Source organism: Styela clava, chromosome 13, assembly GCF_964204865.1.
Source record: "Styela clava chromosome 13, kaStyClav1.hap1.2, whole genome shotgun sequence".
Lineage (NCBI taxonomy): Eukaryota > Metazoa > Chordata > Ascidiacea > Stolidobranchia > Styelidae > Styela > Styela clava.
In genome coordinates, this window is record NC_135262.1 from 16,988,112 (window position 1) to 17,090,543 (window position 102,432).

Here is a 102,432-nt window from a genome sequence, read left to right on the forward strand (position 1 = left end):
CTAACATTATTATGAGTGGTACAAGAAGCCCGTACTTCACTCGGTTTCGAGTATTGACTGTACCTGCAAATTCTGCCACTGCAAATGTAACTCCAAAAAGCAATGGAATTTCTCAAGCCAAGAAAATGAAAAAAGACAGTTGTTCTGATACTGACCAAGTTCAAACTAAACGAAAAATAAAAAAAGAAACAAAAATCGAGATCAAACAAGAAGTTATCGATTCCTTTAATGACGAATTTCCTAAACCTGTAATCAAATGGGAACCAAATAATTGGATGTTGTTATTGAACAATATTAGAAAAATGAGAGAAGATAAAAACGCACCTATCGACACAATGGGATGTGAAAAATGCAAAGGAGAGAACTATTCAGAAAAGGTCTGATACATAGCTAAATAAGTGATCGTACCAAGTGTGGTAACTTCCATTGCATATTTTGTGTAATTATACTCCATATTTTGGTATTCCCAACTTTGTTGTATCTGATTACTGGCAACAGTAATGTATCTGCTGAGTCGTGTTTTATTGGTGCTTTATTGTTTATGTACTGGTTTAAAGCCTAGTATCTGTAAAAGTCGTGTAGTTGTTGGAGGAGATAACGAACAAACCCTAGGATCCAACACAGAGTGTTCCTAATCCGGGATTGACCAATGCTATGAAATTGGAAAAATATTGGGGATGTTACCCTTACTTTCCTACCAACCATAAATTGGTCTTGTTCGGTCTACTTCTCATGTTGGTGTGAACGTATCTAATAAAATGCTTTGAATTCAGTAACAAATTATTTTTGCAAAAATATGTGAAAACTGATCTGTACTTATCGGCTTCACTCAAATACTATACTCCATTCATCAATTAATTTGTACGAAACTCCATTTCAGGATAAAAGGTTTCATCTTCTCGTATCATTGATGTTGTCAAGCCAAACTAAAGATCATGTGACGCATGCTGCAATGCTGAGATTAATAGATCATGGTTTATCTGTTGAATCTGTTTTAAAAATGCAAGATTCTAAACTTGGTGATCTTATATATCCAGTAGGATTCTGGAAGGTGATAAATGTTTTTTTGTGTTAGATTTTCTAAATGATATAGCCAAGTGTCTAAATGATGTTGGACACCTGCATAGTCATGCTCGTTTATCTGATGATGCAACAGGATAGTCATATTTGTAAACAAATCTTTATATCAAAGTTTGTAGCTAACATTATGACCACAAGTGAATAAGATAACCTTCATTAAGATTTCCTTTCACATGTTTCTCAAACCTTCCTTATTCCTTAGCTATAGTTCCAATCGAAATTGAATTGATTCATTCACACAACACTTGAAGCATTTAGCAAACTTTATCTATATGCAGGCAATGCAGCCCATATTTAATAGCAAATAAGAAGTTGTTCATCAAAGTTAAAAATTGTCTTTGCAGAAGAAAATATCTTACCTGAAAAGAACTGCAGAAGTATTGAAAAAAGAATATGATTGTGACATTCCCAACTCAGTAGAAGACTTAGTTAAATTGCCAGGAGTTGGACCGAAGATGGCTTATCTTACAATGACGTGTGCATGGAATAAAGTGGTTGGGATAGGTATGTGTTATTATCCGCGTTGGCATAGCATCATGAATACGCTTGTCTTTGATTTCTTTTCATGTGATCACAGGTTAGAATCCTGTGTAGGCTATTTATGTGTGAGAGGATTGCTGGGCGGGTCGGCCCCAGCGTTCTCTACATTCAAGTTCATGCATTTGAAACAAATAACTGGTTAACTAATTCTATACCGGACTGGAAAACGGACGAGATTCCCCAGGATAAATATGAAATCCTATTTCTTTATGTGTCTGATTAATGAAGTAATGGAGCATCTAATTGCAAAATAAGAATCTGATCTGCTTGCACGAGTCACCAAGATAATAATAGAATAAAGTGAGCCATCATATTTAAACTTGGCAGCCAATTCAATTTATTTCCTTATAGACTTCAGAAGTTAGAAATATCTGTTTATAATCATATTATTCTGGTGGCCTAATATATAGAACAGATGAATCGTTTTGCCAGCAAATACTATCTGATATAAATTTTGCTGCTCATTTTTTAGGTGTTGATGTTCATGTTCATCGTATTGCTAACAGACTCAAGTGGGTTCGTAAACAAACTTCAGAACCAGAAAAAACTAGAAAAGAATTGGAGGATTGGCTTCCACAGTAAGTTGATTTTCCAATGATATTGTGAAGTATGGCAATGCCTGTAATACATTCTGTTCGAAACCCAAGTTATTGTATTTCTGGGGGTCATACTACACTAATTTGTGGTTTCATTTCGTTGAAAAACATTAGGATGGTTCACATAGCTTCTGGTCGGTTACGGCTTCCTCCGCCACCATTCAGTCAATGCATATGAAACAAATAACTGGCTAACTAATCCCATACCCGACACTTACTGGTAACCAAACAAGAGTCTGTGGTTTGCCATATAATTGAGCCCTTATTATTGTCTTTCCTCTACCTCAGGATAATTAAGTGAATTCTATCCTAGTTGACTACATGACTTGAACATGCAGTAGTCATGACTGTGATTAGTCATCAAATCGAGTGAATTCTATATATTTATTGGGGCTAATGCTGAATTTAGTCTATCCCACTGCTTTTTATTATGCTGTGAATTTATAATTTGGTTTCTCAGGTCATACTGGAGAGAAGTGAATTGGTTACTTGTTGGTTTTGGTCAACAAATTTGTCTTCCAATCAACCCTAGATGTTCAGATTGTCTCAACAAAGATATTTGTCCATCTTCTTCTGCAAAGTCGAGAAAGTTAAAAAGAGAGCATTTATGAACTATAAATAAATGCGTATATCTTCGCCTTTTCCTTTTTATCTGTCATATTTCACATTATTGTTTCTTTTTTGCCAAATTTTCAATTTTCTCACACAACATTTCCACTGACCTAACAGGCCATATTTGAACTTTGCACTGTTTTCTTTGTTTCTGAAAATTATCTGTTGCTGATATACTACCGTAAGTGCAAAGCAAATGAGGTTTATTGAAAAGATCAACGGCTCTTGAATGCGAACGATTCACGTCGATTATTCTATCAAGTGGGTGAAAAGGCTTCATATCAGACCAAAAATCAAGGATCACTTTGTTTGCGTTGAAACTTCCAAGTTCGCCTCCGCCTGTATTAATTGTATAACGAAATACCCTTCATCGATATAGTATTCAATCACAGCGATCAAGCCTAGTCTTCTATCACATCGTTGATAAGCGTGTCCCCGCAATCTAGCCGGAGAATGTCTGTCCATCGTGATGTGATTGTGGGAATTTTCACAGGCTGAATCTTTGTAAAATTCAAGAAATAGCATGTGTTTTAACAGCATGTGATTCATGCGGCCGTTATCTTATAAACTGTCCAGTGTGCGCCCCGTGTCGAGACTCGCCATTTCGTCTATTAGCGAAAAAGTGAGATATTCTTCGATCGCACTTCAAGCGTTTTGCTAATAAGTGCTTGCATCATTCACATGTCAGTGAAAATACACAGAATAAAGTGGTAAAAATCACAGACAGTGCTCATAAAATGAACAGAAACCACACACGTGGTGTATACATTCGTGGAGTCTATAAATCATTGAAACTGAAATGCATAATATACCGAAAGTAATAGCACACTTGAATATTAGGTCTATCCAAAAAAATATAGATGAGTTGTATTCCCTTGTATCTGACTTAAAATCTGCCCCCTCTTTTATAGGTATTTCAGAAACAAAATTAAAAACTGACCCAGTATCAAATATTAGTATAGATGGGTATGATTTTTATCACACACCAACGAACACCAATGCTGGTGGTGTGGGACTATATGTGAAATCGTACTTCTGTCCAAAATTTATTAATGATTATGAGCTGAAGCTTGATGGATGCGAGGAGCTGTGGGTTGAGATTCCCATCAATTCTGCCAAACGTAATTATTGGTATTCTCTACCGCCATCCGAATACAAATTTCCATGAATTTTCTAGCAAGCTGCAAAACAGTTTGAATAACTTAACTAACAGCAAAAAAAAGTTTTTAATTGTAGGAGATGTAAATATTAATTTATTTGCAAATAATAATTTTACAAAACAATACTTAGATATGCTACGGTCCCATGCCACAATTCCATTGATCACACGCGCTACAAGAGTCACCAGCAACTCTGCGAATTTGCTTGACCACATGTACACCAATATTATTGATAAAAACATAAATTCTATAGTATTACATGATAGTCTGTCTGATCACTATCCTATTTTTTGTCAAGTTGAGTATGAAAATTCACCCCCTAATCATGCTGGAGAACTAAAACGTGATATGAAGCACTTCAATCTTGACCGCTTTTTGAACGAGGCTCATATTGTATTTTCTAATGAACTTTTTCACCAGGAAATTGGAGCCGATAACTTGAACACGATTTTTGATGAATTTGTGACTAAACTTAAGAACCTGATTGACAAACATGCCCCTCTGAAAAAAATAAGCAGAAGAGAAATTCGGCTTAAAAGAAAACCCTGGATTACTCCTGGTATTTTACGTTCTGTAAAAATTAGGAATAAAATGCATAAATCTTTTTATTTGAATGGCACCGATGCTGAAAAGCGTCAATATAAAAAATATTCTAATGCCCTCACTCGTATTAAAAACAATGCGAAAGAAGATTACTATGCGAAACGTTTTGATAAACATAAAAATGACTTGGAGAACCATTAACTCCATTATTAATCAAGGATGTAAGAAATTTACCCCTAACTCCCTTATTGACAGTGCCAAAAACAATTCGACTCAAAGCCAAACTGATATTTGTAACTTGTTCAATAGCTATTTTTCTCAAATTGGGCCCTCACTTGCTTCATCTTTTATCAATAGTAATAGTCACGACTTTCTCAATTATTTAAAACGGCCAAATAAGTCATCTATGTATCTGGAGGACACCCTTCCTTCTGAGATTGAAACGCATATAAATTCTCTTACTAATGGTAAGGCAGAAGGTCATGATCGTATACCAATCAACCTTTTGAAAGTTCTAAAAAATATCATTAGCCCTGTTTTATGTAGACTTTTTAATGCTTCAATGTCTCTAGGAATTTTTCCCTGCCATTTGAAAGTAGCCAGAGTTGTGCCCGTATTTAAATCTGGAAATAAGTGTGAAGTATCAAATTATCGCCCTATTTCAATATTATCATGTCTTGCTATTCTTTTTGAAAAATTATTACTAGTTAGATTAAAATCCTTCTTAGATAAACATTCAGTACTAAATAATGACCAGTTTGGTTTTCGTAATGAACATAGCACTTCCCATGCAATAATAGACATTGTCAGTCAGTACTATAACATTATAGATGAAGGCTCAGTAGGTTGTAGCGTATTTCTGGACCTTAAAAAAGCGTTTGATACTGTCGATCACAGCATTTTGATTACCAAATTAAGTCACTATGGTATTCGCGGAGTTGTGAATAAATTGTTTGCGAGTTATTTGCATGACAGAAATCAATATGTGTCATTAGGTGGTTCTGCCTCACTGAGTGGAAAAGTCTCAGTTGGAGTTCCGCAAGGGTCGGTTCTTGGACCAACTTTATTTTTAATACATATTAACGATATCGTAAACGCTACCAATGCCTCAATAAAACTTTTCGCTGATGACACAAGTTCTACGTCTGCAGCAAAAAATCTGCCTGACTTGGAAAATAAAGTCAATGCAAACTTGCTGAATATTTCTAACTGGCTCACTCTAAACAAACTTACTGTGAATCCTGCTAAGACACAAGTCTTGTTAATTAATTGTGCCAAAAGTCTTGAATCCTCTAACATAACTCCAAAATTTACCCTAAATAATTCGATATTGACTACATATGATTCTGTGAAGTACCTAGGAGTCAACCTAGATCACAAACTAAATTGGCAAATTCACATTGATCAGCTCGCTCGTAAGCTGTCAAGAGCCCTTGGTGCTATGACCAAATTGAAACATCTTGTACCTAAAAGAGTTTTAAGAACTGTTTATTTTTCGCTTTTCTACACTCATCTTCAATATGGAATTGTGGCATGGGGCTCTGCTTCTAAGACTTATCTGAATCGAATCAGTGTTTTACAAAATCGTGCGTTGAGAATATTGACTAGTACACGTTTGCGACAAAATTTAAGTCCGATCTACAAACATATGAACATCCTCAAACTTATGGATGTATACAATTTGGAAGTGGCCAAAATCATGTTTTGTTTTAAAAATGGTATGCTGCCTGATGCGTTTGAAAACTACTTTACAAATTGTAGCGATGTTCATGGATATAATACTCGGTTGGCTGGTAGAGGAGCATTTTTTGTCAAAAGGACAAATTCAAGCTCGGCTCGGAGTTCTATAAAAATAACAGGTCCTTGTCTTTGGAACAATATTCCTGATGACATCAGGGAATCATCCTACAACAGTTTTAAGTCTAAATATATGAAGCATCTCATTGACAAATACTAATATAGAAATCTGTTACTAACAGCTTCATAATAATCCCTCCTAAACCTTTGGTAAATCTTGATCTCTCATTGGGAAAGCATATTAGGCATTTTTGCAATTCATGCCACCACAAAACTGTTTTGTCTAATACTCTATCTTATTTTTATATTCTCGTCAAATTTATGCGTGTTTTACCTATATCCTCAAACCCACTGTATAAGTAGTAACGAAATCCCCTCTAATATCCTTGTGTGAATGAAACCATATACTTCAAGCGATACCGTAAATTGTTGATAAATTGAGTTTTTTTTTTTTTTTTTTCCTCAATATACTTCAAGCTATACATGCTTTTGATCTGCATAGATATTCTTATGTAAAATATATGTTTTATTACTGTTGTATAACTCCCTTATTAAATATTGCAATTATATAAATTAGTTCCATTGGAAGCCTCCAATGAGTTTTATTCTTTGCAAATTATCCTCCCACATTTATTCTGTGTCATGCATTATTGTCACCACAAATCTATTTTAATAACTACCCTTTCATTGTTGTTATTAATTACATTATTTTTACTTGTGTTGTATAAATATTGTTACTTTGCTCTCTATATAACTGCCAAATAAAAAAAATAGTCTGTATTTGGTATTACGGCCAATAAGACCTAACCTTCATTTTTGTGTTATGGATCAATGCTGTATGTCTGTTTTAATGTACAGCCCTAGAAATCTTGCCTGAACTGTTCTATTATAGTGTGCAAATTTGTTTTGCTGTTTTATCAACTGTCAACTTATCTGATTATTTGTGTCTGCATATATATGCTGTTTTTTGTGTACATGGCATATTCTTTAACTATATCTTTAAATCTAACAAATACACCCCTGATATCTTTGTCTGAAAGCATATTTTTCAAGGGATACCCTAAATTGTTTATGAATCCAGTTTTTGACAACCCATCACCATTTATCCCTTAGGTCAATTTATTACCCACTATGCCATTATTTGGAAACCATTATAGCTCATACTATACGTGCTTTTCATTTGCATAGTTATTATTATGTGGAATAATCATTTATAAATGTTCTGTTACTGTTGTATTATTTCCCCTAAACACTACATTTACTTAATTGAGTTCCATCAAGAGCCTCCTTTGAGCCTTTCTCTTTGCAATTTTTGTTTCATACTTGTTCTGTATTTGTACATTATTGTCACCATAATTCCATTTTCAATAACAACCCCCATCATTTGAGTATTCTTACTTATGCTGTATAAATATATATATATATATCTTTACTGTACTCTATATACTATTGTTAACATATGTGTACCCTTTCTTGCAACATAAGGGTCTGGAAATAAACACTCTGTGCATTATTACCAACAGTCCGCATTTGGTTTTATGGCCAATTAGACCTAACCCTCAACTATTTTATGAATCAATTGCTGTTTGTTTGTCATAGTGTGTAGCCCTAAATAACACAATTTGCCTGAACTGTTCTATTATAGTGTGCATTTTTGCTTTGCTGTTTCATCAACTGTTATTAACCTATTTAATCATAATATGTTCCTGTGGATACCATAAATTGATGCTGTCCTTGATTTTTAGAGGGTCAGAACTCATATGTTGTCTAGCACCAAGATAAATTTATTACCCTCTATGTCAATATTTGGAAACAAATATAACTCATACTGTACTAGGGGATTTATCATATATGTTCTATATTTCTGTGGATACCATAAATTGTGGATGCCCTTAATTTTTTGTGGGTCATAAGTTGTATAGCACCATGGTTAATTTATTACCCTCTATGCCAATATTTGGAAACAAATACAACTCATACTGTACTAGGAAATTTCTGATATATGTTTTGTTATTTACATTGATGAGTTCCATTGAATGCATTCTTTTTGTTACAATCTTTGCAAATTTTCCTCCCATACTCATTCTGTATTGTACATCATGACACCACTAATCTGTTTTTATTGATTATCTCATTTTTTGTGATTTATTCATGTTGTACCAATTTATATTTATATTTACTGTGCTCTCTATACTACTGCTAAAATATTATGCACACTTCCTTCGTCACATGGGTACTGAAATTATACAGTGACAATTCCTTGTTACTTATAGTATGCATGGGTTAATATGGCCTATAAGAAGACCCCACCTTAAAAATTTAATGAACTCATGCAACCTGTTTATGCAATATTTAAAATATAATTAAACTTGCAGTGTGCAATCTTAAATGACATGTTTTTCCTAACCTGATATTTCTTTATAGCGTGCAATGTTGTTCCATTCAACCATCAACTATTTATTAACCCGTTTAATTCGTTAATCATACTGTACTTGTCTTAGTTGTCCATCACTTTCATAATTATCCAAATGATATAAGAATTATCCTATATGTTTGATTACTGTTATATTATTTCTTTTGAATATTGTATTTATATAAATGAGATCTTTTGAGTGCCTTTATTGAGCTTTAATATTTACAAATTTTCCTCCTATACTTCATTGTGATTAGGTCAGTTTGATCACCGCATTGGTACATTTACATTGATAATGACCATGCTGAAAACCTCTTGAACACCCCAACTATACTAGATCCAGGATGGAGTGTAATTATTTTTATTCCCAGTACTCCTCTCAAATCTATTTTTATCAATGCGGACCCTACGACCAGTAATTCGACTGACTTGTATACATCACCCAAAGGCTCAAGTTTTTATTAGCAAAAAATATTTCTCATAGCATTAAGTCAGCAAACATAGATATAGTTCGAGTTATGACATTCCCTATAAATATATGTCCTATGAATATATAATAGGGGGCACTCAGTCTTCCGCATTATCAAGTCCAACATTCCTCAGATGTGTATAAATTTTCTTCTTGCCAACACATGCCTTTCAATGAAAGCTTTTCTCACAATTGTCATCATAAAAGTTCATCATTAGGTTTTTGAATGTACTTGACGTTGACAATGTGAAAGTTTTATTTATTTTTTGCATAAGTTGCTAAGTGAAATTTTCCCAGACGTGACCAATTTTCGTGATCATGATTTTCAGAAGTGGTTCTCAATCTTCTCCAAATCTTTTCTGTAACTGTTTTCCACACCGCTGCTCCTTCCAAGCTCCAATGCACATATCCCATGATTTGTTATCAGCTGGCATGTTGAACAAAAATTCCACCTAACTCAATATTAGATATCTATTTAGGATGTCATTATTTTCTGTATTATTTCTGTATTTCTTCTGTAATAGAAAATTTTTTTTTTTTTTTTTCAATTTTCAAGAATTCTCATATGCATAATTAAAACAGTGAATATGGGGGGAGCTGACTCTGATGACCGTATGGTCGTATCGCTCCCCCCAGTCTATACCGAAAAACTATACATTTTTATTGTTGCTATTGTCTCAGTGTTTTTTTTTTTTTTTCTGGTTGACGAAAATAAATCTCTCTCTCTCTCTTGTATGACCAGCTATCGACATGTTTCGCTTACACCCCACTCGTTTTATATTTTCAATCGATGAAGAAAATCCAACGTATAGAAAATATACGTATTATATATATAAAAAATTTATGAGAGCAGAAAACTCTTGTTCAGGAAGGGAATCTGACGAGTATAGAAACAGCTTTTTTCATTTACTCCTGCCGGAACCATTCTTCGCCTCTATCAATACCTCTACATTGTTCAATCAATCATTTTTATTTGGCCACTCTGATCGAAACAAAACAACAACAAACGGACAAACAAAATACAGAGGACCTGGAGGACGGGCATAACTTAATAAAAAAGTTAAAAACGTACAAGTACGTGCCCGTCCACCAAAACAGTCAAAACACAATGATTAAAAACACGATTTAAAATCGGGCAATACTTTTAAATTAAATTTAAAATGTGAGACGTGTATGTATACCATAACAGTGGAATAAAAAACACTCGCTGACGTAAAATGGTGATGCTGTAGGCCTAGTATCTAGTTCAATTCCATTGCAAAAATAACACAGTGACAAAAAATTGTTTCTAAAAAAACAAGCTCGGTAAATAGATTGAATGTCCCATAGCAGTCTATGCACAAATCATGGGTTGGGGATCGGGTTCTTTTGTCGTTTTCGATTAGTTCAATTTAAAATCATTGTATCCGTTCCAATGCCTTCAACGTCAATATCGAATTTCCACAAACAATCACCATTCCAACAGGTGCAGTGGTCCCATCTTTTCTGCGTTCTGTTCCATTATCCACAACTAGATTCATAAAAGGATCGAAACCTCGCAATATATCCGTAACAGATTGTCCACCATTTAACTTTAAATCCAATCTTTTATTCATAAACTTCTTTAATTCCGGTGGACTTGCTCATGTGGATATTACGCGATACAACTACCGAAACATACAGCGCTTAGCATTCTCTGGTTTTTTCAAGCAGACAGGTCCGCACCCGACGATGGCCGGAATGTTCAAGCGATATCCAGAACTTTCTTGGCATCACGCACTGACGATCCGTATTTACTGTTGAAGCTGTTTCATTTTCGTCTTCAAACGGATACGGACCGAATATGGCATGTTTGGAAATGATTACCCATGTCGTGTTCTGTAGCGTGTTCTTTACCGAGTGCTACGGTCTTTGTAAGACTGCATTCGGAGGTGCTGTACAGTACCCCAATAATCATTATTATTGGTATTGACATGTCCTGATAGCAAAAAATGCGTTTCAGCAGAAAATGAACTAAGTGATTGACAATTTTGCGCAACTGATGCAAGTCTGTCTCTAATTCTAAGCAGGTAATTTGGTAAAAAGAACATACCTTACTTACACCAAGCGTCCTAGATTTCTGCAACACAAATTATATGTGAAAGAAAACAAGGCAGCAGCAAAGGCCAACCGGAAAGAAGTGACTGGAAACACCTAGCGCCCATCAACAGCCTAAACCTAAAAAACAGACATTCAGGCGCAAACATATTAAAATAAATATATATATTTTTTTCATTTTCGTAGAAGTAATTAAGAAATTTACGAGTTTCGTTTTTTTGGATAACACTGTGCTACGTTTGCGTTATTTTGTTGAAACAAGATGATCAGGGTTACCATACCCGACGAGTCACAATCCCTGACAAAACACTTTTATTATGGTATAAATTTCGGATGCGTCCAACTTCCAAGAATATTGCTGTTGACGATTTGCCATGAGAGTAGGTTAAATAAGGAGCAAAACGAAAACAGCAAAATTGATTCATTTGACCAAACCAAATGCCAATTGTTTCTGGAAACAACAACATGATAAAAGTACGGTATATATATATATATATACATAGAATAAATATACAAGAGACCTCAAGGCAAATACAAGTTACTTGAATCTATTTACAAAAAATACTTTCTCTGACTACGCATATTAGCTCGTCTTCAAAATCACAAAAAATTCTCCCCAAGGCAAATCTGTAAAGTGATTCCATTACATTTGAACCCACGTACATATGAAGCCGTAATTTGAACCCACGACAATTGCACTTGCATACTATTGCTCCTATGGAAATGTTTTTTTACGGATATTTGAACCCATACTAACCCTAACCCATGGATTTTAACACCCTTATATCTCACCCACGAATCTCATGCGGGGATGATCATGTGCGAGAGGATTGCTGGACACCTCGCCGCCGTGGGTGGTTCACGTAACCGCCGGGCGTGATGTTTTTTTCCAAATATCACATTAGTGGCGAGGGCTTTGTAGCAAGCCTTCGGATACAGAAATTATAAACGAATCCATCCTGTGACCGATTTTTAAAATGTAGTCATTTTTTAAAAATCTTCCATTGTTTTAATCATTGAGCTGAAGTTATAAACTTTTTATCACTTTCAGATGTCCAGTGTATCATGCGCCATTTTAAAAAGTAAGGGTAGCCCTTCTCCATTAATGCCTATGCGATAAGACAGCGTAACTCGGCTAAGACAATGATTATTTTGATTCATTGTTAACAGTATCGATCATCAAACAAAACAAGATGTATTGACAATATGTTTGCCAGTAATATAAGTAATACTGGCGTTCCCGTTTTCTCTCTACAATCTCTAAAGCAGCGGTTCTCAACCTTTTATGACTCGTGGCCCCCTTTCGGAGGCTTTTAGCACTCATGGCCCCCACTTTAATATTCCAGAGGTATTAATAGGGTTATTTTCATTGATAGATTCCAAATCCCATTATGTTAAAACAATTTGCACGAAAGAGAGCGAAAACACCCTGCGAAATAATCTTGTTGAGCAGCAAACTAGGAAAAACTGTGAGATTTCTTTTAAAGTGAAAAGTAAATTCAGATTTCAGCCCATCCTTGTGGCCCCCTCCAACTCCTCTGTGGCCCCCCTTAGGGGGCCGAGGGCCCCCGGTTGAGAACCGCCCTGCGAAATAATCTTGTTGAGCAGCAAACTAGGAAAATTTGTGAGATTTCTTTTAAAGTGAAAAAGTAAATTCAGATTTCAGCCCATCCTTGTGGCCCCCCTCCAACTCCACTGTGGCCCCCTTAGGGGGCCGAGGGCCCCCGGTTGAGAACCGCAGCTCTAAAGGTTTAGGACTTCAAGCCAAACACACACTGAATCGGCTGAATGCTTCGCTCTGGTCTACTTCTACTTCATGAACAAAAGTATACGAATTCAAATTTCTTCGACGCACTCTGCTGTTCTTATTATTCATTTCGCAGGTGATGTTAGATTGGAGACAATTAATCATACATACGTAGGTACAAAGAGTCAAAGATGCAAAATTGATACTCACTATCCCAATCCCAAACAATGCTTCAAAAGGGTCATAGGCCAGAAAACGCGATTTCACAATACCAGAGTTCATTCGCCAAGGGTTACTCTACCGTGTTTCTGTCTCCCATGCTTGCGAACACTGGTGTACAAGCGCCGAGGATCTAAATGTATTTAGTTTTGCAAACAGGACAGTGAGGCCTTGGACATTTTTATATAATCCCGGGCTGTTTTAATTTATCCAACATCAATAAATCACACAACTGATAGAAACATTTTAATTTGAATACTCAAAATTGTAATCATTTCCACAACCATTGATAAAGCTACAGATGATGATGTTGATATGAACATAACTATGTACTACTCATTTAATACATTTGAAAGAAAAAATATGAATTACAAATGAAACATTACAATAATGTGAGATTCTTATTCAAATTGTTTCTGCTGATGAGGGGGAATATGAACATCATAATAGATTTAATTACAAAACTCTGCAGTCTGTATGGTGATTTGCAGGATTGCGGCCTAATAATGTAAGATTATCTTAAAAATTCAAAATAACAGTTCATTGAGATAAAAAATGGTTCAGTGCTCAGATCAGCAAAACGTACCAATAACCATGCCTTTTAATACTCTTAAAAAAACAGGTAGCCCTAAATCCCAATGAATACATTTCCAATACTGTGAATATTTAGTACGCAAGGTGAAATATGGATTAACATAAAATAAAGAATTGGCTGATCTGAAACACCAAAGAAATACCATTATTCATTAGATAAACTATAATACGCCCTCTGTAAAATAAACATTTCAGCACCATTCAAATAGATAAAATACAATATGATAATATACTAGGAATAAACTGTGGAGTTAAGACTGAAACAAAGAATAACCTCACAACATATTTTGGCCCATGTTATTTAAAGCATTTACAAATCATTTTGATTCAGCAAATAAAAAAAACATGATCATGTCATCTTCTGCTTGGGAACAGTGATTGTAAACAAAAGCGATTTCAATTCATTTTACAAAATTAAAAATTTATTATAAATTATATAGGTATTTCATAAAGTTGGCGAATGGACAATACACATAGCAAAAATAGCTCAAGTTCAATCACATTTGACTATAATATAGCGTGTCTTTCAAAACAAACGACGAATTAGGACACCATGGAACGTCAGTTACCAACAATTTGCCCTATTGTAGCCATTGGAATCTCATTCAATCTGTGACTGTAATTCTCCACTGGAAGATTGACTGATACCAATACCCCGTTTGAAAAAAACACAAAATAACTAAAAATAATTTTGTTTACAGTGTGAAATGTACTTGTCAGGGTTAAGGTACTCAGACAGCAATATTTAGTTGTTTTCGAGAATAACAGCTCCAATATTTTATTAAAGATTGTCACGGTCCGCTGAGTTAGAAGACTAGAATTAATTCTGACTAAAATAAACAAGCAGTTGAATGTAGATAGCTTAACATTTAGTCATAGCATTGCGTGTGAATTATTATCAATTATTATTATTATCAAGATATGTGGGCTGGCAAACTACTCTGTCGTGTATAGTCTTAGACTTGGTAAGAAATTTTTATCCTATCCTATTTGTTATTTAAGTTAGAGTAGCATGCAGAAAAAGAACATACACGAGTTGTACACAAGTACTTGTACTGCTGTACAAACGAAAACTCTCAAAGTGTTGTAGACTGTTCATATGATATAGAAGTACCAAAAAGCGCAAAAACTATTCAATATAAAATATAATTTATACCAGAGGAGTCATATTCACTTGTTGAAAAACAAACAATCATAACAAACTAATTTAAAAATAGTACCCAACAATATATTTCTGACCAAAACCTAGGAAAATTGGTGATATTTTTACCAAGAAATGGCTAAAAATGAACACAATTTTATTCAGCACTAGTCGGTCCCACATTAATTCAGTCTTAGTTCAAAATTTAAAACACATAACCAATCTAAATATCTAATTAGACAGGGATATGTAAGTTCGGTGACATGCACCTTGATTATGATGCTAAGTCAAGTTTTTATCATGTTAAGGCAATCCATGTATCTAAAATCAAGAAATTCAAATCTGGCACATTTTCGAGCTGATCACAAAAAGAACAATTAATGATGCACATCCACTACTATCATGTATGTAAAGTAAAATTCAAAATCGAATATAAATGGCTAATTTTCAAATCGGCCAGGCACGTTGTCAAAATCAATAAGAAATGATGATTTTATTTACAGGATGAATATTATAAGTCACAATCGGCGGAATTATTTTGATCATATATATGACAATGTTGTGTCAATTATCAATATTCAATTTTACTCGAACAAGCATGATCCATATAAAAAGTGCTGCGGAAACACAATACAAATATTGTTCAGACCTATTCAAGCAAGATGTGATTTAAAAAATTTTATAATCAACTTAAGCAATTATATTTACAAATTGTTAAACATTGCTTGGCGATTTTTCCAGTCAGATGTTGGAGGAGCTTTTTTCTTCCTACCAGATTGTGATCGCTCTTTTAACATGTTGAGATCCATTGTCACCAAGTCCACCTTCGGTTCAACTTCTGCAAAAGTACAATTTAATGTGATTGGTTGAAAAATATCAACCTACGCTCTAATAGAGTGTTTTTTCAACATTTGGCCGCAACTAGGTTCTTAAATTTCCTAAGTCGTGCCCCCTTTCAGAATTTATCAAGTCTCGCGGCCCCACCTTAAAAATAACTGACTAACAATAAGCTATGAATAACAGATGGTAAGGAGAAAGTGTGTTTTATAAAAAAAAATTCAAAATTTGTACATGAAACATAAATAATGAAATGAATAAGCAAAATTTGATGTTATTTTTTTAGTGCAGTTATTTTGGGCTGACAAAATAGGAAATGAAAATATGCAAAATAAGGCGGACAAGATTTAATCTAACAAATATTCTTATTTTCAATCAGTTCCATGTCACCTCAAATGTTCTACACCTTCCTTGTGGGGCATGCCCCACCGTTCGAGAAAAGCTGTCATAGTGCGTTTTTAGTTTGATTTAATTTTGTACAGACATGTTTAACGATGTTATCGAACAGATACTAAAGGATTAGGGCAGTCTCAATTTGATTCAATTCAATTTGATGAATCAGATACGGTTCTTGTGAAATAAATATTTTATAAAAATGATTTTAACAAAGTTAATTTATTTAAAAAATGTGGGTGATGATGAACAAGGTTGGGAACCACTGCCTGAATAAACAGGGTGTATTATGCCAACAACTCATCGATTCAATTACTGGAGTGTTGCCCTGTCTGATGACTTTATATTTTGGCAAGCAATAATGACTGATATAAGTAACAATAAAATTCGTGATTCCGATAGGCGCGAGTTGTGACACAGGATATACTGTCATATTATTCTTCCTCAAACAGATGAATATTTAATGAACAAAGCTGCTACTTTTACTCTAAAAACTATATTGTTATAACCTGTTGTAATGTTGATTTGTCTTGAATACATTCTTCATGTATGGACAATATTCATGTAGAATAACTAAGTTAGCAGTTCCCAAACTTTTAGTTTGTGCGGCGCCAAATTATCAGGGGAAAAAACTCATGGCGCACTTACATGAAAAAAATGTTGCTTTTAAATATAACTCAATTTTGTGATCGTTAATGTGTACTTATGCCAGTTTGCAAACACGCAGGCTTAAGGAAAGGAAGCAAAAGGTCCTTTGAAGTTTAAAAAAAAATCACTTATGTTTGAAATTGCAGAGAGTTGTGTCTATCTCTATTGTTATGTAAGAGAAAGTAGGCGACTTAAAAAGTCAAAATGAATTTATTGATGTATATAACAGCATTTAAAATAAGAAATGGTAAAACATTTATAATAAATACAATATGTAAAATATCCAATCATATTTAACACAATTCTGTTAATTTTCGCGGCGCACTTGACAACTCGTCGCAGAACACTAGTTGGCGCACCTATTGGGAACCACTGAAGTTTTAGTATCGTGAAAGTGCCATTGAATATTTACCTTTCGGAGGTTTTGGTGTTGGCAAAGGACCTGTGAGATGCTTTTCAGTTACAGTAACTTCACAACTTTTGAAGAAATCATCAGTTTCCTCATCGACTACAAGCAGATTGACTGAATCACCAGATTCTTTGACTGCTGTGACAAGTTTTGCATGTTTGTCAAACTCCATATTTGTTCCATTGACCTAAACAATAAATGAGTTGGAAGTTGCAGGGGATTGCATTTTGCAAAAATTGATTTTACTGGTAAAGAAAAATTTCAAACTTTTTAGTTCAGTTTAATTAACTAATGCCCCTCCAAATAAAAAAAAATTCATCTTTTCGTAGAAATATTTCCTTCAAGTATACACCCCCACGACTCCCAACTTAGGTTTAGCATAAATATATAGCACACAAGTTTTTCGTTTAGTTCAAGGCTTAGGTCAGATGAAATGTTACAAAATAAAATTTGCGAAAGATACAAGAACTATTCTTTCCATTTTCTTATAAAAATTAAATCAGATAACTCATCTTTCATATAATGCGTGATTGCCACCAGGTAAACTCATGTTGATAATAAATGAAGCACAACCGGTGTTAGCAAAACGATGTAATTTGCCGACGTTTCGAATTTCTATACAGAAAAACTTCATCAGGGCATGATATGGAAAGGACACAAGTGGATATATATAGAGCAAGAAAAAGAAAAAAATATGAAAAAAATTATCATGGCGTCAACTCTAATCTAAAAGGATGATGATAAGATCATCTTTTATTTGTTATTAAAGATGAGAGGAGAATATATTAAATCAATGGATGTTTTATTATATTTACTTTCCAATTAATAAAAAGTTAGTGGTAATTTAAATTAAAATCGATACACTTAAGTACTTTTTTGGTGAAATAAATACTTGCGGTTTGGGTTAAGAATTTGAGCTAATGCATAATTGAACAAGTGAACGTTTGACATTCCATCACTTATTCATATTAATAAAACGCGTGCCAGACAGCCTTGAAACGATTGTACAACAAAGGACAAATATACAATATTTAAAAAAGTATCACGTTCGGCCATATATATATAATCGGTATATAATAAAGCATACCAAGGTTGGTTTGTTCAAACTTGATCGACTATGAATTTCCATCGACATAATTAATGAAAACTCAAATCCACCAAACATACTAAAAACAGGGTGTGGTATTTGTATAAGGGTTTCAATCCCAGGGGTACAAATAAAAGTTCTTACACACTGCAATATTTCATGAGCACGCCAATAAATTGAACTGTAGTGAGGTCAATGAACCTATTGCTCGATTCTTTTGATAACCTAGCTAGTTAATGTTTAATCAGATTTTGTCAATAAAGGAACATCCGCTTGATGCATGATTGTGAAGTGGGAGAGGGTGCGGCTTCTGTGTATTGCTATGCACTGTTCAAATATCATATGTAATAAGAAAGTCCTTCAATATTAACAAAGTAGTCATCAAAAAAGCATGAGTAGATTTTAATAATTTCCAGAAGAAAGAATGACTTTTGTGTGATCTGTAAAAATTGTTACTTTTTATATACCGGTAAATAAGATGGTCTTAAAACTAGGAAAATTTTACGAAATTGTTCACTAACACAAAGTTTATTTCTGATTGAATGAAAATTATATTATTCATTGCAGTTTGGAGACATTAATTGTAATTTGATATTTATCGAGGTATATTTATGTTTTAACTATCAGCCGCAACCAGCCGGTAAACAGCAGTTTGCCCATCTTGTCCTACGTTATAATACCAAATTTTGAACAGAAACACTCTTGAATTTTTTCAAAATATTCCAATAAAAAAAAATTTAATTGTATATTGTTTTGTAACACTTAGAACAAAATATGACACATGGTGCTGTTGCTAATTTTCTAATTTTATTAAAATAGTAGACTCATGTACACTTTTAGAAAGAAAACGTAAAATTACTGATGAATGTCACATGTTTATTTAAGAATGAATAATTGAATATTTCTTAACCAATGATTTTTTGAAAAGACATGAATCCAAACATAAAAATTTGGCCGCAAAGAAGCAATCAGCATTTCGAAGTAATTTTACTAAGCCTAAAATTTCACCAAACGCAATACCGCTTTTATAAAAATTCAAAATGCAAAGAAAGAAGGAAAGCAACTACACGATTTAAACCTTAGAAACAGTAGACCACCAACGATTACTATTGTCACCGTGAAAATTGAATTGATTCAATAATAATAATTTCCTGCTTCATTCAATGTCACAAATACCACAAATATGCACCATATATCTACCAACAAACATACATATGCCGTTTTTTTTTTCTTGGATTTTGAAAATAAATGAAAAATCTATTTGCGAGCTTTATTAACTTAAAAAGTAGATAGTTAAAAAAACATTTTGAACAAATGAGAAGAACATAAATTTTTTGTTTTTAAATACCTTTTATTGAAATATTTTGGTGAATATCATTTTAAACTTTATATAGAAAACCATCTTGAAGTTTCTTTGTAATTTTTCCAAATAAATGTTTTTCCAAATTTCAACATTCATGTCCCCTTTATGTCTAACCTTTCGAAATATGTTTCTGAAACAAGCTTTTTGTGCATACTTCAACTTACTTCAATAATTCGATCTCCAGCTTTCATTCCTGCATTTGCAGCAGGTGAGTCAGGATCTACAGATCTAACGTATCTTCCTGGTTTTCCTTTTTCACTGTGCAGGTTAAATCCATACCCACTGTCACCCTTTTGCAATTTACACAGTCTTGGCCTCAGCTCGGTTGCACCAGCAGAGGTCTGGAATAAAAAAATAATTTTGCCAATTTGTTAAAATTTTATGTGGTTGAAAATTTATTTCAGAAGTTTTTAAAGACAGTTATCGCATTGTATAGTATTCAGTGTTTTTGCAAGGTTTTTAATAAGAGTTGTTCACTGTTTTTGAAGATTTTTCACGGTTTTCACTGTTTTTGTAAAAAATTGTATTAGCAATTCAAAATTACAGATTTTGAATAGTATTTAACAAAAACTGTAAAATTGATATTCTATTTATCAAATTCAAACACCAAGAAGTAACTATTGAATAGGCTATTACAATCAAATTACAATAGCTCCTATTCATTTACAAGAAATACTAATAATATCGTGAATGATAAATGATCAACAAATATCCTACAGGATTTTAAAACGACAAGCAATATGATTCTTGTTAGAACTGGCCAGAGGGCATTGAGTTTACGTCCTTTAATTTTTTGATAAGAACCTATTGCACGGTGCCACTCACCATTTTTGAATATAGTATTAAAAGGTCATCGTAGTCATGACAAACCGGCTTTCAATTTAGAGTAAGTGAGGTTACAAGATTTAAATAACAGATAAGTAAAATAACTACACGTGGGTGTAGAATTAAATGGCATCTACTACCAGATCAAATTTCACCGACTAAATAATTAAACAATGAACTAGTTGACATTCAACAAATATATTATTTCAAATAATTTCACTTTTAAAGCACAGCTCGTGTTATGAACAAAGTTGTTGATTGCTTACTATGCTATGAAAGATTTTAGCCTAATATGATAATAACATGTATCAAATATAGATAAGGTGATAAAAATGGAAATTAAATATAAAAAAAATTGGTTATACACATCAAAAGTTTTGATCAAAACTCAAGTATATGGAAACGAAATCAAATGATTTCTACAATGTGATCAAAATTCCAGATTAATAGTAAAAGAATTGTACCAAATGTCATTTAAGATACGCCCATAAATTATAACAGAAAAGCAAATTTATGGTGAAATATTAGTATGACTAAGTGAAAATTTAGCTTCTTCCATTTTTGGGAACAAAAAATTTAAAAATCGAATAAATGGCTTATAATTTTAAAACAAGAACAACGATATTGTAGGCGTGGTGTGGATAATTCTGTGTTGTCAACATATAAATGTATATTACTAAACATATTTAATCATCAACATTTAATCCATTCATTGGTAACATAGGTATCCAGTAACAATATTTGTAACATTAAACAAGAATGATAACATAATGTCAGTATGCCAAAATCAAACAATGGTGGTTTATGTAAACCAATTGAAAGCATTGATTTCAACACATCCTCTTATTACAAAAGATTTCAATTTTCTTAGCAGTGTTCCCTAAAAAAAAAATTTGTTTTATCTTCCCAACTGACAATTTATTTACATTTATGATTGATGTATTAAAAGATTTCTCATATATAATAGTCCTATAATACGCTCACTTTTATGGTTCAAAAAGTAATTGTAGCATATATAAACCATAACAATGAGAGCAAAAATTTAAAGAGAACATTACTCTTTAAATTGCCTGTGGGTACTTGAGATTAGTAAGTTAGGACAGCCCAGTCTGTTTACGCAAATGGCCCTGAAGGAATTTTGATAGAACTGGCCTCCGGCAGATATGACCTGGTATTCAATAACAATATTTGTACTAAGACTGATATAAAATTGTATTATACTTTCATATAAAATTACTGTAAATTATAGAACATTTGAAGCTCTGTGACTGTTTTTTTTTAATGCCTCATGAACCATCAAGTTATTATAAAGACTGGGATAATACAGTACCATGGCAACCAAGTATCTGATAAATTTGAGTATTACAAAACTGAACAAGAAATTTTAGAAATAAGTATCTAAATGGCTTGTATAAAAAACAAAAAATACACATAAATTGACATGTTAGTATATTCAAGATTACTTAGCACAATTTGTTACAAACCATTCAATTAGTGAAACTGTACGACGCAATGAAAAACACATTATTAATAAACTTCTACACAATCTTTTTTAAAACATTTTTCCAGGCAAACTTGAGATAAAGAGTGATTTTTTATATCAAAACACCTTCATAGCATGAAATTCTAATCTAACTGAAAACAAATTTAAAGCTCCTGTATTCTTAATAATAAATTACGCATGTTCCAAATTTCTAGACAACATTCTTGTGATGTTTGACATCAGAAAAGCAAGTAAATACATTCTGGGGAAGTGATTATCCATCAGACATGTTAAACAACATACTTGATTAAATTCCTGAAAATTTTGAAATTGAATCCAAAAAACTGCACAAAATATGGTAGAACAGTTGTCAGTACAGAAAGTACATTGATCCATGGATAAATTGAAATTAGATGCAATTAAAGTACAAATCTTAGAAAGTTTCGTATTTAAGATAACTCGATTAAAAATCATAGAAACAAAATGCGAATTTACGAAGATGAAGAAAAACTTCTAAAATTTGTTCCAAGCTCTATGTGACATCATAATTGAGGCCTGTTTATTAAAGCTTTCTCTTAATTTTAGACTTAAAAACTTCCACAAAACGGTACACCCATAGTGTGTGTACCAGGTTAGGGTTAAGGTTGAGCCATAATTTTATTCAGATTTTCCTTATTTCAGTCCAATTACGAGTTCGGGGACTATCTGTGTTGACCATAGGTTTGAGTCCATTCACACAACTTGTTGATGTAAAGTAGACAACAAAATTAGTTACCTCCATATTGGTACACACACTTCTGGAGCGCCCACATAACTATTACTTCATCTTTAAACAGTTTCTACCCAAACCATAACTTTAAATATTTACGAAGCATTGGCAATTATGACCATATTGAAAATTGAATTGAAATTCAAGTAAAGCATATATAATTTAATGAACATTTTTGAGAACATTAATCAAACTTACTTTAACCAGTCTTCTCATCATGGGAACTGCAATTCGTTACAATCCAACAATAAATTAATATTTCGACTTAAACAGTCCTAACAATAACACTTATTATTAAATATATCTGTAACACTAAAAAGAATAGTTACAATTAAAACAAAATCTACCTTTGTTTCAGTAACATTATTTGTTGCCACATTATTTTCAACGGCTTTGCTACTTTCCTGTGAAACACTGCTACTATCTGATTGTTGAGTCTCAACTTCTTTTTGTTCACTTGTTCCATTCGACAGTAAATCTAACGTAATTGGAATGCCTTTTTCCTGTGAGAAATAAATATATATACCAGTTACACATATATCAGAATCTCTATATTAACCCATGCTGTACCAAGTAAATTTAGGAAAATAATTTAGATTATAATATTATAAAACAGACTTTAGAAAGTGAAATTGCAATTCATCAAGTCACCCACATGAATAAATTTTCAATATTTTGACGGTGTGTGAACCAAAAAACAAGCAATCACAAGAAAAATTTTAGTATGACCATTATCATGCTAATTGTAATAAATGTCTGTTCAAAAAAGGGTTAATTTGAAGCTATATAATTAATGGTTTCAACTGCTATGAAGCGTAGGTTTTTCAACGAGAAATCTCCTGACGTAAGACACTTAATTATCCAGAAATTCAATCGAACATACAATTTAAGGATCATCTTTTTGTGTGAGTTAAAAATCGCTAAGATATAATGAGTTATTTCAATAGAATTATATCATGAAATAACAATAAATTTCAATAAAATAATAATCAAAAGAATTTTCCCAAGGTTATTCTGTTAACGATTTTCTCAGTGTCACATATAATGAAAAAATGGGCAACAAACATATAATTATTCTCACACTCAATAAACAACAACAAAATTACTTAAAAATGAATTTCTCAACTCACGAAAAATTCAAAACAATCTGATTTTAAGATGGTTCAAAATGTGGCAGCAGTCGCACTGAATTACTTTAGATCATTATAATTCAACTTTAAGTGTCAAAAGGAAGACGTCAGCCAGAAAATATTCAAGATTACATAAGAAAGTTAAATTAAAGATGGGAAAGTAACAAAAAGCATTCGGCACAGAAACCATTAATATAAGATGTCAAAATAGAAACCGATGGACATCGACGGCAAACTGACGGAAGACAGCATACAGAGCTAGAAGTGAGTGTACTTATTATTATTTCTGAAATATTTTTTATTTAGCGAACCTCGTAATATTTTTCTGCTTCCTCATCGACGACTAACATTTCAGTTTCATTATCTCTTTCTCGGATTCTTTTGACAACTTCTTGATGAGATTCTTTTTCCACATTGTGACCGTTGACACAAACAATTTTGTCTCCCACATTTAATCCCGCAATTTCTGCCGCACTTCCCTCTTCTACTTTTCGTATTCTTTGTCCGACCTTTTAAATAACAATTATGTAAAAGATTAGGTAATAATCATTAAAATAATCGAGAATGAGCTTCAAAGAGAATGGATCTTAGGCATGATACATCTATAGTTTAAATATGGCCTAGACTTATATTTAACAATCAGTAAAAGCATATGAAAATCATTGTATATAGATGAAAATTTATCTATCAAAACCCATATAGGTGAAAAATTATCAGCTAAACTATTTAGTTGTAATAAATGCTATCTATCAGAAGAATATAGGTAATAGAACCTGGTATAATAATATTTTTTCTACGTTGAAAAATATCGATCATAAAATATCAAATTAAAATGGCATAGTCAATTTAACCAAATATTACTAGATTAATATTAAATGAAATCACAATTCAGATTAATAGCATACAAAACAAGCCTAATAAAAGTGAATAGACCCCATTTATTCAAAAAAGTAATTTCAATAAATGACAGATTCGATTGTTGGTTGTTGCTATGGATACGTCAGTGCAAAATTGTTAAAAAATGTTGAATTACTTTTCCCTTTTCTCCATGTAAATGAAAACCGTATCCATCTTCTCCCTTCACTACTTTACAAAGCCTGGGTTTATGTACTCCATTCTGAGCCATTGTCTCTGTTAGTCTTTGAGTTTAACAACGGCCAATATCGTGGGTGTTGAATAGCCAAGCAGTCAAGTACTATTGACTTCAGTCAAAAATCAACAATGTACGCCAAGAGGCAATTACAACTAAGACCATTAGGAGCTGAAATAACAGAAAAAATGAAAATAAGAACTACCGTAATCAATTTTGGTATTTCAAGTGAAAATTTTCATATTTTTTTTAAACAATATTTTTGGTAAAAGTAAATACTACCGTATATTTTATCGAACTGTTTTATGGTACTATTTGGAAAAACTACTCACTTTGATAAACTTGAGAAATTTAAAAAATGAGGAGAAAGGCACAACAGACAGAAATGAACATGTCAAGGCATTTTCTAACAAGATTAAATAGGTCTCCTAATTATCGTTTAGATGTCTGATCCAATAATTCCAGTATTTTACTTAATATCATGGACCAGTGGTTCTCAAACTTTTTAAGCCGTGCCACCATTTTAGAATTTGTCAAGTCTCACGCCCCCCTAAAAAATAGGCTAACTAGCTAACAATAAGCTAGAAATAACAGATAGTAAGGCGAAAGTATTTTTTATTCAAAAAACACATTGAAAATACGTGTACATAATAAATAAATGTAAATATCTGAAATAATGCGGGCAAGATCAAATCTAACAAATAGTTTTCTTTTCAATCAGCTTCACGCCCCCTCAAAAATTGTCTACTTTTTACCCTTTTTAAGCCTTGCACAGGCACATTAATAATGGAAATCAGTCGGTAATACTGTGCTGAAAAATTTATGTTGAGAAATGGATGTTTCCATAACTTTATTCTATTATTCATTTATTTAAATAACTACAAAACCTATTTAAAAGAATGTAATTAGTGCCATACCAAGATATTATCATATTGTGCAACAAAAAATCGGTCAAATTTTAAAATTGGAATTTACACATGTCTTAAAAAGTGCTCATATTCTGTAAACACCAGCAATATGAAATAACGAGAATATTGGTCAGAGACCGAAGACTTATCGGTCAAAAGTTAGGGGATCCCCCAAAATAGAAACTGCGGTTTCGATTCATTCGCTCTTACTCTATAGCGAAACTGTGTGTCCCATCACTAATTAATCGATAACTCGCTAATTATACGACATACGGTAATTCATCCAAAATCAATAGGCTTCTGATATGACAACTGCACATGCAAAATTTGGAGCAGATCCAACCTCGCTTTCGTGAGATATCGCGTGCATCTAACAGACAAACAAACAGACAGACAAACAAATACCTCAACATACTTATCGAGATCGATAATTAACATACTTATCGGGATCGATAAGTAATAACCCATCGAACTTGGTAAATATGAATACATCATCAATAAACTGTTTCGATACACTTGAATAGTTAAAGCTTATCAGCAGTCAGCACTTAAGAATTATCCGACACTTGAAGATTATGCGTAAAACCACACCATGAGATTATTAGCCCATGAAGAATGTTCTCCGTGAACACATCAAAGATTGCTATAACAACATCAAACTTATTCAAACCACCTGTTATGTCGATCCTATTCACAAAATTCTTAATTCTTATTAAATACGATCGGCTCAAGAAGACTGTAGTTTATAAAATGGATTATGAAGCAAACACAATAATTTTTATTAACATTCGCATCACAGAAATGAATGTTGTATAAACATGCTTGTCAATTGAGACACTCTTAAAAACTAACTGCAATGAGCTTAATATAGCATATTCCAAGGAGTTTGAAATTTTGATAACAGGCATGCCCAGAACGAAATCAATTTAACGTTACACAATGAAAAAAAACTTTCCGGAATCGTGATACAGGTACAGCATACCCTTTTGAAATAGTTTTTGATGCAAAAACACGTATTTGTATTTGACAATATATTTAAAAACTAATTATTTGAAAATTTGAGTATAATTTGAAATGTTTGCCACATGGTGGTTATTGATAATATAGAAAAATTTAGAGCACCTATTTATTATTAAAAAGGTATATGACAAGTAATGATCAAAATGGATTGTAATATTATTCAAAAAATTCCAAATTTAAAAATGTTATAAAATATTTTATTTGAAAAAAAAGGGACTTTGAGTCGTCAGACAAGTAAATCGGAACATAAGATACCTCAGCTGGTAACGACCAACGCAGAGAAAACAATGACCATTACAATCAAGTCATTTTAGATGTGATCAATATCAAGATATAGTGATTTATGTAATTTTCCACATAAACATGCTTCCGATTTAGAATTTTATTTCAGAATTGATTCGTAATATTGAAATATCCTGTTTTAGCCATCCCTAGACTCAATAGCATACAACGGAATTCAGTCAAGAACCCTATATATTCGAAAGTGTAAAAATCTAAATAATTATCAAATATTTCAAAAATGTTCTATAAACTAGAAGCATTCTGAAAATATTTAAAATCCAGAAAAATGATCAAAAAATAATTGAAAGCAACGTTATTTTAGATATGTTTTGACATCTTTGTGAAAACAACAAATTTGAACCAATAAATATTTTATGTGAAACTCTTCACAGGAAGTTTATCGTAAATGTCATCAAATTCTTTTTAGATACATTCATGTATTATAACGGATGGCAACAAGAAATGCTTGAATTGAGTACAACACAGTATAAGATGTAACAAATACAACTATCAATTATGTCAGTAATATGATAACTCCACAATAGACGATAGCATGTCAAATTCAATCAAGATATATTACACATAGTATATAAAATCGAATAGCATAGAGACAACAAAGGATCATACACCAGTGAATTGTTTTGAGTGCACAATGAAATTATGCAACAGCCTAAAATGACAGCCTACTGTGTAATCACATGAGGTATGTCCAAAATCACAGCATATCAAGATTAATTTCGATTCTGGTAAGTATTTTCGATATTGCAATATCGATTACAAAGTATTATAATCACTAATTCAGAAGTTGTAAAGACTTTTGTGCAGTAACATTATAATTATATTGTATCATTCATTCATACAAATCCTTGTTTACTATTCATTAATTATTAATAGCATTCTCATGTAATTTGCAAGCTGAATTCACAATTTAATGGTCAATAAAACTTTACAAAATTAGTATGTTTCATATGGTATTTTATCAAAAGTAGTTTTTTTCGAAAATTGAAGGAAACTATTCTATTAAATGACAAATTGAATGTTCAAACGAAATTTCTCTGTTATCTTCAGTTTTTTTGACATCTATATTCTACCGTACCTCAAACCAAAGTTCCTTTCAAATAAATATATTTGGGCCTTAATCATTTTATTGTTTTGCACAATGCAATATAAGGAGGTATTTCGAAGCCACATTATTAAATTATAATTAGTATATTTCTCAGAGCATAATTGTCAAATTAACCACAAATGTAGAGTTTAGTTTCATATTTTATAAAATGTATTGTCATATACCAAAAATATTGTGGCCCTCACTTCTAATATCTATTATAACATCAAGTATTATGTAATAAACTTGTTAAGTCAATATGCACCTAATTAACTATGACCATGAAAAGAAATAGGAATTGTTGTTGGTTAACTATGTAATCCAAATTGTCCTTTCAACTTTTTCTTAATGACTTTCAATAATATTTGCATCTATATATTTATGAATATCCTGTTTCAGGTGTAAAAGTATCAAAACCATATTGAGCTCAAATTGTATTATATAATCATATTCTGCTTGGCAATTGAATAATATGTTAGTTAGCTTGAAGAGGAGTCATACAATAGTAAACTACATCCAACTAAAGATGTGAATGTTCTATATCAAATTACCTTGCATATTTCTATAGACTTTATTGTACCATTTCATGTTACTGGTTGACAAAATAGTCAAAGTCTCTCTCCCTCTCTGTTCATGTATAGATTTTGAATCCACATACAGACATATCGGCATTACTTAACAAAATGACTAAATTATTGCCTATTACCACAAAATACGAAGCATACCGTATATCAAATGAACTCCAGTATGATTTGACCTCAATCTAGCCTAGAAGCAAGATATAGCAGTTTTTGTTTGCCTTAGCGATTCCCAATCAAAAAGAAGTTACCACTATGAAAATTCACCAATTTATGGTGATTAAAATATGGCTATGTCTTTTATTAAAATTGATCAGTGCTAATTTTATAACAAAGCATTTTTGGAAAGTTTTTGCCTTAGCGATTCCCAATCAAAAAGAAGTTACCACTATGAAAATGCACCAATTTATGGTGAATAAAATATGGCTATGTCTTTTATTAAAATTGATCAGTGCTAATTTTATAACAAAGCATTCTTGGAAAGTACGAATCTGGGTCACATGTTCATGCGACCAAAATAATTCACAACCAGAGTCAACTTGAGTCACAGGTGAAAGGAACCATAAGTTCAGGTTGCAAGTCGAGTCACTGAACTCCCAGGTTGGAAGTCAAGCTGAGTTGCATGTGTCTTGAGTATCTAGTTCAAATTATAGTCGATTTTATCATAAACTAAGATTTTTCATATAAATCAAAGGGACCTATCACAATAAAAAATCTAGTCAATTTTCGATATTAGTAGACCAAACGGTCGTTTCAATATATTGTTGTTGTTCTTGTCCTTCGACACGTTTTTAAAAAGTCGCTTTTCTGTTTGATTACTGGACCAATTGCTCTAAAATTTTCAGTGGTTAAATATAAAATTTTTCTTTAGAAGGCGATTAGCCTACTTTCATTCATTTCAAACGTGTCCATATATTTGAGCATAGCTCTTCAGCCTCAAGTCAAGTCTCCCTGATGGTTTTTCAATTTTTTTCAAGTCTAGTTATTTCTATGTCTACCTGATCCCATCCCAGCATCAAGCATAGAATAATAATCTGACCATTCACGTTCAAAATCAAAAAGCACTCACATGCAGGCATGGGTAAAAACTAAAAGTACACAATGCTTTACTCTTGCTGCTGCGTTAAATCGTTTACAGTTTCGCCGACTGCCTTTATTACTGTAATTAATTTGGCTACACACTGATATCATTGTTCGATTCGCTGATGCAGTAACGAGGAAGGTGGCTAAGTAAACGTTTTGGTGTTCAGGTGTAAGAGACGCTTCGTCCAAGACACCATTACGAATTCATTCTGCCATCTCGTGAATTAATTTCATGTTCACTAAAGCGTAGCGGATTGCGCAATATCTGTTTTGAATTTGCTGTTCACGTTTGTTTCCGAGTTACAGAATTTTAGTCAGGTGATGTCGTTGTGTTATGTTTATAACTATTTTGAATATGTTTTGGAAAAGTGCTAACAAGTTAGTACCAATTTGTAGACCAGCGAAGAAGACATCAATAAGAATATATAGCACCCACAAAAAGGTAAAATTACCATATATTCTGTACTGGTAGCGGTTGTCTGACACTAATATCGTACAGCACTCACTGCATCAATTCGAAAAGAGTTGACGAATTACAATAGTGATGCATTTGATTGTTTATTCTGGTGAAATTGGACTCCCCAGACTGCACTTTCGCTCATTAGAGTCAAATATTTTCTGTAATAAGAACCTAACTCTAATAATATTAGTAATACAGTAATTGTAATATGTTAATGAAGTACAGTATAATCAATTTTCGCTTTTACTATTTAACGAATCTAGCGCATATATGCAACATTCCAATTACTGAATTACGTAAAAACTGAATTGTTATTTTTTGAAAAGGATGATTCTGAGAGACAAAAAGAAATGATGCGAAGAGGACTTCCCAAAGTACAAAAAATTGATGGTGTCAAAAATATTCTTCTTGTGGCTTCTGGAAAAGGAGGTGTTGGAAAATCAACTGTGGCTGTGAATCTGGCTTGTGCAATGAAATCCTTGAAAAATGTAGGTATTTTCAATGAAACGTGATCATCTTATTTAAGATGTAATAGATATTTCATTACTCATTTCGCTTGTCAACATTTCAAATCAGCATTTGCATTGCTGTTTTACAAATATTTTCATGTAACATATTTTTCAGAATTTTAAAGTTGGTTTGCTGGATGCAGATATTTATGGTCCATCAATTCCAAAATTAATGAATTTAAAAGGAAACCCAGAATTGACTCAAGGTAAGGTTAAGTGTAACAATAGTTTTGAATGCATTCACAAACAGGGGTCTTTCCAAATATTTCAGAATAGGAGAGAATGTTAGATATAATCTAGGCAAGTAGACTTGAAGTATAATTCAAATTCTTTATTTTTCAGATGACAAAATGGTCCCTTTGACAAACTATGATATTCCTTGGTGAGTTCAAGTAAACTATTTCTTTCTGAATAGATTTCGCATCTGGTTGCCGTTACGCAACGCAATTGGATCGAGTTTGAACAAAAAACAACGAGCATTTTCTAATTTATTTTGGGTCTGGTCAATGCCTCCCAAGTTGCAATTTCGTCGAGTATTCATAATAACGATAAACAAATTATTTTAACTTATGTACAGCATGTCTATGGGATTCTTGGTTGATGAGAAATCTCCAATAGTATGGAGGGGTCTGATGGTCATGCAAGCTATTCAGAGACTACTAAGACAGGTTGCCTTTTCCTTATTCATAAAAGATCATCTCCAGTTTATAATAGATATTCATTTTAGATTTCCACCAATTCATACTATGCTAAGAGTTTACGATCAATTTCAGGTCAACTGGGGAATTCTTGATATCCTGGTAATAGACATGCCACCTGGAACAGGGGACGTGCAACTTTCAATAACACAGAACGTACCAGTAACAGGTTTGGTTGTTACTGACAGTCCGATTATATACATGGCTACTAATACCAATTGGTTAAATGAATTCTATTCTTCTATTCTAAGTACTATTAGCTGATTGATGTATGTATTGTTTAACGACGATATGATGGATAAGCTGGTAAAGCATTAGGCTTAACTTTGTTGACATTTCTGGTTTAAATCCCATGCCCACCATCTCACTCCGAGTGTAATAAGTTTGGTATGCACCGGGCCTTGCCCAGAGCGAACAGCATTGATAAACATTTAAATAAATTTGGACCACAGCATACATGACAAGAGTGAAGTTCAGAGAGAGCATCAGCTAAGTTTGATATCTAAATATACAGAAAATATAGTTAATAAAGGCCCAGCTGCTGTTAAAGCTTCCAATACCGTTCACAGGTGCGATAATTGTATCAACTCCTCAAGACATCGCCCTTTCAGATGCTCGTAGAGGAGCAGAGATGTTTCATAAAGTCAACGTGCCAGTTAGTATTCACATTTTATTTCACATACATAATTTTAAAACTGTACATTGATGGACATTAAAAAGTAAATTTCTTCAATTCAGGTTTATGGGATAATACAAAACATGAGTGTGTTCTGTTGCCCAAATTGTGGAACAAAGACCAATATATTTGGTACTGGAATGTTGGAGAACCTGGCAACTGAAATGAAGATAGACATTTTAGGTTTGTGCCAATTTTTAAAAGTTCGATTTGCAATTTACCTAACCTGCTTGATATTGGATATTTCAATTCATAACAGGAAATATTCCACTTCATCCACAAATTTGTGTAGATTCAGACAGAGGAGTACCAATAACAATAAATACTCCAGATAGTGATCAAGTAAGTCTGGTATATTTATTTCGTATCATTTTCTAAATATAGCGAGAGCAGTTGGAAATAACATAGCTGTCGCATGAACCATTTTTTTGCTGCATAACACAATTATCTTTAGAGAAGAGTAATGAATTCTACACTTCTTTTTCATCTACAGCAGCAGTTCCCAACCATAGGGCCAATGCTCGGCCCCCTAAGGGAGGCCACAATGCACAGCGCAAATCTGATTTTACGCTTCACTTTTGACAAGAAAACCAGTTCTTCCTCGTTTCATTGATTGACAAGGTGTTGTTTTCACTTAGTTGAGCATGAATTGTTTAAACATAATGGGATTTGAATCACCATAAATGATAAACAGGGGGCCACGAACCATAAAAGGTTGGGTACCACATGTTACTCTGAAATATGTTTCAAAGGACCTGGATTACCCTACACATAATTATCTATCTTGGAATGTCCATTGTAATGCGATAACTAAAGCAAAAAATTGTGTCAGGTACAGACTCTTAGTTTATTTCTTTTTCACAGGCGAAAGAATTTATTAAGGTAGCTGATAAAGTTTGCAAGCGAATTTTCGATTCTTGATTAGAACATTGGAATCTGATGCTTGTTTAGCGAGGTATGTTGCTACAAGGCACACATTCATAGCGTCACAGTATATTTGTGTTAATTGAATTGCTTCTATTCTTCAAAATGCATATCTGGTCCTGATGTCTTCCAATTTTTTGGAAACCTAAAAATAATGTGTTGATATTTATGTTGTTCGGAAAGGTGGCTCTGAACATTTCAATAATCAAAGTTGTAGTATGACCATGTGTTGACTGTCAATTCAAATTAGTCAATAAAATTGTTACTATATTATGGGTAGACGATATGTTATTATTACTTATACCTCGGCAGGATTTCTATCCAGTTCTTCAGCAACGCTGTTCTGCTTCGCACTGTCCATCGAGTTGAACAACTCACACAAGTCTCCATCGATAACATTCTAGAAGAAGATCATTGAAATTAAAGATGGAGATATTTCACCCATTATGACAATAAAAGCTTACTTACCTTGAGTGGAAAATAGAACGATCTGTACGCAAGATGATCTCTACCTAGTAATGGCGATGATTCATTTCTCATGTGCATTTCCAAATGTTGGAAAAAGTCGTGATCCTTCAAAAGAATTATTTTATTCAAGTTGAGGTTGCATTAAACAGTAACATTTGAAATAATACTATAAATGTAAATAGAATCTGTGCAATCCAATATCCCAAGTGTGATGAACATGTGAAGTGTACCTAAGAGCTGAGTTAAAGGGGTATTTCGCTAATCTACATGCTGAAACTCGGAAGTATAATTGGTTAAAATTGTGAAAAGAGTCTACAGCTGATATGGCAAACTACGTCTCACGGACCAAATCCGCCCCGTTGGTTAATTCATTTTGGCCCGCATGATGCTGCCACAACCAAACTAAAACTAGATTTCGATGTTTCAGCTAAAAGATAGCTTAAGGAATTGGTTGAGATTGCGATTAAATTTAGATCTGGCACAAGCTTATTATTCTCCACTTTTGCTTTTGTAACAGTGTGTAAACAAAAATGTAAAATGTAACAATTTGGCCCGCCACCGCCAGTCTGCGTGGGCAAAAATTTGGGCCTCTGGTCTATAGCAAACCCAGACAGCGCTCTATGAATAGAGTGAATGAAAATGGGTATTTCATATTTCAGCATATTTCAACTTTTAAAATCCCCAAAATCACAATTCTTATTTTTACGAGAGAGCTATGCTCAAATATATGGACACGCCACATAATTTTGATGACGTTATGGCAAAAAATAAAAGTAATAGCCTTCTGGAGAAAAATTCCATCTTTAACCACTGAAAATTTCAAAGCAATTGGTCCAGTAATTTAAGAGCAAAGCGATTTCTTCAAAACGTGTCAAATAACAACAAAACCATTAATATGTCCACTATGTGTCCAATAATCAACCAACCTCATGTGAAGTGAAAGGCACCAGCATCCCAACTCCACCAGATATTGTCGTATAAACTAATGATTCCGAACCACCAGGAATCAAAGTTGCTTTTTGTAATGAAAGTACAATCTCACCAACATGATATGAACAAAGTACATCGCACTGAAAAAGTTAATACATGTTAGGTAGAGAAATTTTCAGGTCTGAACAAGTGTAGAAGCTTATAAACTTATGTTTTCATTTTTGCCTATAATTCACTAATATCCCTCCACTATAGCTCATAATTAACAAAAGCGTAAGGTACTTTTTTAAAACAAACATTATATTATTAAAAATAATATATTTTTCACCTTTTGTGATGCTCCATTAAGCAATCCTCTCGTCCACAAAGCTTTTGTACCACTTGGATCTTCTTGTACATCATCATTCACATCGGATGGTAGACGAAGCTGTATAAAATGATATAGACTATATAAGTTTATTCTAGAAAGGGTAAAAGTCTAAGGTAACTAATTACTGATGTACATTTTATTTCCACGAAACAATGATAAAAAAGGGGGTGAGGGTGCCCATAGTTAATAGTTTATCGCTCACACATGTTGGAAACAATTTAAGCCAAAACATAACGATTAACCAAGTTAAGCTCAAAGGGCTTAATTGCTACACACCTATGTTAATCTTGTAACACTTTTTAAAATATTAAACAAAAACGAAACATTTTTTCTCTTTGCTACTCACAATGCAAATATTCCCAAATTTGTCACCGACAGCGGCTGTGCCGTAATCGAGTAAAGTAGCAGAAGTCACCCATCTTGGATAAGTATCATCAGCAAATATAACAAGTTGATTCTCCGATCTTCTGTATCGAACCCAGTGCACGGATTCTTGAATGTCACAAACTAGAACACGTTGTCCGATAGCGTGCAATGAGACAATGCGATTTGGAATGTGCTAAAAAATATAAAATCCTTTATGAAGTGTTTTAAAACTTTATTTCATACAATGCCGCAAACCAGGGCCTCCCAAACTGGGGGTCACGCAACGAATTTTGGGAGCCGCACAGGGTACCCCAATTTCCAACGAAGTACTACAACTAATGTTCGTTTTAAGACTTTTAATTCGAAACACAATTAATAAAACTATTGCAAAACATAAATCTCATAATTTCAAGCAAGGCAAAATATTCGCCCATTCCTGGTCTAAACCTATACATTCCTAATAGCATATAAAGACTTGTGAATTCAGTTAGCTCATTATTAGTCACACAATGCCCCCCCCCCCCCCCCCAAGATGACAAGAAAAATGGAGCCAATATTTTAATATGCAATACCATCAGCACTCAGTGGTTGGTCATAATTCAAACTTTTGAGTGGGTCCTGTGATCTTGCATCAAAAAACATAATAAAAAGTAGCCACCTTGTTTTCACATTTTCTCAATAGTTTCTTCTTTCCAAGATCATAAACACGTAACAACTTTCCAACACCAATCAAAACCCTTCCTTGATAAGCGCATATAGCTTGTGGTACTTCATCAACTGGTGTCTGGGATAATTAACATAAAATAAACACAAAGAAGATAGATGAATTTGAGTACATGTGACAAAAGAAAACAGAAACTATAAATTTCCTAATTACTTCCACAAAAATATTTCAACAGTTTAACTTCTGTTTGTGTATGATTGTACACAAAAGTTATGTTCTCTCTAGAGGTATATTGAAAAAAAGCTTACATTTATTACATGAATGTACTTTATTAAAATGCATCACAATTAAAAATTTATAAGAATAAATATTCAACCAAATGTACACTTTACATGTTACGAAACATAAAATTATGTAACCAAATTAGGAAGTAGAAATTTGAGTTGAGGATCGTTTTTGCCGACATACAATATTTCTAGTTATCAAAAAGTACAGATACATGTTTCCACTTCAAAAATTTTCCAATCAAGCATTAATTACATTAAATATACCAAATTTTGAATGCATTTGTCTATTTTCAATTACAATTACAGAAAATCAAAATACCTTATGGACAAGTTCCAATGACGTGCCTTCTTCATTGAACTTATAAGTGTGGATTTCACCGGATTTAACCTGTCTTGGATTGAGTTGAAGATCATGTCCGACCCCAACAAGAACAAACCACTGATCTCCATAATTATTGAAACGACAAATGGCAATGCTAAAAGCTGCTTCATTTTGTTCCAAAGAGATTTTTTCAGTGGTCTCTCCCTGTGTAAAAAAGTTTTATTTTCAATGTCCCATGAAGCATTTTGCATTTTCGTATATTAGACCTTTTTTAATGAATGATTGTTGAAAAATTATCACTTCAAAATTACGCTAGTTTCGAAAATATGTGTAAATTGTATGAAAATATACCAAAAAACTAATTTCCTATATAAACAATGGTAATCAAGCAAGAATATTACGAATATTATTTGAATATTATATCTGATTAAATTTTAAAAAAAATGCATCCACATACCGTGGAAGGGTTTAGAACTCTAATTTGTGAAGCCCACATTCCAGGTCCAGCTTTCGGTGAACTGAATTTATCTTCTGGCAAAACTTCTCGCAAAAATGCAGCAGCCATTTCTTGAGCTAACTCTTTTTCTTCTTCACCAGCGGCCTCAATCATTTCCTGGAGATGAAACAATCGAAAGTATAAGGAGGATGATCATCTCCGCACCAGGCTTCAATCGAGGGAGGGGGCAACCTAAGGGCCGTAGACCACATGAGTAAGTCAATTGGCATATTTAAAATTTTTAACTATGAAGTCGTTGGAATCTGCTTGCCATATATAATATCTGCTATTACGTGTTGTTGCCTTGTTTTCGTTCCATTGTAATCAACAGTCAATATTGTATATCAATACATGCACATCTGATGTGTTATCATGTATGGATAAATAATTGTGTTTACAAACGTACATGGGTCCAAAATCAATTTCTACAATTCTTAACAAGTAAACAAAAACAAACGTCAATTTTAATGAGGTCAATGAGATATTCCATGATATAACAAGCGTTATCCATGCACTAGCGTGTATTGTAGCACATTACATAAATATTATTTACAATTTTGAATACCGGTAGTAATTATCTAATCCCCACGAGAAAAGACGTTGATTTTGGCCCCAGACAAGCAAAAAGTTGTCGGACACGGCCTCATTCCTCAATGGAAAGGAAATACAATATCTCATTTGTAGATATTACATATATCTATAAATTGTATCAAAACAAAAGTCAATGATTCTATTATTTAGTATAAAAACACCTCAGCCATTTGATGTTTTCTTTGGTCCTTTGTTTCTTCTGTGTACGAGTTATGATCAGTTTCAAGTATAATAAGATGATTTGAATCGGGATGAACAACAAATCTTCTAGGTGTGTACTGCAATCCTGTTGACACTTGATTGAAGACAGTTCCCAATTTCTCAAGAGCCAGAATCCTGTATACAAGTAGGTAGGAATAAAATTATAGCAGATGAAGGTTACTCTGCCCTATGGCTGTTGGTCGAAGTAAATTAACAAGCAACAGCATGCTGAAGACCAGTGTTAACTCTAAGGAAATTATGAGTGCGAAAGTGCTTCGCAGTCGAAAAAAAAAGTGCGAAAGTGCTTTTTCTGATTTTAACTAGTTAGGTGCCCTAGCTTTCGTTTAAACTCATTTCAAACAGCATAGATACTCGAAAAAGCGCTCCCTCCGTTAATATTGTGAATAATAGTGTGTCTTTCCGTTGACGGAGTTTCGTTTAAACTCTTGTTAAAAACAAGCGAATTCATCAAAGGACACCTGATAAGCACACTTGTCGGGAATAAAAGTTTCGTGCAATCAACCACCAGCGTCAGTAACGAAGCGCACTTCCGCCTGAACAGACAAGCCTTGCAAACTTGTTTCTTCCATCTAACAGACACCGATTGATACATGCAGATATTAGTTACTACCGGCCATAGCTAGGGAGGGGGATCATTTGTACAAAACCCGGGCAAAATGACATCCCCATGACCCATCACCAATATCGCTTAAGTATAACACGCTTCCTCGTCCGAAAGAATATGCTTGAAAGTAGTCCGCCCTCTTCCCTTTTAAGAGATTGGTTAACGTCATGTTTCTCCGGCCAGTTTTTCTTTGGGAAATAAGGCAAGATCACCATAAAAGTACCGCTGTTTTTATAGATAGAGTGACCTACTTTCTATCGAAGATTTTTTTTCCGAAATATGATGCAAGATCACTTTGAAATCCCTTTCATGAGCTAGCTTGGCCTAATTTATATTATACTGTCTCATGGATTACGCTAAGACGTGTAATTTTCAAATATCGACTTGCATTGGTTTGCGTGCCAGTTAGTTCAAATCGGGTAGAAAACATCATATATTTGCAATTTTTTTTAGAAATGCCATGTACTTCCAGCATTTATAAATAACGCTCTCTCTAATGCTGCAGACCTAGTATGAAATATTCGCATCTCAACGCCACTTTCAATTACACTAATAGTAATGATGACACCAAAGAGTTTTCCTTTGCGAAGGTACAGGAAATACAACAGGGTGATTCTTGAAAAAAACATGAATGTAAAAAATAAACGAATGACATGAGTGGTTCCCAAATAATTTTGAGTGTGACGCGAAATACCAATCCATTTGATAAATCTTTTTTAGTCGACCACGTGAACGCCGAATTCCTGGAAATTTAAGTTGAAAGAGAAGTACGCATTCTCACATAAATAATCGCGATATATAATCGTTCATGTGCACAAATCTCACATGTAGCATCGGTTAGTTGTGCATGAAATGTAAAACTCTTATGTGTGTGCGTTTCAATTTCAATAAAATCAAATTCGTTTTTCCATGCACCATTACTTGTAATTTTAATATTAATTGCGTTCCGAGTTTGTAAAGTTTAGAAACCTCTTGTATATACCATTACCACTATTTTGATTGACTAAAGAAAGATAACACGTAACCGCTTTTCGGCAACATGGCATTCGTTTTATATCTGCTTTGAACAGAAAAAAAAACATGTGCCCTCTCAGTCATCTGATCACAATCGAAAATCCGTATTCATTTTTTTCGCGATTTCGGCAATCGTTATTATTAAGGGTTTTCGTCGACTGAAAAATAAACATCGTTCTGTTAATTATATATTTCAGGCCATGTTCTTTATATCCTGCCATAATTAGCAAATCTTTATTAAGCAACCCATGATTATAAAATAGCTTTGCTTATCATTTGCTGCTGAATCTTGTGCTATCGCTTGTCAATTATAGCAGAGACGTAAGGAACATATTTAAATTTTTTTTTTTAATTTCAAAATTAAACATATTAAAAATGTTTATAGAGAAATTAACCACGTTATCAGCGCCAACTAACAGAAAATAACCATAAATCACAATTAAAATTCAGTCGGTAATAAATGGCGCTAAGGTGATGCCATACAGAACAAAAAGATTTGGTCGCGAGAGTTACCTTAGATGACCGTATAACGATGTTGTTTTATAAGCGGAAGGTAGAACAATCAAATTTAATAAAAAAACGGGGGTTACGACACCCGTAACACATCAAGTTCATTAGACATCTCTAAAGACTTCTAAGTTGGTTACTCGATTACACTATACTATCAATATTACACTTATTACACCTGTTTGAGTATTCCGGACAATTTCGAATTTGAAATAAACGAAAACTCAACATATCATAATTAATACACAAAAGTAAAATAAACATTCATCGAAAAAGTTATTATTTAAGAACAACAACATAATCGTATAATTCCGCCCAAACCCCGATGTTCGCAAGTGAGATGATAAATAAATACTTTCCGTGTATTCGATAAATCAACTTCTGCAAACAGTCTTGGTGCAAAATATTTCCATCCAGTGATATGCTTACAAATATTCTCTGCGTTAATATCATAACCTCGCCTATAGGACTGGGCAAAATATTCGTATCGTTTCAATTTCATACTTTGCGCCAAAAAATGTACCAACAAAGCTTCCTAATTTTAGAAGAGTCAAAATAAATAGACTATTCGAAATAAATATCCCAGATTTCAAACTCCGTATATTGGCAGCATGAATTAGCCGTTTCATGTAGGAGCCGCACATACAATTGATTGTCGAAAATTAAAAGTTAAATTGACGTTCCGAGAGCCCACACATGGTATAACATGTACAGGCTATAACCAGAAAAAAATGACAAGTCATAATCCTTTTAATGTGCTTTCAATTAGCTCGTTAGTGATCCCTCCCATCCTTGGCCAAGTAATGTTTCGAAAATGTGAACCTTCCACTCAGCCATGCATGGCGGGTGGAGTGTTGAAATCGTGAACAAGAGTATAACGTAAAATCAATCGTGAATTTCGATGTAACAACGCACACTGTCGCCGTCATGAATTGCGCCTAGTAACATCGGAAATGATTAAATTCGTGATATTTTGAGTGTTTTTGCACCAATAATTAGGGCGTGATTATCAAAATGGTGAATTTGCAGATTCCGTGAATAAAATTGTAACATTTTAGCTAGAATTATCACCGGGCAGGGGCGCAGCCAGGATTTTTCAACGGGAGATTAGGGGGAAGTTAAAACATTACACCAAAACTGCAATTCGCGACGACGTAATGCGTTTATAACTAAAATGTAAGGTCGTTCACGGCGAAATTTCGCAGTTACGTGTAGCCCGCCTTTCTTTGCCCAACGGTCCGAAGTCCTATTTTTAAACATCGACCATTTATCCGTAGTCAGCGGGCATCCGCATCTAGAAATGAAACAATAAAAATCGCGAAAATTAAATTTGGAGAGATCTATAACTCGCAGATGTCAGTAGTGTCATCATGGTTTATATGTACAAAAACACGCTCGCATGTAGCGACGATCAAAATCATGAAAATGTGAAACTATTACTTGAGAATTATTGTTAATGAAGTTAAATTTTTATTGCCATTCAATGATTATTTCATAATTTTGTCATAATCGAAGGCTGCAGTAAATTTTTTGTCGCCGCGATCGTGTTGTTAAACTATATTATTAAAGCATGTTTTTATTCACTAGCGAATATTAATTCTCACGTAACGGCGGACATCGTAGTTTGGTTTTTATATTTCGGATAGAATTGTGAATTCACATCGGCGAAGATTTTAAAGACAACTATTAATGAGCGCATTCACAACGAAAATTGATTTTGTTCTGATTTTTTATCTTCTGTGTAGGATTTGTATCAGTTCGTAAATTACCGTCCCGAGTTTAAGCGAACAATAATATTATTACTGACCCCGGGATGCGATATTTGTGAAGCAGATAGTTGACATTTCTATGCTTTTAATTTTAGATCGTGTCTGTGTTACTTTCGTATTGAATAATAATTGAAAAACTCCGCAAATTGGTTATCTCTTGAGTACTCAGTGTTAAGTATTTACGTAACTCAGCTTTGGGTTAAAACACTGATAGTAACTAAACACGTGAATAAATCGGCAATAATGGCATTTCGACATGGTCAAAATAATATTTCTCACCAATATCTCATGAAAGTTTCATAAAATACATTATTTACTCGTCTTACTTATCGACGTTTCTAAATTCACAAAAACGATATTGACACGCTTTATACAAAATCGTTTCAAATTTATTGTTTCTACATGTTAGCGATAGCCGTCTGGTTAATTCTTACCCGTAACTCATTGTAAAGTAATGTTAATAAATTGTGTTTTGCTTTCCAATGCGCGGTTAACCGCCGTTAAATTCGTTCGTTTTCCGGAATTGCAATCAACAATTACACAATTTTTATTTATCATTATCAGTACCGAATAAAAAACGATAACATGTCGTGAAGATGAAAAAAGTCGTTGAAACTTGAGTTGAATTAGTTGCAATTAGCGCCTGATTAGGCATCAGAGCACTCGAGCCCAATGTTTTTAGCATTAGTCGCATATGTAAAATATCCTTAAAGAAGTGCTGTTTATTAAAGTCATCTCGTCTTATGGCCACGCAGAAATGCCTTTATTGCCGAATTATCTAATCACAATTTTAAATGATTATTGCTGTTATTAAGTCGTGGACTTCGTTTTAAGTCTCAGCTAGAGGCATGGAAGGGTAAACAGGTGAAATACTAGAATTGAAAACTAAAAAAGTAATAGCGCCGAAGATAACAACTTGGTTAGTGGAAACAAATGGAATACAAAAATTAGAAACAATCAACATTCTAAATGATGGATAACGAAATAATAGACTACTTTGGCATTGCTGTACGGGCTACCCAAGATTCCAATTTTACATATTTGCTTCGCAAAGAACTAAGGAAAAAGAGATGGACAGGCATTTTCTATGAAACATTGCACCTAGCACACTACAGCACATCACAACGTCGGATTTTATTTACAAAGAGGAAATCAACCAAAAGACATTTCGATTTATTTATTACTCATTCTGACACTGCTTTTATCTAACTCACTAGTTCGCACTTGTTTACGCCAATTTAATAAACACAGCCCGAATCATGTCCGTTTCGACGTAAACAGTTTTAAATTAGAACCTACGCACCCGCATTTTGTTTGTAACACATGTTAGACGCCCGAACGTTGGAACGATAGATAACACGTTCGTGTTTTTATCTTTTTTTTTGTAATATGTTTGAGAGTGTAATATCATGGGTGAACAGGCACATGTATTTATACGTGTTTTAAACCCTACTCGAGGTTTTGCCTGTTTTCCCGATTTCCCATTATTCTGTGTGTTTGTTTTATGTGTTCATTATTTGTTATGTGTATGTTTTTTTGGGGGAAATCAAAATAAAGATTATTATTATTATTATTATCAACATTCAGGATTGGCACAATCTCAGATTTGCGAGATTTATCTGTAAATTAATACAGACACCATAAAAAAATTATAAAAGTTAATTATCGTATTAAATATTTGCATTCCGGCATCGATAATAATAATACCATTTGCTTAAAATTGGGACAGTAAATTTACAAACGTTGATAGGTAATATCAAGTCAACGCAAATGTTTATTTTGGTTTTGAAATTTGTCGTTGATGCCCTTAACAGTTGTTGCCGATGTGAACGCACGCGTAAGCCTGGATTGCCAAACCCAGGATATAGTCGCCAAAACGATTGCGGTGACAAAAACAATTAGCTATTATAACGAAATTAACCAGTAGAAAAGGCTTCCTTGCTAATTTTTCGGCCGACGTTCTAGACTCCTGCTGTGCATAAAAAATATTCCTTATTCGTTAAAAATATTCAATTCGAAAAAATTTGCCCACCCCTACTCGCATATTAATGAGGAAATAGTTTAGATTGATTTTTGACCCTGGTCTGAGTTTGATTTATCGTGAATGACTAGACTAGCTAATACTGAATATCGCAAAATTCCGCGAAACGCCATTTGCTTTTAACATTCGTGGTTACAATAAAATGGCTGTTAAATGTTAATACGACATATGTATTTTGTCAATTTGGCGATTTTGCAAATCTGTGAGATGCTGCTAAAAGTTTCTTCTATTTTAACAAACTATGGCCCAAGTTTACATTCCATTACTAAACAATGTCGTGTCGAGTATCAGAAATTTCTGAATGGCTCCAGTAAATTCACTAAGAAGAGAACACAGACCTGTCAAACCAGTACTAGAAAATCGTGTACTTTGGTCACAATTCATCGATGTCATTGACAGTCACATGACCACTCTCGTTTAGAGAAACGCACTGCCTTGCATTCGGACATCTGGTTTCAAAGACGCCGCCGAGCGTTTTCGCGGTCGAAGCGGAATCGGTGTGCTTGTATAATAATCATATTATAAACAAGAATTTTGCCATTAATGCAAAAGCTTTATCTTCCATATCTTCACCACATAGGTTAGAATTCCGGTAAATATCGTTATGATATGCAGAATTGAGTTACAAAAGTACTAGTATGTTACTTATTTGTCAACTTAATACGCACACAAAAACATTTGTCAACTTTGAATTTTTATTCCATTCAAAATCGAAAAAAAGTGCTATTTCTCTCCAAAATCGGGAAAAAGTGCTATTTCGCAGTCCCTAAAAAAAGTTGCGAAAGTGCTTCGCAATTTTCGCAAAAAAGTGCGCTAATAGTGAACACTGCTGAAGACTATGGCTATTTTTTTGTTAAGTCCAATTGAACTTGACAGAAATCTTTTTCGATTAGATTAAAAGGACATGTCTGTATCGTACCCATGGTGGTTTTTTGTTTCTATTAGTATTCTGTATTACTGAAAGGCCGTCAGATTAAAGGGACTATATCTTCGTCACTTTATATAATACCGACATAGTAATCATCATTGGCCACTCTTACAATATATACACTAACAATTCAATGTACCCCATTCAAAGGCGGATTTGCTCTGATAATAACATGCTTTAAGCGAAATGTAGTCACTTATCACAGGTTAGTCCAAACCTTGGCACATTGGTCGCGTGCCAATTTTAGCATACAGATGTTTGTATATATTGGCAGAATATTTAAAAGTTTTTTTTCAGCTATTCCAGCTCTGGTAGGGATTCCGAGATTTTAAACCTTTTTCGTAATACCAATGTCAAGAGTGATATTTGTTAAAATTACAGAATTTCAAGGTCGTATCTATAACTGTCGAAGCCGAGGCCTATTTTCAAGCACAGGCCATGTGACAGCAGTGCCGAAATGCAGATCTGAAGCAGCAACCAAAAGTTTGTTTTATTATTTTGTTTATGCTTTAGATATCTTCCTTAAAATAAAACAACGTCACCCATGCCACATAACAATAAGCTGATTAAGATGGTTAACTCTCATAATTCAATATATTCAAACTAACTCATCTTGCAGTATTTTGATCACTTTTGGGTTTTCCCTACTGCAGCCCAAATAGCTTCCTCAAATATTTCTGCGACCCTTCAATCTTGCAACCTTGGACCACCCTGACTTACCACTGCAAATTCAAACAACCAAAATATATCTTTTACCTTAGTGTGTTAGCAGAGATGGCAACTATTCCCTCTGGACATTGTTCAGAAGCAAAACCTGATGCAAATTCTAGTGATTCGTATGATAATGGTGTCAAGTGAAATCTATTTTGATATTGATAGCTGAGCCAAGTTCTGCTCGACATTCCAAGCACTGCGTCGGAACCCTGGAATTCAATATAGACAATGTTGTTAATGAACACATTAGGACAAAAATGTGTTTTAGAAAGCTAGTGAGTGAGAGATGTTAATAAAGTTTTAATGATAATGGCAGGGCGTTAGACTTGAACAAATTACACATATCAGGTTCAAATTTCATGCGCCCCACCCCACCAAGGGTGTTATAATTGGGTAATAATTATTATGCCGAACCGGAAATATTCCAGTCCAAATAATTGTAACTCCTTATATATAGTATAGTGCACAGGTCGGCAACGACAACCTTTAGCATTGGAAGAGTCATTTGGAATCCTTCCCATCAAATTCAAACCTACTCAGAGCTGCAACATCTACTCTAATGTCAGGATATTAAAACTCGTGGAAAACTACTAATGATGCAATAATTTAGTTCTTACTAAGAGGACGCTCAATGGAATACGAGTGATGCAATAATGAAAGGAAAGTGTATTTTAAAAGACTTGCATCCCTTCACTAAAAACTGATGTAATCACTTTGATTAACGGGAGTCAGAGCTCCGAGAACAAAGAGCTACAGAAATATGATTGTGAGACCCAAATTTTATCATTTAAAATAAAGTACTGCTTCATCTTACACAGTCACCCGTTGCTTATTAATCTCATATAGAAAACACTGCTGTATCGGAACTTTTACCACCAATCAGAAGGTAGCATTTTTAGACAGAGAAAATTATTTATAACATACCTGCATTGAGACTCTGAATAATTTGACAGGTCTGGTACCAAGATATCTTGTTCTTGTATCAGATAAATCACCAGTTACATTATCCAATGTTGTTCGTAGCAACACACCATTCTGTTGAAAACATTAAAATAATAAGCACAGTTACAAAATTCTTCACTCGAGGAAGAAAATTACGAGTACAATTGATGCTCCCGAAGTATGTGCATCAAGATGGCGCACAACCTGAACATTATGTTCAGGTTGTGCGCCATCTTAGTGCGCATATTTCGGGAGCTCTGCGCAATTTATTAAAAACATCACCTGAAGTCCGATATTCAGTACCAGACCACCAGAAGGTCTTTGTTCGCCGGTTTCATCTTCTCCGCCTCCCATCTCAATAATGCAAACTGATTCTGCTGTGGCTGGTAATGCCTGCATGCTCAAAGGTTGAAGACAATCCTGTGAAGAGGATAATATACAAATAATTTTATGAAAAAACTATACTATGTTAACTAAAACAGTTTATTGTGAAACATCATCAGTTCCTGTCTTTGACAAAATATAGAATAACATGCGTGAAGTTGGAGTATCACATTACGTATTGTTTAGAAAATGTAAAAGAATTGATTGTTGATTGCCTAGTACCACCTTTCCCAACATAGGATAAATCCTACTCCAACGAGTAATTTTGTTTTGTATGTATTTACTTCAGTATATCTAATATCCCTTAGTCTTTATTATTATTATAGAACTTATTTATGCAAACAACATAAACTACTTAAATTGTACAAAAGTGGAAGTGCAACTTAAGCATACCACTAGCTAAGAATCCGAATTGAACAAATAAAGTAGTTTGTATGAATAGTGAGAAATAATGAGTTTCGAATAGGCGAAGGTAGGGAATTCAACAGAAAAGGTTGGAACCTAGTAGTTAGCGCATTGTACCTAAATATATTGACGACACCATGTTATAGATCTCAGGATCAAGCCCAATACATCATTTAACTTTATACCGCCTAATAAACTAGCCACACTATTTACCGAATCATAAAAGTTTGGAATCTTCAGAAAACACAGTGTCACATAATGCATCAGTAACTGCAGGTGTATGGTACAAATTTAAAAAAATATAAACCAAATATTATATTTTTGTGATTCGACAAAAATATAATTAACTCACTGATGGATCGAGCGATATAATTCTGACAGTATTATCAGCCAGTCCAACTGCAAGAAATCTTGTTCTTTGTTCACCAGGAGGCACTTTGCCAAGGTCCATGCATAATACATCACTACTCATCTCTTTTCTTTCAGTGTACTCGTTGAGCTGTCCACTCTAAAAATTTGAGAAAAAATTTGAGTTTGCCCCAACGAGATGAATAATATCATATCTGTAAAATTTGACATATTTTATTAATATTGGAGTTTTTCTCTGAGCTACTGATATCTAACGATATTTAGAGAGCTACAATTATTCGAAAGGGCCGTAATCTTTTTGGTTCGGCATTGCCAGGTGCCAATCCAATTTATCACACTCTGGGTGAAGTGGGGGGCATGGGATTTGAACAGGAGCTGCTTGACCTGTGATGTCAGAACCAAAGAAGTACGCTATTTTAAAACTTTGTTCTCGAGTTAAAATTTTTTTTTTTTTCAAAGCTAGGAATTAGAGTCAAAATTTCCTGTAATCTGAAGTAGGGAGCCAGAGACGTTTTTCTAATAGCTTGGGTTCGGTGTTTCAAAGTTTCTATTCGAGTTTACTCAATCATTTCCAATAAAAGAATATAAAAAAATGTTTAAAAACAATTTACAGGATCCATTTCGAAGTATACGAGTTCCCCGCCTGTCAATGCAATAACAACTTGTCTCTGATTGACAGCACATTTTAAAATAGTCTTCTTTCCAGGAGCTTTCCATTCGTTAACACGTTTGTCAAATCTGATATGACGGATTCCTTCAGGATAAACCTGAATAAATAATGTGAAGTTGGACATTAGGATTAAACAACAACTTCTGTAACACACCCAAATCCCATTTTATTTATCACACTCTCGAAGGAGAAGAGTTGTCAAATTGAATAAAAATTAAAATGAATAATTCTAGATTGTCGGTGGGCCACATAACCAAAGAGACGAAAATGCAGCTATCACTAAGCAGTAACAAATGCAACGGCAAAATGGCAAAAGATTTAACACAGCGACAAGAACAAAAAAACATTATGCATTTTTATTCCTGCGAGCACCTATTTAAACAAACTTCTGGATTTCAAGATAACACACCTGAACAAGAGCATTTTCTCCCAAGAGTGAGCAGGATAAAGTAGGGGTTGTTCCAAGAAACCCTGAATCTGTAACTTCCTCTACAGTCTCACCGATGGACAAAACGAGTGTTGCATTGACGAAAGACACAATAATGTACGAGTCAAACTCATCTGAGTAAATATAATAAAATAAACCATATTTAAAAATTTCTTTGAGAAGAAAATATAGAAATTCAAAGCAGCAAAGTGATAGTTGAAGATTTAAAGATGCGACGCGCTGCAGTCTGGATGATCGAGGTTCATCTGTTGTCATGACGATCTGAAAAACATCATTAGTGTCTGCTAGGAGGCCATTTGGCCTGCCTGCTAAAGTAAGGGACCTAAGGGCAAGTCGTAATCAAACGACTCTAAAAATGAATTTGGAAACTGACTATTAATAATTAACAACACAAGATTGCTTAGGCCCACTCAAAAATCCGTGGGTAGCTTGGTATCTTCGGTGATTACTTGCCTCTGAAACAGCGCGTCGCACTGCCACTGTGTGTCGAGACCTGTGGAAGGAAAGAGTAGGGCTTTGGTGACAAGCACACATAAGCCCGAATATTAGACACTAATCAAAATCCAATTTTTAAATGATTACCAATAAAAATGTCTGGGATAAACGCAAACAGCATGTGCTTATTTCAATGTCCTTTCCAAAAATATACATACACACACCAAGAAAGAGCAAAGCTATAAATTTATAGATATTTCAATTTAACCTCATTAAATACAGAATTTGAATTCTAATATTGATATAATATACCGGGGTTTTCAGGAAGGCCACCAAGGGCCGTCAATTGGAAAAAGAAAAATTGAAAAAATAAGATGCGAGTCAAATGACCAACGACCAACTCCTGATTCGTTATACGGCCGTTATAAATTTATAATCGGCCACAGAAAGGGTTCTATATTAGCACCCATGGGCAGACTAATGACTGGTGGCTTTCCTAAAACCTCGATATGCCAGAAGAGATTTAAGTTATTGAACATTGTTTTGAGCAAATCCAATTTCACTATCCAATTTTAGTGTCCGCATTGAATTGTCTAGAAAATATTTTTCTATCCATTGTGAAACTGCTACCACCCTAAACATTTTCGGATAACTTTCAAATATAATTAGAAAAATGATAACGCTGACATACCGTCTTCAGTAACTTTGACTGTCCATACAGCATTTGGATTACCAGGCAATTCTGATACAGCCATTTCTGAAACCTGAATACAAGTTGCCATATTTAAATTACCACACAACTTAAAAATACTCGAAACATATTTATACCTTCACATCTTTTTTAAATTCAATATTTTATATTTGCATATTTCGAGAGATTTCACTCAAAAACGCAAGACTGAAAAATCTGTTTTAAAAAAATGAGTTCAAGGTACATTTTTTATTTTTAAACTCTTCTACCTTTTTATTCAAATATGGAATATCGTTTAAAACTATGATCAGATATTAGGGTGCATATTTTCGTTATTACGGGCATTTCATAACAAGCTAAATTTTATCATTATGCCCATATTAAGCAATTAGTCAAGCATTTATAGGCTGGCTAAAGAACCTTGGAAACCTAAAAAAAAAATTTTATCAATTGTTCGGGTTATTTTGCATATTGCAGATCATATTTTGAACCTGGTTTGAAAAAAGATGATATTCGTCATCTTTTTTTTCTCCCTCTTGAAAGTATATTTAAAATATAAACAGATGTTTGTATCACAAATATAAAACGCGAATGTTCTACGACAGAACAAGAAATTGGATATTTTGCTTTGCACCAGTAGGCAAGGGACAAACTTAACATTTCCCCCTATTTCTAAAACTTATCTCGAAAACTAATTGAGCTATGTAGATCGTTTAGTTTATTAAAAGAAAACATATTTTTGAAAATAAGTTTTTTTTTTTTTTCAAAATTCCAACTTGCCCTACTGATACTAGAAGTCAGAAATAGGGATGTCCTTATCGTTTCCGTTTTCGTTTCGTTTTCGTTTAGAGCTGTATTCGAATAGTTTTTTCCAATTTTGGTTAATCGTAATTTAACATGTATAAAACTTGCGACGTCGCGCACGATCTTTTTCAGTATTTTTTTTTTTCAAAGTACGTTAGTAAGTGCTGAATCGTCCGTCGCGTGAACCATAGTGACCTCTGCTTTCTATCAAGCGTGACGAAACGGGCATGTCTGTGCATGTCCAGACTTGTGCGATTATTGCCGACAATCTGATGTTGACGGTGCAGGCAACCGGTACGGTATCTTTGTTATGGAAGTGATTAGTTTTCTATTGCGAGTTTATCATAACTGCATAACGCACGGTGGAAGTTTTAAAGGTAAAGATGGGTACGGTGTCGTTTGATTGAATAGCAGTGCAGCAGTATCGTACCGGTAGCCTAATGGAATCGGAGTTTATCTGTGCCAGTAGGCTACGGTACTAGTACAGTCATACGGCACTGTGCCGCACAACATGAACATTATTATGTGTACCAGTTTAGGGTTCAGGTTGTGAGCCATGCACATACTTCAGGAGCTCTAAAAAGGAACTGTGGTCCCTGGAGCTGTAGCCAAAGCCACTGTGATTAAGAATCAGCTTCCCAGCCCTGATTAGAAGCTTGTGATGGCAACAGTATGTTTTCTTTAATTCAGAGAAACAACTTTCTCAGAGAATGCTCCAGTGATTCGCATCAGTTTAGTTTGACAGACTATGTCACATGTTCATTTCACCCACTTATGTTGGGAAATAAAGTTACTGAAACACTTGTGAAGTATTATTTTGGTTCTAGTAATTTAGTTTAAACGATATTCGAAATGTTTCTTCAGAAGCATTCTAGAATAGTTTAGTATTCGGATACGGACATCCCTAGTCAGAAATAAATAAAATAGACAATTGGATTATTGGAAGCAACAAATTTTAAATTCAAAATATCTCAAGTGTAGGATATATAAAAAAACTCCGCACCTCTAAACCATGTCTTAATACACGTAAGGATGACCTTGGACCTCTGCCACACGTTACATAAAGTTGTGGGTTGTCTTCGTTTGCCAAATCAGCAATCTGTAAGGAAATTATGACATCATACTTTTAATCTCTATTGTTCAATACCGCTTATTGAAAAATTTTATTTTTCTAAGGTTTCAATTTGACAAATTATCACCAATTCCAATTCTATTTTAGTTTAGAGTAAATTTTACATTGCTCAACATAACAGAATGGAACAAATTTTTGTGGCCATCAGATTAGAGGGACTATATTTTAATCAAATTATAGTCATCAGAAAGTAATCATCACAAGCCACTTGACTTTCAGGTCGGTCAAGATTTATAGGTTCAAATAGAAAATCAAACAATTAATATTTTGATGTAAGCACAAATGTATCAATAAAAAATATGATTTGAGCTTGCTAAAAATATATCAACATCATTTTACATTTTTTATTATTTCAGTCTAAATTAACCTCGATTATCGTTGAATACCTGGCATGCCATAATTGGTGAGAGAGAATCAAGTTCGTCGACCATGACAAGATTTCTGAGTGGTCGAGGTGCATAAAAGAATGTATCTCCTTCTTCCAACGGCATTGCACTTGAAAATTCTGGTTCATCATCATCATCACCAAGATGTGCAATTTGATATAACGCACTAAAAAGGAATTTTACTATAAAACCTGGAAAGAATTGTAGAGTCTGTTTGATGAAATGGAAGATTATTGAATATTCAACCAATGCCAGGAATAAACAACCAATGAATAAATAAGTTGGTAACCAATAATCGAAAGAAGTTGAGTAAACAAAAACGATTTTATTCACTCACTGATTTCCAAATTCAGAAGCAACAAACAGGAATCCAGTCCTCAGTACACACATTGCTGTTGCTACAGGTACCGTATCGAAGTATTTTAATCGGATTTCAGTCACCATATCTTCATCTGTTTCAAGAGTTATCTGTGAAAATAATCGGAGGAAATAAAATAATTCTAACTTTTTAAAAATTGGTTTCAGTATCACAATACAAGGTAGGATTTACATCCTATCCCATGTACAATATATCTTAATTTCTGAGGGTCAAAGTTTAATAAGTTGTATTATTTGAATTCTTCTAACTAGAGATATGCTGATATCATTTTTTGCTGATACTGATGAGCGATGACATACCAATACGCCAATTTTACCAATAATATCTTGATGATGAAAATATTTATCTGCGAACAGTATTTACAGTGATCAATATTTTATCTACAAGAACAGATATTCCAGAACAAAAAAACGCAAACTTCGAATCCGTATTTATTTGTGATTGGAATGCTGCAATGCCAATAATGTACATCTTCAGTGTTAACAACTGCAAGGGTCAATTGTATAATTTGATATCATTTGGAAAAAGTAAGCACATTATCTGAGTGCAGTAGCCTGCTGAATAGCAAGTTGGGCATGACAATGTTTATATCAGTGTTTCTGGGTTAAACCCCATCCACACAGGGTGATTTAAATTGGGTATACTATATTCCTAGAAAAATATGTTGGTCTTTGCAATAATTAGAAGTTCCCTTCATAATCTACAAAAATCATTTAGGTTGAGCCTTAATCAGGGCTAAACTGATGAAATATAAATAACCAGTAAATTAGCAGTTTTGAGAGTTGATTTTGATGATATTGGGATATAAATGCAAAATGAGTTTTAAGTCAAAAGAAATGTAAAAAAGAACAAACAAGCAAAATTCTTCACCTTGAAAATGTCTCCTTGCTCAGTTTGAACCAGAAAGAAAAACATAGATTTGGTTTTGTGTGTTGCACTGCACACAAACATCATTCCTCTCTCTGGATCATCCAAGTCATTCTAGAATAAAGGATAACTATGGTGAATCCTTGATTTCAATAAATAGGCATGGCACACCAAGGCATTAGAGAATATAGTTCTTTTACAGAATTGTGAAAATGTTGATTATCATTACTTATCGATTTTAATCGGTAAGTATGTTGATAGGTATTTGTCTGTCTGTTTGTTTGTCTGTTAGATGCACGCGATATCTCACGAAAGCGAGATTGAATCTGCTCCAGATTTTGCATGTGCATTCATCATATGTCGTACCAGAAGCCTATTAATTTTGGATGAATTATGTCGTATAATTAGCGAGTTATTAATTAATTAGTGATGGGACACAAGGTGTCACTATGGAGTAAGAGCGCTGTTTTGGGGATCCCCTAACTTTCGATCTTTTATAATTAATTAGTAATGTAATTACAGAGTGGCTTCAAAACGGAACAGATAAATAAATACTTCTATGAAAATGAGGAAATTTATTGAACACTTGAACTGTTTGTGCATCACTGAACCATAGGACGCTTTGTAAAAATCTAATGTTTGCTCTAGAACATGGTTCCCAAATTTTTCAAGCCTCTCCCCTTTTTAGAATTTGTCAAGTCTCGCGCCCATCTCAGAAATAGCTAGCTAACAAAAAAATATGTGGATGGAACGTAGATAATGAAATAGATCAGGGGTCGGGAACCTTTTTGGTCAAGAGAGCCATAAAATATACATATTTTCAATTGCATTTCCGTGCGAGCCATATACCATTTCTTCACTTAATCAGGCCTGAAATGTTTACTCAAAAGTCAACACATATAATGTCAATATACATTTAATGTGATTTCTGATGCTGCATGTAGTCGCTGCGGGTCTTGAACGGTTGCTCACATGCCGCCCAAGTTGAAATCTACGATACTCATCAGCCTTTTTCGTTTAGGCATATCCGTAGTGTTTTTAAAACTATATCGCTTTGTGATGTCACAATATATGTTCCAGAATCCCCTTGTTTGTCACAATGCCTGTCTAGTAATATCTTACATAACATAGACATGTGCTGGGCGCGTGTTCTGAAACGTATTGGGAATTTCCTGCCAAATTCGGCTATAAAAGAGTTTGGGATCTCGTAACAATAGTAAGCTTAGTCTTAGAATATTATATTTTTCTGGGAGCCATATGCCGTCACCAAAAGAGCCATATATGGCTCGCGAGCCATGGGTTCCCGACCCCTGAAATAGATGAAAGTTTGGAAATGTAAATATCCAAAATAAGGCTGGCAAGATCATATCTAATAAATATTTTTATTTTTAATTAGCTTCACGGCCCCTCAAAAAATTGTCCCCCACCGTTTGAGAACCACTGCTCTGGAATGTGTTCCAAATGACAAGGGTTCTGTTTGTTTCAAGTCCCCTATTAGTAACAATATTCGAGCCACTATCTACCCGATATTAGTTGAAATGCATTTCAAACTTACTCTTCTTCTTGGAATGGGAGATTTGATATCAGGTTGATCACCGAAATTTTTGTAAGTAATGTAATTTTCAGCACATACAAGAACGCCACCAGGTCCATCGTTACCACCTGGTACAGTGACCAAATGATTTGCACGTTCGTCTAAAGGTTCGCTGTATTTTCTTACAACGTGGTTGAGTCCAAGATCAAGTTCATAGAATGTTAAGGTCTGAAAAAAATAAAATAAATAATATTTGGAATAACTGTTCTTCTGAGTGTCCCTTGGAACAGGAATCACAATTGCGACTAAATTAGTCGCCATGGCGATCTTGGCTGTACTTCGGCAACTCTGGGTCGTATATTTGTCTCCCAACTGGCAACAAACATGCGGACAGGCCTCGTGCCAGTCTGGAAAGCAAGGCGTTTCTGTTGACCGTTCCATATGTTTAACCGCCAGCCTAATTTTTTATTTGTCAAGTTTGCAGCAAACTTATAAATTTTATCATAGACTACATTTTTCGGAAACCACCCATCAGTTTTACTTTCAAGTTCTTGGCGATCCGGTGTTCCAAGGCAAAATTTGTTTATTAAGAAACGCTGAACTAGATACATTAATTAACAACAGAAAATGCTACAGTAAAACCTCTGGAATTCCTAAATTATATTTATTTTGTTTAGGTTTATACAAGTTTACAGATTTCATATTCTAGATACAATTGGTCTAGTTATCTATCAACCAATTATCATACCAGGTGGGCTTAATTGAATAGCTACTGGACTTGAGCCTTGTTCAAAGCTAAAGAGTTTAAAAAGTATTATTAATTAATTTTATTTTTGTTATTTAATTGTTATACAGGTTCTGTTTTCTGTACCTTTATTGAAAAATGCCAGTTTCACAAACATTCGTTCATTGACAAAATTTTTTGAAATAAAAAAATAAACACACACCTGCTGGGAAAGTTGTGCTGCTTCTCCTGTGGGATCATTATCAGCTTCTTCATAATCCATTTCCAAACATGCAAACATTGGGTTTTCAAATCCTACATCAATACCAGCCATGTGATACACGAGTGTGTTAGCTTTATGTGCTTCCAGAGGAGAAGAAATAGTCAAACGAGCCTCGGAATCCCGATTCAGGATATACACCAGTTTTTGTTTCTCCATAGAACCTAATAAAAATAGGATTTCGATAATATTCACATATACTCATTTGTAAATGTCATGTACTGTTAGCTACATAAAAATAGTGCTTGCATAGTTGCATTGGGCAACTAGATAGTATGTTGTATTAATGATAAAATTATCATATTGGTTTTATGAACACGAAATCAGTGTCAATAACATTGTCATAAGAAAATTTAAATCAAATAAATTAATATACTGGTACCTATCATAACTGCTCTTCCCTTTGGATCAATGGCAAGATATTGTCCTGGTACTATTCTTCTGCATCCACTCTTTCCAAATGTTTCCATATGAACCTGTGCAGAAGAGTGCAAAACAGTATTTTTACTAGGATATATAGAGCAAATGCATGCCAGATTAATTTTAAGAAAATCTAAAAATATAAATGCGTAATATCACGCATGAAGCAAAAATTAGTTCATTTTAGGGTCAGCAACCTTTGGAATTAGAAGAGCTTTTGGCATCCTTGCCGTCAAACTCAAACCAACTTCTACTCTAATGTTAGTGGCTATTAAAACTCTCGGAAAACCACTTATGATGCGATATTCTAGTTCTTACTAGGAAGAAGCCAAATAATTTACGAATTATGCAATAATTCAGTTTACGTTGAAATGAAAAGAACCTAAAAAGAAAAAGTTAGTTCTGACAGATTTGAATCACCTTAATGCGACCTATTTTTACCACTCTCGATTTATAGCTGCTATGATGTGTAATTAGTTTGTAGTAACTTTATGACTCCAACTTTCATTCAATCCCCACTGATTCTAACAAAATCTGCCGTAGCCACTCTAATTCACGGGAACCAGAGCTCCGAGAACAAAGAGCCGCAGTTCACTGGTTGCTGATCTATAGACTATAACAATCAGCCAGCTAGACATATATAAATAGATATTATGAATTCATGACACTAAATCCCTAATTCTCAGGGGTGTGGCAAAAAAGAATTAATATATTTCCCCACTTACTCTGTCAAATTTGTTTTTGTTAGGAATATACTCCAGAATACAAATTCTTCCTGAATCTGTTCCACAGACGACATAATCCTTGTTACCACCAGTTAATCGAAATGACATCAAAGCACGAATAATGCCAAAAACTTCGACCGTCAACAACGTATGAACTTTTCCAGTATTTGGATCAGGTTTGACAAGTTCCAAAATCTTTCCTGGAATTATAAACGTAGAATATTAGCAAAATATACAAAAATTCACATCTTAACATCAGAAAAATTTATGTCTATCTATTTGATAATTTATTTAAAGTTTACAAAATGTGATAACTATGTAATCATTTCTACGATTCAGATTTATTAATAAGCATACATAATTCTCTGTTTGCTAATGAAATTGGAATGCTTGAAATTTTCTTCTATGACACAGGATGAACTGTGAGACCCACCTCAAATAGTGTATCAATTTAGGCAAATCAGTTTTCATCATCTTATTACAGTAAATAAACTAGCAATTTCTGATTATAATACGACATTATCTGATAACAGAAACGGGGGCGTGATGGAATAGCAGATGAAACATGAGACGTGTTAGCATTGAAGTATATAACCATCAAGAACAGGAAAAATTCCATCAAGTTTACCTAATTCCAAACATCAGTGGTTGCTACCATAGGGCCTTGTTCATAGCTAAGAGGCACAAATGCAAGCGTTGTAAAAAAAAATATATTTAGAATTTTTAGCTGTTCCTTCTATTAATATATTCAAGGCTAACAAAGATGAAATTTTTTTAGGGAGTACCTAACAGCCTAAATTGACAAGCCTTTTTCATTGCGAGATTGCAAGCAGATTTTAAATCTTTCCTACAAACATTGATCATTGTGATATTGTTTTTTTGGTGAAAAACTTATGTTATATTTTATTTTCTTAATCCTTTAATTGAATGGGCAGAATGTTAGAGGTGTTATCATTATTTAGTAATGAAGTATTTTAAAATATCAACTAGGAAGTTTTAATCTTAACACACTATTGATATAACTCTGCATAGTAGTTTGTATCTGTTATTTGCCAAGCTCATAAAAGTTTTAGCAATATATTAGAATTACTTAGGTATCATATTTTATCAATTCTTGGTTTTGCAAGAGCTATTTAAACTGCACAAAGTTTTAAGAAAGGAAAAGGTTGGGATTTGATCAATAGTTTAGGTTTCTACACAGTTAGCTTTATAGAAATATGATGAATTAACAATCAATCTCTCTCCTAATGCATGATTTGTTAAGTCAGTCCATAGATATTTTTACCATTTAGAACACCGGTTCTCGACCAGTGGGCCATGGCTCACTGCTAGGCAACAGAATAATTTTCAGGTGGGCCATAAACCTATCGAAAACTATAGGTAAATTTTACTGTAGTGGCAATGAATGATGATGCTACCGAGTGGTGATTTTCATTCTGATTATTAGAGTGAAAGTGTCTGTTCTTCCCGAAAGAATTTTTTGTTTGTCCTTTATATTTTTTCCTATGCATGAAAAAGTTAATGAGCTACAGACTTTTTGTGCAATTAAAATCAGTACGGTTCTCCGATACCAAGTATAGCCACCACATTAATAGAAATCAATTAAAACAGTAAGTGCAAACCCCTCCCTTACGTGTCAGTCAGGTCCTCCGAGCGCAATTTAAAAAAAAGTACCACAAAGGGAAAAAAAATCAGCAAAAAAACGTGATTTTGGTCACATGACAGCCGACGTAGTCACGATCGGTTTAAATTATCATAGAGACAAGCATGGCGCAATAGTTTTTGTTTCATTGGACCAAATGTCACATCATATTGGAACCGTGCCCTACTGATAATGAGCCACGAAAGAAAAAAAGTTGAGAACCACTGATTTAGAGTCGTTGAGACTCTTAATTCACCAGTTACCATCTACGTTCATTATAAAACACAAGTTATTATAACTAAGCCCTACCTCTAGACAGGGCAATCTCCTGCTGCTTCGTGCCAGAAAAATTCCCATGGACAGCATGCGTTATTGTGCTAGCTCGTTGAAGTGTGAGAGCATAGAGAAACATTTTGTTATGAATGTGTCCAAATAATCAGATGAACAGCTCCGAACACAACCCTCGCGTTGTTCAATGTTTTATATTTTTTATTCAATATGAAATTCTAAAATATGTATTAACGAACACATGAAACACAAGTTAGAAACTGAGAGGCAGTGTTGATTATTAAGAGAAACCATGATGTTAGTATTGAAAAATTTACACCAATAATTATACAGATAGGACAGTTGAAAAGTTGTCATTTTTATTTGACAGAATTCAATTAATTCGGAGTTATAATACAAGATTAAATAAATCGAAACCCTTCTTTTCATAGGAAGTTCACTACAAAGTTAAATAGCACTACATAAATTTCAAATATTCAATTCGAATCTTGGAAATAATTAATTTAAGAGAAAGAGCTCTACAGCAAAATACAAGACAGTTTGAAAAAACAACAATATTATATATTTAAGGCCAAAGTGTAAATTGTTCAATCCACTAATATTTTATCAATAGCAATATTCATCCAACATGATAAAGCAAAGATGTTTTTTGAGGTTTCATTCGATAATGCAAAACAAATCAATCAGCTTGCACTGCTGAGAACCCAAGATGAAAGAAACAAATTAGTCAGCGTGTCGATAATTACCAAAAGGAAGGATGAAGCTATAGCTTTGGAGGTGAGTACTTCCATAAATGGAGCTGACCTTGGAGTAACTTCGGTTAAGTTGAGAGGGAAGGCAGGTCAAATGAGGCCAGTTCAGATAAATTGACAAGAGAAATCAAGAAAATGATGTTTTCATATTAACAAAGCAATCGCCATAATATGGAATTTTATCTAATCCAGTAATCAATTGGATGTTGGTGAATGGGAAAGTCAATGGAGCAGTAATCATAACTGATATTTATATCCTTATGGCAGTGTGTATAATTTATTGACCATAAGCCAACTAGTACTGTAGTAGTCTATTGTTTTTCCTTTTATGAACAAAATGTATGTGAAAACTAGAAGTTTCTTCAACTGTCTTGTTCTTCCTCATCTTCAATTTTCGGAGCAAGAAAATATTTGATGTGACCCATGTCTGCTACTTTGTATTCAACAACGAGTGGAACATTGTTTGACATTGATAAACATACAGATGGTGAGAGAGGAGATGCCTTCGCAAATAAGTTCAAATATTTTATCGCGAAAGTCAGCTGAACAGGCTCTGATATTTCGACGGTCACTTGCTCTTCTTCTTTGATATCAGAGCCAGTATTTTGCTTAAGTTTAATTTTTCCAGCTCCTAAGTCTCCTTTTGCAGAAAATTGCACTCCATCTTTAGTACAAGTGATGACAACGCATTCTCCAATTTGGCTTAAATCTCGGCAGATTCTTCCGAATTCTTGGGAGGGAAGTGTCACGCAACAGCTATAATCTTGCTCAGGGATTCCGAGTTGTTCACAATCAAGGTCCATCAACTTCATTTCGTATTGAGAATATTTATCACCTTTCGATGATTCGAAAATCAATTCCAACATATCAGCATTATCTTCTGCTCTTAGGGTAATAATATCGTCATTTCCAGCGCATTTCATAATTTTTGCCATGCTTGTCATGTTGATGCCCATGGCCAGATTTCTATCGCATCTGAAGTTTTCAAATCCATCTGCTCTTAAAGTTAGTTGCACTAGTGAGACGTGGGAACTATCCATTGCTTGTAAACTTATTCCAGATGATGTGCAATCCCATGATGCTTCTGTAACAATGTCTTTCAATGCTTCTTGTACTTTCTTGAGATTACTACCTTGGATAAGACGCGCTTCAAACATTTTGAATGTTGGTGATAAAGAACAAAATAAACGGTTAGGAGGCTATATCGACGCGAGAAGATCGGCAGCTAGCTGTCAACTAAAGAAAACCTCAACAATAAAAAATCTAGACGAAATAAAAAGCGGGAAGAAAAAAAAACGTTCTGGCGGGAACAGCATGGCGAAGTTACGCATGGATAACACAATAAATTGTTCTTACGAAACAGCGCCACCATTTTTTACAAGTAGACATGAAAAAAGATAAATGCAAAAAAGAACAATACTGTACTGGTTAATGCCATGTTTTCCCAAAAATAAGAATAAAAAAGGAAGAAGTATTTATCCCGGGGGAGAGCGGAGCCTATAATACGGCTTAACCATATGACGAACCACGGCCTCTCGTCTGGTTATCATTCCGTGTCTGGTATGGGATTAGTTAGTTATTGGACACGTCATTGTACATAACGATCGTTTCAATCAGGTATTATATATACATATAGGCTTTGGTTTTAATATTATGTTGTTGATCTTGTTTTTCTTCTCCTTCGTCATGATAAAATCGCTTTTCTCTTCGAATACTGGACCAATTGCTTTGAAATTTTCAGTGGTTAATGATTTTTCGCCAGAAGTCTATTCTTTTACTTAATTTAAAAATTTCTGTGGACTTCAAGATATTCGTTTTTTATGTGTCAGAATAAAAAACAGCGACACCTTGTGAAGTGTCCATATATTTGAGCATAGCTGTCGTTTTCGGAAGCATGGACTTAATAAGACCTAATAAGACTGTGTCTTATTTCAATTTCATTTCGAAAAACAACACTATGGCCTGTTTAGGGAGATGTATTATATTTTCATTTATCAAAAACGAAATTACAAAGTAGAGAATTGCGAGATTTTCAAATATACAATATATGAAAACCTGTATCCATTTACTTATTATTACCGTTTTCCTCTTTTTAGATTAATCATTTTTAAAAAGTGTGGAAGAGATTTCTCACTATCGACTGAGTCAAAAAAATTTCCCGGGTTTTCGAGGCTAATGAAAATTTAGAAAAGTACATAATAGGCAGAAACATAAAGAGTATTTAACTATTTATATATATTTATTTTTTGTAATATATATTATTAAAAGTGCGCATGAATGCTGTATTATTTGAGCAGTTCTTGATTTTCCTTGTAGCCTGTATATACCAAGACCTGAAAAAGAACGTTCGACATCTTCCATGTTTATTTACTGAATTTGAATATTCAAAAATCAACTTTATTTAGACTGAAATGAATTGGCATTACATAACGTTATATTAGATTAAAGCGCAAATTGCCTCCGTATAATTCCATAGAGGATTTCGATACAATCTAATTTGGAATCGGGATGGGGGAAGTAGAACTAGCCCAGTTCAAAGCATGTGGTGGGATTTAGCCGGTTTGCACCGGTTCTATAGAACCGTTTCACGGAATTTTATGAGATAAGCAAACCGGTTAGCACTACTGGATACTGTCAATGGATTTTTGCATCTTATCTGACACACCGATATTTGAGATCAAGTAACTCACGTGTTTTTTTTTCGAAATGTAAAATGGTCTCGTAACATTTCGCACGTAACAGTTATACGTTGGGTTACATTTGATAATTGTAGAAATTTTCCATTTGTGATTGTTTGTCTGAAAATTGAATTTATTTGCTAAAAAAATTATGACTTTTTGTAACAGAACCGGCTGAAAAATATGACTTTTGTAATGGAACCAGCTGACATAAAATTTAAATCCCACTGTTGATTCTAACTCTAATCACTTTTTTACATAATAATAAATCAAGTAACTAGAAGTCTATCGTACGTAAAACGACTAGATTAAAACGGCGTAAGCGACAACATATATACACAGAAAAAATATTCAAATGTCCGCGGGCCCAAAGGCAAGTAACGAGCAAAATGAATGCTCTTCACGTCGTCGGTTGGGGCTGCTTTTCTCATAAAACTCAATACATGTGGAACAATTATCTGCTTGGTCATATCCATCCTAAAATGATGCGTAAGCAAAATGTAGTGGTTTGTCATTTTGATAAATCCGTATAATCGGATTCCTCTCACGGAATCAATATGAAAATCCTATCGTTCTTCACTTTTCCTTCTGGCGGTCTAGAGAAAGCCAAACTAAACAAAATATCATATGAACATTGGAAAAGCCATTATACAACCTTATTTTTTTATTCCTGCATTATGTGACTTCACATAACTCATTCAAGTTTTTATTTCGCATTAAATATCAGAATACAGAACCACAATTGAGACTGAAATAAATTAATGAGAGTTTATATCCTCAAATCGCATACACTAAAATCATTCTCGCTTGTGAGAAAGACAAGTATGTGGTTTCTTCGTTATTTTCGAACCTGTTGAACGTTTGCGCCTTTTGGGTGAGATATATTTTCCATTTCCCCTTATCAAATACTTCTGTTTTGTAATTCTTGTTGATTTTATTTTCTTCGCAAGTGGTTTGAGTATTTTCAGGCTCTTATTTTCCCTTTTCGATGTCTTTGCTTTAATTTTTCTTTCATCGGCTTCAAATCTTCGCCTTCTTTGTTCATCCCATTCGTGAATTAACATGCTAATAACGCTGGTAAACTGTGGCTGAATTGGGTGCGCATGGCTTGCTGAAATTGTAGATCTTGCATTTTGATTTCTAGATGGCATTGTTTTTTATTTTTCTTTCTTATAAGCTTGTCAAATTCTGCAATGTACCTAAGTATTAGATTGCCCTATTTATATGTCATCATGCTAGAAAAAAGTCCTTATCAGCTCAATAGTGATCCGGCGACTGATAAGCTTGTATTTGATTTACAGCCTTTTTTCGTTATCAGGTGCGAGTAACAAACAATATCTTCGGAGCGTTATCATTTTTTGCAGTTAGGTGTTGATTATGGCTTAAAATATTCATCTTATCGGAAGCGCAAATCAGATATTGTGTAAGTTCATCTATTGTCCAAGTCCATCTCACACAATGATATGCCAATGTTATATCCTATGGGCCTATACTACCTCCGTGCTAAGTTTATGAACTACATCGATCAGTGTAAAGAATGCAAACATTGTTTGTAGCATGGAAATGTTCTTACCTGAAAGGGCCGCCGTTTCGTAATATATGGCCGCTGAAGCAGTAATTCTATTTCCTAGCCCAGGGTTTGCCAAACTGGGATTCGTGATGACTGCTGCATATAGAGCCTGCAACGATATGTAAAGAGTCTGATCGATCTTTAATGATTGATTTCAATCGAAACGCCATTGTATCTTTTTGGTTGAGCGTTGCGAACGAACATGCTCTGCCGAGTCTACTTTTAAATGCGCCAGAATTTGAAAGCGAATTTTTGTTTCATGACAATTACAATTTTAAATGCCTGTATATCCTGTACTTTTATTTGTTCATCTTTTGGTAAAAAGTTTTAGATAGACCTGTCTCGTGTCAAATAACATTCCACAAACCATTAGATGATAAACAAAATATATATCTGCTGTGTCTTTATAGAATTACAGAAAGCATTTGATACAGTTGATCACAAAATATCATTGCATAAGTTAACTTCATGGGCCTTCCACATCGAGAAATTTTTGTGTGAATGAGCTCAATACGAGTCATCATCTATTACAAATAGGTTACTACCAGGCAATCTTCCACATCCTCTTGATTCATTCTTGTCACGTATTTCGGTAAATGCTGTCTAAACAGGAACTCCGGCAATTTTGTTGGAGTATTATAGAACAAATATAAATTTACTTCAAATATAAATCCACGTTACATTATCCCAGTAGCTCCCCACCTGGGGGTATTCAGATATTACGCATCCACAAAATCGAATTTTTCAGAGATATGGCACATGAATGCTTTGTTGCACAACACGGATTGAGTCGCATTCAGATATTTCTGATGTCACATATGGAACTCAATTGTCAGCATTTTGTAATCGGTATTTAGTTGCGCTACTGCAGAGGTCGGCAACGTTTTTTACGAGTGTGACAATTTGTAATATTCAATGTCAAAATAGACGTTTGCGTGCCGATGAAAAATTTCGTTATATAAACAGACCTGAGGACAGTACAGATTGATAAAATGTAAATGTAAAATGGCTTGGTTTTCACTATTTGTTTGATGGTTTGCACACAAGTTATTTGTTTCAGTGTACCTATTCAAATATCACGGCAAATCATTGAAGTTATTTGTAATACATAAACACAAAAATGTTCACAATATAATTTTATTTCAGTAGGATCTCTAACCTCGCTTTTCCTCCGCCAGGGCTTTAATATTTAGGTTGTACTTCATAGGTTGTAGTTGATCGCAAGAAATTGTTCACACAAGTACCTATATCCGAATACAAAAAGCAAGGCTTTCACAAGCCTGAGGTCACCAAAATTAATCCATCTTAAAATGCTTCCCAAGCTCGGCGAAACTTTGAGGCCCCCTTTCTTGTAGTTTTTGACTTGTATTTTAAATAGTTTTTCTTTTTAAATGATACTTTTGTAAGGAGAAACTGCCTTTTTAGGAGCTTCATTCTTTTCCCAATAATTTTTGAATAATTTTTTGTGTTTGATTTCAATACTTGAGGTACGGCAAAAGACATTTGTTCAGCAAATTGTACATACAGCTCTGTCATGACGACCGACAAATTGTTTTCTACGACTCTTGAAATTGTCTCTCATCTGATTTGGACCTCTTGGCTACAGACATCGCGTTTGATAGCACAGTTAAAAACAGAATAAACGCAAATACCGGCATGCGAGAAACAAAAATGATAACGACGAAACAATAAAACAAAACACGGATATAAAATCACCACGCGTGCCATGGATTGCAAACCTCTGCACTACCGGCACCTATAGTTTACTTTAATTTATCACTCTGGGCTATTTTTAGTATGTCAACCTGCATTTGATTCAGTAAAATGCAACAATTTTGCTTCTTTCGTTTTGCTCTGTATTTATTGTATTCTCCCAAGAAAGCGACGTGCTTTTGAATACATAGAAAATTTATACCATAATATAAAACATTTGGTAGCAAAATTGGTCAAGGTGGCTCAATAAAAGTTTGTCAGAGATTTCGACTTTTCAGATGTCGTAATCCTATACCACTTAGAAAATCTATATATATTTGAATATGCGGCTCGCGGTTTCACCCAGCTATCTGTATTCGGTCGTCCTGCTTTAAATGTATCAAAGCGATGGTATAGATCGCTGGATAATTTGTTGAATGCCGCTGATCTGTATATATCACACTCCCATATGATTTAAACTGCAACGTTGCACGTTCAAATTTATCAATAACTTTAAATTTAGTGCGGACGCAAATTCACTTCCTCCTGCTGTTTTGTATTCTTTAATACTGTGGGAGATACAGTTTTTAGATCACATAGTAGAAATTCTGCATATTATGTAACCAGCGTTTGGAGCGTTATGTCAAGCCCTACGAAAGCTGTCAACATCGTATTGGTGATTGAATTCGGTAATTACTATTTCTTTCGCAACGTCAGGTTGATTCATGCCCTAGTCCGTTATGAATTTCACAAAGTAATTGTGTTTAGCGTTTTAGGCTGCGACGACTCAATTTACACGACATTGGTTACTTCTGGCGATAAACAAGCGGGACCTAAATGGCTCGCTACTCCTTTTTTCTTCCCGACCAAAACATGAAGACAACACCCTCTAAAGATCGGGTTACGCTCGTGTGTTGTAGATGGTGACCGTACATTTGAACCCATGTACATTTGAACCCATGCGTATATCCACGGTTCAATCTATATGTGGGTGCTAAAACCCATGGGTTATAGGGTTAGTATGGGTTTAACTATCCGTGAAACAAAAAAAAATCCATAGGTGCAATAGCATACAGGTGCAATTGTCATGGGTTCAAATGTACGTGGGTTCAAATGTAATGGAACCGTTGTAGATAATTTAAAACACCTGTAGAACGGAAAATACGCAAAATATTCATTTCATGAAACGTCGAACAGTCTTGTGAATGAATTATGTATACTTTTAAGTAATCTACACCAGTATTGCACCAGAATTTAGAAGCGTAGCCAAGCAGAATCGAATTTTTTTGTTCCACAACAACAATTTATCTGTCCGCATATCCATTTGTATCATCTTTTGGTAAAAAGTTTAAACTAGCTTTGTTTCAAAAACCTTCATCCCGAGTAAAAATGATGAACAAAATCTTGGTACTGACCCTGATGTTAGCTGTTGCTTCAGTGATAATACTCAACGTAGAGGCTGGTGAGTTTAAATACACAAAAGACCGATACTGAAACGTCTATATTCAAACATTGTGTTTCTTTGTAAAAACCGGCCATTAATTAAAAATAAATTTGCTTAAGTCGATCTGTGATGAAAGGCCGGCATAAATATAAAAGAAATGGTCGTCAAGAAATAAATTTGGTACAGAAAAGACTCATTGTTCAATTTCATGCTCAAGTCGCAGTTATATTCCAATGTTCTCGGTATGGAGACATAGCTATAAACTAGTGAAAAACCGTGACGTAGAACAGTCGAAGTATGATTTATCAACTGCAAAGGAAATGGTTTTTCTACCAAAAGATATAGGGTCAGGAAATGTTTTGAACTGGGGGTCGATTTTAATATGTCGACTCTATATGCTTTCCACTCTGAGAACTTCTTGTTCGACGAAAGACATCATTAAACGAAAATAGCGACAGTCTAAGATAATCAATTAATTTTTGCCACTGTTTGCTTGTTGAAATGAGGTTTGAAGCCAGTATTGTTAAAACATGGTGAAAAGTTATCGATTGACTTGGATTATGATGTCGCACTTCGTAATACCATTTATATTGAAATGGGCATTTTTTGAAATTAAAACTGATTCTATTCGCTTACTTTTAGGGTGCAATCCGCCAGGTGAGTACCCTGCGATTTGCAACGGGGAGGATGTTTGTGGAAATGATTGCGATCTGCCGTGTTTTCCCGGAGAAGAATGCGTTGACTCAATGTGCCAAGAAGTACCGTTTATTACATTGTACGCGAATCATTTCATCACTGTTATTGTCGGGCTCTATTTTGGTGTAATATGATAATATGTAAACCGTATGCTTTTACGATATCGATATTTGTTCGGAATTACACATGGCTCAAGAAAATTCACAAAGGTTCCCTTTCAAATTTCGGCAGTCAACGCACGAGGGGAACCTATCAAAGCTGATTTAATTATTACTCTCAGACATGGAAAACTCAATGAATATGACGCTGGTCCACCTTCATGAGCCGAACTGCCATATTTATTGTAAAAATGATTGAAAATAAAAAATACAAAATGATTTTGCTCTAATATTGGATTGTTTCTAAAAATCTCGGAATTTCAATAACATCACTCCGGGCTCGGATGAGAAAAATGAGTTGAAATCTTGAGATTGGTTTCCATAACCATGCACCCCGATGATCATACTCATACCAATACATCTTGGTTTCTTCCTTTTAACGAAAAAATAAACGTCCTTTTATCAAAAGCTAGTCGTACTTATATTTTAGATCTCATCTTATTTTGCTCATTTTTATTTTCAGATTCCGTGAGGATGATTCATCACTACGTACAGCAAGATATCATCGCATTATAATTATGTTGATTATTTTATTATCCTTATGTAATTGAATGTAATTCTACGTAGTTTGATAATATATATTCAATAATAATACAAACTTTATTATAGTTTTCTATGCATATGGAGAGAAGCAATAAAGAGGTAAAAAATCAGCAAATGAGGGGAATTCAACAAAAAAGGTAAGGAACCACTGGCCAATCATATGTGAATAAAGACGATTTTGTGAGTCGATTGATTGGTGACAGCAATATTAAAATCGATCGGTGATTTCGGATATAAAATAGAAGCATTGAGCAGAGGCTATTAGCATTATAATTTTTTTGTATTGCAAGAATTAGAATACGAGAAATACGTGCCTGACGTTGAAAATGGTTACCGGTGTAAACATCGTTTTGCTCTCACTCTTCTCCTCAAGTTCTCCCAAGTAGATGACGGCATACTAACAATGTTTACAAAACAATTGCTGTAATACCACGATCTAAGGTTCGATTGCAGACTAGTTGCAGCTTTGTAGAACGTATTTTACACGCACTGCCAGATAATTTAAAAAATAGTTAAGAGTACAAAACTACAACACTGGCGTTTCGGAATTTATACAATGCAGTCGTCGCAAATCGCTTTTCTCATTAACTACTGGGTTAACTGCCTTGAAATTATTTTCAGAAGTTGAAAAATGTTTTTGTCGCGGGAAGTTTTTCACACTTTTATAATTCAAAGCTTCCAGTAGGTTCGATGAGGTTCGTTTTTTTATTCGACGTTTGACGTCAACAAAATGCCACCGCATGTCAGCGGATTTCGTGCTTAGCGAGGGGTCGGTAATTTTTCGGGGCTAATTTACCAGGAACTTGTGCTTACATACGAGTGTCCTAGTTTGTAACCTTGTCGTAAAAATATGTTTATTGGCGTTCACTCCCACTGTGTATTCCTGATAAGTCCAAGTGTTCCGATACTTTTGGATAGACGGGAATAAAGAGGACAGACAAAAAATACGTTTCATAATGCTGTAGCCTAACTGATCTGTGATTGAACTTCAGATCGTGTGATTACCGCACTTGTTTTGAAACATTGTTTGCTTGCATTCGTCTGCCCGGGACAGACGGAAATACGTTGCATAATGCCACAACCGGTATGCGATTAAACTTCAGATCGTGTGATTACCTTACTCGTTTCAAAACTTTGTTTTTTTTTGCATTCGTTTGTCCGGGATTACTTATTGAGGAGGGGAGTGGGAGCAAAACCATGTTTACATTTGTGACCATTTTAAACGTCTGGCACGTATTTCTTAAATTATCATTCTCGGAATAAAGAAAAATCAGAATATTTACAGACTATATTCACGTATACCAATGCTGCATGCTTTCCGAACATAGACCTTCTGTCCGATAGAATAATCTCAGTCCTATTCCCACAATTATTTCACATAAAGCAGTATAACGTTGGGATATCATGTTTGCCCTGCCTATATCAAGCTTGAATCTTAAAGTGAGGAGGGAAGTGAAGGCATTTTTAATCCATTCATTCATCATTTTAAAAGCGAAATTTAGCACAGGCAAGTCGGTGATTTAAATGTTATAGATCAGGCGTCTGCAACCTGCGGCCCGCAGACCACAAGGAAAATCTTGCTGCCCGCGGAGAAGTGCCAATTTCGAACGGTTTGCGGCCCGCGAAACGAGTTTTAATTTAATTTAATCTGGTATTTGCGAATAATTCCAATCCTATTGCGTTGCAAAGCCGATACCCGAGTCCAATTTAATATAAATGCATTATGCGTCACAATGCATCATCAGCTAGCTTGTTGGAGGCGAACAACGCATGTCATAAGATCAATAACCAAAATTTTTGTGCCTGTAACTACTAGAAAGCCTATGTTAAATAAAGGTGCGGCCCGCGGTTTCACCCAGTTATTTGTATCCGGCTCTCCTGTGTTAAAGGTTGCACACCCCTATTATAGATCCCTGGGAAATTTGTTGTATGCCACTGGCTTGTATTACACACCCATGCAATTTAAACTGCAAGGCTGTTGATTGATGGAGTGGAGACTGATGGAAACCTTTCACGTTCAATTTTAGCGAGAACTTCAAATTTAGCGCGAACGCAAATTCACATAATCCTGCTGTTATGTATTCTTTAATATTGTAGAAGATACAGGTTTCAGGTGACATAGTAAAAATTCAGCATATACTGTAACCAGCGTTTTGCCATTTTCCTATTTGCATCACGATATCAGTGAGAAGTTGTTTAAAAAACCTTCACCAACGAGCTTTGCTTCCGATAGTAAAAACAATCGCATATGGCTTATATATATAATATATAATTTCACTTCAATTAATGCTATTTTAATCTAATTATCAATCTGAAAATTCAATATATACAACCAAACGTATGAAATCTATAGAACAGAAATGGTTCAATGAAAATAACAGGTAACACGTTGTAAGAAAACAATATATACAATTGAAACATCTGAAAACAAACTCAATACAGACAATCAACGATTGGAAAGCTTTGATAATAGCTAATTCCGTAGGAAAACCGGGTCTTGTGTAGTTTTGTACTTCTAGTGGACGTATCATAACGATTTTTCGCATGTTAATTCTAACTCCCACCTGGCTGCGCCATCCAAAAATTACGACATTACCACAACCACGTCATAGGACTTGCCAAATATACCTATGATCGCCCGAAATGGCATCTGTGCCGACGATAAAGAACACTAACGGCCGTGATCTCTCTCATATCGGGATCGTTGCGACCAGAAAACGAGGGAAATAGTTTGATCGATTTCGGTTGATTGTCTACGAGGGTTTGATGATTGTTCGTACAGTTTGAAGGTCCTCATTACGTCACTGTGAAGCCGTAGTCATTTTATTTTTAGATGACGCAGTCAGGTAGGGGTTGGGATTGACATATGCAAAATTTGATATGCAACGCCCGCTATGAGTACTTCAGGTACTACACTAGACTAAAACCTAGTATAATACAACACCAAAACAACTGTAATTACGCTATACTCAAACAGTAATATAATCCTATTGACTGAAATTACAATATTCAAACCTATCCTAAAATAATAGCCATAAAATCTAACTGAAAAAAACGCAGCTGCATTTCTGCAACCCACAGCCTTCCTTAATGGGATATCAGAAGAAAGATTGACCGTGCAGTAGCGCCCTCGGTGTCTCCGACGTCAAAATACAAAATATAGCAGTAATACGAATAACAGCATTTACAAGACCAAAATAGGTTTCATCACAGTACTAACAATTCTTGTGCTTGATATAGAAATAAAAATGAGTAAATATAATAAGTAATAGTAAGTAATAGCCTTCTGGAGAAAAATTTTATCTTTAACCACTGAAAATATCAAAGCAATTGGTCCAGTATTCGGAGAGAAAAGCGATTTTTTAAAAATGGAGACGGAGACAAATAACAACAAAATTTTGAAACGATCGTTATGGCGTGTCCAATAACAGCATAAACGTGTCCAATAACAGCATAAAAGATTTATTAAAACGATTTTTCGTGTACAAATAAGTCATGTTGTATATGAGCGCAACTCGACGCAACTCAATGGTCCTAAAGTTTTTTTTACAACGTATTATGCGGAATGCAATATATCGGAGAAACAGGCAGACATTTAAAATACAGAATTACAGAACACATTAGAAGCATCATCCAAAAAAACAAAGATTTCGCAGTCGGCAAACATTTCAGTCAATTAGGTCATTTCAACAACAACTTCTTGGTAATCGGACTTGAAAAACTGTATCGAGATCAAACATACCGGCAAACGAAGGGACATATTTTATCAACAAATTAAAAACATCAGAACCACTAGAAATGAATGATGAATGATCTCGGTCAGACGAAACGTTACAAAAATATATTTGTGTTCATGTGCACCAAGTCATTTTCACTCTTGCTATAGCATCCTTGCGTTATACGCATACGGTTCCACCTGCGCTATGAGACATAGAGCAAGGAAAGGTAGTTAGTTTCACGTAACCCCAACTGTTAGTTGTGTTATTATTGTCTGCTTAATCAGCGACTCTATATTTATCCGCCTTCTCTCCCACATATTTAGGTTATCTTTTATTCGATGAATGTGTTATTCGATGTATTATTGATCAAGAGATTATACACATTAAACACGCCACATGGTATAACACGAATTCCTATTAAATATAATCCGTGGTTAACAAGTGCGAATAAATTAATTCTTCTGTGGAGTAGATTTTAGAACGCGCACACCGACTCCTTCATTTCGGATGTTGCCTATCAATCGTATAAAACAAATTGTGTTTATTCTTGTAACACTACAAGTAGTTCATTTTATTTATTTATTGTCATTCAAATAACATATAGTTAAAACTCAAAAATACAATTCGGCTGAAGTTATTTTTGGACTTTGTTGACTTTCTTAGCTTTCGGTTTTTTAATCGAAGGTTTCTTTGGAGTCTTCTTCGTAGATTTCTTGGTTATGGTCTTTTTTGTAGTTTTCGTGGTCTTTTTGTCTACTTTGGTAGATGCTTTCTTTTTCATTGTTTTGTTTCCCGTTTCTTTCTTTGATACGGGCTTTTTCTTGGTGGCACTCGTTTTCTTGACTGTAGTCTTTTTCTTTATTTCGCTCTTTTGTGTACTTTTCTTGTTTTCAAGTTTTTTCGCCTTTGCCTTCTCGAGTTTTTCTTTTTCCTGTTGCTTCTTAATTGCAGCTTTTGCTTTTGCCTTGGCTTCCTTTTCTTCTTTAGCTATTTCAGCTTTGTTGATTTTATAACATCCAGGTGAAGTTTTCGGATGAAACAGAAATTCTGATTCAATTAACTTCTTGAGATTTCTATTTAAATGTGTAGTGAAACCTTGTTGCTTGACATCAAAATTTTCCTCGATATATTTGCGAATAAAAACTCGTGATGATCCTTTCTTTTCTTCTTGTGATTTGATTGCAGCGATGATCATTTCTTTGTATCCAGGATGAGTCGGAACATGACGAGGTTTTGTTGCTTTGGTTTTCTGTGGTGACGACATCTTGATTGAAATTCCGAAGGCAGTGGATATTAATTTCAGTTTACGTTTTTTGATGATCTTCTACAAGTATGGCATTCTTTTATACTCTGAAGGCACAAGAAGAAAAGAAAAAAAGGGGATAAATCGGACGAGATTATGCGTGCGTCCCATTCACGGTCGACAACGGGATTTCGACGTTAATCGGTAATTAAAATTCGTTTGATAATTAGGCCATGATGAACTGAACGATAATAAGTCTGCAGCGAGATCAATAGCTTGTTTTGAACAAGGCATAAATTTAATCAAGTCGTAAATATTCGAACAATCTTCTCGCAGCACAATTTCGCAAAATCCATGAAGATGAAATTTTATGCATAAAAGTTTCATTATGTAAATTGAAGCAGTGCATTATCTGAACATAGGGTTTCTCGTTTGAATCGGTCTGGGCAAGCAATAACATTTTCATAAATACCATCTTGTGATGTTGTATAAACCATTTTGTCCCCTATTCGGTTTGTAGAATGCATAACGACAAAACATGGATTGCGCATTATCACACAAAATCATTTCAGATCGTTGGCCCAAGAAGTTAGTTCATGCAATCGAAAGCTTGAAATAGATGCCGTTTTGCTCGCTTTCTAAAAAATCTAGCATCTAGATTGATTGATCAATACACGTTCGTTTCACGCTATGAAACTCGCAAAATATATTTTGAAAAGAGGTTAGCCATATATATATATATATATATATTGGTAATGTAAATACAATTTTCAAAGGCCAGCATGAGGAATTGATAATAGAAAATGGATAAACAATTTCAATATTATTTCAAAAATATTGATAAGTTTATACATATACTTTTTTTACATAAATTTTAATTGAGATTTAGCTTCCATTTGAATGGCCATCGACGATCTTAATGGCGGACCAGAGTTAATTTCACATATATCGTTCGTAGTCTTTTCCACCATCCTTATACTTCTTAAATTTACAAAGCAGCGATTGACTATGCTTCTGAAGTCAAGATAATCACGAATTCACATAGTATCGCATGTGCATTATGTGATTAGTTTTAAACGTATATCATAAAACACAATTTATTACTATGAAAAACCTTGGAGTATAACATAATGTCTGTTATACAAGAAATGAAGATATTTTGTAGATTAGGGTTTCACAAACTGGGATGGGTCCGTGATAACTGCACATGGAGTCAAGCAACGATATATATGAAAAAATTCTCTTTAATGATTGATTTCAATCAAAAAGTCATTGCATTTTTAGTCGAACGTTGTGGACTAATATTCATTACTGTCAGAAAAGGCAATTAAAATTTTAATTTTATTGCCTTCTGCAACGACCCAAATGTCCGAAGCTGCATTTCCAGCTCTTACCAACAGGATGACAAAATACAGGTCGAGACTTGCCGTAGAGTCGGACCTACAAGTTTGCTTGTCACACATTGTTCCCAGAATTGATAAATTGTGCAGTGAAAAGCAACCTCGTTCATCACATTATTGTCGTAACAATATCCTTACTCGTTGGTTATAGGGACAAAAATTGTTACGGCTTAGGATGGGGGTCCGTCAAAATTAAGATTGACCAATGGGGGTCCGCGGCCCAAAAAGTTTGGGAAACTCTGCTGTAGATGATAACCGTAGTAAGGCCTATTCGTAGGCTTTAGGTTGTTGGGCAGGGTGACGATCTGCTCTGTCAACTCTGGTATATTTAGAATTCAATATTCAATAAGTATTTCTCAATTTTGGGCTTGTATTTTCGCTTTCGAACAGACAATATAGCTGAAGAAGCCACCATGTCTTCTTGTCTATTTCTACTTCCATGTCTACTTCTCTACTTGTCTTCTCTACGAGTTGCAAAGAGGAATAAATAAATATAGTACACCATTCAGTAATCATTGAAACAAAGCCAATTGATATTTTTGACTGTTAACTATCATGAAACAAAGCCCGCGATGGCATGAAATATTACTAAAATGTGATCAGGAATCAGGCAAATATATATAATAAAAATGACAAGTAATGTGTCGAGTGACTTGAGTAAATATTGCAAAACCAAAATCTTGATGAAGTTCAGATTTGAAGTTTTGCTTATTGGACTGAAGGCGCATAAAATTTTTATTAAAGTGGTTATTATCAATTGAAGTTTTTTTACAATAAATGCCAATTGAAATTTTACTACAGCATTGTATGTCTTCAAAATCATTTCAATTTAATATTTGAATTATTGCAATAAAATTACAATAAATATCATTTGATTTTTTGGTCAATCTTGATTTAGCATTGATCAATCTATTATTCTGGAACCTGGAAAACGTTGTGATGCTTTATGGCGTATCTTGCTGATGTCACAATTGGCCAGGTGTTCTTGATTATAATTTCCTGTATGGCTCTGCATGACACATGCCGTCTTACGATATAATTCTTCCAGCAGGCGGTTAGAAATAAACAATACAACAATAGACCGAGAATTGTGACGCTAGTGGTCTTCCGTTATCTATGGCCTTCTCTCGACCCCCGAGGCGTAATTTATTGATTATGCTACAGGAAATTGAACTGCGATTTTAGAGTAGAGAAAAGACTAGAAAATTGATGCGTTTTTGATATGGCATCAGCCGCCCTCGCGATATATAAACTAGACCACTTACGAGTTATTTCATCATTTGATTTGAAATCGCAGTTACATAAGAGTTATCTATCTATTGACCTTCAAACAATATGGCACGAACCAAGCAAACCGCTCGCAAATCGACTGGTGGAAAAGCGCCGAGAAAGCAACTAGCAACTAAAGCAGCACGTAAAAGTGCTCCGTCCACTGGAGGAGTAAAGAAGCCACACAGATACAGACCTGGAACAGTAGCTCTTCGTGAAATTCGTCGTTACCAAAAATCTACCGAACTTCTCATCCGAAAACTTCCATTCCAAAGATTGGTCCGAGAGATCGCACAAGATTTCAAAACGGATTTGAGGTTTCAAAGTGCAGCCATAGGAGCTCTTCAAGAAGCAAGTGAAGCTTATCTGGTCGGATTATTTGAAGACACAAATCTCTGCGCTATTCATGCTAAAAGAGTGACCATCATGCCGAAAGACATTCAGTTAGCCAGAAGAATCCGCGGAGAAAGAGCATGATTTTTGAATATGTGTGATATTTATTTTCTCTTCACATTATAGTGGGGTTAATAATAAAGCTTATTTTGCGTGATATGTAAATGTAATTAACCTATTTATCCAGTGTCCGTTATTTTTTTTACTTCTCGTGACCAACTGCATTTAGTTCGTGCTCTTACTAATAAACCCCAATAACGATAACCGTTCGTAACAAAAGATGTAGTTGAAGCGACGAAATTTACATTCCTGGTTCGTGACATTGTAAACACTGTGAAATATTGATTAAGGAAAGTTCACACGGAGTTAGTTCACGTACAGAGACGTGGATACACCACGGATCTATGCCTTATAAGATTATCAATGATGTGCTCCACGTACATGCAAACATTAAACGAGATTCTTGTAGTCGAAGGGCGTTTTTCACTATTTGCTAGATAGTTCGCAATTGAAAACCGCACAATAACTGTTCTAAACAACAAACTCATGGTAACAAAAGCTGCATCGAATCGAGACCGTTAGATCTTGATACCCGATAATATTACAAACATCGGTATCTTCATTAGTTTTTGTCGTCCGAACGTCACAGATATTTCTTGACTCAATTTTATGGCGCGAATTTTCAGACTAAACCAAAGGTTAAAATGTCTCTTCTTGATCAGTAAAATATAAACCCTATTTCCAGCATTATGAATGATTAGATTAAACAAAATACTATTAAATATTTGAAAATTGTATTCAATTTGACACAAGTATTTGATGCACTGACCGAATCGCGTGTAATACCAGGTTACCCTTTGGTATTATTGAAAAGCGGATTCGGAGTAAACTATTTCCAATTGATATGATATTTAAAGAAGATTCAAATGCTATCATGAAACGCTAGTTCTAACTATTTTACCCTCAACCCTCACACTGATGTGGGGCCAATTGCTAATTTCATGTTTTATATGATTGTGTGATGTTTTTGTATATGATATCCGTAATTTCCGAAAACTTCAATACAGTCTAATACTCGATGAGTGTTAGCAAAGTGGTGTAAATACAACACATGCGGTTGTTTTGTCTCGAGCCATGATGTAGGTGGGATGTATGAAGAAAATTGGTTACTTGGGATTACCATACGCGGGTGTTAAGCGATTTTGGAATTCAAATATTTAAAGTTAATGTAATCAATATGCTGTGTAGATTGTGTAACTTACATTAAGAGTCTATATGCTAATGTGTATCTTGGCAATGGATTTGTCCCTTTGTAAGTGCAATAAAAATTTTGTGTCATCAACTAGATGACGATTAAATGATTTACATAAGGTATAATTACCGTTCACTTGTCTGAGAAATGAAAACTTGGCGTTTCCGATTAATTATTTTATCGAAAGCGCCGAGGAGCAAGATTTAGAGCCATATGAAAAGAAATTATAATTTTCTGGCGACAGGCTTATATTATCTTTATCGCCGACTAGCGCGTTTTGAGGATAAAAATCGGGTCAATCAATGAGAAGCCACAGTTGTTTGTTTGTTACATCATTGCATAATACTCTCTATTGGTCAAATAATATCTACAAAAATGTCGTCACAAAAAAAAAAGTAACTAAACCTCGTCATGTTTCGACTCATCCTAGATACAGAGAAATGATCATCGCTGCAATCAAATCACAAGAAGACAGGATCTTCTCGAGTAATTTATTCGCAAATATATCGAAGGAAATTTTGATGTCAAGCATCAAGGTTTCACACACATTTGAATAGAAATCTCAAGAAGTTAATTGAATCAGAATTTCTGTTCCATCCAAAAACTTCACCTGGATGTTACAAAATCCCTTTTAAACAGAAAAAAATGAGTTTGCGCCATTTGTCGGAAAAAATATCATTAGTTTTCAAAATTTAACCATTTGCTTCAGATTTCAGCTATTTCCTGACATCCAACCATTTTTACAGCCTCAACCGTAAAGACAGTTGCACCTGCAAATTTTTAGACCCACCAAACTTTTCACCCGTACATTTGCACCCACGGACATTTACACCCGACGTACATTTGAGCCCATGGATTTTCGCACAGTGAACATTCACACAATCCGTTTAAATTTACTCGCATATTGCCATTTTCCTACGAAGGATGTACATTCTAATGATATAACCTGTAATGAAATCGAACTCATTGCAAACACACACGAGATTAATTTGGATTTTCATCCATTGACCAGATTAAAAAACATCATGTAACGGTAGACAACATTATTGGTGCAAATGTTCGTAGAGGGGAACGTCCATGTATGTAATGTCCATGGGTGCAAACGTACATGGGTGCAAACATACATTCGTGCAAATGCCCATGAGTGCAACGTAGATGGGTGCACATGTCAATGGGCACTAACATATAAGTGTACAAACGTACATGGGGCAGACGTTCACGGGTGCAAACGTGCATGGGTACGCAAACGTAGATGGGTACAAAAGGAAAAGGACATGGGTTCTAACGTTCTAACGAGTGCAAACGTGCATGGATCAAACTTACATTGGTGCAAATGTCCATGGGCGCAGACGTATATGGGTATAAATGTATATGGGTTCAAACGTAGCCTACTTTCGTGCAAATGTTCATGAGCGCAAACGTATATGGGTACAGACTTCCTGGTTTCAAACGTTCACGGGTGCAAAAATGGGTACGAACGTACATTGGTGCAAATTTCCATGCGTGCGGACGTAGCCTATATGGATACAAACGTACATGGGTGTAAATGTTTATGGCTACAAATGTACATGGATTCTTATATAAGTGGATGCAAATGTACGTACAAGGGAGGAGATGGATCGCAAAGTCAGTTTCATAAACATTCTCTCGGTCCAGACATAGTTGCAATTGCATGCTTCGTCGCATCAAATGATTCTATTAGCTCTTCGAACAAAAATATGTAAAATTTCAAAAAATCGTGATTTACTGAGATCACATTAAGAGAGCTTTCCTCCAAGTAGGTGTAATAGATTTAGATGTAATGTACACCACTGTGTGGCGTAAAGGCGCACAAAAATGGTTATATTTGAGTTCTTATCACTATGGATCTTTCCCCGAACATTGACTTCCTTGTTTATTTCGTGACATTGGCCAATCAGCAAAATACAAAAAGTGACGTAACAATGCTCCCTTTTCGCATCTGCTCAGACACTATTCTCACTCAGACAGATTTTCAAGCGCGGTCGTAAACATTACCTCGTTTTCGCGTTTTTGAACTCTATTCGTTAGTTTTCTGTTGTGTTTCGGAAACTTAAATATGAATCAGATAATTCAATGATCACTCTGTCTTCCCAGGAGTTTTAATTTAATTGCAGTAATAATAAATTAGTGTAGAAATAGCTGTGATAGACTAAGCTAAAATTCTTTACCGGTACTTTTAAAGAAAACATTGTTGTATGCGATGAATCATAATGATTATTTGTAACATATACCTCATTTTACAGGCGCAAACTTGCAAAAGCACTTTTAAAATAGCCCTGAAAATTTTGCAATGGTAAAGTATAGAAGAAATTTTTCGGGGGTCAAAGGTCGGGGAAAGGTCCATACGCAGGTAATAACGTCACCACAGTCACAAGTCTCTGAATTTCACGAAATTTTAACATTATAATTTATGTGAATTTAGTATTTACATACAACAAGAAGTCTACTGAATGCGTGTCCTGGCAATGGATTAAATGTATTTGTAAACCGAGAGACATCGTGTTCATAGGATTTTCAATTAGATTTCAATGGATTAGATATAATTATTATTTATTTGTTTAACAATTGAAAATCTTGCGTTCCAGATTAATTATCGAATCGGGAGGACGACATACCATCCTTCAACATTTACATACATATCCACCAGCCTATGAAGTAGACGAGGTTTTATTGTCATTTTTATACGAGATATGTACATTCTAATGTTATACCCTGTAATCAGTGGTGGGATTCAATTTTTTTGTCAACTGGTTTCATCACAAAAGTCATATTTTTCAGCCGGTCGTGTTACAAACTGAACATTGACAGTAACCAGTAAGTTAACCGGTTCGCTGATCTCATAAAATTCTGTGAGACGGGTCTATATAACCGGTGCGAACCGGCTGGATCCCACCACTGCCTGTGATGGTGGCGAATTCATTGTAAACACACACGAGATTAATTCGGATTTACATCCATAGACTTAGTTTGGTCAAAATCTTGAACCAGACGAAAAAGATCACGCAACAGTGGCAACATTATCGGTGTAACTGTACGTAGATGCAACAATATATGGAAATGTCCATTGGTGCTAACGTACATGTGTACAAACTTACATAAGTGAAAATGTTTATGGATGCAAATGTCCCTGGGTGCAAAGTATGCAGGTACAAGTGCCCGTACAAGTGCCCTGGGTGCAGTTGAGGGGTGCGCAAGTGCCGGGACATTTGTACGGGGGTGCAAATGTTCTGTTAATTAACAGCAAACAGTTTTGGCGCAAAAGAGCAGACAGCCCCATGAAATTTGTCTCGATCCACATATAGTTGCAACTGAATGCTTCATCGCATAAATTGATTCTCTTAACTCATTGAACAAAAATATCCGAAATATCGAAAATCGTAATTTACTGAGCTGTGCTTCAATACTCATTAAGTTTCTTTAATAGTAGGTGTAATATACGCCAATGTATGCCGTAGAGCCGGGAGAAACAGTGGTTACATTAAAGTTCATGCGCAGGTAAAAACGTAACCTCAGTAAAAGGATTTTGAATTTCAAAATATTACAATTAATGTGAGTTTTCTATGAACATACAATAATAAGTGTAAGTAATGCATGTTCTGGCTAGAGATTTGTTCAAAAAGAATTGTTTTAAAACAATTGTTTTGAATCAAGTTTTTTTTTGCCTGTTTTATTCGAAATGCCTGTATTATTTGATTTTTTTGTAATAAATAGGTTGAAGAAAAATGAATGTAAAAACTTGCCAAGCGCATCTTATTTGCAATAAATCCCTCAAAACGCCACAAATATCGATAGAGGCTTATATACACACCATCTCAAGCTGTAGTTCAGTGGTTTGCGCAGTAAGACGCAACCGATAAGCCATTACGACCCTGCTACGACAAAACCACCTAGCGAAAATTGAGATGCGATCGAATAAATGAGTTTGTATAACCTTAAAAATCTCTATCACTTCAACCTTAAAACCGAAGTATGTTAAGCATAAACTAACCGAAAAGTATTAACCGTAATACTGCCTTCATTTTATGAGAAAATGCCAATACATGAACTCGAAATCCATATTATGGCGCTGTAACAGATTAGTTGTGGCGTCTTTGCATCAGAGGAGCCTTGCAATTGGCATAGGCTAGGCTAGGGTGTCACATCGTTTATATCAGTAGATTGCCGGCGATATGGGCATATTCTTTATTATCGCAACCCACTCGTTTTGCCGGAAGCTGCCCTTGATCTAATTGCTTTTGTAGTAGGCTCCTGAGCTAAGTTCCATGATTTTTCTTACTCAAAACGTCTTCGGATATCTCGGATAAACATTCCGGTTAAAATTTTATGACTTTGGTGGAGATACAAACGTTGCGATAAATGTACGCATTAGAAGTAAAAGTCAAAATAAGAATTTTTACTTACATTTTTGAAATTATAATTCCGGCTGCGTGTGCAGCTGCCAGAATGCAACGTTTTGGCGTAGTTTCGCGGCGATACAATGGGTATTTCAAAAAAAAATGCAAATAATACAGAAAAAAATTGATTTAAAACGAGCCCTTGTTTAAACACGATGTTTTTTTTAAATAGATAAAAAACAAAACCCTAGTCCTGGCAATGGATCAAATGTATTCGGAAATACAATTACAAATTTGTTTCATTAACCAAAAGAGACATCGTGTTTGAAGGATTTTCAATTAGATCTATAATTAGTGTTTATTTGCTCAACAATTGAAAATCTTGCGTACCAGATTTATTATCTTATCGGAAGAGCGAGGTGCAAGATTCATAGTTATATACTAAGCAATCATGAATGTCTGGAGTCATATTTGTATTATCGTTATCGTTGTCTTGCGCCTTTGGAGAATAAAAATCAGGCGAATCAATAAGAAGATTACAGTTGACTGTTTGCTAATCCTTTACATGAAATTCTCTATTAGTCTGCAAAAATGTCATCACCACAGAAGACCAAAGCAACTAAACCCCGTCACGTTCCGACTCATCCTGGATACAAAGAAATGATAATCGCTGCAATCAAATCACAAGAAGAAAAGAAAGGATCTTCTCGAGTATTTATACGCAAATATATCGAAGAAAATTTCGAAGCCAAGCAACAAGGTTTCACCAAACATTTGAATAGAAATCTCAAGAAATTAATTGAATCAGAATTTCTGTTCCATCCAAAAACTTCACTTGGATGTTACAAAATCAACAAAGCTGAACTCGCTAAAGAAGAAAAGGAAGCCAAGGCGAAAGTAAGAGCTGCAATCAAGAAGCAGCAGGCCAAAGAAAAACTCGAAAAACAAAAATTGAAACAAGCCCAAAAGAAACAAGTGACAAAGAAAATTGCTAAAAAGAAAACAAAAAAGACAACAAAAACAGTAAAATCAAAAGTTGAAAGCAAACCAGAAAAGTCTGACAAGGACTCTAAGAAAAAGACAAAGAAAACAATTACCAAGAAAAAAGTGGGAACTTCAAAGAAGACCCAGAAAAAGTCAGCAAAAATTTCGACCAAGTAGAAAGATTAGCATTTCGAGCAATCAGTTCAATATTTTAATGTATTGTCCTTGTTTTATTTTTATACATTACTAATAAATTCATCAATTCACCAGTCAGTTTGAACACCGACTTTTTCTACATTGTGCATCATTATACCACTTTCGAGATCATTTTTGAACGGAAGAAAATTGAGATTGCGTTATTTGTCGAGAAATCTATCTTTAGTTTTGCCATAATACCACTTTATTATCAATGAAAATTTAACCAATTTCAGCTTACAACTATAATTTTACGTCAGTTAGTCGGCCCACAAGTCCCAAAATCTTTACATCCGCGTACATTTGCAACCGCAAACTCCACCAAGTACAGTTGCACCCATACATTGGTACTCATATATATATTTCACCTACGTAAACTTTCACCAAAGGACATTTGATCCCACGTACATTTTGGGCCACGGAAATTTGAGGGTATGTGAATTTGCACCCACGAACATTTGCACTCACAAAAATTTGCACCAGCAGACAATTGTAGCGAATTACATTTGAGCTCATTGATTTTTGCACCCGTGAACATTCACACCTCCGTTAAAATTTTCAACCATAGACACCAGGTTTTGGTTTTATTGCCAACTTCTAGTACTTTCCCAATGCGAATATTGCCGAATACAATTAACAATACAATAAAACTTTCCTATAACAGTTGGAAATTGTGAATATAGGCGCAGATGAGTCAAGTTAAATCCACCAGTCAGTTTGAACACCGGAAGATTTTTGACACATTGTGCATCATCAGTATACCAAATTCAAAATCATGGTTACCAACAAAAAAATAAGTTTATGGCTTTTGTCGGGAAATCTATCTTTAGTTTTGCCGTAATACCACTTTAATATCAATCAAAATTTAACCACGTGGTTCAGCTTTTAGCTATATCCCGACAATTCATCGAATCATATTCAACTATCATAACATTGCCTCATATCAGTTGGTCACGGTTAATCATCAGTTGACCATCAGTTGGTCACTCATCAGTTGGTCCACAGATGTCCATTATACCACTTTTAAAATCAATTTTGAGCAGGAGAAAATTGAGGTTGCGTCTTTTGTCGAGAAATCTATCTTTAGTTTTGCCATAACACCACGTTATTATCAATCAAAATTTAACCAATTTCAGCTTACAGCTATAATTTCACGCCAGTTGTTCGGCACACAGGTCCTATTATCTTTACATCCGCGTACATTTGCAACCGCAAACTACACCAAGTACAATTGCACCCATACATTGGTACTCATATACATATTTCACCTACGTAAATTTGCACCCGCAAACAATTGCACAGACTTACATTTAAGTCCGTGGTTTTTGCACTCGTGAACATTTACACCTCCGTTAAAAGTTTCACCCATAGACACCAGTCTTGCGGTTTATTGTCATTTTCCTACGTGAGATATACTAGCTAATGTTGTAACATGTAATGAAAGCGAACTTCTAGTACGAAGACAAATTTCGGGTTTGTCAACTGATCAGAAATTCTAATACCAGTCAGTTTGAGGTAGCTTTCATTCAAAATACAAGGCTAAAAATAGCCAAACAAAAGTTTATTCATGAAAGATCATGCAAATGCTTTACTATACAGTATATGCACTGTGTATAGTGCGTTAGTTGTATATTTGGTTGACTGTACTGTGCATATTTTGTTTGTCATTTCGTACCCGGGCCGAATTTAGACGATGAGAACTCGTTAGGGCCTAGGCTACGCTGCTTGTGGGACCCTATTTAACAATGGCCTATTTAATAATGTCGTCACGAAGAATCATTTATTATACCATATATACTGTATTTTTTGTATAATGAAAAATAAAAATCATCCACTAGATCGGATACTAAGTTGAATTTAAAAACACTTTAGAAAATTTGAAGCTGTGTGAAAACTCACGACACTAGAAAACCTGACGTCATAATAACCGTTTCTAGTCACAATCTTTTATCTTTCAAAAGTAAAGGCATTATTCCGATAAAAACTAATTAATAAATTCATATTATCATGTTTCGTTTAGGTTAAGCGGTAAAATGTTTCAAATTCAAACGAATTCATTTGTTCTACCGTATTTATTTTTTTCAAACGGTAAATATTTGGGATAAAAATTGTAAAACGGATTGAAATATTAAACAAAAAACAGCTTTTAAACTATTAAACGAGCCTTGGAACGAGCCTTCAAAATGTTAAAACAACTGAAGATGATTAATAATTGAATGCCTTATGGCTATAATAATTGTTTATTTGTTTGACAATTGAAAACCTTGAGTTTCAAGTTATTTATCTTATCGAAAGGCCGAGGCGCGAGATTTGGAGCCCCATGCGGAGCAATAAAAAATTTTCTGGTGTCATATTCGTATTATCGTTATTGCTGCCTTGCGCTTTTGGAGAATAAAAATCGGGTTTATCAATAAAAATATTACAGTTGACTATTTGCTACATCATTGCATGATACTCTTTCTTAGTCTGCAAAAATGTCGTCACCACAGAACACCAAAGCAACTAAACCTCGTCTTGTTCCGACTCATCCTGGATACAAATAAATGATAATCGCTGCAATCAAATCGCAAGAAGAAAAGAAAGGATCCTCACGAGTATTTATTCGAAAATATATCGAAAAAAATTTTGATGTCAAGCAACAAGGTTTCACCACACATTTGAATAGAAATCTCAAGAAGTTGATTGATTCAGAATTTCTTTTTCATCCAAAAACTTCACCCGGATGTTATAAAATCAACAAAGCGGAACTCGCTAAAGAAGAAAAGAAAGCCAAGGCAAAAGTAAAAGCTGCAATCAAGAAGCAGCAGGTTAAAGAAAAACTCGAAATACAAAAATCAAAACAAGCCGAAAAGGAACAAGTAACAAAGAAAATTGCCAAAAAGAATACTGCAAGTGCAACAAAGACAACAAAAATAGTAAAATCGAAAGAGGCAAGCAAACCAAAAAAGTCCGACAATGGCTCCAAGAAAACGATTACCAAGAAAAAAGTGGGGACTCCAAAAAAGGCTCAGAAAAAGACAACGAAAAAATAGATAAAGTAGAAAGATGAGCATTTCGAAAAACAAGTTCATTGTTTATGCATTACCATTGTTTTATTTTTATACGTGATTAATACAATTCATCAATCCACCAGTCAGTGTGAACTCCGAAAGAAAGAAGACTTTCGCTACATTGTGGTATCAGTATACCGCTTTCAAAATCACGATTAAAAAGAAAAAATTGAGTTTGAGGTATTCGCAATCGTTAACTGCCCCTGGGACATTTGCAACCATAATTTGGTACTCATATACAGATTGCACCTACGTATATTTGCTCACAAGTACATTTGCGGTCACGTACGAGTGTACCCACATATATTTGTACTCGTGAACATATGTATATCCATAACCCACCAATAGACAGACATACGTATACCGATGGATTTTGCACAGTTATTATTTACATCCGTTACCATGTACAGAAATAGTCATTTTCCTTCGAGAGATGTACATTCATATGTTATAACCTGACTTTGGATTTTCATCCATGGAATTAGGTTGAGCAAAATCTCGGACCAGGTGAAAAACATCATGTGGTGGTAGACACCATTATGGGTGCAAACGTACATTGATGCAAATGTCCATGGATGTAAAGCACACTAGTTCAAAGCACATTGATGCAAACGTTCATTGATGCAAATGTCCTTGGGTGCAAACTTATATGGGCACAAACGTACATGGGGGCAAAGTATATGAGTACAAGCGTACATAAGGGCAAACGTCCTTGGGTGCAAACGTACATGGATACAAACGTACATGGGTGCAAACGTGCATGAGTGCAAACGTACATGGGTTCAAACTCACGCGAAGGTAAATGTACGTAAATGCAAATTTCTCTATGTACAAACGTACATGAGTGCAATCGAACATGGGTGCAAATGTTCATGGGTGCAAACGTACATGGGTTCAAACTTACGCGAGAGAAAATGTACGTGCATGAAAGTGTACGTGAGTGCAAATGTCCCTCGGTGCAAAAGTAGGCATTTGAAAATACCCTGGGTGAAATTGTACAAATATGCAAATGTTATGTCAACGGCAAAGAGTTTTGGGGCAGAACGACAGACACTCTCAAAAAATTTGTCGTGATCCACATATAGTTGCAATCAAATGCTTCATTGGATTAAATGATCAAAACATCTTGAAGTTCAAAATCGAATTTTACTGAGGGCTGTCCCTCAGTACTCAATGACTAGCCCATGCTGTAGAGTGGGGTTGGTTGTATATACATATACAGCCTAAAATATACATATATCGCCATCTAAATATGCATATATAGCAAATGTCATATGCATAGACATCTAATTATTATTATTAAACAAACAGTCATTTTGGTGATTTACATACACGGCCAATGCCATATGTATGTACAGCCAATCACTGAATTGTCACATAAAGACAAGAGAAAGTGAAGCACATACAAAAGTCAATATTTTATGAATATATATAGCCAAATTAATATACATATGCGGCCAATCAAGTAATGTTCATACACAGCCAATCAATGTTCCCTCTAATTTTTTGTAGTATATGTGCGCAGAAATTTTTGGTGTGTGCGCACATTTTTGGAAATGACTAATATTTGTGCAAAATGCAATGAAGAAATTTTGGCGTTCTAACCGGGTAATAAGTGGGCTTATTAAGAAAATTTTGGTTATTTAATAAGTTTTTCTATAGATTGTAAATGCTTTAGTGAAGGCTATATGTTATCAGTAGATAACAATGAACATACATGGAATATAATAAATAAAATTGATTGTAACAGATGGTTTCATTTGAATTCAAATAAAGGGTGAAAAAAGAATGAAAAAAAAACGAAACAATTGGAGCAATGTTTTTCAGAAAGAAACGTTAGCTCTAACACGTGTCAGGGGACGATATGCTAGTATAAAGGGTCGAGGACCTATGTTTTACAGTATTTCTTTACTTCCATTGACCAACTTCCTCACGTCTATCCTTCTTGCTGACCAATTCTTCATAAACCTTCACCTTGTCTATAACACATCCAGCTCGCTGATAAGACTTGACCCTCATTATCATGTCCAAATGCCTTTCTCCCAGTCTGTTCCTTAGCTTGGTTTTGATGGAATTCATCAAACTAAACCCGCGCTCACATTCAACGCTGGATGCAAGAGAAGTACCACCGATATCTACAAGCTTTGCCAATTCTCTAAAGTTTCTAAACTGTTCATGCTGAAACGTAAAGTTTATCAAATCAGCAAAAGTGCTAACAACTCCAGCCATAATTTTTTTTAGCTATTGCGTATTTAAAATCTGTGTATTGATCAATAATTATACTTCGTTCTGGCAAAATAAACTCATATTTAGAACACAGAGCTTTAATTTCGGTGATACCAAAAGCATAGCAAGGGGATTTCAATGCAGCACAATCAAAAGCTACCTAGTCTTGCACTTCTCGTTCTGGGAATCTTTCTATCATATGATCACATAAAAGCCCTATAAAATCCAGCAGTCCTTCAGAGTCAAAAGTGTGAAACAGATTTTGTTTCTACCTTTTTGCAAACTAGATACCGCCAATTGTTATGTCATCATCGCAGTCTAAGCTCGTGTTTATCATAGCAGTTCGATTATAGCTGTATCTCAATTATACGTACCGGTATTGCATAGGGCAGTAATTTAGTAATCAAACATTTAAGAAAGGTCAAAGATGTCAAATAATAAACATAAACGAGACCAGGGATACTCAACCGGTGAACCGCGGTCCGTATCCTGACCTTGCTGGTATTCAATTTGGGCTGCTGCTCCATGACTTGGAATGCGTCGTTACTTTTTATTTCACAATCCTGATGTAATGCATTTTCGCTAAACAACGAGAAAAAAATACACTTTTCAAAGATTTTTAGACAAGTTGGTACACATTAGACTGTGTTTTGGCTTTGCATTCATTTGTCAGTTTCTAGTTGTATTTTTGAAATTTAAAATTAGAACAAATAACCCGATTTTGCAAAATAGTATACTCTCACTTCTCAGAGCCAAGATTGAAATGTAATTTTCCAGACTAACGATTGACGGATAACTTTGCTATTGGACACGAAATTGATTAATGAAACGTCATGCTAAAATTCTCGTGAACGTTGTGGCTTACCTTAATACTATTTGAGAAAATTGATTCTAAATTTTTAATCATAAAAATATTATAAGTCGCCGGAAGACCTATAAATATATATAATATATATATTCACGAGTGCTATGGTGTATTGCAATCTTTCCAGCAAGTCGGCGCTAAGTTACACAACTGAAAAATTGTCATACCGGTAGTCGAGTAGCCCTGAACTAGACTATGACTTAGACTTCAGCGATTTGTCCTCTTTGCCAGCGAACTATTCTAGTTCTGAATGAATACGACATTGAACGTCATTGCGAGTCAAACACACAAGTTTCAAAAATGTGTCCAATGTGAATCCACTAAATCCCAGCTAAACCGCCGCGCACTTTCGGCACTATACTCTTTCGGCCCGCAAACATCCTTTCGATTCTAATTTTGGCCCGCGGCCAATAAAGTTTGGGAACCCCTGCTTTAGAGGGAACACTGCGGCCCATGCAATATGATCATATGGACTACGCAATATACCTATACAGCCACTCAAGGAATGTACACAATCATCAATGCCATAAAGAAGGCATTCAAGAAATGTCATATCATATGTATATACTATAAATTTAATATACATATGAAGCCATTCATGTAATGTACATACACCGCCAATCCATATCATATTCATACACCTACTGTTTTTTATGTACCGTTGCGGTTGCATATACAAGTCGCAGCTTGGAAATCATATGAATGTCATATGAACTCTCAGAAACTCCAAGAGGCTGTTGATGGAAGTTTTTATCAATAAGTGTAAAGTACCATAATTTCTCCGTGTATAATACGTACTTTGGAGGTCAAATTTAGACTCCTAAATAAGGAGGGGCGTATTAATCGTTGGTCTAAAAACTATCCAAAACTATTAATTCTAGTCTTATGTTTAACTGGCTAATAATTGTCACATTTATTAATCTTAAGTTGGAAAGTCATCTCTTGCACTTATGCTATATCCATAATGGATAGTTTGACTCCGCCTTTCGGTGAGTTGCGACGTCCCCACAAACGGACATCAGCCGTACAGAGCGACGCAAGATATGAGTAGATTGGTTTTAGAAAGTGGAAACTAAAATGTCGCCATCTCAGTCTTTTCTTATTTTTTACAGGACAAACGACTGTCTGAGATATTGTAGCTCTCGGCCCAATTGAAAATATATTCAAGATTCGGAATTTCGGTTATTCAAAAGAGTAAATTATTCGCTTTTGGTCGAAATTTGACATTTTACTTAATATAAATGAGGATTTTGTCGTTTTGTTGAACATATCGATCATTACAGTAATTGAAAAAATATAAATACTCCCGTTTTTTGATCAAAACCCGTGTGCGATGTTTATGGACTTTTTAACAAAGAACTGTTATTATCTAGAATGGATGTTATAGTTTCAATTGGGCATAAACCGAAAGTGAAACAATAAATTTATTTCAAATTTAAATAAAAGGATCTATAATATTCATTTAGTAATTCTATAAAGACTCGATAAGACATGTTTCCAAAATAGTTGTATGTTGCCAATGCAAAAAATTTTGATCATAAGAATCAAAAATATTTATATAGTTGGCTGATTCTATAAAGACATTTCAGATACGCATGTCTCCAATAGTTGTATGTTGCCAAGAAAGAAGATTTGAAATATTTCAGTTGAACATTGATTTCCAAATTAATAATTCTCTAAAAAAGTCCCACATGTCCTTAGGTGGTGATACTGACTCGTTGCTAGTTTTTAACAGCATATTTCGTTGAATGCAGAAGAATGCCCCATTGTGTCCCAGGGTGTGTTTGAATCCACCCCACCAACGCAATGAGACTGGAGAGAGATTTTCATCCAGCACATTTTTCGTGATTTCGACGCTATTGTGGGGTATTATGATATCATAGATTTGGCGCCTATTGGATATTTCTGGAAAACTAAGTTGGCGCCTATTGGATATTTATTAAGAACTACCCGCACTGGTAGTTTTATGTATTAAATCTTCCACCAGGCGTTAATTTGATTTGTCTGTGGACAGTTTATTGCCATTAGCCAAAGAATAGTTCACTGAAGAGAGATTTTCAGTCCGCAAATTTTTTGTGTAGTCAACGTAGTTTTGTGTCTTTTTGTTACAATCAATATGTACGTACCCCTGTATGCTAATACCTTTTGGATCACTAGCCGCTTTGAAGTTTAACGCTTTTTAATGCGCTAATTATATGAACGACAAGTAATGTGCATACAATTCGTAGATGCAACCGCATATACATAAATTTTATTTTTACAAAATGATCTGGCAGTATTTTTACATCACCTTAATGGCTGTATTTAGATATAATGGCTGTATTTGGATATTGATCCGGCTATATATGCATATGACTTGGTAGTGTATGTACATTTGGTAGGCTGTATATGTATATTTGGTTGGCTGTATATGAATATGAGTTGGCTGTATATACATATTCTTGGAAGTAAATGTATGGCACGTGACCAACCCTATCGATGCTGTATGACGTAGTGACCTGCGAAAAGTGGTAATATTTGAGTTGTTATCACTATACGCAGGTATTAACGTCACTACAGTCAGAAGTCTTTGAATTTGAAGGCATTCCAATTAATGTGAATTTAGCATGTACATAGTGAAATTTACAACAATAAGTCAACGTAATGCGTGTCCTGGCAAAGGATTAAATCTATTCGTAAATGCGATTACAAACTTGTTTTATTAATCGAGAAACATCGTGTTCAAAGAATTACCAAATAGATATAATTACTGTTTATTTGCTTGACAATTGAAAACTTGCGTTCCAGATAAATTATCTTATCGCCAGGGATGGCCATTTCCGAATACTAAACTATTCCGAATACATTCTAAAATAATGTTTTCGAATCTGGAATTCCGAATACATTCTAAAATCGAGATTAACATATTTTTGCTTACTTTATTGAAACCCAGTAAATTAAGAAATAAGCTTTAATAAAAATATCAGAATAAAGCCAAAAACCAACAGTATATGTACACAATGTAATTGATAGTTTATAGCTATCAATAAAAAATAATAGCAACTTGTGACACAGTCAGTTTATTAAAATTATTCACTTTGTACAAATGACCATATGAAATGATAGCCAAAAGGTTGTCTGACGCTTTCTATCATTGGTATCATGATATTACGATAATAGTCAAGTCTATTGACAAAAATACTACTTGTTTTCAGATAATTGTGTATATTTTCTGAGAGTAATAAAATTTATTGGCAATACAGGCAACTGAAACAAGCAACAACAATCGAAAATCCATTATGCCTTTAAAAATATTCTACTACTACCAGTATATTAATTTATGTGAACCATATTGTTATTATGTGTAATATATTGTTGTGTTTGAAATTAGAAATAAATTAGTAGAGGATAGATGATCACCACTGCCAGCCGCTGAGCCAGGATTTTCGAAATCGGAAATTCACATTGCCGCCTGTAACACCCACCGCGATTCCGCGCTCGTTAAAAGAGCCGTCTTTTCAGCGTATAATGATCAATTCTGTTACGTAAAATATTCAATCCATGACAACTACGAGATTCTAAAATATTTTTATATATTAATTTAATGTGTCCAACGTAACTCGGCGGTTTCTTCTTCTTACGTCAAAAAAAAACATTACTATTCGGTCCACGGCGATCTGTGACCTAAAAGTAAGAGATAAACTGCCTGATGTATTTAATTTTAATACGTATTTTTGCAATCTTGCCAACTCGTTATCGCCGTTAGAAAAATCTCAAATAATTATATAAAATCCTGCTAAGTGTAGAGTATAATTCATTTCATACAATGAATATACATATAAAGTTTAGCAGTAAATTAAAAATACATATTCATCGCCGCGATTATGCCACCTGTTAAAAGAGTCGACTTTTACAACAAATAATATAACAACGAATATATATTTTTCTGTTGTGCAAAGTGATGAATTCGTGACCGATACGGGCATATTTGAAATGTCTTGCTTTATGAATTTAATTGTCTTCCATTTAACCTGCGGTTGCGTCGACAAAATGAAATCCTCACCACTCTTATATACCATTGCAATCCGCGGTCCTAAAAATAAAATCGCGTGGTAAACTGCCCGATTAAATAATGCTTTGATCCGTATTTTGCGAATTCGGCAAATATTTAGATGTACTTGTTAATAACAGTGTCTCCGTTCAATCGAAATCCGTTCGAAAAATCCATAAATCTTCTGTAACATCTCAGAGTGAAATTTATTTCATCACAATAAAATTGATTGAATATACTTTGAAAATATTCGACGGCAAGTTAAAGTAATGGATAATCAGGCAAATCCCGCCCTCAATTCGTGACGATATGTTTGTTTCTAAACGCCGACCAAACATAATGTGTGCCAGAGGCACACGAAATTCTGCGATTTTCACTGTCTAGAAAAGCGTTTTTTAAATTTTCGCGGGCCGCAATAAAACTTATGTTGTTTACGGTTTTATTTTCAGTATTTTAAATTGCCGCTTTTCAATCAAAAAGTTGCGTTGTCTTTAGAAACTCGCCGCCGATGAACGTATTTACCAGATTCACAATTCCGTGCGGGTGCAAAAATAAAATAATTGTCATCGTTATCTTGGAACAAATTTGTGAAAAATTTTCGTTTTAGAGAAAATAACACAAACGTAAAGGCATTTACGGCCTAAATAACACGTTACGCTGATGAGTGATGAAAACAATCACGCGCAAGTTTCTATCGAGAATGTTTTCATTCAACGGAAACGTCTTGAGAGCGGCGTCGAAAATGTGTGACGTCACATAAATATCCGATATTCTTATGAACGCTAATTCCGATATTCGAATGACGAGATATTCGAATACATTCGAATACTTTATTCGAATTGGCCATCCCTGCTTATCGCAAAAGCGAGGTGCGAGATTTACAGCCACGTCAAAAGCAATTGTAAATGTCTGGCGTCATATTTGCATTATCGTTATCGTTGTCTTGCGCCTTTGGAGAATAAAAATCAGGTGAATCAATAGGAAGATCGCAGTTGGTTGTTTGTTACATAATTGCATAATACCTCCTACTGGTTTTTCAATATCTGCAAAAATGTTGTCCTTACAGAAGACTAAAGCGACCAAACCTCGCCATGTTCCGAATCATCCTGGATACAAAGAAATGATCATCACTGCAATCAAATCACAAGAACAAAAGAAAGGATCTTCTCGAGTATTTATTCGTAAATATATCGAAGATAATTTTTATGTCAAGCAACAAGGTTTTACCACACATTTGAATAGAAATTTAAAGAAATTAATTGAATCAGAATTTCTGTTTCATCCAAAAACTTCACCTGGATGTTACAAAATCAACAAAACTGAAATTGCTAAAGAAGAAAAGGATGCCAGGGCAAAAGCCAAAGCTGCAATCAAAAAGCAGCAGCAAGAAAAACTTGGAAAACAAAAATCGAAACAAGTCCAAAAAAAACGAGTAACAAAGGAAATTGCTAAGAAGAAAACCGACGCTACAAAAAAGGCAAGTGCAAAAAAGACAATAAAAACAGTAAAATCAAAAGTGGTAAGCAAACCCAAAAAGTCTGACAATGACTCCAAGAAAACTACGACAAAATCAATTACCAAGAAGAAAGTTGGAACTCCAAAGAAGAATCAGAAAAAGACAGTAAAAAAATCGACTAAGTAGAAAGATTCGCATTATGTAAAATCTTTTTTTATGCATTACCATCGTTTTATTTTTATACGTGACTAATACAATTGATCAATCTACAAGTCAGTGTGAACTCCGGAAGACTTTCGCTACATTGTGGATGAGTATAGCCCTTTCAAAATAAATCACGAAAAAAATTGAGTTTGCGGCTTTTGACGGAAATCTGTCATTAGTTTTGCCATAATACCAAGTGATCATTTAAGCATAATTAGTGATCAAAATTTAACCACGTGGTTCAGCTTGAACGTCATACGAAACGTGTCAACTATCTCCGTGCAAACTCTCAATTATTTCACAGTTACCATGTCACGAACCACAGATGTAAATTTCGTCGCTTCAACTATATCTTTTGTTACACAAATATCGAAATGTTTTAGTTGTTGGGTTTTATTACTAAGAGCACAAACTAAATGCAGTTGGTCTCGAGAAGAAGGAAAAATAACAGACATCGAAAAAATAAGTTAATTATATTCATTTATCACGCAAAATAAACTTTAATTATCAATCCCACTATAATGCGGAGAGAAATTAATTATCACAATTATTCAAAAATCATGCTCTCCGCGGATTCTTCGAACTAACTGAATGTCTTTTGGCATGACTTCACTTGCCTCTCGAAGAGGTCCTATGGCTGCACTTTGAAACCTCAAATCCGTTTTGAAATCTTGTGCGATCTCTCGGACTAATCTTTGAAATGGAAGTTTTCGGATGAGAAGTTCAGTAGATTTTTGGTAACGACGAATTTCACGAAATGTTTGACTACTGTTCCAGGTCTATCTGTGTGGCTTCTTCACTCTTTCAGTGGACGGAGCACTTTCACGTGCTGCTTTAGTTGCTAGTTGCTTTCTCGGCGCTTTTTCACCAGTCGATTTGCGGGCGGTTTGCTTGGTTCGTGCCATATTATTTGAAGGTTAAAAGATAAATCTTATGTAACTGCGATTCCAAATTAAAATGATGAAATTACTCGTCAATGATCTAGTTTCTATATCGCGAGGGCGTCCAATCCAAAATAGCGGTAATTTCCTTGTCTGGGTTTCATTCCTGTGGCATAATCGATTAATTACGTCTCACGGGGCAGGAGAGGACCATAGATAACGGAATACCACTTAGACGACTTAATTCTCGGTCTATTGTTACTTATCGATCTTGTTACTTATCGATCTTGATCGGTAAGTATGTTGATAGGTATTTGTCTGTATGTCTGTGTGTTAGATGCACGCGATATCTCACGAAAGTGATATTGGATCTGCTGCAGTTTTAGCATGTGCATTCATCATAGCTCGGATCAGAAGCCTATTGATTTTGGATGAATTATGTCGTATAATTAGCGAGTTATTAATTAATTAGTGATGGGACACACGGTGTCACTATGGAGTAAGACCACTGTTTTGGGGGATCCCCTAACCTTCGATCGATAAGTCTTCGGTTTCCAACCGAATTCTAGTTTTATTGTTTATTCGTAACCGCCTACTGAAAGAATTGTATAGTAGAAAAGCAGGTGTCATGCAGCGCACTCACAATAAATTATAATAATCACTAACACCTGGCCAATTGTCCATCAGTGAGATAGAAACTAGACCATTGACGAGTTCTTTCATCATTTTAATTTGGAATCGCAGTTACATAAGATTTATCTTTTAACCTTCAAATAATACGGCACGAATATTAGATTGATCAATGCTAAATCAAGATTTACGAAGGAGTCGAACAATATTTATTGTAATTCTATTACAATAATTCAAATATTAAATTGAAATGATTTTGAAGACATACAATGCTGTGATAAAATTTCAATTGGCATTTATTGTAAAAAAAACTTAATATTAACCATTTATTATCCTAGAATGTCATCAGATTCCCGTAAAATAGTATGCTCATAAATTTTCTTTTAATTTTCGTTCGATTATAGTCTAACGTTTCCAGCTAAAAGAAGATATATATAACTGCGGAGATGAAGATATATACGATAAATTTTATGCCTATAATAGAAATTTTAAGTGCCTACAGTCCAAAAAGTTAAACTTCAAATCTGAACTTAATCAAGATTGTGGTTTTGCAATATTTACCGAAATCAGTCGACCCAAATCCTGTTACTTGTTCTTTCAATTATATATTTCGTCTATATGCTATCGTTTATGAGTATGACTAAACGAATGTTCACATGCATAATTAGTATTTGGGAAAAACAGATGATGATATTCTGGTTATCACTTTATTACAGGCGCATGTATGTCCGCACAGTAGCCTAACGTCCTATTTAGTACACATGGAAGATACGCTTACTTTAGTACACAATATCCCAGTATCCTAAATTTATATTATTTCAAATCACATTTTAGTTTTAGTTCATGCCCCCTTGAAGTTTGTTTGATGATAGTTAACAGTCAAAAATATCAATTAGCTTTGTTTCTATGATTTTTGTGGTATATTATTTATTAATCCCTGTTTGCTAATCTCAGAGTCCATTTCACAAATGATTGAATGATGCAATACTAAAACCGACCAAAAACGTCAATTTACAAAATGAAGATTTAATATATGATAAGTTTGTTACTTGATAAATACTGCTAAAGCTGCACAGTATAGGTTGCTGAGTAAGCAACTGTCGGACCCCAAACCATGGAAAACTATTCTACGAAATCAACGTTCTATCATGTTAGAAGTCCCTAAAGTAGAGAAGACGTGTTGGTTTCTTCATCAATATGTATTGTCTAGTCGAGAGTAAAAATACAAGCGCGAAAGCAAGAATTATTCATAATTAATTTAAAAGATACCAAAGTTGACATAACTCAACTATAGGTAAAAAAAAACTAGATTGACCATCGATACCCTGAGACAACTGAAATCCTACAAACATGCCCTTCCACGCTCATCATCTACAGAACAACTCTTAAAAAATTTTCGAACATTAAAATTCGATTGCGTTATACAGTTGAGTTGGCCCTTGAAGTTAAGTAAAATAAGTGTTTTTGAAGGGCGGGGGCGCAAATAAATTTAGATTCAAACTGGCCCGTTGATTGCCGACGCTTGGTTTAAAATAATCGATCGGTAGATTACTTTTTGGAACCGGCTTCTAACTCGTATAATTATCAACGACGTGTGTATTATCCGATAAAAACCATCGGTACCCTGAAACAACTGAAATCCTACAAACATGCCCTTCCACGCTCATCATCTACAGAACAACTCTTAAAAAATTTTCACAGTAATAGATTGTGATTTATGATATATATAGAAAACTAACCACAGAGTGCACATGCAATATTGTGTGAATTCGTGATTACCTTGGCTTCAAAAGGATAGTCAATCGATGTTTTCAAGAATTCAGAAGTATAAGATTGGTGGAAAAGATGACGCGCGATATGTGTGAACTTGACTCTGGCCTGCCATTGAGATCGTCGAATGCCATTTAAATCGCAGATTCTTCTCAATTGAAATTTTTGTGGAAAACTATATTTATCATTGATAATTGTCTGTCCGTCATGCTGGCCTCTGGCAGTTGTATTTACATTAACAAAATACTTGGGTTACCGCTTTTCAGCTCTTCAAAATATATTTTGCATGGGGTGTCCTAAAAATGTCGTGTCCCACGTGTGCCCCACTTGTCCTAGTTTCCCCACGTGTCACACTTGCCCCACGTTTCCGTCTTGCAGCGTTTAGATTTATTAAAAATCATGCTTTGACTATAGATGCACGCTTTATTCACCTTTGATTCTGGATTTGGCCTAACAATCTCAAGAAATGGTTACGAAGACCCCATGTGGAACGAAATAGACGGTAGAACGTATAAGTAATCATAGTTGGTTTGCTTTCGTTGATTTGCTTTCTTTGCATCAAATAAATTTAAGACCTGGCTGATTGGCGTTATAAATAAAATGTTTTGACTTTTCCATTTGTATATTCATGGTTTGAAAAATACAGAAAATTGGCGGTTACCAATCTGTGACAGACTTGTTACATGCATACTGTCTCCTGCGTGCATATACGCATGTCTATCAATATAATCGGAGATGTTTGTTATCGACCGATTTGAGGTTTGTCCAGATCAAACATTTTTAATAATATTCTTTCATTGTTTTAGTCGGAGGATATCGATATTTAGACACATTGGTGTAATTCATCAAATTCCAATTTCATAATATTTCAAGATCACGACAATAATAATATAAAAATAGTTGAAATATATTTCAAGCATTGTACGTAGTCTGAAACAGTGGTCGGCAATTATCAGGAAGCAGTGCAATATCATACCGTTAGAGGCAATATGACCATGACATTTGCTCATTTTAATTTGAACACGGAATGATGAAATGATATAAGTTTACGCAAAATAATAGTCAATAAAAGAAATTTATCGTTAATCAATATCGAACATTAAAATTCGCTTGCGTTATACAGTTGAGTTCGCCCTTGAAGTTAGGTAAAATAAGTGTTTTTGAAGGGTGGGGCGCAAATAAATTTAGATTCAACTGGCCCGTTGATTGCCGACGCCAGGTTTAAAATAACCGATCGGTAGATTACTTTCTGGAACCGGCTTCTAACTCGTATAATTATCAACGACGTGTGTATTATCTGATGAAAACTCGGCCCGAGATAGCAATGCAGTCCTAACATTTCTATATCGGAAATAACAAAAATAGTTTGAATCATCCACGAAAAATTCCAAATTGCAGAATTATATTACCCATGACGAATTTTTCCGACGTATTACCTCGGTATTTTTTACAAATCTTTCGCGATTTTTATAATACGATTCTGCGAAGTTGGAATCATCCAGATTGAACATTGTACTCGATATCGAATAGTTCAACCAATTGATGATCATTGAACGACATTGTTAAATGCTTGTTTCTATTCAGAATATCCTTATTAGGTGATAATATCGGGAGTAAATTTAGCTGTAAAACCGTTTTTCATTAGACACGAAAACTGCCCAAGATAAGTACAAGGTTCATGAGTACATGATTGTATTCATTTTAAAATTTCTTCGATTACGTGCGTAATAAATCACTACAGAATCTGGGGTGTCTCAAAAATGTTGTGTGCCACTTGTCCCTTGGGGCACGTGGAACAAGTGGGACACGTGTGACATGTGGGACAAGTGGGAAACATAAAACAAGTGTGACAAGTGGGACACGACATTATCGAGACACCGTTATGCATGTATGACGTGGAAAGAAAATGTACTGTTGAATCAGTCAATTAAATGATGCTTGAAAATGCTAGATTCTCAGAAAGCGAGCAAAATAACATTCTATCTACAGCTTTTGATTGCTTGATGTCATTTTGGGAGCCAACGACCTGAAATGATAATGCGCAAACCAAGTTTTGTCGTTTTGTAATATACAAACTGAATGAAGAGACGAAATGGTTTATACAACATTACAAGATGGCTTTTATGAAAATGGCAGTGCTTGTACAAGCCGATACAAACGAGAAACCATAAGTCCAAAGAGCAGCTTCATATTTACCTTAATAATGAAACATTTATGCATAAAATTTCAGGATTTTGCGAAATTGTGTTGCAAGAAAAAGTTCGAATATTTACGACTTGATTAAATTTATGCGTTGTTCAAAACAAGCTATTGATCTCACTGCAGACTTCATCATGGTTAATTATCAAACGAATTTTAATTACCGATTAACGTTGAAATCCCGACGTCGACCGTGAAAGGGACGCACGCATAATCTCGTCCGATAGGTCCCTTTTTCTTTTTTTGAGCCTTCAGAGTATAAAAGTATACCATACTTGTATAAGATCATTAAAAGACGTAAACTAAAATTTATATCCACTGCCTCCGGAATCAAGATGTCGTCACCACAGAAAACCAAAGCAACAAAACCCCGTTATGTTCCAACTCATCCTGGATACAAAGAAATGATCATCGCTGCAATCAAATCACAAGAAGAAAAGAAAGAATCTTCACGAGTATTTATTCGCAAATACATCGAGGGAAATTTTGATGTCAAGCAACAAGGTTTCACTACACATTTGAACAGAAATCTCAAGAAATTAGTTGAATCAGAATTTTTGTTTCATCCGAAAACTTCACCTGGATGTTACAAAATCAACAAAGCTGAACTAACTAAAGAAGAAAAGGAAGCCAAGGCAAAAGCGAGAGCTGCAATTAAGAAGCAACAGGAAAAAGAAAAACTCGACAAAGCAATAGCAAAAAAGCTTGAAGACAAGAAAGGGACACGAAAAGGCGAAATAAAAAAGAAAACTGACGCCAAAAAAAAATCCGTATCGAAGAAAGAAACGGGAAACAAAACAGTAAAAAAGAAAGCATCTACTAAAGTAAGCAAAAAGATCACTACGAAAACTACAAAAAAGACTATAACCAAAAAAACTACGAAGAAGACTCCAAAGAAACCTTCGATCAAAAAACCAAAAGCTAAGAAAGTCCAAAAATAATCTTACCCGAATTGTATTTTTGAGTTTTAATTATGTTATTTGAATGCCATTTAATAAAGAAATAAAATGAACTACTTCAGTTGCCGTGTTACAGAAACAATTTGTTTTATACGATTGATAAGCAACATCCGGAATTAAGGAGTTGGTGTGCGTATTCAAAAACCTACTCTGCAGAAGGATTAATTGATTCGCACTTGTTAACCACGGATTATATTTAATAGGAATTCGTGTTATGCCATGTGGCGTGCTTAATCAATACTCGGAATAAAAGATAACCTAAATATGTGGAAAAGAAGGCTAATAAATATATAGGGTCGCTGACGAAGAAGACAATGATACGTTGTAAAATACTTCGCTCGGAAATTTTTGTATTACATCTTGAGTACTATATGCCAAGTAGTAATTATTCTTGATGTTGGGACGACATCTTTGTTGAAAAACAAATCGCTCTTATCCCCAACTAATGTATTATTCCAGCGGTTTTCAAACTTCGAAATCCGCTTGCATGCGGTGGCATTTTGTTGACGTCAAACGTCGAATGAAAAAACGAACCCTTTAGAGCCCACGGGAAGTTTTGAATTATATAAAAGTAAAAGCCTTCTAGCGACAACAACATTCTTTAACTTCTGCAAATAATTTCAAAGCAGTTAACCCAGTAGTTCATGAGAAAAGCGATTTGCGACGACTGCATTGTATAAATTTCGAAACGCCAGTGTCGCAGTTTTGTACGCTTATGTACATTTTTTAAAATCACC

At 34.5% G+C, this 102,432-nt stretch overlaps 8 protein-coding genes and 2 long non-coding RNA genes across 12 annotated transcripts in view; 5 read left to right on the forward strand and 5 right to left on the reverse strand.

Annotated features, from left to right (window-relative positions):
- The window catches only part of LOC120332340 (endonuclease III-like protein 1), a 4,468-nt gene extending 1,401 nt beyond the window's left edge, over positions 1 to 3,067 (forward strand). For both annotated transcript variants that reach the window (XM_078119629.1, XM_039399563.2), the window contains 5 exons: positions 1 to 377; positions 881 to 1,051; positions 1,425 to 1,584; positions 2,093 to 2,198; positions 2,677 to 3,067. The exon at positions 1 to 377 is cut by the window's left edge. In XM_078119629.1, the coding sequence (XP_077975755.1) occupies positions 12 to 377; positions 881 to 1,051; positions 1,425 to 1,584; positions 2,093 to 2,198; positions 2,677 to 2,827 (954 nt within the window). In that variant the 5' untranslated portion in view covers positions 1 to 11 and the 3' untranslated portion in view covers positions 2,828 to 3,067. The remainder of the gene's footprint in view (positions 378 to 880; positions 1,052 to 1,424; positions 1,585 to 2,092; positions 2,199 to 2,676) is intronic.
- Positions 3,068 to 13,483: 10,416 nt separating this feature from the next.
- LOC120332410 (Na(+)/H(+) exchange regulatory cofactor NHE-RF1-like) lies at positions 13,484 to 25,192 on the reverse strand. The gene is made up of 6 exons (XM_039399647.2): positions 24,965 to 25,192; positions 24,243 to 24,440; positions 23,149 to 23,304; positions 19,889 to 20,065; positions 17,278 to 17,461; positions 13,484 to 15,825 (listed from the first exon to the last, which is right to left on the reverse strand). Exons 1-6 carry the CDS (start codon positions 25,055 to 25,057, stop codon positions 15,692 to 15,694), a joined length of 942 nt encoding a protein of 313 aa, XP_039255581.1. The 5' UTR covers positions 25,058 to 25,192; the 3' UTR covers positions 13,484 to 15,691.
- Positions 25,067 to 29,968, reverse strand: LOC144431242 (uncharacterized). The gene is made up of 2 exons (XR_013479880.1): positions 28,888 to 29,968; positions 25,067 to 25,192 (listed from the first exon to the last, which is right to left on the reverse strand). It is a non-coding gene; the product is annotated as an uncharacterized LOC144431242 (long non-coding RNA).
- A 141-nt stretch (positions 29,969 to 30,109) lies between these two features.
- LOC120332411 (iron-sulfur cluster transfer protein NUBPL-like) lies at positions 30,110 to 33,838 on the forward strand. 2 transcript variants are annotated; one of them, XM_039399649.2, is made up of 11 exons: positions 30,115 to 30,439; positions 30,784 to 30,945; positions 31,082 to 31,172; positions 31,309 to 31,348; positions 31,544 to 31,634; positions 31,740 to 31,833; positions 32,234 to 32,319; positions 32,403 to 32,523; positions 32,600 to 32,682; positions 33,205 to 33,295; positions 33,577 to 33,838. In XM_039399649.2, exons 1-10 carry the CDS (start codon positions 30,332 to 30,334, stop codon positions 33,259 to 33,261), a joined length of 933 nt encoding a protein of 310 aa, XP_039255583.2. In that variant the 5' UTR covers positions 30,115 to 30,331; the 3' UTR covers positions 33,262 to 33,295; positions 33,577 to 33,838. The 2 variants fall into 2 exon arrangements, with proteins under 2 accessions (XP_077975218.1, XP_039255583.2); XM_078119092.1 differs by lacking the exon at positions 33,577 to 33,838 and having other exon boundaries at positions 30,110 to 30,439; positions 33,205 to 33,310.
- Positions 32,317 to 59,243, reverse strand: LOC120332409 (splicing factor 3B subunit 3-like). The gene is made up of 26 exons (XM_078119090.1): positions 59,104 to 59,243; positions 57,153 to 57,352; positions 56,390 to 56,483; positions 55,951 to 56,171; positions 55,025 to 55,231; positions 53,473 to 53,583; positions 52,561 to 52,691; positions 52,224 to 52,389; positions 51,709 to 51,804; positions 49,902 to 49,974; positions 48,737 to 48,888; positions 48,269 to 48,424; positions 47,641 to 47,796; positions 46,782 to 46,919; positions 46,482 to 46,592; positions 45,600 to 45,766; positions 37,920 to 38,094; positions 37,129 to 37,284; positions 36,669 to 36,875; positions 36,057 to 36,182; positions 35,379 to 35,591; positions 34,991 to 35,089; positions 34,659 to 34,802; positions 33,733 to 33,837; positions 33,569 to 33,664; positions 32,317 to 33,409 (listed from the first exon to the last, which is right to left on the reverse strand). The coding sequence occupies exons 1-26, from the start codon at positions 59,204 to 59,206 to the stop codon at positions 33,365 to 33,367; spliced, it is 3,648 nt and encodes a 1,215-aa protein (XP_077975216.1). The 5' UTR covers positions 59,207 to 59,243; the 3' UTR covers positions 32,317 to 33,364.
- Positions 59,244 to 59,245: 2 nt separating this feature from the next.
- Positions 59,246 to 61,153, reverse strand: LOC120332412 (proliferating cell nuclear antigen). The gene has a single exon (XM_039399650.2). It carries the CDS (start codon positions 60,989 to 60,991, stop codon positions 60,197 to 60,199), a length of 795 nt encoding a protein of 264 aa, XP_039255584.1. The 5' UTR covers positions 60,992 to 61,153; the 3' UTR covers positions 59,246 to 60,196.
- A 5,753-nt stretch (positions 61,154 to 66,906) lies between these two features.
- LOC120332926 (uncharacterized) lies at positions 66,907 to 68,639 on the forward strand. Its single transcript, XR_005568170.2, has 3 exons — positions 66,907 to 67,236; positions 67,861 to 67,976; positions 68,536 to 68,639. It is a non-coding gene; the product is annotated as an uncharacterized LOC120332926 (long non-coding RNA).
- A 4,230-nt stretch (positions 68,640 to 72,869) lies between these two features.
- Positions 72,870 to 73,650, reverse strand: LOC120332984 (histone H1-like). Its single transcript, XM_039400330.2, has one exon. The coding sequence runs from the start codon at positions 73,596 to 73,598 to the stop codon at positions 72,969 to 72,971; it is 630 nt and encodes a 209-aa protein (XP_039256264.2). The 5' UTR covers positions 73,599 to 73,650; the 3' UTR covers positions 72,870 to 72,968.
- A 2,607-nt stretch (positions 73,651 to 76,257) lies between these two features.
- On the forward strand, positions 76,258 to 76,903 carry LOC120332323 (histone H3.3A). The gene has a single exon (XM_039399541.2). It carries the CDS (start codon positions 76,313 to 76,315, stop codon positions 76,721 to 76,723), a length of 411 nt encoding a protein of 136 aa, XP_039255475.1. The 5' UTR covers positions 76,258 to 76,312; the 3' UTR covers positions 76,724 to 76,903.
- Positions 76,904 to 82,788: 5,885 nt separating this feature from the next.
- LOC120332983 (histone H1-like) lies at positions 82,789 to 83,510 on the forward strand. Its single transcript, XM_039400329.2, has one exon. It carries the CDS (start codon positions 82,838 to 82,840, stop codon positions 83,405 to 83,407), a length of 570 nt encoding a protein of 189 aa, XP_039256263.2. The 5' UTR covers positions 82,789 to 82,837; the 3' UTR covers positions 83,408 to 83,510.
- The last annotated feature ends 18,922 nt before the right edge of the window (positions 83,511 to 102,432 follow it).

Coding starts and splice junctions, on each gene's coding strand:
- LOC120332323 (XM_039399541.2), top strand. CDS start 76,313: ATGGCACGAACCAAGCAAACCGCTCGCAAATCGACTGGTGGAAAAGCG.
- LOC120332984 (XM_039400330.2), bottom strand. CDS start 73,598: ATGTCGTCACCACAGAAAACCAAAGCAACAAAACCTCGTCATGTTCCG.
- LOC120332983 (XM_039400329.2), top strand. CDS start 82,838: ATGTCATCACCACAGAAGACCAAAGCAACTAAACCCCGTCACGTTCCG.
- LOC120332411 (XM_078119092.1), top strand. CDS start 30,332: ATGTTTATAACTATTTTGAATATGTTTTGGAAAAGTGCTAACAAGTTA. Junction 32,320..32,402: donor TTCATAAAGTCAACGTGCCA/GTTAGTATTCAC, acceptor TCTTCAATTCAG/GTTTATGGGATAATACAAAA. Junction 32,683..33,204: donor ATACTCCAGATAGTGATCAA/GTAAGTCTGGTA, acceptor TCTTTTTCACAG/GCGAAAGAATTTATTAAGGT.
- LOC120332409 (XM_078119090.1), bottom strand. CDS start 59,206: ATGTTTCTCTATGCTCTCACACTTCAACGAGCTAGCACAATAACGCAT. Junction 52,390..52,560: donor GCTTCTGAATTTGGAAATCA/GTGAGTGAATAA, acceptor ATTCCTTTTTAG/TGCGTTATATCAAATTGCAC. Junction 34,803..34,990: donor TTAATGGAGCATCACAAAAG/GTGAAAAATATA, acceptor TAACTTTTTCAG/TGCGATGTACTTTGTTCATA.
- LOC120332412 (XM_039399650.2), bottom strand. CDS start 60,991: ATGTTTGAAGCGCGTCTTATCCAAGGTAGTAATCTCAAGAAAGTACAA.
- LOC120332410 (XM_039399647.2), bottom strand. CDS start 25,057: ATGGCTCAGAATGGAGTACATAAACCCAGGCTTTGTAAAGTAGTGAAG. Junction 24,441..24,964: donor TACATGGAGAAAAGGGAAAA/GTAATTCAACAT, acceptor GTTATTTAAAAG/GTCGGACAAAGAATACGAAA. Junction 20,066..23,148: donor ATAATGTTACTGAAACAAAG/GTAGATTTTGTT, acceptor TTTTTATTCCAG/ACCTCTGCTGGTGCAACCGA.